The sequence below is a fragment of the Oryx dammah genome, unplaced genomic scaffold, assembly GCF_014754425.2.
Source record: "Oryx dammah isolate SB20612 unplaced genomic scaffold, SCBI_Odam_1.1 HiC_scaffold_10, whole genome shotgun sequence".
NCBI classification, from domain to species: Eukaryota; Metazoa; Chordata; class Mammalia; order Artiodactyla; family Bovidae; genus Oryx; species Oryx dammah.
Window position 1 is genome coordinate 8,415,220 of NW_024070194.1, and position 142,566 is coordinate 8,557,785.

At 51.7% G+C, this 142,566-nt stretch overlaps 2 protein-coding genes and 1 non-coding gene across 4 annotated transcripts in view; 2 read left to right on the forward strand and 1 right to left on the reverse strand.

Moving 5' to 3' along the window:
- Nucleotides 1-11,016: 11,016 nt before the first annotated feature.
- On the forward strand, nt 11,017-94,347 carry CDH22 (cadherin 22). The gene is made up of 11 exons (XM_040248207.1): nt 11,017-11,271; nt 23,736-24,030; nt 40,189-40,308; nt 50,985-51,152; nt 56,142-56,335; nt 58,979-59,232; nt 70,132-70,268; nt 82,016-82,137; nt 82,258-82,375; nt 89,237-89,488; nt 93,040-94,347. The coding sequence occupies exons 1-11, from the start codon at nt 11,017-11,019 to the stop codon at nt 93,606-93,608; spliced, it is 2,484 nt and encodes an 827-aa protein (XP_040104141.1). The 3' UTR covers nt 93,609-94,347.
- A 21,792-nt stretch (nt 94,348-116,139) lies between these two features.
- On the forward strand, nt 116,140-116,226 carry LOC120869661. Its single transcript, XR_005722625.1, has one exon. It is a non-coding gene; the product is annotated as a small nucleolar RNA SNORD35 (small nucleolar RNA).
- Nucleotides 116,227-139,398: 23,172 nt separating this feature from the next.
- Nucleotides 139,399-142,566, reverse strand: part of CD40 (CD40 molecule) — an 11,225-nt gene continuing 8,057 nt past the window's right edge. The window contains exons 6-9 of one of the 2 annotated variants that reach the window (XM_040248208.1): nt 142,549-142,566; nt 140,565-140,663; nt 140,430-140,458; nt 139,399-139,967 (exon numbers count right to left, since the gene is read on the reverse strand). The exon at nt 142,549-142,566 is cut by the window's right edge and continues 44 nt beyond it. In XM_040248208.1, coding sequence (XP_040104142.1) covers nt 139,800-139,967; nt 140,430-140,458; nt 140,565-140,663; nt 142,549-142,566 — 314 coding nt within the window. In that variant the 3' untranslated portion in view covers nt 139,399-139,799. The remainder of the gene's footprint in view (nt 139,968-140,429; nt 140,459-140,564; nt 140,664-142,548) is intronic. The other variant, XM_040248209.1, reaches the window with a different exon arrangement.

Sequence of the window (142,566 nt, forward strand, 5' to 3'; positions counted from 1 at the left end):
ATCTATACCACCATCGAGTCCTCTTGGGTCCCTTTTTCTGGTCCTGAACCTGTACAGTTTGTCCTTTAAGTCTCAAGCCCATGATCTTCTTCAAAACACAAGTTTGATCATATCTTCTTGCTAAAAAGCCTTCAGTGCCCTCCCATTTGCTCTGGAGTTAAAATCTAAACTTCTTAAGACCCTTGGTGAGCCACCTCTCCCCCTCACGTGCTATGTGAATTTTCAGGCCCCTGAATGTGTCTTTGCACCTTCTATTACTTGGGCTCCAATATGCCTCTGTCATCCTTTACCTTTTAGCTCAAAAGCCCTTTCTCTGGGAACTGCCCCTCCCTGGCCCACCCAGCCCTAATGAGGTTCCTGTTAAACGTGGTAGTCCCCGTTACCTTCCCTCTGTGAATCTGCCCCATTGGTAATTGTATATTTACTTGTGAGAAGATCGGATTAATGAATGTCTTCTTACACACACACACACAAACACCAGGGGGCAGAGACTTTGATTTGCCCACAGCTACATCCTCAGCCTCTAACACAGTGCCTGGCATAGAGTAAGTGCTCAATAAATATTTAATGAGTCAACGAATGGAACAAACAGAAGGAAATGATGCCATAGAAGGGCGGTCTGCAGGGAGGTGGTGTGGCGGTAACCAGGCAACTGCAATGCGTGCCCTTCTGTCCATTCATCCATCAATCCATGCCTCCAACCATTCATGCCTTCTTTCATCCAGTTCACTCACACATTCAGCACCAGCCAGTCTGAGCATGTACACAGGTATGAACTGAAGGGCAGAGAGCGGTAAGGGAGGTGCCCAAAGCCAGCTGGCCGGATGCTGAGACGAAGACAAAAGAGAGAGCCCTTCTGAACCATGGCTCAGATGAGTGACCTCACTGGGGAGGTGGTGGAGGGGAGGCAGAGAGACTGCCTGGAGGAGAGGGCAATCAGGCTGGGCTCCATGAGGGGGGTCAGGGATGGATGTGGGGCAATGTGGGAGAAGGACATTCCTGACAGAGGGAATAACAGTAGGAGCAAGGAACTAGAGGCATGAAAGTAATAAACAGTGGTTGATCCCATCTGCCCAGAGAGATGAGTGCATGGAGAGACGCCATGACAGCAACTTCCCCGGTGGTCCAGTGGTTAAGAATCCGCCTTGCAATACAGAGGATTTGGCTTCGATCTCTGGTCACGAGACCTGAGATCCCACGTGCTGCAACTACTGAACCCATGGGCAGAACTAGAGAGCCCGCATACGGCAACTAAGACCCAATGCAGCCAGAAGAAAGAATGTAAAGAGTATCTTTGGAAACAAGGCCATGACAGTGACATGGACTGGACCGGCCCAGACCTCCCAGGGCCTTGAGTGGCCGTGTGCACAGTGGCTCAAGGAACAAGCTTTGGAGCCCACAGCCCAGGGGTCGAATCGCAGCTCCACCTCCTCTGGATGAGTCTGGGGCAAGTTTTATGAACTCTCTGTACCTCAGTTTCCTCATTTGATGAATGAGGACAAACAACAGTCCCCACCTCAAAGGACTATATCTAGGTAGAGTCACTGAACATGAAGAACTCTGCTACTCTGAATGGTAACTAATGAATGCCAGGCTGGAGTCTGGACTTTATCTTGAAGGCAAAAGGGAGCTGGGGAGAGATTTGAACAGAACCTTCCAGACTGAGCTGGGCTGCATGAAGATGCCTCTGGCAGCATGCCCAGCATAGACTGGGGGCAAGACTGGGGGCCCTTGGACCAGCTTTGCAGATGGGGTGATCCTTTATGTGGGTTACATATGACCCCTCTTGTCCCCTTTCTCCCCCGATCTCCCACATTTTCCTTCCTCAATAACGGTCCAGCTACCAAGCCCAGAAGCTTTGGCATATCCTGAGCCCCCATGCAAACACTCAGAGAGATAGTCCCCACCCCACCTAGGAATACAGCACTGTTCACAGGACACCTGCATCACCCCCAGGGCCCCGGAAAGAGCCCATGGGCTCAACTCAACCCTCCACACTTACTGAGCACCTGTCACGTGCCAGAAGTTGTTCTAGCTGCTGGGATACTGTGCGCATGCGTGCTGCCCCTACACACAGCATTACTGATGCAAAGGCACACATGTGCCCAGGCACACCAATGGTCACGTGCACCAGGGCAAGCTGAGGCAGTAGCTGGTCTGCTCGCTCGCTTGTGACTCTGCCATGCCTTCCATGGAGCAGGGGGTTGGGAAGGGGCAGTGAGAGGTAGGCAGACACAAGGTGACTCTGCCCCATACCACTCCACACCTCAACAGTTCCTACATTACTCTGGGGTCCATTCTGGCCTGGAGGGAGAGTACTGAGCTGGTAGGGATCATTTCTCCCCCAGGGGAAGGCAGCCGCCAAGCACAGAGAGCTCTGGGCACAGGATCCAGCGGGCACAGTGCCCTTAGGACTCGGACTGGGCAGACAGGAGCTAGGCTGCCAGGCACAGTTCCCACTGGCAGACCTGGGAACCAGGTGGGCATGGAGAGAGGACATATACATGTCAAGCCAGCGTGGGGCAGAGGGAGGGAATGAATGGATGAGAAAATGAATGGACTGCCTCTTCCTGCATTACACATCCCCTCCAGGGCAACAGCCCTGGAGCCAGAGTAAGCGCCACAACGTGCTGTAAGACTCCACTTTTCTTAGGAAGAGGCGCATTCATGGGCTTTTAGCAGTTGTTAAATAAATGCATGAATGAATAAATGAATGACTGAGGGGACACATATCTATGAGCCCCCTTTACCTGGTCAGGATACTTTTGTACACAGTAGGAGTCCATTAATAATTTTATTTTATTTTTAATTTTTTAGTTAATTATTTCTTTTAATTGGAGGCTAATTAGTAATTTCATAGGGTTTTTTGTTTGTTTGTTTTTGCCTCACCCATTGGCATGTGGATCTTAGTTTCCTGACCAGGGATCAAACCCATGCCCCCTGCATCGGAAGCAAAGAGTCTTAACCACTAGACTGCCAGGGAAGTCCCTCCACTGGTGTTTTTCAAGTGACTAGAAATAATAACAATAGCCATTATCATTACATTAGCTTGCATTTATTGCCAAACACTGGGGATCTCTTCACTTGCATCATCTCATTTATTCCTTACACTGACTCTAGGAGGTAAGCACTGTTACACCCATTTTTCAGATGAGAAAACTAAGACGTTAGAGAAAAGGAAAAAATTACCAAGATCATACATACAGAAAAGCAATGGACCTGGGACTCAAATTCTGTTCTGACTTTGGACCTCATGGTTTCAGGTCCCCTGAATGTTAAATTCTGTCCCAGAGATCGGGGCTAGGAAGATTATCAGAAGCTGGGGGAGGAAGCACAGGTGAGGAGCCCCAGGCTACATGATGAAGTTCCTCCTGCTTTGTCCTGCCTGTGGGGTCACGGAGCCCTGCCCCTCTCCTTAGTCTTGGCAGAGTGAGAGGCTGAAAAACAAATGTGGGATGGGTTGGATAAGAATCCCTTCCTCTGTCCCCAGGGAGACAGCCAGACGACAAGGAAGGGTCTGGAGCCACTGAACTGGCAGTGCTGCAGCCTTGGCAGCAGTGGTACTAGGGCACTAAAAAAATCAAGAAAGGACATGCTGGCCACTCAGCCCGGGTTCTAAAAGTATACACTGTAGACAGTTGCGGTGATGCCCACAGGACAGATGGGGCCACAGCAGATCACTGAGGCTGGCAGCTGCTCAGTCAAAGGGAAAGACATGTTGCCTGAGCAGCTCCCAAAATCTGAGGCAAAACTCTCCTGAGTCCCTCCCAGGCCACAACTCCTTGTTTGGCTCTGGCAGGTGTGTGTAGGAAGGAGCAGGGAAGGGTGGCAGGAGGAATAGATATGATCTCTGCCCTCTAGAAGCTTGTCATCACAGCTGACCCCAGACCTAGCCATAAAGGTCTGAAGGGGTTCAGAGGAAAAAAGAAAAGGGGAGTCTGGAGGAAGTAGGGGCCAGAACTGGATCACAAAAGCCCACAGTGGATATATTTGGTGGTTCAACAATATCATCTAGGATACAGACTTTTCCATCATTTTCAGTAGGGCCCTTTGGCCTCATTGTTCCAGAATGGCTGCCAATGCTCTGGCCATCACCTCATATGTGCAGAAAACAAAAGGTTTCTCCTCAAGACATCTCTTTTTAAAGACTAAAAACAATATATATCCAGAAGCTCTCCAGGAATTATATTTCATTGACCAGAATTGTGTGAATGATACTTAGTCACTGGTGGAGTCGGGAGAATGGCTCTTACTGGCTCAGACTAATCACTGTTCTGAGGGGAGGAGCTGCACACATGGCCCAGCTGTGGGAGGGTGGATATTAAAACAAAATTGAAACAAGAAAGAAGGTTAGGGGAACGAATTAGTCTTTAGCAGCAAGCCCATCTTTTATATTTCCCACCACTCTGTTTACACATCATAAAACCCAGCCAGACTGCTGAGGTAGGGGGCAGGAGCTGGGGGAGCAGGCAAAAGGGACCTTCAAAAATCCCTAGGGGGGCTGCCACCCACTCACACATGTCTCCACATATTCTCTTCCTGGCCTCTCCTGAACCCACTCCGGTCGCACCAGCACACCCACCACCCGCCCCAAATAGCTTTTGTCAAGGCCACTAATGACCTCTGTGTTGCTAAATCCAATGGTCAATTCAAAGTCTGCATCTGACCTGACCTATCAGTAGGATGACCATACAATTTATCATCCAAGCTGAGAGTAAAAGGGGGTAAGACACTATTCCTAGTTATGCCAGGACAGAGGATGTAAAGTGGAACTGTCGCAGGCAAAGGTGGACAGAGGGTCACCAGCTAATGCCTCCTCCCTCCTTTCTTCTACGGGTTTCCAAGACACCTCCTCTCTCCTCGCCTCTCTTCCCCTCTCCCCCCATCTTTCTCAGGCTCCTTTACTGTTTCCTCGTCTCCCCAGTCTCTACGTGCTGAGATGTTGGACCTCTTCACCATCCACCCGCACTCCTTCACAAGCTCACGCAGCCTCAGCTCTGAATACCATCCAAATTCCCACAATTATACCTGCAGGCAGGACCTTGCCTCTGAACTCCTGACTGTAAGTGCTAGTCGCCTGCTTGATGTCTCCGCTGGGTATCCAGTAGGCAGGGAACGTAACACATCCGGGACTTGATCGTAATACGTCCGAATGAGTCCCTGATCGCCTCCCCAGGTTTGCCCTGCTCATGCTTGTCTGCAGCCTGTGGAAGGGCACCCCATCATTTCTGTTGCCTAGGCTGCAGGTGTGGTCACGCTCCGTTCCTCTCTTTCCCTCGCACCATTTCCGACCCTGCAACGTATCTTATGGAGGAGATACACGCAGGAGGAGCCTTACTTCTCAGTACCTCCTCTGCTCCTGCTTGGTCCAAGCCACGTTTGCTCCTTGGCTGGATTATTGAAATAGCTCCCTCGCCACCCCCTCCCCTATCCCAGCCTCCCTCTGTTTTGAATCCACCAGCCAGAGTGATCTTTTAAAACACAAGTCAGATCACGTCATTCCTCTGCTCAAACCCTCCTACGGGGTCCCATCTCACTCACAGAAATACCCAAAGGAGACCCTACAGGCTCTGATGCCAAGCTCATTTCACTGGCTTCATCTGCTGCCCCTCTGCACTCACTCCAGTTCAGCAACACTGGGCTCCTTGCTGTTCCTCCTGCACGCCACACACGTCCTGACCTCAGGACCTTTGCACTGCTGTCCCCTTAGCCTGAAATGCTCTTCTTCTACCTATGTGCACAGCTCTCTCCTTCGCTCACTTCAGATCTCTGTTCAGATGTCATCTTCACCGCGGGGCCTTCCCTGACAACCATGCATAAACTCTTACTTATAATACTTGATTGAGAGAGAGAGAAAATCCCCACCCCCAACACTTCCTATGCCCCAGATTTGTTTTTCTCCACGGTGCTTAAACCATCATCTGACATGTTGTTTCTTTATTCTCTGACCCCCACTAAGAGGTGCAAGGGCAAGGACTCTTTCTTTTCATTGTGCTGAGAACAGCATAGAGTGGAAACTCACAAACATCTGTAGAATGAACCAGTGTGCGCCAGATACACACACACACACGTGTGCTAGCATGCACAATTGCAGACCCGTGCCCACAGGCATACAGGAACCACACACATTTCCTCGAGAACCCAAGAGCACATGGATTATAGGAGGTGAGGCTGACGAGCAGACTGGAGGAAGCCAACACTAACTGAGCCCGGCTGGGGCTCAGCTTTTCATCCCACGTGGGACTCAACAACTGCGCAGTAGAATGAGACGTGCGGCCCAGAGGAGGCCACCAACACGCCCAAGATCTCACCGGGAGGCCCGGTGGAGCCACCGCGACCCCACGGCACTACAGCTGCCCCCTCTGAGGGACCAGGAATTCCAGGATGAGGCCCTGTACTTGACACCCATTCAGAACAAGCAGCTGGAACCAGAGAGAAAGGAAGGAAGGGAGGGAACAGGCTGGAGTGTCTGCAGCAGCCCCGGCAGGGCTGTGCTGAGCAGGGTAGAGTTGGCTCACATCCAGGGCATCTGGCCAACACGCCCGAAGGCAGACCCGGTGGGCTGAGGTATGAAGGCCCAGGGAGGGAGGGAGAGATGGGGTTGGGAGGACCTCGCCCCTCAGACATCGGGGCAGGATCAGCGCTGTACAAGGGCACCTGGCCCAGGAGCAGCTGGGGCTGAGAGGCAGCCACCCTTGTCCTCCCAAGCGTGCCTCCTGGCCTGGGGCTGATCCACTCGGAGGGGCATCTTTCCCTATCCTCCTAAAGGTGCCCTCCTCCAAGAGGAATCTGAGTCCTGGGTCTGAGGCCCCACTCCATCATCAGGCATCCTGTGCAGATTTGGATGACACTCTTGGGAGAAGGCAATGGCACCCCACTCCAGTGCTCTTGCCTGGAGAATCCCATGGTCGGAGGAGCCTGGTAGGCTATAGTCCATGGGGTCGCTAAGAGTTGGACATGACTGAGCAACTTCACTTTCACTTTTCACTTTCATGCATTGGAGAAGGAAATGGCAACCCACTCCAGTGTTCTTGCCTGGAGAATCCCAGGGACAGAGGAGCCTGTTGGGCTGTCGTCTCTGGGGTCACAGAGTCGTACACGACTGATACGACTTAGCAGCAGCAGCAGCAGCAGCTTGGACTCCACCCCTTTCTAAAGTGGGAGCTGACCATAGATCTCTGCAGCCTTCCCATAGAGCGCACCCTCTCCTCCCTAACACCCCAAACGCCACCTGCCCCCATCCCTCCTGTGCTTCAACTCCAAGTGCCACCTTCTCTGCGATGCTGTCCCTACTCTGCGATTCACTATGCCTGGCCCTGCAACATTGAAGGGCTTGCATCATGAAAGTCCCTTATGGCCCTGTGCCATTTCGTTCTACCATGGTTTTTTACTGTATAAAGTCACTCCAAGCCTTTCTCTGCACACTCAGAATAAAATGGACACTGTTTTTCTTCCTCCGGTCCTGCTCAGTCTGGCCAGTACCCCTCTCTCCTTCATCTTCATCTGACTGCTCTGTGCCAACCACAGTGGCCTCTTCCCTGTTCCTCAGCTTCTCCAAGCCTCTGGACCTTTGTACAGACTGTTCCCTCTGCTGTCCCCAGCTCCGTCTCATTCCTCCAGATCAGCCAAATGTCACCTCCTCTGAGAGGTCCTCCCTGATACCTTGTCTATAATAACACACACCCCAACTCTTTCATCACACTCTTCCTTCCTCTTTCCTGCTTTATATTCCTTCTTAATACTTACCACTCCCTGGAATTGCATTGTAGAATTTATTCCTTTGTTACCAGAAGGTCAGCTTCATGAGAGCTGGGACTTTATTTTATTACTTTGTCCCCAGTGCCTAGCACAGGAACTGGAATCAGGGAGGCACGGGTAAATATTTGTAGAAAGAGTCTATGAATAACCTGAAGAAATGCACCTCTCTCTTGTCACATAGCTGAGGAGCTGATTGCATCTTGCTGTCTCACACAAAGAAATGATCTTTAAAGTGTGTTGAATGAATAAATGAAATGCATTTCTGTCTCCCCACTTGCAGCGGACACTAATGTTTAATGAATGAATGAATGATTGAATCTTAGTGTGTCCCTGTCTTGTAAAAGGTGTTATAAAGAAAGACATAAAGAAGAGAGGGGGGTGGGGGATGGAGAAAGAGCCACAGTGGGGTGCTCGCAAACATTGAGGGATCACCCCTGTTCCCACTTCCTGCACCCCCCACAGCCCTCCCCGAGATGGTCCCCGACTCCCCAAACCCTCCCTCCCACCAGCCCCTCCCCTCTGCATCCCTGCAGGGCTGTGATGAGCCCTGAAACTGCCTGATGGAGTCAGGGGACCAGTTCCTGCCTCGCGCAGGGAAGTCATAAGCTCCAGGAAATGAAGGCCTCAGAGCGGCGCCTCCTCCTCACCCATAACTCCAGTCTCATTAAGACCAGCCCTGGCCATAACGTGGGGAATCGACGCTAGATGCCCAGAGGCAGCCTCACAGCTCAGGGACCACCCAGGTGGGGGAGGGTCTGCCAACATCTTCAAGCTTAGACCCCCCCCAGAGCAGGTGAGGAGGGGGTGGGACAAGGTGCTGGGGATGCTCTCGTCAGGGTCCCAGGTCCTCCTGATGTCCATCAGTTCCGGGTGGGTCCTAAAGGGAAAGAGGGCTGGCTCGGGATATCTCCCTTCCATTCCTCCTTACGGACTGTGGGGTTTTCCCCTCCTCTTTGCCCTCAATGCAGTTTTAACCCCCTCACCACTCCCCCTACCTCCAGCAGATGACTCCCTCCCCCAGAACTCTTTCCATAAAGAAATTCTGGAGCTGAGAGTGGGAAGGAGCACTGGGGAGTTGAGCATCTGTGAAATGGGTATAAGACGCCCACTTTCACAGCGGCTGTGACTCATGTGACTTAGCGAGTTAAACTGCAGCGGGCCCCCACCTTTTTGGCAGCAGGGACCAATTTCAGGGAAGGCAGTTTTTCCATGAACCGGGGGTGGGGGAGATGGTTTCAGGATGATTCAAGCACATTACATTTATTGTGCACTTTATTTCTATGATTATTACATCAGCTCCTCCTCAGATCATCAGAAATTAGGTCCCAGAGACTGGGGACCCCTAAAAACATATGAGAATTGCCCACTGGGGTCCTGGGTCACATGAGGCCCATGTCTTCTGCCCCCACCCCCAAATTCCAGCCAGTTCCTTTGCCCACAGGTGGACCTGGCTGGGGCCAGGCACTTTCCCAGATTCTCTGCTTAGCTCCACACACCTCACGTTTCCAACCCACCTCTCCAAACTAACCAGATCACCCCCAGCCTGGCTGCACACTCAGCTGCCAGAATGCCCATTAGATGCCCCTTCCTCCTCCAAGCAGCAGCCCTGATATCCTTCCACACACCTGCACCTTCCAGACAGGTGTCAGGTAGCACCCCTTTTTATAGCCCTGATTGTATGCCACCCAGTATTTAAGTCATTACTGGGGTCTTGTCTCCCACCCCACTAATCTGTGAGCTTATTTCATCTTTGTCTTAGCATCCAGCCCAAACCTGGACTAGAATGGAGGCTCAGTAGAATGGAGTGGCTGAATTCAACTAGGCTGGGGGCAGGGGTGGGGGGGGGAAGTTGGGGATTCACCTCTGCTTCTTAGTGGCTGAAACTCCTCCCTGGAAGCAGCTTTGCTGTCCCCTGTAAACACCCACACGAAGCCATTATTCATCATTATGGCTGGAGTAGGAGTTAGTCCCTCAGATCCTTTCTGGCTGAAAGCAGGATCTGATGGGGGTTGGGGGGTGGCGGGAAGGAGAGACGGATTGATCTGGGGAGGCAGTGCTGGTCGGGGTAGTGGGGGGAGCGTCTATCAGCCTCCGGGAAAGGAAGGTTTTCTGCGGGTGGGGGGCGGGGTGGAGACACCAAAGGCAAGCCCGGGGGTGGGGGGGGGGGAGGCGCGGTATGTGTGACCCTGCCAAAGCCACACAGGGTGCCTCCAAGCAAGGCCCTCTGGGACTCAGGTGCCCCACTCCTGAAAGTGGGGTGTGGAGGGACTCACCTGAGGTCAGAGGGCCTTCCCCCGGCTTTTGCTTTGGATGGAATGACCTCTCTGTGCTGCCGTGGGAGGGCCGGAGGGTTGGTAGGGTGGCCGGCTGGCTGCTGGACTCGATGCACCCAGGAGGCTGGGTCCTGGGAGCTCTGGAGTTTTTCTAGAAGGGCTGGCTTCCTCTCTGGACCGGAGATTATGGGGGGTAGGGGGAGCTGGGCTACGGAGATTGTCAGGAGGTGGGGGGAGGGCAGGAAAAGCAGCTCAAGGGGTCCCTGTCCCTGTGGGCACGTGGGATGGCCCAGGACCACTAAGAAAGGGCAGGACCAGGGAGTCTGAGGAAAAGGGATGCTGGGGGAGGAGAGGTGAGTGGTGGGTGTTCAACGGAAGCATCCGGGCTAGGGGAGGGAGCCGGGGAGGGGCAGGATTGCTAGACCGTAGGCCCAAGAAGGCAGGGACCACTCTGTCTTGTTTGTCCCACCCTGCACAGTGCCAGACACACAGCAGGTGTTTAACTGGTACCTACAAGGACAAAACAATAGACCCAACCCGCCCCATCCCCGCAGAGCGCCTCCTCTGACGTCTTCTTGTATATCTCACAGGCTCCTGGGCGGGACGGCCCCTAGTCCCCGAAGGACCAGCGGGCCCCGGCCAGCACCCCTTCGCGCAGGAACCATGGCGCATCCCAGACTCCGGAGCCGCCGAGGCGCTGCCTGGTGACCCAGCCGCGCCGGCGCCAGGGGGCGCGGGCGGGGACCTCGGGGGCCGTCCATGCCCCGGGTGCGGTCGCGCCCCCTCCCCCTCCAGCCGGGTGCCCCCGCGGCTGGGCGGCGATCAGGGCCGCGGGCCTGTCCGGGTGCCCCGTCGGGGGCGGCGCCCCGGCGGCCGCGCTGAGCCCACCATGTGACTGCGGCGCCGCTCCGTCCTGGCCACCGAGCGGCGACACCCTGGTGCCTCCCGTCCATGCTCCTGGGCACGGGCCCCTTTCAGGCCAAGCATGAGGCCGCGGCCCGAAGGCCGGGGGCTCCGGGCGGGAGCCGCGCTGTCGCCCGCGTTGCTGCTGCTGCTGCTGCTGCTGCTGCTGCCGCCGCCGCCGCCGCCGCTGCTGGGAGCCCTGTGGGCGGCGGGCACGCCTGCGCCGTCGGTGCAGGACGGCGCGCCCGGCGCTGGCCGCGTGAAGCGCGGCTGGGTGTGGAACCAGTTCTTCGTGGTGGAGGAGTACACGGGCACCGAGCCCCTGTACGTGGGCAAGGTAAAGTGGGACCCAGCACCCGCCATCCTACTCCTAGGACCCCAGAGACACCCGCTGGCAGACGCAAGGGATCCCAGTTCCCTCCCAACCCCTCCCAAATCCCTTCTGCCTCCTCCCAGCTGCCCTGATGGGGCGGGTGGACCACAGGATCCTCACTCTGCTGGCATCCCTGCCCTGCGTCCTTCTCTGGACCCGCTTGCTTTCGCATCTTAGAGCAGAGAGGACTGCTGCTGCTGCTAAGTCGCTTCAGTCCTGTCCAACTCTGTGCGACCCCATAGACGGCAGCCCACTACGCTGCTCCTCTGTCCCTGGGATTCTCCAGGCAAGAACACTGGAGTGGGTTGCCATTTCCTTCTCCAATGCATGAAAGTGAAAAGTGAAAGTGAAGTCGCTCAGTCCTGCCGACTCTTAGCTACCCGACCAGGAGCCAGAGGGCTAGTAGGGCGGAAAGCCAGTCCTTCTTGTAGCTGGACCCAGCTAGAATGCAGAATGCTATGCTATGCTAAGTCTCTTCAGTCATGTCCGACTCTTTGAGACCCCATGGACTGTAGCCAGCCAGGCTCGTCTGTCCATGGGATTCTCCAGGCAAGAATACTGGAACGGGTTGCCAGAATGTAGAAAGGAGTTTGCAAATCTGATCATGTCACACACAGAGTCTCCCTGCTATGCTCAAAATCCGTCCATTGCTTCCCATGCACTCGGGGTCAAGTTCAAATTATGCTCCACTGCTTGCAAAGATCCAGCTCCTCCAACCTCATCTGCACACTCCTTCTGAGTTTTGGGCCAGGACACCCTTCTGATGCCTTTCCCTGGTCCCTCTGCTGCCCCCAGAGGCTTCTGCCAGCCCCACACCCCCTTACCTACCTAGATTACTTGCCTCCCCTAACTGCTCCATCCTGCTCCTTCTTTTTATTTTTGACTGCATTGGGTCTTCCTTGCTGTGCATGGGTTTTCTCTAGTTGCAGAGTGGGGGCTATTCTCAAGTTGCAGTGGTTTCTCTGGTCGGGAAGCGCAGTCTAGCGTGCGTGGGCTTCAGTGGTTGGGGCACATGGGCTCAGTACTTGCAGCTCCTGGCCTCTAGAGCACAGGCTCAATAGCTGTGGCGCAAGGGGCCCAGTTGCCCCACAGCATGTGGGATCCTCCTGGACCAGGGATCGAACCCACATCCCCTGCAATGGCAAGCAGTCTCCCAACCACTGGACCACCAGGGATGTGCCCATCCTGCTCCTTCTGCTGCTGACTTTATCTCACACTCAGGTCTCCACTGAAATGCCACTTCCTCAGGGAAGCCATCCCTGATCACAGTCACCTGGGACAGACCCCCCTGCATGTGGCTGTACCTCCCTGTTATGTGCCCCTTGAGGTCCCCATATCTTTCTTTCATAACACTTCATTATGTATGTGTTTTTGTTTGATTATGCAATTAATGCATGTCTTTCCTATTAGATTGTGTTTGTTTTGCTCACCATAAAATCCCTAGTGCCTAGCACAGACATTGCTCACAAATTGTTCATTGAATGAATGAAAGCTACTTTCTCACACTGAGTAAGTGTTGGTTAATGTGACTGAAGGTCTATGCCTTAAGAGTATATGGAACTGAGAAGGACTTTCATTCGTCCCTTTAATCCCTAAGCCCCTCATGGGTGCGATGGTGGAGAGGAAGAGACACCCTGGTGCATAAAAAGCTTCACAGGTCAGCACCTGGCACTGAGTAGGCATTCATTAAGTGGTATCTGTTGGCTGGCTTTGTGGAAGTGTTTTCTAAATGCCTGAGCTGCGTTTTAATATATGAGTAGAAGTTTGGGCTGATGGGAAGAGGGCATAGCCTATAAAAAAGACTTGACGGCCTGACAGAATCTGGCTTATTTAGAGTCTTGTCAGGAGTTGAGATGTTTATAGTGCATGAGTGAAGTGGGCTTCCCAGGTAAGCTCTAGTGGTAAAGAACCCGCCTGCCAATGCAGGAGACAAAAGAGATGCGGGTTCGATCCCTGGGCCAGGAGATTCCCTGGAGAAGGACGTGGCAACCTACTCCAGTACTCTTGCCTGGAGAATCCCATGGACAGAGGAGCCTGGTGAGCTACAGTCCATAGGGTTGCAAAGAGTCGGGCACAACTGAAGCGACTTAGCACACACACACGCAATGACAGTTGTATATCTCATTACTCATAACTCAATGTTCGGTGCTGTGGCCTAACCTAGGTACAGGGAAAATGGAAATGAACAGCCATATGCTTGATCCAAGGCAAATTCTTAACCACTGGACCAGCAGGGAAGTCCCTGGTTGTTTGTTTATTGTTGTTTTCTCATTATTCCCATATGAAGCATTTAACTCTTAAACTGCAAGGTAGAAATCATTCCATTTTGTAGGCAACGGACTCGAGGTGCAGAGTGGACAGGCATAGAGTGAGCAAGTGGCTTAGCTAGGATTGAAACCCATGTGCTGCTTCTCCAAACCTCTCCAAGCTTGGGAGAGAGATTTGGGTTCAGAAAAAGCCCAGAAACTCAGGGAGTGACTGACACGTCTACCTGATTGTCAGCTGCAGTGGTCTCATGCACCCCAGCCGTGCTGTCTGCCTGCCAGCTGGGGCTCTGAGAAGGTCTCCTCAGCCATCCACATCCCCAACAGATGAAATAAACCAGCTGCTCGTTCATGCATCCACCTACCAATTATTGTCATGAGTCAAACACCACCCCTGTCTCCTTGAACCACCATCTCCAGGTGATGGGGGTCCCTAGTACCTCCCCTTCCTGGTAAGAAGGGGAAACTGAGGCCAGAAGAACATCATGAGCATCATGCCAAGGCCATTCAGCTTTCCAGGGACTTTGGATCAGCAGAGATGGGGTGAGTCCAGCACAGTACTAGAACCAACCCCAAGAGGTGAGGCTCTACACCAGATCTTGCCCCAGTGCATTTTTTAATAGTATTTTTTTGTAATATCCTGACCCTATTTATTTATTTATTTTAACTTTTTGGCCATGGGGCATATGGAATCTTAGTTCCCTTACCAGGAGTCAAACCCACACCCCCTGCCGTGGAAGCATGGAGTCTTAATCACTGGGCCGCCAGGGAATTCCTCCAGTGCAATTTTTAAAAAGTTTTATTGGCGTATAGTTGATTTACAACATTGTGATACTTTCAGGTGTTCAGCAAAGTGAATCAGTTATACATCTATACTCTTTTTTACATTCTTTTCCCATATAAGTCATCACAGTACTGAATAGAGTTCCCTGTCCTACACAGTACTGTCCTGCATTAAGCATCTTCTATGACTGAACTGAACTGAACTGATGAGCCCCGCACTGTGCCCAGCCCCAGGGATCCTTCTTCTCACAGCAACCTCTCCCAGCATCCCCACTGCTGTCATGACTACGTTATCTTCCCCCTCCATCATCTTCACTCAGAGCCCCTCCTCCCTTACTCTCAAGGCCACCTCCAGAAAAGCACTCTGTGCAGGGAGAAGAGAGGTTTCCATCTCTTTGCAAACATGTGCCCAAAGCACTCTTTTTTGTGAAAGGTGGTATAGTGTGTGGTTCAGGGATGTATATGTATATGTATCAGTTCAGTTCAGTCGCTCAGTCGTGTCCAACTCTTTGCAACACCATGAATCGCAGCACGCCAGGCCTCCCTGTCCATCACCAACTCCCGGAGTTCACTCAGACTCACATCCATCAAATTGGTTATGCCATCCAGCCATCTCATCCCCTGTCGTCATCCCCTCCTCCTCCTGCCCCCAATCCCTCCCAGCATCAGTCTTTTCCAATGAGTCAATTCTTCGCATGAGGTGGCCAAAGTACTGGAGTTTCAGCTTTAGCATCATTCCTTCCAAAGAACACCCAGGACTGATCTCCTTCAGAATGGACTGGTTGGATCTCCTTGCAGTCCAAGGGACTCTCAAGAGTCTTCTCCAGCTCCACAGTTCAAAAGCATCAATTCTTCAATGCTCAGCTTTCTTCACAGTCCAATTCTCACATCCATACATGACTACTGGAAAAACCATAGCCTTGACTAGACGGACCTTCGATGGCAAAGTAATGTCTGCTTTTGAATATGCTCTCTAAGTTGGTCATAACTTTCCTTCCAAGGAGTAAGTGTCTTTTAATTTCATGGCTGCAGTCACCATCTGCAGTGATTTTGGAGCCCCCCAAAATAAAGTCTGACACTGTTTCCACTGTTTCCCCATCTATTTCCCATGAAGTCATGGGACCGGATGCCATGATCTTCGTTTTCTGAGAGTTAAGCTTTAAGCCAACTTTTTCACTCTCCTCTTTCACTTTCATCAAGAGGCTTTTTAGCTCCTCTTCACTTTCTGCCATAAGGGTGGTGTCTTCGACATGTCTGAGGTTATTGATATTTCTCCCGGCAATCTTGATTCCAGCTTGTGCTTCTTCCAGCCCAGTGTTTCTCATGATGTACTCTGCATAGAAGTTAAATAAGCAGGGTGACAATATACAGCCTTGATGCACTCCTTTTCCTATTTGGAACCAGTCTGTTGTTCCATGTCCAGTTCTAACTTTGCTTCCTGACCTGCATATAGGTTTCTCAAGAGGCAGGTCAGGTGGTCTGGTATTCCCATCTCTTTCAGAATTTTCCACAGTTCATTGGAATATGTATTTATATTATTATACATATACATGTATATATATATGTATTTATATTATCATACATGTATATGTATATGTATATGTATGACTGATTCACTTTGCTGTTCAACCAGAGCCAGACTGCCAGGGCTCAAATCTCAGCTCTGCTGCTGACTCCTTTTCTGACCTTGGCACATTATTTAACCTCTCTGTGCCTAAGTTTCTTTCACCTGTTGAGTGAGGCTGTACCTGGCACCTTCTCAAAGAGTTGCAGTGAGGATTCAATGAGTTAGCATATGCCAAGAACCTGGAGAGCACATTCTATGTGCCTAGTAAGTATTAGCTTATATTATGATGGATCTTGCCTGATATTCCCACTGCCTTGAGTATACACCGGTATTATGAACCCACGCCCTACATCCCGAAAGCCTTCGTTGCAACCTGATGTGCTAGTTTCTCACCACAAAGTACGGGGAGGTGGTCGCCAGCCCACCCCTCACTCTGGGAAGATGAGCTCATCCTCTTGAAACCACCTGTTCCCGTTCCAGCCAAGTCCCACATTTGTACAAGTGGTTGTGTATGCACACACACATACGCACACATTCATACCACACTCTCTCACTCATCAGGGAGAAAGGACTTCTCCACAGTTTCAGTTAATTCACTGCTTCCCGGTCCCCCGCCCCAGGGAGCCGCTGGGAGCATCCGTCCTTGTCGAATTCCAAAGGTAGCTTAGCAACAGCACCATCCGCGGAGTGAACCCCAGGCGCCCAACGGTAACCTATTTTGCAGCCGCCTCCTCCATCACTCACCGCCAGGCTCCTGTTGGCACCTGCAGAAGCCACTGGGCCCCGGTGGTTGTCACCAGGGCCCCACACCAACAAATCCCTCTGCTGTCCTGCCCCGCCCCCACCCCAACAGCTTGGGGGCCCACCTCTTCCCTACACCTTCCCACAACTCCCACCCTCAGAGTGGCCTCCCAATATTTCCATACAATCTGGGTACTTTGACTAATCCCTTTTCCGAACTGTAATTTCCCCCGAGGCTTCTGTCAGCTGGATGTGGGTTTTGTAGGATTTTTAATTCTTTTTTTTTTTTTTTTAAAGAGAATTATGGGGTCAGCACTTATGACCAACTCCTGTGGGCGGTGAGATCTATTTTAGATATACGGCAGGATTAAAGTGGGGAGGAGAGCAGATTTAATTAAGTTGCTAATATTTAAAGAAAATTGATGAACTCCTGGTTTATGAGTAGCACAGGCATGAACAGATCCCTCATTCTGGGGGAGGCTTTTTATTTGATTTGCTTTCCGTTTAAATCCTGGGCTCGTTTTATTTGCGTAGCTGCACTGTCCGTTTAATTGTCTTTAATAAGGAAAACGTACCTCTGCTCGCATTTAATTTTGATTTAATTAGGAGGAAGTAATTAATGGCCTCGTAAATCCCATTTTTCAGCACCCCCCTCCCAAGGATGAGAAGCCATCACTCTGGTGTTTTTCAAGTTGTTTATGATCCGGGCTGAGGCTTAGGGAGGGGGAATCCCCTGTGGGGCTGTCTCCAATAGCTGCAGAGAAAAGAACCCAGGATGTGGAGGCAGACAGGCCTTGGGCTGCCTCTTGTTAGCTGTGTGGCTTTAGGTAGGAGGTGTGCCCTCTGTGAGCCTCAGTTTGCCAATCTGTACAATAGGGAAAGGATGAACTCTGAGCCATAAGATCATTATGAAATATCAAGGAGGTGACAGTAACAATAGAGGGTCTAAAAGTGTGCCTAGTGATTGTCCTTCCTAGTCTAGCTCAAGGGTACCTGGGATTGAACAGAGTGACTGGATCCTTCAGAAATCCTGGAAGACAGTTGCAAAATTCTAATGACAGTTGCAGGGCTTCCCAGGTAAGCACTAGTGGTAAAGAACCCGCCTGTCAGTGCAGGAGACATAAGAGACATGCGTTCAGTCCCTGGTTTGGAGAGACCGCCTGGAAGAAGGCATGGCACCCCACTCCAGTATTCTTGCCTGGAGAATCCCATGGACAGAGGAGCCTGGTGGGCTACAGCCCATGGGATTGCAAAGAGTCGGGCACAACTGAAGCAACTAAGCACACACACACACACACACACAACGACAGTTGTATATTTCATTACTCATGTATTCAGTGTTTGGTGCTGGGGCCTAACCTAGGTACAAGGGAGATGGACATGCACAGCCCTGTGCTTGATCTGAGCTCACCATCTCACACACACACTTGCTGCTCTCTCTCTCTCTCACACACACACACACATATACACACACTCACCTCTCCCACTCCCCCTGTATTTTCTCTGCATACATAGTCAGGACACCTATTGTGTGCCTGGCATGGGGAATTGAGACAAAGATGAATCAAAGTTAGTCCCTGCCCCTGAGCCCCACGAGAACTGGGGAGACAGACTGCAGTACAGGGGTGTTATAGGCGAGTGTGGAGCAGAGGGGAGTGTGCATGGTGGAGGGCAAATGGGAGGGCTACCTGCAGGAGGAAACAAGCTGAGTCTAAAAGGCAAGAAGAGGGACTTCCCTGGTGGTCCAGTGGTTAAGACAGCACACTTCCAATGCTGGCGATGCAGGTTCGATCCCTGGTCAGGGAACTAAGATCCCACATACCACGTGGTAGGGTCAGAAAATAAAAATAAATAAAATAAGAATAATAAAATAATACTTATAATAATATAATTAGTATAATATAATAACAATACTTACAATAATAAAATAAACAAATACTTTAAAAATAAATAAAAGACAAGAAGATGTTGCCTAATGGCCCCCCTGTCTCCAGTGGGTCAGGATTTGAGCCCATGGTTATTACGTCAGGAGATGGGGGAATGGATGCACTTGGTGACCTTCAATCTCTCTTGAGACCAGGTTCCAGAAGAGGAAAGGAAACTTGTCTTCAGTGAGCACTTAGTATGTGCCAGGAGCTCCCACATGTTATCTAGTGCCTCTTTAGACTCTGAGGAAGCACTGTCAGCCTCATTTACTGCTGAGAAAACCAAGGCTTGGAGGAAGGTAGCCTCTCACTCGGGGCCAGGCAACAAGTAGGTGACAAAGCAGATGCTGGCACCTGGCTCTTCCTGTATCCAGAGCCCGTCACCTCTTCTGATTTTGAAATCCTTTTCCAAATGATGAGATAGAGGCTCAGATTGAAAAGGCCGCCAATGACTGTGGCCTGTGGATACAGGCTGGTACAGGCCTCTGTCAAAGCCATACAGCCCCATGACTGCCCTCCAGCCCACCCCCTCTTCCTTTCTCCCTCTTCCTTAACCAGAAATGTTGTAAGTGGACTAAGTGAAGTGAAGTGAAAGTCGCTCAGTTGTGTCGGACTGAGAAGGTCAGTTGGGACCTGCTTGGCCTTTCCCTTCTCCAGGGGAATCTTTCCAACCCAGGGATCGAATCCAGGTCTCCTGCATTGCAAGCAATTCTTTACCAGCTGAGCCACCAGGAAAGCCCAAGAATACTGGAGTAGGTAGCCTATCCCTTCTCGAGCGGATCTTCCTGACATAGAAATTGAACCAGGGTCTCCTGCATTGCAGTTGGATTCTTTACCGACTGAGCTGTAAGTGGAAGTGGAGGAGATTCCAAAGGCTGCAGAGGGACCAACCTGTGCTTTGGAGTCAGACAGACCTGGGACCATCTCAGTCTGTTCTCCTGGAAAATGGAGAGACATTTACATAGGCCACAGTGTTTTCTTTTATATTTATTTATTTTGGGCTGTGCTCGGTTGTCATTGCTAGCACCAGGCTTTCTCTAGTTGTGGCAAGTGGCAGCTACTCTCTAGATGGTGTGTGTGGGCTTCTCACTGCAGTGGCCTCTCTTGTTGTGGTGCACGGGCTCCAGGGTACGTGGGCTCAGCAGTTTCAACTCACTGGCTATAGAGTGTGGGCTCAGCAGTTGTGGCACATGGGCCAGGGTAGTTGCCCCATGGCATGCAGGATCTTCCTGGGCCAGGGAACAAACCCATGTCCCCTGCACTGGCAGGCGGATCCTTAACCACTTAGACTACCAGGGAAGTCCTGACACAATGTTAAATTAGACTTCTGCAGAGGCTTGCAATCTGGCATGTAGTAGGCACTCAGTAAATAAAAGTCCCATCCTCCAGCGTCATAGCTGAGATTCTTGAGAAATATCATCCTGGGATAGAACGATCGGCATGTGTGTGCATGCTAAGTCACTTCAGTCATGTCTGACTCTGTGACCCTGTGGACTTTAGCCCGCCAAGATTTTCTGTCCACTTCCTCTCCATTCCAGAACCAGCGGGGTGGGGGGTGGGAAGCAGCCCTGACCCAGCCCAAATCTGCAGGTCTGAGCTCTTAGCTCCTCTGCAGGCTGACCGGCTCTGTCCGACTCTGCTGTCCCCAGAGAGCAGCCCCTGGGCCCCAGCGTGAGCTCTGTGTCACACTTCACGGAAGAATATCAATGACATCATCACTGGGTTTCACTCCCTCCTTTCTACTCCTCACTGGTAGGTGATCCCTGGCCAGAGGCTGAGCTAAAATGTTAAAGGCTTCAGGGATGTGATGGAGACCTAGGAGACGGAACGGGAAGGAGACAATCACTTACAGAGTGTGTTGTTGTTCAGCCGCTGAGTTGTGTCCAGCTTTTTTGCCACCCCATGGACTGTGGCCCACTAGGCTCCTCTGTCCATGGATATTTCCCAGGCAAGGATACTGGAGTGGGTTGCCATTTCCTTCCCCGGGGGATCTTCCCGACCCAGGGGTTGAACATGTTTCTCCTGCATTTGTAGTCGGGTTCTTTACCACTGAGCCTCTAGGGAAACCCTACAGAGGGTGTAGGTCATGCTCCTGTTTCATCTTCACCGCATCTGTGCCAGGTAGGACTTGATCTGATTTCTCAGGTGGAAAAACGGACCCAGAGGGATAAAAATAACAGATGATGTGATCACAACGTTCATGAGTGATGGGTTCAGGAGACTGGCTTCCTGCACTTAGCTGGGTGACCAGGCAAATGACCTCCCCTGTGTTCCTCAGTTTCCTCATCTGATAAGTGGAACTAAGAATGACATTTCATTCTTATTAGGGTGGTGATGAAGACTAATAAGATTACCGCTGTTACGCATTCCCCCAAATGGCATCTATTCCACCAGACTTCCGGGGAGGAGTGTGTGCTGATTAAATAAACCTGCAATGGGTCTGACTGGGAAGTGGGTGAAGTCATCCGAAAAGGGAACCCATTCACCTCTGTGGTCCCCACCTCCTCCGGGCAGAGGTGGAGGAACAGTGTAAACAGCAAACAGGAGAGACAGGTCTCCTCATCTCCAGCACTGCCAATGATTCAGGGCCGATGTCTTGAGATAATTTTATTGGGGGTATTAAACTGAGTTATGAGGTTTTTACAATCCAGCCACTTATGAGAAATCTATTAACAGTAACTGGACAGGAAGAAGGCTTCTCAGTGGAGCCCAGGACGGGCATTAATTGGGGCAATCTATAACAGGACGGGGACCCGGAAAGGTTCCACCCGACGCCTCCATTTACTCCCCGCAATTTCTGCTGAGAATCAGCAGACTCGCCAAAAAGAGAGAGATGCCCATTAATCGGCTAATGAAATATGAAAATGTTTATGGGCCATTCAATCTTCCAAATGGCACTTCTATAATCCACCTTTCAGACACAAAGTTCCACCAGCAGAATTTATACCCGGGCTCCTCCTGCGTGGCAGGGGGCGGGCTTTTATCCCTCTTCGTGATGACTTCATTGGCACCTGTTATCCTGCTGAGTGGGCTGGGGTACATGGCGTCCTGGCCTGAAAGGGGCCTTTAGGGCTTCTCTTGTTCATGCCCCATCTTGACAGAAGCTTAGAGAGCAGCAGAGAGCCGCCCAAGGTCACTGGCTTCCTTGGATGCATTTTCTTCTGCTCAGAGCTGCCTGAGAGATTTGGATGTTGTAGGATAAGGACTTGGGTGTTTCTATGTGGGAGAATAGTCTTTCTGCTGGTTCCTTGCCCAGGAGATCTCGGTGCAGTGAAAACAGCCTGGGTTCTGGAGCTTAGCATGCCTGGATTAAATCCCAGTTATATATAGCTAACATTTAGTAATAATATAATAATAATGATAGCTACCATTTATGGGACACTTACTATGTCTCAGGCAGGACTGATTTTCAGCTAGTACCTACCAGTATAGTTGTACCAGTTGCTAAAATAGTGAAAAGGCTCCCTACCTGTGGTAAATAGTCTGTTTCCTCTCCGTCCCCTCGGCTCCCTCCGCTCCTCGGACCTCTCTGTGATTCAGCATCCAAAGTGTTCCCACCTGGACCAGCAGGGGCTCTGCTGAGGTACCACTAAACGTCATTTGGTGCCAGGCAAGTGCTGAGGGCCTTAGGTGGACTTCAGACTCAATTAGCCCTCCATGTGGGCTCCCCAGGTGGTGCTAGTGGTAAAGAACCCCTCTGCCGATGCAGGAGATGTAAGAGACGCGTGTTCGACCTCTGGATTGGGAAGATCCCCTAGAGGAGGAAATGGCAACCCACTCCAATATTCTTGCCTGGGATAATCCCATGGTCAGAGGAGCCAGGCGGGCTATAGTCCATGGCGTCACAAAGAGTCGAACACGACTGAAGCCACTTAGCATGCAGGCATACCGCCCTCCAGCACCTCTAGGAGGAGATGCTATTATGCGCCGCATGCTATAGAGGAGGGACCTGAAGCCCAAAGAGGTAGTGACTTGTGCAAGAACTCACAGGGAGGTGACGCTGGCACCGAGGCTTGACCAAGCTGTACTGCTTCTTCCCTCCACCACGGGCTTCTCCCAGGAGGCGTGAGGATGGAGTGAGAAAACTCAGGCTGTGGACCAGACCAGTTCCTCCAGTGGTCTGACCCTGAGCAATTCATCCCATTTCTCTAGTCCTCAGTAGGAAAATGAAAAAAAAAAAAAAAAAAACTGCAAAGTGAAGATAGCAAAACCTACTCTAATAGCAATTTTCTTTTTAAAGCCCTCTGCACCAAATAAGTATGTAAATTGCTCAGCACACTGCCTGGCACATGGTGGGTGCTCCTCCAGTTTGCACCCCCCTGTCCCCTCTGTCCTTCCAGTCCCTGTCCCCAGTGTATGCCACGCCCTGAGGCTGCTCTCCAGAGAAGTAAGAAGATACTTCTGGGGGCTCTGAGCCTAGGGACCCTAGCCCTGTCACTCCAGCGAGGGTCATGGACAGCAGCTTGGAAATTTGCTAAAAATGCAAATTCTGAGGCCCCACTCCAAACTCCTTGGGTCAGAATCTGCTTTTTACCAAGATCTTGGGTGATTTGCATGCATATTAAGATTTGAGAAGCATGGCTACAGTGAACGTGATAACGATGGCTTGACGTCTCGCAAAGATCTTGGAGCGGAATAGCAGAGTTGGAGGTGGAGTGGAGGTGGGGGTGGGGGTGGGTCCAAAAAAAAGCTTTTGAGAAGAGGTGGCATTTAAACTTGCAAGATGTGGCAAGCCTTGCAGGATGAGGAGACTTTCAGTAGATAGAGAAATAAGGCAGGGCACGCAAAGAAGAAGCAGAGGTGTGGAGGTGGCTGTGACTTCTTTGTAAGGGTGATAGGGAGCCATGCAGGGGGAGGACCTGTTCAGATCTGCCTCTGAGGCTGATATCTCTGGCCACAGAGGGGAAGGTGGATTACAAGGGCAGGGCTGGAGCAGGAAGAGCCATGGCGGGCTAGTGAAACATGCCAGACAGTGAGGCTTGGAACTGGGATCACATTTGGTTTCCCCAGCCTCAGTGTCTTCACTGAAGAATGCGTATGAAGAGATGTGCTTAGGAACAGGCCCCCAGTGGGACTTGCTGGGGGAGTGGGGCACCAACAGGAGCTCCCACCCTGGCCTCCATTCTGCCTTCCTCCCTGCCTCCCCAGATCCACTCGGACTCAGACGAGGGTGACGGGGCCATCAAGTACACCATCTCGGGCGAGGGCGCTGGGACCATCTTCCTGATTGATGAGCTGACAGGCGACATCCACGCCATGGAACGCCTGGACCGGGAACAGAAGACCTTCTACACACTGCGGGCTCAAGCTCGGGACCGTGCCACCAACCGCCTGCTGGAGCCCGAGTCGGAGTTCATCATCAAGGTGCAGGACATCAACGACAGCGAGCCCCGCTTCCTGCATGGCCCCTACATTGGCAGCGTGGCCGAGCTCTCACCCACAGGTGGGCGGTAGGCTCTGGGGGGTGGGGTGAGTCAGCAAGAGGGGAAGGAGAACGTCCGGGTTAAGAGAGGGAGCCTGCTGTGGGGAGGGGAGTCAGGGTACAGCTGTCAGCCCAGGTGCCCAGGCACAGTCTTGGACAATCACTTAGCCCAGGGCTCCTGATAGAAACTGGAGTCATGGGCTGAGGAGCAAGCCGGCCACTACCACCTTCCCCACCAGAGAAAATGGTGAGCGCAAAGGATGGTGGGAGAACAGGGAATGCGGGGTGTGAATGTGGGTGTGGGTTTGTGTTCACACACACACACCCACTGGTGTGCTGGTGTTGTCTGCTGTGCATACTGTACTGTCATGCGTGTGCAGATGTGCACGGCCTTTAAGACCCATGCGTGCATATGACAGGTCCTGTAACTGCTGAATGAATTCATTCATTCATTTAACAAATATACATAGGCCCTGCGGACACAGCAAGGAGAAGGCAGACCAGCCTCTCTGCTTCTATGGAAGGGCGATTCTGGTCAAGGAAGACAGGCAGGAAGCAAGTTAACAAACCAGTCCTGGGGCTGGGAAGAAGACACTGAAGCAAAGACTCGAAAGAAGTGAGAGCCTGCACCCAGGGAACAGCATTCCAGGCAGTGGGAACAGTATAAGCAAAGGTCCCAAGGCTGAATTCCCTCTGAGGGGAAGCAGAGAGGAGACCAGATCGGGCAGCCGTGTGATCATAGTCAAGGTTTTGCCTTTTATGCTCAGCAAGCTGGGAAGCTAGTGGAGGGGCTTGTTCAGAAGTGTGACATGATATGACTTAATTTGAACAGGATCCTGTGGCTGTTCCATGAAGATTAGATGGAGAGGTGGGGGAAAGGCAGAAACAGATAGCTTGTTGACAAGGATATTGCAATTACCTAGGCAGGAAATGATGGTAGCTTGGAACAAGGTGGTAGCAGTAAGGTGGTACTGAAAAGAGGTCGGCTTCTAGATATATTTTGAAAGTAGAGCCGAAAGCATTTGCTAATGGATTGGATGTGGGGTGTGAGAGAAAGAAAATTCAAGGATGACTACTGAGATTTTGACCTAGGCAATTAAATAGATGGAATCTCCATTTACTGAGATGGGAGAAACAGTGGGAGGAACCGATTTGTGGGGATGGAGGGAAATTATGAGTTTGGTTAGATGAACTAAGTTGAAAGTATTTATTAGAAAGCCAAGGAGAGATCTTGAAAAAGGCAGTTCAGTATCCAGTTTCAGCTGCAAGGTCTGAGCTAGAGGGATGAATTTGGAGGTTGTCCATGGCAGAAACCCAGGAAGTACTTAGAAATCAGTTTTGCAAGTGGGGAAACTGAGGCTCAGAAGAGCCGTGATGGGTCCCAGGTTACATTGCAAGTCAGAGGTTTCCCAAGTCCGGTAGCCCTTACTCCTGGACTCAAACTCTGGCCAAAAGAGATGTAGCCCTGTCTCTCTTCACCCAAAACTGAACTGCACGTTTCCACATGGAAAAGCCAGAAAGATAGCGAGAGATGAGGCTAGAGGATGAAACTGGACTCATGCAAAGGACTTGAGGGAAGCAGGTAGCCTGGGAAAAGCTTAAGCAAGGAAGTAAGTGGGCAGACTTGCATTTTGGAAGCCTCCCTCTGCCTCAGGGTAGAGAGTGGATGGGAATGAGGGGTCCAGAGGGAGCTATAGTCCCATATCCCCCATGCTGGCTTGCCCATCACCACTTCACTCTCACTTTGACTCTGAGAGGTGGCAGGACTGATGTCAGCATCCCCATTGAACAGATGGAAACACCAAGGCTCAGAGAGAGGAGATGATGTGACCCAGGGTCACATAGCAAGTTAATGGCCAAGCAGGTCGTTGTGCTGGCCTCCCAGGCTTTTGGAGTGGCAAGGTTCTTGTGTCACTCATGGGGAAAGTGACCGAGAAAAGGGCAAGGACTCATTCAAGGTCACCCAGAGAGTGGGAGGCTGAGCCAGCCCCCAGCTTGATGAGCCCAGCCACAAGGAACCCCCGCCCTACCCCTGCACGCCCCCCCATCCCGGTCCACTGACTCTGACATTCCTCTCAGGAAAAAGTGGGGATTTAACTTGGACAAGCTGGGGTAACCCAGGAGGGGAGAGGAGGAGGCAGAAATTAAATTAGTTTATTTCATTTGAGAAACTTTTTGAAGGAAAAGCAAATCCGACACTTGGGTGCTTACGAAGACTCCAGACAGCTTTGAAAATCAGTCACAATTACTGAGCCTCCTGATCTGGGCTGAGGGGGGCGGGGCCGACAAGCAGCACCGGGGTCTGGGCGGCCTCGGAGATCAGAGGGAGTGGGGACACAGCTTGGGACATGAAAGGCACCAGCGCTCACAAATTAAATCACTCACAGCTTAAAAGGGAAAGGAAGTGTGCCAGGGGCCTCCAATGAGCCACGCTTCTGAGGAGGGGCACGCCAGCCACGCTGAGCCTAACTCTGCAAAGCGGTCCCGCATCTGAAGGTCAGGAAGCCTGGCGCCGCGTGTGACCTCGGGAAAGTCCCTGCTGGTCTCTGGGCCCCAGGTTCCCCTCTGAACACAGAGCGGGCTCATTCATGCCCAGACGTTTATTGAGTGCCTACTCTGTGCCAGAGACTGTTTCAGGCATCGGAGATTCTTAGGAAGCCTACATTTAGGGCAGGGAGAGAGAGAGGAAAGAAAGAAAAAAGTCAAGATATAAATACACCCTGTGGTGTAAATGTGAGGACCAAGGGAATTGGGACTTATATCGGGGGAGTGCTACTTTAGACAGAGGGGTCAGGAGAGACCTATCTTTTTTTGTATTTATTCATTTATTTGGCTGCATCTTCGCTGTATCACATGGACATTGTATTGCAGCGCAAGGATTCTTTAGTTGTGGCGCAGGCTTAGTTGCGCCAATTCGTGTGGAATCTTAGTTCCCCTACCAGGGATTCAATCCACATCCTCTGCATTGCAAGGCGGATTCTTAACCACCAGGGAAGTAGGGACATACCGGCCTTCCGTTTTTATAAGAGAACATTTGAACAAGGTTTGAAGGAACCAAGGGAATGGACCAAGGAGCTATGTGAAACTCAGTTCTCAGTTCAGTTGCTCAGTCATGTTCGACTCTTTGCGACCGCATGGACTGCAGCACACCAGGCCTCCCTGTCCATCACCAACTCCCAGAGCTTGCTCAAATTCATGTCCATTGAGTCGGTGATGCCCTCCAACCATCTCATCCTCTGTCCTTCCCCTTCTTCTCCTGCCTTCAGTCTTTCCCAGCATCAGGGTCTTTTCCAATCAATCAGTTCTTTGCATCAGGTGGCCAGAGTATTGGAGTTTCAGCTTCAGCATCAGTCTTTCCAATGAATATTCAGGACTGATTTCCTTTAGGATGGACTGATTGGATCTCCTTACAGTCCAAGGGACTCTCAAGAGTCTTCTCCAACTCCACAGTTCAAAAGCATCAATTCTTCAGTGCACAGCTTTCTTTATAGTCCAACTCTCACATCCATACCTGACTACTGAAAAAACCATAGCTGTGACTAGACAGACCTTTGCTAGCAAAGTAATGTCTCTGCTTTTTAATATGCTATCTAGGTTGGTCCTAGATTTTCTTCCAAGGAGCAAGTGTCTTTTAATTTCATGGCTGCAATCACCATCTGCAGTGATTTTGGAGCCCCCCAGAATAAAGTCTCTCACTGTTTCCACTGTTTCCCCATCTATTTGGCATGAAGTGATGGGACCAGATGCTGTGATCTTAGTTTTCTGAATGTTGAGTTTTAAGCCAACTTTTTCACTTTCTTCTTTCACTTCCATCAAGAAGCTCTTTAGTTCTTCGCTTTCTGCCATAAGGGTGGTGTCATCTGCATATCTGATGTTATTGATATTTCCCCCGGCAATCTTGATTCCAGCTTGTGCTTCATCCAGCCCAGCATTTCTCTTGATGTACTCTGCATATAAGTTAAATAAGCAGGGTAACAATATACAGCCTTGACGTACTTCTTTCCCGATTTGGAACTAGTCTATTGTTCCATGCCCAATTCTAACTGTTGCTTCTTGACTTCCTACTTTTGCATTCCAGTCCCCTATAATGAAAAGAACATCTTTTTTGGGTGTTGTAGGTCTTCATAGAACCGTTCAACTTCAGCTTCTTCAGCATTACTGGTCGGGGCATAGACTTGGATTACTGTGATACTTAATGGTTTGCCTTGAAAATGAACAGAGATAATTCTGTCATTTTTTAGATTGCATCCAAGTACTGCATTTCAGACTCTTTTGTTGACTATGATGGCTACTCCATTTCTTCTAAGGGATTCTTGCCCACAGTAGTAGATATAATGGTCATCTGAGTTAAATTCACCCATTCCAGTCCATTTTAGTTCACTGATTCCTAAAATGTCGATGTTGCCATCTCCTGTTTGACCACTTCCAATTTGCCTTGAATCATGGACCTAACATTCCAGGTTCCTATGCAATATTGCTCTTTACAGCATCGGACTTTATTTCCATCACCAGTCACATCCACAGCTGGGTATTGTTTTTGCTCTGGCTCCATTTCTTCATTCTTTCTGGAGTTATTTCTCCACTGATCTCCGGTAGCATATTGGGCACCTACTGACCTGAGGAGTTCATCTTTCAGTGTCCTATCTTTTTGCCTTTTCATACTGTTCATGGGGTTCTCAAGGCAAGAATACTGAAGTGGTTTGCCATTCCCTTCTCCAGTGGACCACTTTTTGTCAGAACTCACCTCCATGACCTGTCTGTCTTGGGTGGCTATGGCATGGCTCATAGTTTCCCTGAGTTAGACAAGGCTAAGGTCCTTGTGACCAGATTGGTTAGTTTTCTGTGATTGTGGTTTTCATTCTGTCTGCCCTCTGATGGATAAGGATAAGCTTATGTGGAAGCTTCCTGATGGGAGAGACTGACTGAGGGGGAAGCTGGGTCTCATTCTGGTGGGTGGGACCATGCTCTCAGTAAAGCTTTAATCCAACTTTCTGTTGATGGGCAGGGCTGTGTTCCCTCCCTGTTGTCTGGTCTGAGGCCAAACTATGGTGGAGGTAATGAAGATAATGGTGACCTCCTTCAGAAGGTCCCATGATGCACTGCTGCACTCAGTGCCCCTGATCCTGCAGCAGGCCACCGCCGACCCACACCTCCGCTGGAGACTTGGGGTCACTCACAGGCAAGTCTGGGTCAGTCTCTTGTAGGGTCACTGCTCCTTTCTCCCGGGTCCTGGTGCACACAAGGTTTTGTTTGTGCCCTCTAAGAGTCTGTTTCCCAGTCCAGTGTAAGTTCTGGTGGCTCTATGGTGGGTTAATGATGACCTCCTCCAAGAGGGCTTATGCCATACCCAGGTCTGCCGCACCCAGAGCCCCTGCCCCTGTGGCAGGCCACTGCTGACCCGTACCTCTGCAGGAGACACTCAAACACAGTTCTGGCTCAGTCTCTGTGCGGTCTCTGGGTCCTGGTATGCACAAGGTTTGTTTGAGCCCTCCGAGTGTCTCTGGTGGATATGGGGTTTGATTCTAAATGTGATTTTGCCCCTCCTACCGTCTTGCTGGGGCTTCTCCTTTGCTGTTGGACGTGGGGTATCTTTTTTTTTTTTGGTGGGATCCAACATTCTCCTGTCGATGGTTGTTCAGCAGCGACTTGTAATTTTAGAATTCTCACAGAAGAAGATGAGCACGTGTCCTTCTACTCCACCATCTTGGTGAGGTTCATGTGAAACAGTGGTTTTCAAAGTTTATTGTACATCCAAGTTACTTGGATGACTTGTTAAAGCACAGAAGGCTCCCCTCTACCCCCAGGGTTTCTGATTCAGTGTTAATTGCTCAGTCGTGTCCCGCTCTTTGCAACTCCCATGGACTATAGCTCGCCAGGCTTCTCTGTCCGTGGGATTCTCTAGGCAAGAATCCTGGAGTGGGTTGCCATTCCCTTCTCCAGGGGACCTTCCCAACCCAGGGTTGGAACCTGGGTCTCCTGCATGGCAGGCAGAGTCACTGGGGAAGCCCAGCACATCTGGGCTGTTAGAAATGTTGGCATTTTTAACGAAGATGCTGTCAAAGCTGGTGCTGATGCTGCTGGTTCCGGGGACACTTGAAGAACCAACTAAGCCTGCACCATAACTAAAGAATTCTTGCACTGCAACAAAAGATCCGCAAAAACTAAGCTAGAGAAAGAATGTTCCAGGAAGAGGAAACAGTGAATGCAAAGGTCCTGAGGCACAATGTGTTTTATCATGTTTGAGGAACAGCAAGGAAGTTGGTGTGGCTGAAAAGAGGAGTAAAGGAAGGGGTGAGGAGGTCCAAGGAGGTCAGAAGAGATACCAGAAGCTGGAGCACATAGGACTTTTGTAGCTGCTGAAAGCTTTGTGGTTGTGCTTTGAGTAAGACGGGGCGGAGGGTGGGGAGAGGAGTTCTATGATCCAGCACAGATTTTTAAAAGATGATTTGTTGGCTGAAACTAAGCTATAGGGGTTAAGGGTGAAAGTAGGGGGATCGGTGAGGAGACACCTATAACTGGGACAGGAGGTAATGGTGATTTGGATTCTGGATGTGTGTTGAATGCAGACCAACAGGGTTTGTGAGAGATTGGATGAGGGGAGTGAGAGAGAGAGAAGACAAGGATGAGGCTGAAGTTTTTGACCTGAGCAAGTGGATGGATGGAACTGCTATTGCTGAGCTGGGAAATGCTCCAGGAAGAGCAAATTTGCAGCACAAAATTAAGAGTTCCTTATTGGACATGTTTAGATTGAGATGTCTACTAGAAATCCAAGTGGAGTTGTCAAGGGGACAGTTAGATCTCTAAGTTAGGAGGTCAAAAGCAAAATGAGGGCTAGAAGTCATCCGCAAAGTGAGAATTTAAAGCTTGAGACTGGGTGAAATCAACAAAGGAGTGAGTTTTGGTATGGAAGAGTTAGACTAGATAATCTCCTGATGTTGGGGGGCCCAGATCCCTTATGTAGGCTGGCAGAACCTGACCAGTGGACAGCAAGGGAATTTCACAGGGCTCCAATGCCCAGTTCAACTTCACCTACTTATTAATGCCAACTATGTATAAGACAAAATCCTTGGCACTACTGAAGATACAGAAATGAGAAGTTCAATCCAGCACACATCTATCACCCACTACTTTATTCTGAGCACTGCTGGGGATGTAAAGATAAGTAACTGAATTAAATCCACAAATGTTTATTAGCACCCATTATATACAAGGCCTTCAGTGTACTTGGGTCTGTAGGGGTTGCAAAGATGAGTGACCCAACTAAGCAAACATTTATTAGTACTTACTTTAGATATATATATACATATATATATATCCCGAATGGGATAGAAAAATAAGCAGTTGCTTTAATTCAGTAAATACATAATAGTTCCTATTATGTATGTGGTCCTTTGCTAGGTATGTGAGGATGCAAAGATAAGCAAGATACTGCCACTCAAAGTGTTAGCAGATCAGTTTCATCTCTGGTGCCAACTCTGATCAACTGGTCATAGGGCTGTGTTGAGAAGGTGTCTGAGGTCTCATTCAGGCTTAGCAGAAAAGAATGCCACAATCGATTAGTGATGTCTGCTGGGAGCAAAGGAAGCTATGGAGGCACATATGCCATAGGATTGGCATTGCTGGACCATGAGATTGGGGCTCAACAGACTGTGGAAACGGATAGGGGCCCTGCCACAGCCGCTTTCTCTTGTATTGCAATCCCTCTGTGAGCAGCATCTTTAATAGATGGAAAAAGACTCTTTTGTAGTACAGTCTGCACTTCTCAGGACATCCACTAAATAATAGCTATCAGCCAACACTGTTTTCACAAAGCTATTTCCCTTTATTCTCACAGTACTGGGGAATAAGCAGGGCAGGTATTACTGTCCTCATTTTACCAATGAGGAGATAAATGCCGAGAGAGATAAAGTAACTTACCTGAGATTCCATAGTAAGAGCTGGAGCCAGAACCGGATCCAAATCCTGGATCCAGAACCTAAGCTACTTGTCTCAGTGGGCATGAGAAACAGTCACAGCCATCTCTTTAGTGTGCACAGGACTTTAGAGCTTACAAAGCACTTTCACACCCCTAATCTCATTTCATCCTCCCAGGAACTCTCTTGGGTTAAGTGTAGATACCCTCATTTTACAGCTGAGGAAACTGAGGCCCGAGAGGGGAGGGAGAAATAAAATTGGGAGGACATACTATCTGATTGCCAGGGCCCGTGCTTGAGAGGACGGTGGCAGAGAAGAGAGGAGGAAGGCAGGGGGCAGTGTGCTCCCCAGAGGTCCTGTTTGGGGAGGGCGGGGCAGGCTGGGACCCTCTGACTGTCCCACCTGCTGCTGGAGAGAGTGTGGCTCAACAGCCCTCAGGCCCAAGCCAGGAATCAATTGCTGGCCTCTGCAGAGACACGTTCTAAAGATGTTTTTAATTAAAGTCCAGGAAGATCTATATGTGCAATATCTCCTTGCCTAGCAACGGCACTGGCTCTCACCACCCAGGATGGGGAGAAAAGGGGCAGGAGGTTTCTGGTGGAGAGAGGTGGCAGAGAGGAGCACAGGCCCTGGCTTCACTTCGTTTTCTGTCTTTTCCATCAACAAACCCCTCAGCAAACACAAGCAGCCCCTCTCTGCCAGGCCCGGTGCCCACGCATCAATGAGCACAAAGGTGGCAAATGTGGCACCCTACCCTCAAGGGCCTAGCACATAGTAGGTGCTCTGGATATCTTGGGCAACTGAATAGAACTGAATACGCCAAAAATGTTTGCTTTCTGCAACTGGCCGAGGGATGCTACAGCAGAAACTTAGAATGTTGCTGCCCTGAATAAACGAGGTGACCAGACTACTCCACGGAGTGACCCATTTAAATGGGGAGAGGATGGAAGAGTCAATGGCACTCAATTTGGAACTAAAGAAGAATCCCCTTTCTCAGGGGGATAGATGAGATACACACACACACACACACACACACACACACACACTCAAGTGTTGCCTGCCTGGGTAAGTCCATGGCAACCTCTTTCTGTCCCTGTCTCTGTCTCTCTCTCTCGATATATATATATATGTATATGTATATATATGTATATCTGCCTCTTTGACCGTCATCTCTCTTTCTCTATTCTAATTTCTCCCTATGTATCTGGGTACCTCTGTTTTTGTCACTTTCTCTCTGTCCATCTTTCTGCATCTCTGTCTCTTGTTTCTCGGCCTCTGACCCACTTTCTTACCCCATCTCTGTATGCCGCCTTCTCTGTCCCTTGTCTCTTGACCTGCTTCCTCCCCCCCTTTCTTCTGACCCCCCTTTCCATGCAGCCACTTTCCTACATCTCCTGTGTATCATTCATCTATATTAGGCTGCCCTGATTGGGCAGCCGGAAGTGGAGTTGAGGCCAGTGCAGTGAGCTGGCATTGTAAGTGATGAGCAAAGAGGGAGTTGATAGGGGCGGGGGGCGGTGGTAAGAGGGGGAGTGTGAGAAGGGACTTGTTTCCTGTGTAATCTGAATGTTCCCAGGGACTCGACAAGTGGTTTTTAATTTTTAATAGAAAGCATTCCACGCAGTTCTAGCAGCAGCAGGGGGTGGGACTCATTTTTCATAAACGTTTGAGAAGCTAAATGTGAGCCAAGGGTTTCCCCGGGCCCAGCAGGGCAGCAGAGGGAGGTAGAGAAGAAATAGGATGATAATAATTACAAATATCTTCATAATAATGACACTTGGTCACCTCGGTTGAGGACTCTGTTCTTTTCCAAAGCGTTTCATCTCTTTCATCTCATCAAGGGGTCTCCCTCACCCAGGATACAGGAAGCATAAAGTGTTATCTCCATTTTACAGAAGGGGAACTGAGGCCCAGTCAGATTGGGTAGTTGTCCCATAGCCACACAGAGAGCCAAGGACAGGGCTGGAATGAGAATTTGTCTTCAACCCCTGACCTCCACTCCACACGGCACCACTTTCTCCCTGAGCAGCTTGGGGTTCTGGGGCCCATGTTTGGGCCTCAGTTGGATTTCATAAACAGCAATGGTTAAAGGGAGAAGAGAAAGTGTTCTGACCTGGGAGCCAGAGCATAGATTCTAGTTCTGGACCCATGATAAACCATGTCAGAGACACCCAGATAAACTAGAAATGAAGAGTGTGCAAGCCCCTGCCTTCCTGATACTGGTGCCCAGGAGTCTCCCACTCAGGGGCAAAGACACAGCCCCAGAGATCTTCTCACCATATAGAGAGAAGAGACAGGAATAAACTCTTATTGAGCACTTACTAAATGCTTGGCTTTACCAGCCTCTTAAATCCATCATCTCTAATCCCCATAACATCTCTGAGAGGCAGAGTGTGACCCTCTAACTTATCAGTGAGGAAAAAGGTCAAGCAAGGGAAAGACTTGATTGAGGGCACAGAGTGAGGAAGTGGTGGGATTTGAACCCAGGACTTTCTGATGCCGAAGTCCCATGTCTCCATGAAGTTGCGAGGGGCATCTCTTTATAGCAGTGTCCAACTTCTCATGCTGATTTGGTGGCTTGTGTCATATTTAGAATCACTGTTGGAGCTTTTAAAATACCCTTGCCTGTGCTCCACCCCCAAGGGAGTGCTATTAAATTAATCTAGGTTGGGGCTCAACATCAGTTTTATTTTAAAACTCCTAAGAGATTCTAACGGGCAGCCAGGTTGAGAACCACTGGTTTCTGTGCCCCCCAAGGAGCAGCCTGTCCATATCCAACATTCTACATGGAGCCCTGGAGTTCTGAGATCCTGTTTATGCAGGAATCCTTTGGGCAATCCTTCCTACAGTTCAGTTCAGTTCAGTTCAGTTGCTCAGTCGTGTCCAACTCTTTGCGACCCCATGAATCGCAGCACGCCAGGCCTCCCTGTCCATCACCATCTCCCAGAGTTCACTCAGACTCATGTCCATCGAGTCTGTGATGCCATCCAGCCATCTCATCCTCGGTCGTCCCCTTCTCCTCATGCCCCCAATCCCTCCCAGCATCAGAGTCTTTTCCAATGAGTCAGCTCTTCACATGAGGTGGCCAAAGTACTGGAGTTTCAGCTTTAGCATCAGTCCTTCCAAAGGAATCCCAGAGTTGATCTCCTTCAGAACGGACTGGTTGGATCTCCTGGCATTCCAAGGGACTCTTAAGAGTCTTCTCCAACACCACAGTTCAAAAGCATCAATTCTTTGGTGCTCAGCTTTCTTCACAGTCTAACTCTCACATCCATACATGACCACTGGAAAAACCATAGCCTTGACTAGATGGACTTTAGTTGGCAAAGTAATGTCTCTGCTTTTGAATATACTATCTAGGTTGGTCACAACTTTTCTTCCAAGGAGTAAGTGTCTTTTAATTTCATGGCTGCAGTCACCATCTGCAGTGATTTTGGAGCCCCCAAAAAACTGTTTCCACTGTTTCCCCATCTATTTCCCATGAAGTCATGGGACTGGATGCCATGATCTTCGTTTTCTGAATGTTGAGCTTTAAGCCAACATTTTCGCTCTCCTCTTTCACTTTCATCAAGAGGCTTTTAGCTCCTCTTCACTTTCTGCCATAAGGGTGGTGTCATCTGCATATCTGAGGTTATTGATATTTCTCCCGGCAATCTTGATTCCAGCTTGTGTTTCTTCCAGTCCAGCGTTTCTCATGATGTACTCTGCATATAAGTTAAATAAGCAGGGTAACAACATACAGCCTTGACTTACTCCTTTTCCTATTTGGAACCAGTCTGTTGTTCCATGTCCAGTTCTAACTGTTGCTTCCTGACCTGCATACAGATTTCTCAAGAGGCAGGTTAAGTGGTCTGGGATTCTCATCTCTTTCAGAATTTTCCACAGTTTATTGTGATCCACACAGTCAAAGGCTTTGGCATAGTCAATAAAGCAGAAATAGATGTTTTTCTGGAACTCTCCTGCTTTTTCCATGATCCAGCGGATGTTGGCAATTTGATCTCTGGTTCCTCTGCCTTTTCTAAAACCAGCTTGAACATCATGGAGTTCACGGTTCACGTATTGCTGAAGCCTGGCTTGGAGAATTTTGAGCATTACTTCACTAGCCTGTGAGATGAGTGCAACTGTGCAGTAGTTTGAGCATTCTTTTGCATTGCCTTTCTTTGGGATTGGAATGAAGACTGACCTTTTCCAGTCCTGTGGCCACTGCTGAGTTTTCCAAATTTGCTAGCATATTGAGTGCAGCACTTTCACAGCATCATCTCTCAGGATTTGAAACAGCTCAACTGGAATTCCATCACCTCCACCAGCTTTGTTCGTAGTGATGCTTTCTATGGCCCACTTGACCTTACATTCCAAGATGTCTGGCTCTAGATTAGTGATCACATCATCATGATTATCTGGGTCATGAAGATCTTTTTTGTACAGTTCTTCTGTGTATTCTTGCCACCTCTTCTTAATATCTTCTGCTTCTGTTAGGTCCATACCATTTCTGTCCTTTATCAAGCCCATCTGTGCATGAAATGTTCCCTTGGTATCTCTAATTTTCTTAAAGAGATCTCTAGTCTTTCCCATTCTGTTGTTTTCCTCTATTTCTTTGCATTGATCGCTGAAGAAGGCTTTCTTATCTCTTCTTGCTATTCTTTGGAACTCTGCATTCAGATGCTTACGTCAGTCTGGAATTAGGCCCTTAACCTCATTTAGCAGAAGGACTGGGGGCAGCACCACGGACAGCAAATGGCTCAATCTAGCCAATCCCAGCCCTGCTTCTGAAAGTCTGGGCTTGAACTAAATGCCAGGGAGGGAGAATCCTGAATCCAGTTCCTTGCTCTCCTCCTGCTCTTTCTTTCTCGCCTTTCTTTGACTCTTCTCTCACTTGCCTGTCTACTTCTACTCCCATTGATCCCCACCCTACTAGCTTATAAGGCAAGATACATGTGTGTTTTGACATCAGATTGACCTGGGTTTGAATCTTGCCTCTCCTATTTCCCTGCCAGATGAATTTAGCCAGGCACTGTCCCAGCTGTTGAACAAGGAAATCTATTTGAGTTCTCACAATGGTCCTGAGTACCCCCATTTCACAGATGATGAAGTTGAGACAAAAGGGCTTCTTTGTTAAACTGCACTCAGCCTCCATTTCCTTACCTGCAAAGCAGACATCTTAATAGAGCTTACTTCAAGACTCTATTATGTGAATTCCAGGAGAGACTATGCATAAAGGGCTTATTATAACATGTAGTACAAGGTAGTTATTTAATAAACCTAATCTATCATTATCATTGAAGACATTTATGTAATAATGGGTTTCATTATTATTCATTATTAATTTACATTGTCACCCTTCGCTGTGCATAACAGTTTCCTCATCTGTAAAATGGAAATGGTGCAGGAGTATACTGAAGTTGGCTTGTATCAGCTCGTGAGAGCCAAATATTGATTTTCAGGAGTTTCATAAGCCACTTGATATCACATTGATAGTTTGAAATTGGCCATGGTGAGAATATTTACACTGTAGAAATCAGCAAACACTACAAAGCAGGGCATTTATGCCCACCCCTCTGTCTCCTAGAGCCAATGGTTAAACATTTGCCAGCATGTCACTGCATCTACCTCATCAAGTTGGCATGAGGACTGAAGGAGAGAAGAGCCGTGATGGCGCGCTATAAAATGCAATCTGCTAAACTTAGGGGAATGGCACAAAGTTGTCCTACAGCATCCACAAGCCTGGCACCCATTTGTCTGCTGACTCTGGGGAGCTGCTGACTTGTGAAGGAGGTGGGAGGGAGTGTGGGGCCTGGGGAATGAGGGGTGAATCCCTGACCCTTCACCATCCCCATGCGTCCGCATTAACTGTAATGGCTGCAACAAAGAACCCCAGATTGGGAAAATGATTCCATCATCCCTGCGGGAGTCCCTGGATACAGCCAGGGAGAGAGAGAGAGAGAGCTCAGCCATGTCCCTGGGGAGTCACTCAACCCAGCATTGTGTCTTGCCCAGGGGGTGGGGGCAACACGCAGAGGAGAGTGACAGGGAGATCCTCTCTCATAACAGTTACAGCAGCCACTATTTATTGAGCACCCACCATGAGCCTGACGCTGTATGTATCGTCTCTCATTTCAGTATGTCTGTGAGGGAGGCTTGATTGTGCCATTGTATACAGGCATGCAGTGCCTCCTGAGAAGACAGCAACAACCTGCGTTTATTGAGTTCTTAGCGTGGGGGTAGGTGCTGTCCTTGCTGCTGAATACGGAAATCTATTTGAATTCTGAAATCGATCCCAGGAGTCTGGTGGGACTCTCACCCTCATTTCACAAAGGAGGAAATTTAGGCAAAAATGGGGTTCATGACAGTCCCAAGGTCAAACTGCTAAGAAGTGGCAGAGCCTCTGACTGTGATTCAGTACACCAGGCCACCATCCAGAGTCACCGTGTGTGTCTGTGCTGACTCCAGAGGACTTTGACCTTCGAGAGTCCTGGGTTCAAGTCCCACCACTTCGTCACTCTGTGTCCCCATTCAGGTCTTTCCCCCTGTTTGACCTCTTTCCCCACCTGTAATTTAGAGAGGTCCACTCTGCCTTTCAGAGATGCTGTGAGAATTAGAGATAATGGACTTAAGTGGCTGGTGAAGCGAGGTATGCCGTGAGTGCTCAGTAGCATCTATTACTCTCTCTTCTCTCTGTTTAAGAGGAGGGGCCTGAGATCATGCCCTGGCCCTGAATAGAAGACCCCTGGTTACCTAGCATCAAGAGGGAGGGGGCTTGCCCAACCTCTTCCTCTCAGCTTCTCCAGGCCACTCTGACATGGTTGATGCGGAGCTGGAGCCGCCAAAAGAGAGAGGCGCATTGCAGGGCCAGTTTAGCAAGCTGGGAGGGGGGGACACGGAGAGGGAAATGAGAAATGCAAAAGAGTGAAAAATAAATACATGTGTCTGTCTGGAATGATCGAGGGCCCCAGGCTGGAGGCGGGAGAGGCGGGCGGCAGTCTGGGCTCGGCAGAATTGCTGCAGTAGCACTTCCAGAGCCTCACTCATTAGCCAGGCAGTGAACTGGCCGCACCCCCCAGCATGCCACCCCACTGGCCCAGGGAGCCCAGCCCACCAGCAGGGCTCTATATGGAACCTTAGCAGGGCACCCAGAAGGGGGCATCTCCTTGAAGTGATGCCTGAGTCTCATGCCCCTTGGGTCCCATCCCAAGCCTTCATGACTCCCTCTTGGGTCTTATCCCCTCCTCTCTGGAAAGGTTCTGATGGACCACTCAGCTTAGCCTGTCCCTCCATCCAACCCCTCCCCCACCCCTTCCATCATCCTCACCCTGTCCAGCCTCACGTCCCAAGCTCTGCTTTCGTCAAATTGAACATGATGTCAAATTAGAGCCATCTCTGGGACAGGCCGAGAGAAGCTCCCAGTTTAATGAGGCAGCGTCGAAAATCAATAACTTAATTGCCGCTGTTTGATGGACTTTTATCCAATTTATACTCTCCCCAGCAGCCTACGTGCGGAGCATGAGGAAAAGTGTGTGTGTTGGGACTGGGGACTGTCTGGGCACCGGGGGGGAGGAGCGAGGAGGGCACCAAGGACCACAGCCAACTACTTCCCAAAGCAAGAGCTGGGTGCTGCTGTTCTTTTGCCTGGGGGCCAAGAGACACTGGCTGCTGAGTCTCAGTAAACTTGGTTGTCCTTCTGCATTGACCTCCGCACACGCCCCTCCATGGTGGGGATGGGAGTATAGAAGGTGGGAGGAAGAAGGCAGAATTTCCTTGAGAAATCAGGACGGGTTGGGATGGGTAGAAAGACCCCTGCTTTGGGAGTAAAGTGCATGGTTTCCTGTCTCAGCTCTAACTCTGACTGTGATGACCTTAACTGGTGAAATTAACCATTTCCACCACCACTGAGAGAAGGCTCTGAGCCTGTTCATTGTGCACTGGGAGTTTAAAATGCGTTCCATCATGAACAAGAACCAGGATTGTCCCCATTTTGCTGGTGAGGAAACTGAGATTCAGAGAGGCTCTCTTCTCTCGCCAGAGTCCTGCGGCTGGGAAAGGAGATTTGAATCCAGATCTGGCTCCATGGTCCTGCTCGTGCTACTGGGAAGGCCCCCAGATCTGGAAGCGGGTTGGGGCTTAATGTGGACAAGGGGACTGTGAAGGGATTGGCTTCAGTGACCTCCAGCCTCAGTCTCCTTTCCCAGCTTCTCCTGGGTGGGGAGAGGTGGAGAGAACAAGCACAGCGGCGCCAGCTGACCTCCGTCTCGCTTGTTCCCCCGGGCCCAGGCACATCGGTGATGCAGGTGATGGCCTCGGATGCGGATGACCCCACGTATGGCAGCAGCGCTCGACTGGTGTACAGCGTGCTGGATGGCGAGCATCACTTCACCGTGGACCCCAAGACCGGTGAGGGGCGGGGCCAGTCCAAGGGGTGGGGGCCATAGGCGGGGCAGGAGCGGGGCATGAGGGGTGGGCGGGGCCAGAGAGGAGGACGGCCTTCTGCTCTCAGCCTTCCAACCAACAGTGCTGAGGTTAGGACAGGATACCGAAGCATCTCGCTGGATCCAGGAGACCCCAGGGTAGCGGAGAGGGAGGGCAGCCAGGCAGGAAGGAAGAGAGGACAGAGCAGTAGAGGGATAAATGGAGTGGGGGCACCTGCAAGCCTGGCACGAAAACCAAAAGGCGGGAGGCAACCACTATGGGCCTCCTGAAAAGACGGCAGAGATCTGAACTCAGTGGCCCCCCACCTTGGCCTAGGAACTGAACTGGGCAGACGCGTCCGCAGTCCCTACGAGTCGGCCATAGTCATAAGTGTGGCTGGGGGCCGACAGGTAGCGGGGGACGGCAGTGGGCCTGTGCAAGGCACATTTTTGGCAGTTGTGAAACCTCTGTTCAAGTGACAGTTGTTAAGGATCTGGTGGGAAGACAGAAGCCAAGACCGTTAGGGAAGGTCTTGGCTTACTGCCCTGCCACCACCACCAAGCTGTGCTCCCCACTGTCCACTGCTTCACTCACTCTGAGGCTAGAACCTGAGTGCATCCCCGGGTGGGGGAGCGGCTTGCCGGAGTGGCACAGAGGATAGAAGGAGGAGGCTCAGGGACGCGATTCACTCGAGGTCCCACAGCTGGCTGCGGCTGCCAATGCCAAGAGCTGTGCTCTCACCATCCCTGAGACTAGAGAAGGCGGGGGTTGAGACATCAGACACCACCAAATGCTTATCGAAAGTCACCATGGGGCTCCTAGTCCAGTGGGGGCAGGGGACAGGCGTCTGCTTGGGGAATTAGGATGCCAGTTTCTTGGAGGCAGTGGTAGCAATCTCCAAAGGATAAAGTGCTGGCCAGACCAAGATGCAGAGAAGGGCATTCCAGGCAGAGGGCATGGTGCAGGCTAAACTGGGAGGAAGAGAACAGCCTGAGGCGGACGGGGAATTGTAAACAACTCAGGTCTGGGGAAGAGGCTTGTGGAGAGGTGACGTGGAGAGGCTGGCTGGGGCCTGGCTGGGGCCTGGCTTTGTCGCGTGCGAGACAAGCAAAGCACTTGGATTTTATTCTAAGGGCAGTGAGGCGGGAGGGTTTTTGATAGATTTGAGACTGGGATATTGTGTGTATGTGAGTTCGTATTGTTTAGGGGGAGGGTTCCAGTCTATAATCACATGCTCTTACACATAATATCTGCATTTACTTTTTTTCTTTGAAAAACTAATACATTTTAGAAAACATTCAAACGTGAAAGGAATGTTTTAAAAAGAGAGGAAGGAAGAGCACTCTCACCCTCAGAAGTTGCAACCCCAAAGGGAGCCAGGTGGTATATATATCCTATGAGACCTTGAACTCATTCACTTGAAAAAAATATATTTTTTTAAGTATATAATACATTTCAAGATTCAAAAAGTCCAAATTTGGGAGCTTCCCTGGTGGCTCAGAGGTAAAGAATCTGCCTGCCAATGCAGGAGACACAGGTTTGATCCCTGGTCTGGGAAGATCCCACATGCCACGGAGCGACTAAGCCCAGGTACCACAACCCACAACTGCTGAGCCCGTGAGCCTAGAGCCTGAGCTCTGCAACAAGAGAAGCCACGGCAGTGAGGAGCCCACATCCCGCTAGAGAGTAGCCCCCACTTACCGCAACTAAAGAAAGCCCACACACAGCAACGAAGACCCAGTGCAGCCCCCAAAATGTCCAAATTTGTATTTAATGGAAAATTTTCACCCCTTCTAGTCCCCCAGATACCTGGTCTGTATCTCCAAAGCAACCAATGTAATTTTCTTGTGTATCTTTCCAGCTATTCAATGCATGTACAAGAAAGTATGTACATGTATTTGTTTGTTTGTTTTTTTTACACAAATGGTAGCTATAAACACACTATACACACTGCTTGCCTTTTTCGCTTAACAATACATCTTGCAGATTATCCCATATCAGCACATAAAGAGCTTCCTCATTCTTTTATTTAACAGCTGTTGTGGATACACTGAAATTTATTTCACCAGTCCCCTCTTGATGGACACTTACGCTGTTTCCAATCTTTTCCTACAACCAACAATGCTACAGTGAATAACCTCATACATATATCATTTTGTGCTTGTGTGAGTGTATCTGCAGGATAATTTTCGGGAAGTGGAAAAGCTGGGTCAAAGAGCATGTGCTTTTGGAATCAGGATAGATAATGCCGAAATGTACCAGATTACACTTGCGAAGAGCCGCCTAGGAGATAGCCTGTTTCCCCTCCCCCTTGCCAACCCTGTGGGTTCATTGATGACTTTAAAGCAGGAAAGTGACATGCTCAGGTTTTCATTTTAACAAGATCCCTCAGGCTGCTCTTGTATAGCATGGCTCAGAAACAAGCACTGAATTCAGGGACACCCAGGAGCCTGGGGTGCCAGCAGAGAGCCCCAAAAGACAAAAGTCAAAGCCTGTGCCCTTTCTCGGCGCCCACCCAGACTCCTTAACTTGCTTCATCTGTTGGGGGCCAGAGATGATTCAGGATTGCTAGCAAAGATTCGTGGAGATGCTGAGGAGGGAGAATGAGGGGTGACAGTGAGATCCTGCAAAGGGTGAACCTTGGAGACCTGGGTGAATGCACAGGACTAGATTAAGGAAGGGATCTGGGCTTTCCTAACATCGGCACCTGGGATGGAAAGGGGCACCATCTACAAAAACAGAAGGATGAGTGTGGCTTATTAAAACTGTTGAGGGGCAGAGGAATTACTGAGTATGCTTCAGGATCTGGTACAGAGCTATTTAATTCGATTTTAACTCCGTTGGTTTTAAGATGAGAGGAGGGAAGAATCGTCTAGAATGGGCCATCTGAAATATGGGCGTAAAGTTCCAAGAACGCTTGGGACTCTGAGCTTTGGCTTCCCTGTGTGCACAAGAGAGATAATAACACTCCTCTCACGTGACTGCTGGGAGGGTCCAATAGGAGAATTCATTCATTCATTCACCAGCTCTTTACGGAATGCCTGTGGATGTCCTGCTGTCTCCAGGCCCTAGGAAGGCAGTAATAGACAAACCCAAGACTCTACCCTCAGGGAGCTTTTAAGTAGGAAATACAGAAAACAAGCACACCAACATGCAACATAATGTTGAGTAGCAATGAGTGCTAGGAAGACACCTAACCAGGAGGAGAGAGGAGACTTAGATGAGGAAATCAGGACAGACCTTTCTGGGGAGGTGACATTGGGGCTGAGCCTTGAATGAAAGTGAAGGGGTCGGCCACCCGGTATCTAGGACAGAAGATGCAGGCCAGGGGACGGTGAGGGTGTGATGGGCTCAGTGCAATCCCTGGGGCTGATGGGGATGCAGCCTTCATGCCTTCAGCCTGAGAGCTCATCAGCTTTAAGGTGGGGAGGAAAAGGCAGGACAGAGAAATAAGGGCAGGGCCAGGACCGAGTCTGGGAGGTGACAGAGGTGGGCAGATGAAGCATCAGACTCCAAGAGAATGAGGATGGTCAGGTTCTAAGAAAGAGCATCCCCCCGCTGCAGAGAGTCGGGAGGAAGGTGGCAAGTAGGAGGCCGTGGAGCCTGAGAGGGCAGGAACAGTTCTCAAGAAGTCGAAAGTGGGCACGGGGTAAGGCAAGTGGAGAAACACAAACGGGGTTCTTGTTTTCAGGATCCTTCAACTTCCACAGTCTGAAAGGGTCTTTGTGGAGGTATTGCCCAGGAGGGACTCGATGTTTCCTCCCCGAGCCTTCGGCCCCACAGTAGGAGCCGCCCTGGTGCCATTTCCAGCCCCAGCTCCATTTCCCCAGCCAGGAATATTCCGCTGATGCGGGTCTATATTTAGCAGCCGCGGCGAGGTACAGTCTGTTCTAGCTGTGCAGATAGCAGGGAGCAGAGCCGGAACGGGGCCTGAGAGGAAGGTGTAAGGGAAGGGAGGGGGCGGGGCGCCACGAGGCCCGTGCCAGAGGAGGAATTAGCGTGTGTGTTTTAAAGGCCAGGCCTGCCAGCAGACCCCCCACTGGGAAAACAGGGATGGCATTTGCGGGGCTAATGAGGCGTCACTTGGGCTCCAGGGCCCATTCTGCCGCATTTGGAGGGGACTGCGGGGGCGGGGAGGATAACAGCTGGAACTGGGGGCGTCGGGTGAGGACGAGGCTGTGGGGAGCCGGGGCCATGTTCTCATTACCAGCCCCCGCCCAGCCACCATCCCAGCAAGAATAGAAAGCCTCTGGCTCTCAGAGACTTCAAGATCTCTGCTGAACGTTCTTAGCTGAGCCAGAAACACTGGCTTCCTGAAGAGGGAATGACACTCACCCTTCTAAGTGCCAGATCCCAGATCCCGGGGGTCAGGATGATGCACTGAATCTGGTTTCTGCCATCACGGGCTTTTGTTCCAACAGAGAAGCCAGATACAGACAGACAACTACACCCAGGCTGCGAGAGGCGGGCAGAGGGTCTATGGTTGCAGGTCCGTACATCAGAATGTTTATCGAACACGTGCTATGTGCTAGAATATATAGATAAGATGATGAACAAGGCGACTATGGGTCTCAGCCCTTGTGGAACTGATTTATGGGGTCCACAACCCAGGGCTTAGGGAGGGGGAATCCTCAAGGCATCTCCAAAATGTGGGGCCTGCTGCTGAAGCTTTGTCTCATTTAACCCACGTAAGAGCCCTTTCCACTGAGTAGTCCCATTGTACAGGATCGGAAACTGAGGCTCAGAGAGAGTTAAGAACTTGCCCAAGGTCAGATAACATATAAATGGTGGAAAGAGGGCTTGAACCTGTATCAGTCTGACTCTAAAGTCCCTCATTTTTGTGCTACTTCTTATCTGACTCTGTGTGGCCCTGGCACATGATAGCCCCTCAGTAAGGCTCTGATAAATGAGTCAGTGAATGAATTTTCAGAGCCAGATTTTTCTTCAGTAATTTTATTTATTCATTTATATTTGGCTGTGCTGGGTCTTGGTTGCTGTGCGGGCTCTGCTCTTCTCTCCCTGTGGTGTGCAGGCCTCTCATTGTGGTGGCTTCTCTTGTTGTGGAGCAGGGACTGTAGGGCTCACAGGCGTCAGTAGCTGCAACTCACAGACTTAGTTGCTCCTTGGCCTGTGGGATCTTCCCACACCAGGGATCGAACCTGTGTCTCCTGCATTGGCGGGCAGATTCTTTACCACTAAGCCACCAAGGAAACCCAGAGGCAGATAGTTTAAGAGCTGATTTGAGAATTTTGCCTCAGACTCTCAGGTGGACACCAGCCTCCAGGATGCTCCTCCCGGAACTGGGAGTAGAAAGGCGTGTGAAATAGAGCAGATTGCAAAATACGGCATCAAGTCCTCCCATCCCTGAATTGGCCTCCTAGTAAAGTAACTTCAGCTCTTCCCATCGAGGGGGGAGGAGAGGTCTATTTCCCTGCCTCTTGAATCTGGGCCGCCTTACGACTTGCCTTGGCCAGTGGAATGTAGCAGAAGTGATGTTCTGCAGATTCCTAGGTTAGGTCTTAAGAGACCTTGCAGCTTTCATGCTTCTCTCCTGGAACACGGTCCTGAGATCATGGTTTAAGGAAGCCAGCCCAGCGCACAGGAGGATGAAAGAAGGCCTGGTGAACAGCCAGGATCAACTGCCCAGCATGTATCAATACATGAGGCCATCATGGACCTTCCAGCCAGATGGCCCTCCAGTGAAACACAGCTACAGGAGTGAGCCCAGAAGAGGAACGGGCTGGGCAATCTCGATTTCTCTGTTAGCTATCTACCGCTATGTGACAAACTGTCCCCAAACACGGTGGCTTAAAACAGCAACAATTTATTATTTGTCACGATTCTGTGGGTTGGCTGGGCAGTTATTTTGCTGGGGTCACTCACGTAGCAACAGTCAGCTGGCAGGTCAGCTAGGACAGCTGTGGCCTTTCATCTTGGATTTCTTCACGGCGCAGTGGTCTCAGGGTTCCAAGGAGACAAGCCCTGGCACACAAGGGTTTATCAAGTATCTCTGCTTCTGTCACACTTGCTGACGTCCTGTTGGCCAAAGCAAGTCCCATGGCCGAGGCTGGAGTCAGCATGGGAGAGGCTGACCCAAGGCGTGGATCCCAGCAGGCGTGGTTCCTTGGGAGCTATCACCATAGCAACCTGTCATTGGGTGTGGCCCGGAGGGGACAGGGTCCAGAGGGCAGCATGGCTTCAGGGTACCCACCTCCTAGCTGTCCAGAGAGGGCACCTGCTCACACACTCAGCACGGCTTCATGACCCATTTCTAGGGATGAAGACTTATGTGTCCCCAGTTCCTCTGGAGTCAGAAGTGACAGGGACAGCAAGGAGGCCAGTCACATAAGCGAGGCACCTCACCCACAACATAGATCTCAGTCAGACCCCTGCCCCCAGCCCCACTCAGAGCTGGGGTCGCTGAGCTTTTGGTCCACAAGCTCACCCATGCACAGTGGCCCCATCCCCAGACTCCTCATCAGTGAGATCCTAGACATAAATGACAAAGCTTAGCCCACAGATTTCCTTGGTGGCTCAGACGGTAACGCATCTGCCTGCAATGTGGGAGACCTAGGTTCAATCCCTGGGTCGGGAAGATCTCCTGGAGAAGGAAATGGCAACCCACTCCAGTGTTTTTTTTTTTTTTAATTGTAGGCTAATTACTTTACAATATTGTGGTGGTTTTTGCCATACATTCACATGAATTGGCCATGGGTGTACTGTGTTCCCCATCCTGAACCCCCTTCCCACCTCCCTCCCCATCCCATCCCTCAGGGTCACCCCAGTGCACCAGCCCTGAGCACCCTGTCTCATGCATCAAACCTGGACTGGCCATCTATTTCACATATGGTAATATACATGTTTCAATGCTATTTTCTCAAATCATCCCATCCTCGCCTTCTCCCACAGAGTCCAAAAGTCTGTTCTTTACATCTGTGTCTCTTTTGCTGTCTCACATATAGGGTCATCATTACCATCTTTCTAAATTCCATATATATGCATTAATACACTGTATTGGTGTTTTTCTTTCTGACTTACTTCACTCTGTATAATAGGCTCCAGTTTCATCCACCTGATTAGAACTGATTCAAATGCATTCTTTTTAATAGCTGACTAATATTCCATTATGTATATGTACCACTGCTTTCTTATCCATTCATCTGCCAATGGACATCTAGGTTGCTTCCATGTCCTGGCTATTGTAAACAGTGCTGCAATGAACATTGGGGTACACGTGTCTCTTTCAATTCTGGTTTCCTCGGTGTATATGCCCAACAGTGGGATTGCTGGGTCATATGGCAGTTCTATTTCCAGTTTTTTAAGAAATCTCCACACTCTTCTCCGTAGTGGCTGTACTAGTTTGCATTCCCACCAACAGTGTAAGAGAGTTCCTTTTTCTCCGCACCCTCTCCAGCATTTATTGTTTGTAGACTTTTTGATAGCAGCCATTCTGACTGGCATGAGATGGTACCTCATTGTGGTTTTGATTTGCATTTTTCTGATAATGACACTCCAGTAGTCTTGCCTGGAAAATCCCATGGATGGAGGAGCCTGGTGGGCTACAGTCCATGGGGTCAAAAAAGTCGGACACGACTGAGCGACTTCACTTTCACTTTTTCTTTAGCCCATCTTAAGTGCTCGACTGGCCCACCCCTCAGCCCGCCCCTCTGCCTGGCTCACGCAGGGAGCCCCCCACCATGTCTCTGGCCTGTGATCACTCCCCTGTCAGGCCATCTGTCGGCCCTCTCCTTTCGGCCCTCCCACCTTCTTTCTCCACCCCTCCCTGTCCGTCTGCCTCTCTGGCGTCTCCGGGGAGGTCTGTTCACGCTACCCTTGCTGATCTTGGCCTTGCTTTCTTCTTTCTTTTGGTTTCTCTCCAGGCCTTTGTCTCTCCGTGGGTCTCCCTTTCCCTCTCCTTCCCTCTGTTCCCTTCTTCTGTGCCTCAAGTACGTGGCGCTCTCCGTCTCTTTCCGCTCTGACCTCTCAGATTCCTGTCTGTCTCTCTCTCCTTCCCTCTCTGCTACCTTCATCCTCCTCCCTCTCTTCTCTCTTCTTTTCCTGCTCTTTCCTTCCTTCAGCCCTTCAGGGTAGCGGACACCTGCCATCCTGGACTTGGGTCCTGCCCTAATTCCCAGAAGGGATTCCTCTAACAGTCCCAGTGTTGAGGTCCAGCACCAGGGAGATGGGGCAAGGAGCCCAGTGCATGACTGGAAGCGTGGCTTGCCTGATTAGGATGGAGATGAGCAAGGGCTCTCTCAGGATCTGAGACAGAAGCACAGCATCACTCTATCAGAGGCCTGCACTCTCCCCTTGTACCTGAGGGTGGGTGGGGTGGGGAATACCAGGCTGGCTGGGCAGGGACCCTCCATCCTTACTGAGATCCAGCAGAGCCGTCCACAGCATGGGCTCCGGCCCCAGAGAGCCTGCTGGAATCCTGACTGTGCACTTTCTCCGTGTGCGACCTTGGGCCAGTACTTAACCTGTCTGTGCCTCCATGTCCTCATCTGTAAACTGGGTATAATCACAGCATCATCCTCATAGGGCTGATGAGAAATTTAAATAAGGCAGTTCCCTTAAGGTGCTTAGACCCACGGCAAGCACAGGGAAAATGCACATCCGTGTCAGTTATTGCTGTTACTGTCACATGCAGTTCTCATGAGATGAAACTCTGCACCAGTTTGCCCCCCAGGGACCATTTGCCAATGTCTGGAACTGTAGTTGGGAGGGGGAGGGCACTGCTACCAGCATCTCGTGGGTGGAATTATCCTGCCCGAGATGTCCACGGTGCCAGCTGGGGAAATCCTGCTCTTTGGGGAGGTATGTGATGGTCCCATTTTATAAATGACGAAACTGAGGTCCAGAGAGGTGAGGGGTTTTGCTCAAGTTCACCTGGTCAACAAATAGCAGATCTGGGATTTATCCCAAGTTTGTCTGCTTCCAAGTCTCCCCTGCCCTTGGAAAGATCAGTCCAGGTCAAGGAGGAGTCAGGAAGGAGCTTATTGAGGAGTCTTGAAGGCCGCTGATAGAAGGTCTCCATGACCCCTGATTAGACAGACTGCACTTTCCGCATCTCCATGGGATCCCACAAAAGCAGGCACACCCCCTAGAGGTACCAACCCTGGCTCCCCCAGTCACACACACACACACACACACACACACACACACACACACTCTAGCCTCTCCTCCCGTTCCATTGCCTTTATTGGAGGCTAGGGGCTGTCTGGGGACATCAGGAGGGAGAGATTGGGTTTTATGGGGCGCATCGTGGGGCTGCTGGTGCGTGACTCCACCTGGTGCTCAGGCCCTGGGCACCACCTGCCACCACCTGGCGCTCACAGGTTGAAGTGGGTCAGGGGTGGGGGGGCTCTGACTGGCTCATCAACTCCCCCCTCCCACCTGATCTCCCACCTATAAGCTTGTGTGTGCAGGGAAACCAGAAGTCCAGCCTTCCCCTGCTCAGAATTCATCTCGCAGCCACCCCCTCCTGCTACCCCTCTGCCTGCTTCCATTAACAGTTTGAAGGATTGTCTGATCAGCAATTAGCTGGGGCAAGCCCCGGAGGAAAGGCCTGGGGTCCCCAGGGCTGGGGGATGACTTAATCGTGGAGGGTGTATGTGTGTGTGTGAGAATAAGTGTGTGCTAGTAGCTATGTGCTATGCCTGTGCATGTGACCTCATAGGTGTTACCTGTGTATTTATGTATTAATAGTACGTCTAAGTGTGTGAGACATACCAGTGTTTATGTGCGGGCGAGTGTGACTCCATCGTGAGTGTGTTTGAGGGTGGCTGTCAGGCCGGTTCACTCAGTTAAACATTCACCAAGCTGCCATACTGGGGCTGGCTCCGGGCTGAGTGACACCGACCCAGAGATGAATCAGACAGGCCAGGCTCACCCAGAAAATGTTGGGATTCCCCCTCATATGGGGAAACTAGACCCTGAAAGTGGGATCGGAGGCTCAAGGTGGAGTCACACAGTGCCTGATTCTAGGCCCTACGCCTCTTTTTAGTAAACTAAATAGTCCATATTCTGTTGCTTTTGGGTTGCGTGTGAGTGTGAATATGCATGTATGTGTGTGAGTGTGTGGATGTATGTTAATATGTCTGTATATAATGTGTGTGTTTATGTGTCCAAGTGGACGGGAAGGCGTGTGTTTTAAAGTATATGTGCATGTAATTGGGCTTCGCCAGTGGCTCAGCGGTGAAGAATCTGCCTACAATGCAGAAGACGTGGGTTTGATCCCTGGTCTAGGAAGATCCCCTGGAGAAGGAAATGGCAACCCACTCCAGTATTCTTGCCTGGAAAATCCCATGGACAGAAGAGCCTGGCGGGCTACAGTCCATGGGGTTGCAAAGAGTTAGACACGAACTAAGCAACTGAAGACACACGCATGCATGAATCTGATGTGTGTGAGAGAGTAGTGTGTGTGTGAAGGCATGTGTGTGTGGAGTGCTGAGTGTGAGTTATCTGTATAAGCATGCGTGTGTGTCTGTGTGTGTGTGTGTATGCTGAGCCCCACACCTACACGGTGGTCGTATCAGTGTCTTCTGCATCCGCAACTCCCCTCCTGAACTTGAAGGAGCCTGGCCTCTGCCTGGGGAGGGGTCTCTGTATCGGTTGGCAGCTGGCAAGGGGCATCCCTGGCCTCAACCCCCCGCCCACAGGTGTGATCCGGACGGCTGTGCCCGACCTTGACCGCGAGAGCCAGGAGCGCTACGAAGTGGTGATCCAGGCTACAGACATGGCGGGCCAGCTGGGCGGCCTCTCCGGCTCCACGACCGTCACCATCGTGGTCACTGATGTCAACGACAACCCGCCCCGCTTCCCACAGAGTGAGTGAGGCCTTCCCAGAGGGAGGAGTGGATCTGTGTGTCTGTCTGGTCATCCCTCCCAGCCACCCTCTGACCCCAAGCTGCCCTGCAGCCTTCTCACCATAGAGGGACTCCCCAATCTGTCCATCTGTCTATTCATCCAAGTCACCCCAACCCCCTCCCACCTCCAATCTTACTTTTTGCGAGAGACAGCCCCAATGTTGTCTGACTTTCCATACATCCATGTAGCACACTTACCACCCCTCCCCGCACCTTGCTTCTGGCCAAGAGTGAGCCCCCGTCTGTCCACCCATTCCGGCTGGTCCTTGCACACACCCCTATCATGCTTATTATGTGTGATCTGCTACTGATCCGAGCTTCAAAGGCACGCTGGGGATGGAGGGACAGACACAGGGTCTTTTAGACATACAGACAGAGGCTGCAGCCATGCCCAGGGGCACCTATCATTTGTGCATAGAAATGCCAGGGTCTGGGGAGACAGGTCTTTTCCTTCTCCTCTGAGCCTGGAGGACTCTGTGCTTCTGAACTGGGGGAGAGTGCTTTCCACTCTCTGCCTCCCCAGGCACAGCAGAGTGGGGGTGTCTTCTCTGGCCCAGTCCCCCACTTCCCGTCAGCCCAGCCAGCCCCTTCGCCCCAGGTTCAGACGAGAAGGCTGTGCCCAGGAAGCTGCTGAAGCTGGCAGAGACAAACGGCCGTGGGGAGCCGGGCTGATCCCTATCGGGCGAGTCATTACTTGAGGCCTGCTGCTCACATTAGGCCCTGCCACAGGGGACTGACCCCCGAGAGATAAGGGAATCCAATCCCTTAGCTGAGAGCTCATCGCAGCCTAAGCGCCTCAGTCCAGACGCCAAGCAGGGTGGGCAGGGCCTGCCAGCCAGCTCCCCATCTTTGCTGTTCCCCGGGGAACCCGCTCCAGCAGCCGCCCTCAGCCACTCCCCCAGCCCAGCCCCACTCACTTGATGGGGAAGCTTCAAAGCCCCTGTGAAGGGGCGGGGGCCACCCAGTTTTCTGTGTGCCAGGCTGTGTGCCAGCCCTGAGCTGGAAGGGGTGGGGCAGAAGAGGGCCCAGGGCCCCTGGAAGACTCTTATTTATTCATTCATGTATTCTTTCTTTTTTTTCAACCTTTTCATTTTATATTGGAGTGTAGCCAATTAACAATGTTGTGACAGTTTCAGGCAGACAGCAAAGGGACTCAGCCATACATAGACATGTATCCATTCTCCCCCCAACTCCCCTCCCATCTAGGCTGCCACGTGACATTGAGCAGAGTTCCCTGTGCTGTACAGCAGGACCCTGTTGGTCATCCATTTTTAATATATAGCCGTGTTGTTCATCTATTCTTTCTTTATTTCTTTATTGGGAAATACAGCACACAGACAGAAATGCATAAAATATAAATGTCCAGTTCAGCACATAGTTACAAAACAAACATTCTTGTAACCACCGACCAGGACCCAGAAGCTGCCACAAGTCCTTTCTTGATTATAACTGCCCCCCCTACCTTTTCCTCCAGAGTTAACCACCACCCACTTTCATGACCATCATCTCTTTGCTTTTCTTTTTCGTTTTTATCAAAGTATAGTAGGTGGATAATAGGGGCTTCCATGGTGGCTCAGACGGTAAAGAATCTGTCTGCAATGCAGGAGACCTGAATTCAGTCCCTGGGTGGGGAAGATCCCCTGGAGAAGGGAATGGCAACCCCCTCCAGTATCCTTGCCTGGAAAATTCCATGGACAGAGGAGCCTGGCTGGCTACTGTGCATGGGATCCCAAAGAGTTGGACGTGACTGAGCAACTAACACTTTCACTTTCTTTGATGTATAATATTATGTAAATTATAGGTGTACAATACAGTGATTCATAATTTTTAAAGGTTTACTCCATTTATAGTTATAACTAATTATAAATTAGTTGCTATATTCCCCATGTTGTACAATATATTCTTGTAGTTTTTTTAAACCTAATAATTTGTACCTCTCAGTCTCCTCCTATATTGCCCCTGCCGGCTTCCCTCTTCCCGCTGGCAACCATTAATTTGTTCTCTATATCTGTGAATCTGTTTCTTTTTAAAATATTCTTTAGATTATATTTATATAAGTCATATCATACAGTATTTGTCTTTGTCTGACTTATTTGACTTAGCATGATGCCCTCCAAGTCCATCTTGCTGCAAGTGGTAAAATTTCACTTTTTTATGGCCAAGTAATATTTCATTATATGTAAATATGCATAGATACCACATCTTCTTTATCCAGTCCTTTAGAGTTGATTCACCCATATAGGCATCATCTAACATTATAGTTTAATTTTATAAGTTTTATAACCTTATCTAAATGGAAACTCACAATACAAATGATTCACCTTGCTTTTTTATCTCCCCAAATTATGTTTGTGAAATCACATGTTATTGCTTCAGGGCTGTATGGTATTCCATGATTTATCTGTTCTCCTGCCAATGGACATTTACGTTGTTTCCAGTCTGAGGTTATTATAGAGGACACCACTTTGAACATGGTTGTATGTGTCCTACTGCTGTTTTGCATGCAATTTCATTAGTCTTCAGAGGAGCAGAATAAACTCATCTTCAACTTTACTAAATAAAGCCAAATTGTTTTCCCCCATGAAGAAATGCATGTGTCCATCATACCATACCCTCACTGATTCTTGGTACTGTCAGGTTTCTTTCATTTGTGTTAATCTAGTGAGTGTATGGAGAAGGCAATGGCACCCCACTCCAGTACTCTTGCCTGGAAAATCCCATGGACGGAGGAGCCTGGTAGGCTGTAGTCCATAGGGTTGCACAGAGTCGGACACGACTGAGCGACTTTCCTTTCACTTTTCACTTTCATGCATTGGAGAAGGAAATGGCAACCCACACCAGTGTTCTTGCCTGGAGAATCCCAGGGACGGGGGAGCCTGGTGGGCTTCCATCTATGGGGTCGCACAGAGTCGGACACGACTAAAGCAACTTAGCAGCAGCAGCAGCAGTGAGTGTATACTAGTAACTCACGCTGCTTTTCATTCATTCCCTCACTAGTCACTCAAACATTTCATTTATGTGACAGCCTGGTGTTCTGCCAGGCACCATGAATGCCTGATGAATAAGAGATGTGGTCCCTGCCTTGCAGAAGCTCACAGCCCAGAGGGAGGGAGAAGAGAGAAGGAGAGAGAATAAACAGAAAATAATAGGGAAATGTAGTAATCCTTACAACAGGATAAGCTTGGGGGCCCTGGACACATAGGACCAGAGCCTGGAGGTCTGGGAACCTTCCCCATTACAGGAGGTAATAGTCACTGAGACTAAAAAGGAGGGGAAACAGAGGAAGTGAAGGCAGAGAGGAGAGTAAAGCGAGGGAATGTCTAGAGGTGGCACAGACAGAGCAAGTCATCCTGAAGGAATTACAAGAACTTCAGCCAGGCTAAGGCTCATGTTGAGGTGGGGAGTCGGAGGCATGAGGCTGCAGAAGTCAGCAGGGGCCAAGGGGCTTGTATAACTTTATTCCAAGTGCAGTGGGGATGGTAAGGCAGCCCCTCCCCCAGCTTCCACCAGCACTGGGGGAGCTATGGCAGAGTGAGGGGTGGCATGGTCAGCTTGTGTTAAGAGTCCCCCCAAGACTCTTATGTGAGAGTCAATCAGAGACAGCCACACCACACAAGGGTATCCAGACCAGTGCGGGCTCCAAGAGACACATCCCCAGTGCCACAGCCCCTGCTTCACCTGGGTGGGCCCATCACTTAGCAAATCACCCTCACCTTCAACTCCACTCTGGAGGGAGAGCAGGGAGCCATTTGAGTTCCACTTGACCCTCATTCCTCTGGCTTCCCCTCCGCTTCCCCACTCTGGTAACAGTGGCCATCTTGCCATTCTTCAAACAAGCCAGGCATTGCACCCACCTCAGGGCCTTTGCACCTGCTGTTCCCTCTGTCTTTCCCAAATATCTGCTTGACTCACTGCCTCACCTCCCTCAGACTTTTGCAGAAATGTTGTCTTTTCCTCGATTACCCCATTTACAGTTTTTTTTGGCTGCATCCTATAGCATGTGGGATCTTAGTTTCCTGACCAGGGATTGAACCCTCGCCCCCTGCGTTGGAAGCACAGAGTCTTAACCACTGGACCACCAGGAAAGTCCCAATTACCCTATTTAAAACTCCACATACACCTTCACCATCAATCTCCATTTCCCTTCCCAGTTTTATTTTTCTCCTAAGTACCATCTGACATCCTATTTTACTGATATGATTGTTTAGTGTCTTTCTCCTTCCGTTAAGAGGAAAGCACTGTAAGGCCTGGGATTTGGGTCTGTTTTGCTTGTTGCTGGAAGCCCAGTGCATAGAGCTACATCTGGGACATCACAGATGCTCAGTAAATATGTGGAAATGAAGGAACCAATATCATTAACATCCGCAGCAACAAAAAACTCAGTGTGCAGCCCTACTATTTGAATGCAGTGTGTCCCATTTATTGGGTGGGTAACACTGGGGTCGCACAGAGTCGGACACGACTGAAGCGACTTAGCAGCAGCAGCAGCAGCAACAGATACTAGCCTCTGGGCTAAGCAACTGACATGCATTATCATCTCACTTAATTGGGAAATGACAGTGCTATCAGGAAGGCACTATTATTATTCCCATTCTACGGATGAGGAAAACCAGAGCTCAGAATTACACAGCAAGGACTGACTCCAGGGCTGTAGCCTTGATCACAGTGCTTCTCTGTCCCCTTTTGGGCAGATGAGGACACTTGAGTCCCAAAGAACTGCCGACACTTTCTCAAATCAATCAGGGGATAAAGCCAAGGTCAGAATTAGAACCCTCCTCTTTGCACTGCGTCCCGCATTTCTGCAGAGGAAGCGCCTCTCCCAGCACCAGTCCTGGCCAAGCAGGGAGCTCCAAGGAGCCCATCTGAGACCCCCCTCCTCTCCCCTAGAGCTGGTGGAAGCTGGGGGAGGGGCTGCCTTACCATCCCCGCTCACAGCTGTATCCCCTACAGAGATGTACCAGTTCAGCATTCAGGAGTCGGCCCCCATCGGCACGGCCGTGGGACGCGTGAAGGCCGAGGACTCAGACGTGGGCGAAAACACAGACATGACTTACCACCTCAGGGAGGAGAGCGGCAGCGGCGGGCACGTGTTCAAGGTCATCACAGACAGTGACACGCAGGAGGCCATCATCGTAGTGCAGAAGGTGCGGCTGCCCTGGAAGAGATGGGGGAGGCAGGCCCCAGGGCAGCAGAGTTGGGTAGGGGGTCACTGAGCAGCCAAATACCCCATCCCACTTCACTCCAGGGGTGAAGTCTCTCCAGGGAGGCTGGACCAACCTGGGAAAACGCTAATGCTTTCCTTCCCATTTTACAAATGAGAACATGAGGCACAGAGAGGTTAAGTGACTTGTCCAAGGTTGCACAGCTAGCGGTCAAGAGCCAGGAGTCAATCCAGATTTGAATCTGTGCTCTTACACACTACGCTGTGCTACTTCAAGTTCACACCAGGCCCTTCACACTCACTGTTTCCTTTCATCTTGATGTTACCCTTGGAAGGAAAACATATTATGACCGTTTTTACAAGTAAACAGAGATTTAGAAAGGTAAAAGGGCTTGCCCAAGATTATACCTGTAAGGGATAGAGTAGGATTTGAACCCAGGTCTGGTGACCCCAAAGCTCTTTCCTCCCTGAGTCTAACAGCCTCCTTACCCACTGACCAGCCCAGGAACCAGAAGCTCAAACAGCAAACTCAGCACCCCCTAGGGAAAGGATACAGAGGTCAGAGAAAAAAGCAAACATCATCTTCAAGGGCTTGGTCACGAGCTTGGCAGCTCAGGGGTACACAGGTCTTTGACGCTGCCCACTCCAACGCTGCTGTTCCACGGGAGGTCTGAGTCCCCTGCCCTGGCCTACAAACAGTCGTAAGCCTTTGTATACTCCCAGGGACGGGACGCTCACTCCCTACCAGTGTCCTGCTCCTCCTTCTCCCATTCAGCCACAGTCTGTCTAGTTCCTGTCAGCCCAGGCTCTGCCTCCTGGGACCCACAGAAACATCTGCCCTGACAGCCCTTCATTCACTCAATAATCAAACTCTCTCCCTGGCCACGAGGGTTTGAGGATAGAGAAAACTCTGTTTCTTCAACTAGGATAAGAATATGAGGCTAATACTTACAATGAAGTGTTAATAGCGTGCCAGCCTCCTTTCCAATGCTTTCCATGTATTAACTCATTTAATCTCTACAACAACCCTCTCAGTATTATTATTGCCCATTTCATAGGTGAGAATCTGAGGCCCTGAGTTCAGTCATTTGCATCCAAGGACAAGCATCTTACAGAGAAGTTGTAGGGACAGGGCCCCAGGGAGTCTGTCTCCAGAATCCACCCTTTTAGACATTACATAGCTTTCGGTCTTCTGACCTCCACTTGTCTTCACTGTAAGATGAGCCCACTTCACAGATGGGAGAACTGGAAGCCTGGGGAGGCCCAGCATCACAGAGCAGCAGAATCAGGCCCCCAGCCCAGCCCGGGGACCCCAGCACAGCATTTGCTCTCATCCCCGGTGACGCCCCTGTAGTAACTTTCCCATCCTCCCTGCCTCTTGCCCCATAACCTCAGCCTCACCCTGCCTGCTCCAGCAGTGGCGCCTGAGGTGTCTCTGTGGACTCAGTGCTGGCTCAGGGAGCAGAGCCCCCGCCTGATTGATGACCTGGCTCCAGAGCCCATCGCTCACTCCCAGGCCAGGTCCGCGCCTGCCTCCCTGCATCCTGATTTCCCAGGCAACAGGATGGAGGGAGGAGGTAGCCCGTCTTTTTTTTTCCTTTTTTTTTTTTCTGTTGGGGAAGGTGGAGTGTGAGGGGAGGTTCTGAGAGGAAAGGAGGGACCCTAGACAGAGGGCAGTTCTCCAGGAAGGTGGCCCTTACTGCCCAGATGGCTCCCCCAGCAGGTAACAGTGGGGCCATGGTTCCACCACTGCCCTTTCTCTTTGCTCTAAAGGCATTATCCTTAGGAGGCCAGAGTCCATGCAGCCATGCAGCTTGTCTGTCAGAGGGTTCCCCCACCAGCATTCCCTGATGAGGACCAGGGCTCAGCGTGGCTTTAGCGAGGTCTCTGAGGGGAGCTCTAAGGCCGCCCGGCTTCTCAGGCTCAACTCGCATTAGCAGCTGCCACCAATAATACACCAGGAAGGTCTCATCTCACCCTCCCACCAGAGGCCCAGAGAGGCCGAACAGATTGCCCGCAGACACACAGCCGGGCAGCCACAGATCCAGCGCCTTTCCTGCAGTGGGGTTAAGGGCTGGAACTTGACAGCCGCACAGCCGGGAATGTGAATCCCGCTTCTGCCAGGGACTAACTGCTAAGTGACCTAGGGCAAGTTACAGAGCCTGCTGGGCCTCGACGTCCTCACGTGTCAAATAGGATGATAAGCATACAAGCCTCTTTGGGATGCTGTAAAATTAGATGAGTGGCTACATTTAGAACACTGGCACACAGAGCTTTGTAAGTTAATAAATTAAGGCCAGTCTCGAGTGCCGGGTAGCAGGAAGTCTGGGAGTCAGGATGTGACCCTGTGTCCCTGAGCAAGACTGTCCCCAGCAGGGCCTGACTTTCTCTCCCTGTAACCCGACAGTGTGTCAGTGATGCCATTGAGTCAGTGATGCCTCAGTCAACTGTGACCTTAAGCCAGCCCCATCCTCTAGGGGGCAGCCCCGCCCCCTTGGGGCCAGACCAGCCCCCTCGGAGCCAGGCCGGCTCCCCCCACCCCCAGACTTGGACTCTGTCCACGTGGAGGTGTGGAGCAGACCAGCCCACTCACCGGCCCTCTGCTCCCTTCCGCCCACCCCTCCAGCGCCTGGACTTCGAGTCCCAGCCGGTGCACACCGTGGTCCTGGAGGCCCTCAACAAGTTCGTGGACCCCCGCTTCGCTGACCTGGGCACGTTCCGCGACCAGGCGATTGTGCGCGTGGCTGTTATCGACGTGGACGAGCCCCCCGAGTTCCGGCCGCCCTCCGGCCTCCTGGAGGTACAGGAGGACGCGCAGGTGGGCTCCCTGGTCGGCGTGGTGACGGCGCGGGACCCCGACGCCGCCAACCGGCCCGTCCGGTGAGACCCCCGCCCGGGGCCGACGCCTGCTGCCTGCTACCCCGCCAGCGCCTGCGGACAGACGGCGGGCAGAGGGGGTGGGGACGGGACAGGGAGGGGTTGAGGGCGGTGATGGTGAGGGAGGAGGGGAGAGAGCGATGGACTCGGGCCACCGGGAGCCAAAGAGACAAAGGAATCAGATTCGAGAACAGCGGCAGAGAGACAGGGAACTCAGGAAAACGAGAGAGAACCAGGTGTGACAGACGCAGCAGTGACCTGGGCTCAGCCTTGGTCCTCCACCAGAAGGGAAAAAAAAAAAACAAATAATTTCATCCTTCCAGCTTTTCAGGTCAAAAATGTTGCAAACATCCTCGACTTATGTTTTTCTCTCACACCTCCCTCCAATCCATCAGCAAAGCCTGTCATCTCTGCGTTAAAAACATCTCCAGAATCTGACCACTTCTCACCTCCTCCGCAGCTGCCGCCCTGGTCCAGGCCACCTGTTTCTCTTGCCTGATTACTGGCTCTCTCTTCTCCTGTCATCACCCCTCTTCAATCTAGAATGGGCACAGGAGCCAGATTGACTCCTGCCCCACCCTTCTCATGGCCCAAACCACCCTCCACTGGCCCTCCTCTGCTGAAAGCCCCCCAAAGGCACCTCTGGGGCTCAGGATAAAAACCCAGACCCTCTAGGATGTGGCCGCACTGTAACTTCTCATACCCTGGCTCACCTCCTCCCTGGTTCACTCTGCTAGGCCACGTTGACCTCTTCACAGCTCCAGGGATACACCCAGCCCGCCTCTACCCCAGGGCCTTTGCACTGCCCGATCCCTCTGCCTGGAATGTTCTCCCACTTAACATCTCCAGGGTTGGTCCTCTCACTTCCTCCAGGACTTTCCTCAAAAGTCACCTTCTCAGTGCAACCTTCCCTGACCACCCTTTCTAAAATGTCAACCTCACCCCAACGTGTCCCCACACTTCATATCCGTTTTCTTTTGTCCTTCATCACCATCTAACCTGCTACCCGTTTTTCTGATGACTTTGTCCCTCTCCCTAAAAGATAAGCTTTAGGAGAATAGGGATGCGTGTCTATGTTCACCGCTGTATCCTCAGGGCCTCACACTGCCTAGCTCTCAGTGGACATTCCCTGACGCATGGTGAATGAATGAAATGTAAAAACAGAGAAAGAGAAGAGAGAGGCTCCTGGAGATGCAGTGAGACCAACAGTGAGAGGAAGTAGCCAGAGAAGGAAAACCAGTGGAAAGAGGGCAGGAGCAACTCAAGGACGGAGGAACCGACCTGACATTGTAGGAACAGAAAGAGGAGAGTTGGAGAGAAAGCCAGAGACAGAGGCATGGGGGGTGGCGCACAGGGGGAAGGGGGCCAGCGGCAAGTGGGCATAGGCCACAGGATGCTGTGGCGCTGTTGGTGTCCCTGGAAGGGTTTGCAATCTGCAGGGGTTGGGGAGTCCCTGACCATGGTCCAAGTTGAAAGGATGTCAGATAGAAAGAAAGTGATCCAGAGGAGGAGGTCAGGGTGGGGTGAATGCCCACTGTTGACTGAATTTAAGTGTCTGGAGCTTCCTGTTTATTCCCTGAAACCCCTGTACATAGTGAATGACCCCTGAGCCAACTGTGTGCCTAGCTTTGTGCTGAGCATCAGAGGAGGGAAAGGAAGTTACTTTCAGGGTCTCTGCATTATTCACCTCCATATGGGTAGCGTTCTCACCGTCGTTTACGTGAATGGCTCCCTCCGATCTGTCCAGTGCGTAGCCTGTGCAACCTTACATGGCAGCCCCAAGGTGAAGACACAAAGATGCTTAACTACCTATGGGCTCCCAGACTGGAGGCTACCCTCAGGGGTCTAGAAAGACTTCCTGGAGGAGGCAAGAGTTATACTGAGCCATGTACCTGAGTCTGGTCAGTGTAGCTATGCTGCTGCTGCTGTTGCTAAGTCACTTCAGTCGTGTCCGACTCTGTGTGACCCCATAGATGGCAGCCACCAGGCTCCCCCGTCCCTGGGATTCTCCAGGCAAAGTACTGGAGTGGGGTGCCATTGCCTTCTCCGAGTGTAGCTATGAGGAGAAGGCTATTCCAGGCACAGGCATAGGAAGGGAAGAAGTGGTAGATGTGTCTGGAGATGAGTAGACTGTGATGTCTACGGGAGGCTGAGCAATGAACCAACAAGAGAAGTCTGACAGGGTTCAAAGATAGGCTGAAGGGCTCAGACTCAGTCCAGAGGTCCTGAATGCCTCCTAGGCTGCCTCCACCCTTCCCATGGCCAAAACCACCCTCCACTGCCTATGAACTCCTCCACCACCCTTCCATCCCCGCTGACAATAGATACAGTCTTTAAACATCCCCGTCAGCCTCTGGCTCAGCCCCAGACCTTTCCCAGGAGGGCATTATCACCCTTGTTTGGCAGGAAACTGAGTACCAGGGAGGGGAGGAGTTTCCCTGGGCTCACAAGAGTTACCAGGCAGCAGTAGGAGCCTGGTCCTTGCCTCCCAGGTCCAGCGCACCCCGCTGCCTTCTCCCCTCCTCTCCAGTATTGCTCTCCCCACTCCCCCCAGTCCTCCCCCTCCACCCTCTGTTGACTTCCCTTCCCCCCTGCTTTCATCTGCACTGAAAGGGCCAACTTTGAAACCTGCTTCTCACCTCCTTTCATCTCTCTATGCCGCCCCTTCCCTGGGGCTCCTCAGATGTGGAGGCGGTGAGGAGCTTGAGAGAGGTCCAATTTCACACCACAAACATTTACCCAACTCCTCCTCCTCCGTGGCCGGCCTGGAACCAGGCCCGAGATGACTCAGCCAAGGGCAGAGCTGGGGAGGAGCGCCCGGTCTGTAAGGGGACAGATGGCTAGAGAAGGGGTCCTCACAGACCACCTGGGCAGCCCAGAGCCTGGCTTATGTTCCAGCTCCCTGGGTTCCAAGGGTCCTGGACTCAGTCAACACCTAGGGGTGGGAGTCATGTCACATCCGGCACTGCTCCAGACAATGGGGAAACAGGTGATAAGACCCAGTCCCTCCGCTCAACGAGTTTGCCTTCCCCTGGGGGGCAGGGGAGGCAGGGAAACAGCCAATAAGTAGTTGAATGTTTGTCACCACAAGTCAACAGATGGTTAAAAGGGGTCATTGCTGATAAGACCTATGAAGAAAATAAACAAGGTAATAGGATAAGACCAACTGGGGCCACAGGGGGCTACCCTGGATTAAGTGGTCAAGGAGTTGACAAGTGAGTTGACATCAGAATGATCAAGAGAGAGCCAACTAGACAAAGATGTGGCAAAGTGCATTCTGGGTAGAAGGAATGAAAGTGAAAGTCGCTCAGTCATGTCGAACTCTTTGCGACCCCATACAGTCCACGGAATTCTCCAGGCCAGAATACTGGCCTGGAGGGTATACTGGGTATAGCCTTTCCCTTCTCCAGGGGGTCATCCCAACCCAGGGATCAAACCTAGGTCTCCTGCATTGCAGGCGGATTCTTTACCAGCTGAGCCACAAGGGAAGCCCAAGGGTACTGGAGTGGGTAGCCTATCCCTCCTCCAGCGGATCTTCCCAACTCAGGAATTGAACCAGGGTCTCCTGCATTGCAGGTGGATTCTTTACCAACTGAGCTATCAGGGGTAGAAGGAATAGCAAGTGCAAAGGTCCTGAGGCAGGAACAGGCTTAGTGTGTTCCTAGAAATGAAGTGATATCCTAGGCGACTCTGCCTAGGATGGCGGTACCTGGGAAATCCAGAGATGCAGATTAGAGAGTGTCTTTTCTGAGTCGCTGTACGGCAGAGCGTGGAGGATGCCTCACTCTGTGGCGTTTGGCCCTCAGGTTGTAGTTTACTCATTTTACAGATGAAGAGACTGAGGGCCAGAGAGGAGAAGTGACCCTCCCAATGTCACTTGGCCTGAAGAGGGAAGGAATGGGATTTAACCCATGATTGTCTGATTCTTGAGTCCAGCCTTCTGCCATTTCACCCCTGCTTCTGATTCTCTTAGGGCTTCCCTCATAGCTCAGTGGTAAAGAATCTGCCTGGGTTCAATCCCTGGGTCAGGAAGAGAGCCTGGAGAAGGAAATGGCACCCTACTCCAGTATCCTTGCTGGGAGAATCCCAAGGACAGAGGACCCTGGTGGGCTGCAGTCCATGGGGTTGCAAAGAGTGGAGCACAACTGAGCGACGAACACTTCTTTCTGATTCTCTTTGTAGTTTGAACAGCTTCCAACTTTATGCGGTGCCCTCCCCTCTGTGTGAAACACAGAGAGTCAGACGGGGGCAAGGGGAAGGCTGGGGCCCCATGTGAGTGAGTCAAGCGACAGATCTAAGTCTCAGTGGGCTGAGCAGGGGCTTAAGGACTCAGGAGCTCCAAGGAGGGGCGCATTCTCTGGGCACCAAGGAGGGATGGAGCGAAGATAAAGAGGATGGGGCTGGAATGGGAGGGCAGCATCCAGGGTGGAGTGGCTCTGAGGACCTGGCGGCAGGAACAGAATCAAGGAGCCAGGAGGTCAAGTTCAGGAGCACTGAGGTCAGCTGAATGAGCTCACGGGACGGCGGTTGGGGCCAGAGAGGAGGTCGGGGTGGGAGCACTTGGGGACAAGCTGAGAGGACCTTGAATGTGAGGTGAAGGTGTGGGACTTTATCCTTAGGCAGTGCGAAGTCTTGGAAGGCTTTGAAGAGAAAGAGGAGAGGGCTCAGATGGGCCCATCTCTGGATCAGGCAGCCTTGCAGACAGATTGGCTGTTTATCAACCTATCCCCAGCCCTACCAGCCCCAGCCCCCTCTTGAGTCTCCCTTCAGTGTCAAAAACAGGAAAGCCCAAGCTGAACCAGAGAGAGTGAACACTTCATTTCCTCCCAGCATTCCACAATGGGGTGCAACAGAAAGCACATGGGTTTTCAGCTCAGTTCAGTCACTCAGTCACGTCCGACTCTTCGACCCCATGAATCGCAGCACGCCAGGCCTCCCTGTCCATCACCATCTCCCGGAGTTCACTCGAACTCATGTCCATCAAGGCGGTGATGCCATCCAGCCATCTCATCCTCTGTCGTCTCCTTCTCCTCCTGCCCCCAATCTCTCCCAGCATTAGAGTCTTTTCCAATGAGTCAGCTCTTCGCATGAGGTGGCCAGAGTATTGGAGTTTCAGCTTCAGCATCAGTCCTTCCAATGAACACCCAGGACTGATCCCCTTTAGGATGGACTGGTTGGACCTCCTTGCAGTCCAAGGGACTCTCAAGAGTCTTCTCCAACACCACAGTTCAAAAGCATCAATTCTTTGGCACTCAGCTTTCTTCACAGTCCAACTCTCACATCCATACATGACCACTGGAAAAACCATAGCCTTGACTAGATGGACCTTTGTTAGCAAAGTAATGTTTCTGCTTTTGAATATGCTATCTAGGTTGGTCATAACTTTCCTTCTTTTAATTTCATGGCTGCAGTCACCATCTGCAGTGATTTGGGAGCCCCCGGAAATAAAGTCTGACACTCTTTCCACTGTTTCCCCATCTATTTGCCATGAAGTGATGGGACCAGATGCCATGATCTTCGTTTTCTGAATGTTGAGCTTTAAGCCAACTTTTTCACTCTCCACTTTCACTTTCATCAAGAGGCTTTTTAGTTTCTCTTCACTTTCTGCCATAAGAGTGGTATCATCTGCATATCTGAGGTTATTGATATTTCTCCTGGCAATCTTGATTCCAGCTTGTGCTTCTTCCAGCCCAGCGTTTCTCATGATGTACTCTGCGTATAAGTTAAATAAGCAGGGTGACAATATACAGCCTTGACGTACTCCTTTTAGAGTCAGAGAAAACCTGGAATGAATCCTAGCTCAGTTGCAGAATTATGGGAAAATCACTGCACCTACTCCAACCCTCAGTTTTCCCATCTCTAAAATGGGTGTCATGGTAGTTCCTGCCTCATTCATTTATTCAGAAAAAAAGTACTAAATGTCTACTAGGGACCAGGTTCTGTGATCAGTGGTCCCAGGCTTGGAGGAAGGAGTAAGTGTTTGGCACATAGTAGGTCCTCAGGAAATGGACCTTACCATTTTTCTTGGTGGTCTGGACACCTGGTACTCCCCTTCATTCTGCAACCAGCACTAACCCCTTACAGATTTCTAGGCATCGTGTGTGGGCTTTGAGAGTGTGCTTTAAAGGGGGTGGGGGAGGGGAAAGAGTCAAAAGGCAGGATGGAGTGAGTAGAGAGGAGTCCCCAGCTCAGGGGAGCAGCCCCTTTTGCTTGTGAAGAGTCTCCCCCGCTAGGAGCTCAGGCAGGGACTGTATCATTTAGCCTGCTGCGTGTGCACGTGTGTGTGCACGAGCCTGGATACAGGAGCACCGGGCAGCCTGGACACGCACGAGTCTGCACACTATCATATTTATCATGCCTACATGAGCTATATATGCACATATTTAAGTGGCGAAAACCCACATGTGCCCTCAAGCCAGGAAGACGTAGCCTGGCCACTTCTCTCACCCTGACCTTAACAACAGCAGTGTTCTGTGCTGTCCCCAGGGTGCGGGGGCAACCCGCAGGTGCACCCAGCTGGCCCTGAGGCGGCTGCTCTTAGTCAGACGTGGGACTCTGCACAGACACACATGGCTTGGGAATCTGGCTTTGCCACCCATCAGCCCTTCTGCCCCAGGGCAAGGCGCCTGGCTTCTCTGAGCCTCAGTTTCCCCATGTGTAAAATGGCAGCAGCAGTGATGACAGTTCTCTGCAAGGCTGGGAGCAGCTCCTGCATATGCAGCCCTTACACCGGCCTGGCACAGAGTCTTGCTGAGCAAATAAAAATGAGAGCTAATCCATACGTCATGTGGCAGGGGCCCAGCGCTGTTCAAAGTGTTTTATTAGTGTTTTATTGGTAGTACTTGTCTAATCCTCACAACCACTCTGAGGTAGGTGTTATTATTAGCACCATTTTTAAGAGGGAACCAAAGACCAGAGAGCTTAAGTGACTGACTCAAGGTCACATAGCTAGGTTTCAAACCTCGGCAGATGGCCACCAGATCCCACTCCTGACCACAATTCCCAGGCTTTCTTTGCACTTGTGCACACACACACTAGCGGACACCAACCTATACTCTCTCACTGCGCTCTTCCACTCACACCTGCTCCTGTTCCCCTTCCTGCCCTCCAGGTCCTGGCTGACCAAATGAGAACTGAGATTTGAGCAGAGCCTTCTAGACCACAGATGCCTCCTGTCCTCAGACCCTGGCAATGCTCCCACATCCATGCATGGTACCTCCCACCCCTAGGCCTGCAGACCACACACTGGGTTGGAGGGGGGGTCCTGTGTCCCCCTTACCAGACATTTCTGAATCGTCATTAGAATAGCAATAGTGCTCACTCATAGATTCATTTTCCTGGAACCCAACTAGGCACCTGTCCCCCAGCTAGGCACATAATCCTCCCAACTACTTGCAAGATAGGAGTTAAAAATTAAGGCTCAAAGATGAAGTGGCTTGCCTGGGGTCATTGTGGATCCTGCTCCAGGTCTGAGCGCCTAACTCTTGTTCCTTCCAGCGGTAACACAGCATCACGCACGCGCACTGACCACCTGCAGCACAGACCAGACACACAACTCGAGCGCCGCCAAGTGAGGGCCTCAAGCCTCCCCCTTGCCCCTACACCTGCCAGGCCATGCTCCTTGCCATGTGCCCTCCACCCGTCCCTCTCTCGCTCGTTGGCTCCCTGAGCTGGAACAAAGCCACCTGGGCCGGGCAGCCACATGGACCTGCAGCCCCAAGTCTTTAGCTGGTTGACGGCGGCTCCCCACGCCCCCCTCCCTTCCCATGGCCTTGAGAACAGCTGCCTCCACTTAGAATCCATCCCCGTCTTCCTCTCCAGGAGGAAACAAAAGAGCCACTGGGAGGAAAGAAGAGAGGAAAGAGGTCTGAGCAGAGAGGAGGAGACAGAAGGCGGTGGGTATCCTCCCATCAGCCGTGCCTCATGCCCAGCCCCGACCAGGCGATCGGGGGTCCCTGGTTGTCTCTCGGACTCACTTCTACCTGTAAAATCAAGAGGAGGTCTCCATGGTTCCTTGCAGCTGAGCTGACACTACTCAAACATCCAGCAGTTCAGGCTTGGATCCACAAGGACCCAAGACTCCACGCACTGCCACTTCGGATGGTTCAACGCGCTAGAAAGAACTCTGGGCGTAGAGTCCCAAGTTGGGGCACAAATTCCAGTTCTCTGACAGTCCCTGTGCAACCTTAGGCAGGGTTACACTAGCCCATGTGGCACATTTCATAAATAAGGAAAAGGTCCTCCTTTGAGAAGATGCTTCCTGAGCTAGCACCTGTGGCTGGGCAAGAACACCAGCTGCTCTTCATCCCCTCTTCCCCTCTTCAGCCTAGTAACTTTGCGCAGGACACAGCCTCCACAACCATACTTGGCAGCCCTAAGCTTGGGAAGCTGCCCCTCTCATCTTCATCTGCAAAATGGGTTGACCACACATCAGCCTCACAAGATGCCAGGCAGGGCGGGGCCTCATCTGTCTCATTTGCCATTTTACCCCCAGAGCTTAGCACACACAGAGTGGGCCTCCCCTGTGGCTCACATGGTAAAGAATCCGCCTGCAATACAGGAGACCCCGGTTCGATTCCTGTGTCAGGAAGATCCACTGGAGAATGGATAGGCTATCCACTCCAGTATTCTTAGGCTTCCCTGGTGGCTCAGCTGGTAAAGAATCCGCCCACAATGCAGGAGACCTGGGTTTGATCCCTGGATTAGGAAGATCCCCTGGAGAAGGGTACGGCAACCCACTCCAGTATTCTGGCCTGGAGAATTCCATGAACTGTATAGTCCACGGGGTCACAAAGAGTCGGACACGATGGAGGAACTTTCACTTTAACACAGAGCAGCGTGGAGAAGGCATTCAGCTAATGTTTAGGCATAAAAGAACAAAGGGAGGGATGGCTGCTGGAAAAGCAAGCTACAGACTGTTAAGTGCTGTCCTGATGGGAGGAATTGTCATCTTGGATCTGACCCACACACTTTCACCCAGGTCAGGAGGACCCAGGCTGATCAGGGCCAACGAGGATGTGGGCTTAGCAACTTAGAGAGAGGAGGCGGCATTAAACTAGGGATTCGGGGGACCTCCCTGGTGGTGCAGTGGTTAAGACTATTTGCTTCCAATGCAGGGGACGTGGGTTTAATCCCTGGTCAAGGAACTAAGATCCCACATGCTGTGTGGCATGGCTGAAAAAGAAAAAAACCTAGGGCCTCAGAAGACTAGCTGTAATGCCCACTACACCCTCATGCCCAGCCCTTTGCAGTCTGCCACAAGCTGGTACCTCCACTACAGCAGTGAATATGAAAACAGTAAGGGCTGTCACTTTTGCCCAGTTCCATGGATTACTTCCTCTAACCCACGCCAGTGAGGTATGAATCACCCTATTTTGCAGACAAGTAAACAGAGGCCAGTGAGGTCCAGTGCCTAGCCCAAGGCCACCCAGGCGGAATAAGAAGCAGAGGATTCAAAGCCAGCTCCAACTGCTCCCAGACTCCACAGTCCCACTGGGTTCCACTGTGCTTAGTAGTGTGAGGGGTGACCCCATGGACTGTAGCCCTCCAGGCTCCTCTGTCCATGGGATTTTTCCAGACAAGAATACTGGAGTGTGTTGCCATTTCCTCCTCCAGGGGATCTTCCCGACCCGGGGATCGAACCTGTGTCTCTTGCATCTCCTGCATTCGTAGGCATGTTCTTTACCACCGGCTACTTGGGAAGCCCCTCCCACATGCACTGGGTATCATTATCCCCGTTCAACAGATGCGGAAACTGAGGCCTGGAGCAGTTTGATAATGCAGCCAAGGCCCACCAAATGGTCATCTCAGGGCTTGAGTTTCAGTGCGGGCAGGGAAGGGGGTGTTCTGGTGTCGTCCTCTCTGTGGGCCTCAGTGTCCTGGCTCTGGCTCCAGAAGCTTCGGAAGGGCTTGTTTCCTCCAGCTGGAGGAAGGGGGAGGGGTGCCCCGCCCACCGGGCTCCATTGTCCCCGCTGCACAAAGAGCCCTTGCTTGGCATTCGGGGGCCTTTGTAGGCCGCGCAGCCGGGCGGCGCCCCCGCCCGCGTTATCAGCCTGGGGAAGCGGCGGACAGAGCTGGCGGGGCCTCTCTGGGCCGCCGCAGCCCGAGACATGTGTTGGACACGGGCCTTTCAGGCCTGGAGCCGCCACACAAAGGCCCGGGAAGGAGGCGGAACAAAGGGCTTTTTCACGCGGCAAGTGAAAAGCCGCAGATTAGCACTGGCGCGCTGCGCTGGCGGGGAGGGGCCGGCGCCAGACCTCAGACCCCTTCTTGGCTCAGCCCGCATCCCAGGTCTGGGGCCTCGGAAGAGCGAGCCTCCGAGCGGCACAGCCAACTCCCTCCCTCCTGCTCAAAATCCCTCTAGGCTCCCCAGGACCCCAACGCCCTGAATTCTGCACTCTGCTTGTTCTCAAGCCTCCTCCTCCGCACTTTCCAGTTCTGGCCGTTTCTGCACCATTTGCCATCCCCTGAATGATTCTCACTTTGCAGCTTCTGTTCCCCATGCCTGGAATGCCATCCTGTCCCTTTCTCAAGACCGGTTCCAGAGTCACCTCTTATGGAAAGATAAGAATCAAATACCCTGTGAATGCTAACTGTGCTGGGCACTTTGCCTTCTTCCCGACCTCACAACGACCGTGAGATACAAATTATTAGCCCCGTTACCCAGCTGAGGAAGCTGAGGCTCAGAAAGGTTGAGCCTTGCCCATGGTCACAAGTCAGGAACCCAGTGCAGCTGAGATGCGAACTCAGATCCATTTTCACACCTCCTCTGTCGGAAAAGGTCTCTCTGCTTCCTGTGTCTCCCGGGCAGGTGGTTCTTCTTTAGGGGGAGGGTGGAGAGACATGGGCACTGCTCCATCGGTGCCAGGACACCTTCAATCAGCCCTGACCTGCCCCTCTTAGGTACGCCATCGACCGAGACTCAGATTTGGACCAGATCTTTGATATCGATGCAGACACGGGTGCCATCGTCACCGGCAAGGGACTGGACCGAGAGACGGCCGGCTGGCACAACATCACAGTGCTGGCTATGGAGGCTGGTGAGCCAGGGGGCGGGGCGAATACGGAAGGGAGGGGCGATGGCCGAAGGGTGGGGCTATGGGCGGGGCAAAGCCTAGGGAGGAGGGGGGCCAAAGGCTGGGGGCAAGGCAAAAAGTTAGAAACTGGGCAGAGCTGAGGTGGGGACGTGGTCGGCAAAGGCTGACCCACAGGAACACAGATGTGGGAAGGATCCCAAGCCCAAAAGCCCGGCCCAGTCTTGAGTTTGGCTTTCTTCCTTCAGCTTGTATTGAGCACCTAGTATACACCAGTCCTTTTTATAGAGGTTGGAGATATAGCCCCTAACAAGGTTAAGAAAAAACTCCTGTCTCCATGGGCTAGAGCTAGACCCTCAGGAAACTTTGAGAAAGGGTATTCGCATGTCAGCTAAGTGCTAACAAGAAACTGGAAAAAAAGAAAGCAGAGGAAAGGGATTGGGAGGGAATTGTTTCTCTTAGGGTAGGCCTCTCGGCAAAGGAGACTTTTCAAAAGAGAGCTTGATAAAGTGAGGGAGTCATGCTGCCATTGGAGGGAAGAGAGTTCCAAGGAGAGAGGACAGCCAGTGCAAAGGCCCTGAGGTCATAGTTGGAGAAATAGCAAGGAGGCCAGTGTGGTTGGCGAGGGGCGGAGTGTCTACCCTGCAATGGGTCTTTGGACTTGACTCCAAATGAGCCGGGAGTCACTGAGGGGTTTGAGCAGAGGAGGGAGGTTGCCTGACATGATACCTATGGCTGCTGCATTGAAAATAGGTTGTTTGGGGGCTGCAGGGTGGGGGTGGGGGGTGGGGGGAGGGGAAGGAGCAGGGGCTCAACTAGAATTTACATGCAACAGGGCCCTAGTGGCCTGGCCCAGGGTGATAGCCATGGAAATGGTCAGAAGTGGTAGCTTTTGGAGGCAGGCTGAAAATAGAGCCCCCTGGCCTGCTGATGGCGTGAGATGGAGGAAAGAGATGGAGGGGTCAAGAGTGACTCCAAGGCGACTGGGCTGTGTTGAAGAGTGTGTGTGTGTGCATGCGTGCTCGCATGTCACAGGCAGTTTGGTGCAGCTGGGGAGGCGTGTGAGCTGAGAAAGAAAGAGGCCCTGGGACATGGAGTCTAGACAAGTCAGGCCACGGAGGTGAGGGGGTAAGAGCATGGGGGTTCATGGCACGCCAGGAGTGGGGGAAGGGCAGTTCAGCAGGCCTCCTCCTCAACCAGAGCAACGCTGCCAGAGCCCATGCTAGACCAGCTCCGCAAGCTCCCCTCCCTGTCAGCTCTCCAGGTCTCAGCAACCAGCAGAGCCTCCAGTAACCGATGGTGACAGCAGGAATACTCAGAGTCTCAGCCTTGGTGGAAGTGGGCGCCATTCAGACTCCCCTCTGCCGAGCTGGGCCCCAAGGCCCTCCTGTGCCTTCGAGCCCTCCTGGCGGCTCTCCTCCTCCGCCTTCCCTGGCTGGTGCCTCCCACTTCCCTGTCCCCACCAGCCCATTCCAGCCGAGGAAGTCCCTAGGCTGAAGTTCCCTTCGTTTCTTTCAACTTCGGTTTAAAAGGAAATACAAAGCTGGCTCAAACCTCAGTGCCTGCTGCTCCCGAGCCTTTGAATCCACTTCTCCACCGCATGAAAGGGAGCTAACAAAGGTGGCTGGAGAAGTGGCTGCTGGACTGGTGGGCAGACAGCTCCCCATCCTCACCTCCCTGAACCTGCTTCCTGAGCAGCCAGGGGGCCTGGCCGGGCTGCTGGGCAGAGACACCCCCTCTCCCTGCCCACAGAGCATCTCCCCACCAGCTGTCATACCGCCCGACAGCCCACCGCTGGCCGGTGCCTTGTTGGGTTAAGCGTTGTGCTCCTGCCCTGTGAATCTCTTCCAGAAAGCAGCTAGAGAAGCATACAGAATCTCTCATGCTACTATTTCACAGAGAGAGTGTGTCAGGGGCCTCTCCCCAGCAGAGATTTTTTTACAGTGTTTACCTAATAGATACTGAGCTTGATCCTTTTTAGCACATACTTCTATTGAATCATGATCAGCACCCATTTTATTGATGGGAAAATCGAGCCTCAGACTATAAAGAGCTTTGCCCAAGGATGTGCAGTGGCAGAGCCAGGATTTGGGGCCAAGTCTTCCTGGTTCCTTCCGCAGCTTTGCTCCACAGCCTCCCTTTTCCTGGCACTCTGCTCTCTGGGCCCCACTCCTGCTGCCCCCACACCATCCCAGTAACTGAGCATGGGGGAGGAAAGGGCTGGGCTAGCGACCACTCCCCTCGGAGCTGCAATTCACAACTCCTGCCCAAGTCTCACCGGGGATATTGATCGATGATAAAATGAGTGGTTCCCACTTCACGGGGCTGGTGGGGGGATTAAATAGGATAGAAAGAACTTAGCCTAGTACTTAGTGCTCAGTTAATGATATCTATTGATCTGGACTCGGTGCACTTGCCTGAAGCACTCACTCTGCCAGGCGCTTTACAGTGCTGTGTTCACGGAAGCTCCCCACCTATCAGATGTCGATTCTGCCATTACCCCCAACGTGTGGATGAGGAAACTAAGACCCAGGGAGGTAAAGTCATTTGTCCAAATTCCGGGCCCCAGCCAGTCTGACGGCATGGCCCGGCGTTCACCCAGCTGCCCCGGAGTCATATGTCTTTGGTGCCAGGCATGAAGCCAGGAGCGGCGCCAGTGATCCACCCACTCCAGCTTCTTGCCCTCTCCGTGAGAGGAGGACAAATTGTTATCCCCACTTTGCAGACTGGGAAGTAGAGGCTCAGGAAGGAACCGAGATGGCCCCAAAGTCACAAAGCCAGTCCCTGGGGGATGGGAGTGGGCAGGGCTCCCACAGCCAGGCCAGAGCCTCAGGGACAATGCCCTGGGGTCTCCCCGCCGCCACCCGCCCCCCCCACACACACCCCGGTGCCCTTCTGCCAAAGTATCTATTTGGCTTCTCAGAAACAGGGGACCACGGCGGGGGGCCAGTGGTGGGGTCATGGTGCCCTGCCTGCTCCGGTGCAACAAACGCGAGGTGACAAGAATCAGAGGGGAAATATTTACACACAGCAGCGGAGCCTTGTGAGCACCTCGGAGAACAGAATGCGGCACTGAGGCACAGCCGCAGCCTGTCAGACCGGATTACCTCAAAGACTCCCCAGCCACTTAGTATGCGGGCTCCCCTCTCCCCTGAACTTCTGAGTCATCCATTCTGCCCATGCAGACGCTCCTTCCACTGACATTATCTTTAACGTTTTGTAATCATGAAATATTAATGACCGATATTGAATTTAAAGTACAATTTGTGTCTGAATCCTTCAGTGGAAAAAAGGGCAGTTGTAAAGGGACAGTCTTCAAAGAGACAGAGGGGTGGCGGGCAGGCTGGTGAAGCCGGCGCTGGGGTAGAGGGGGGGTGGTGTGCCAGGGGGCTGCAGCCAGCCCCCTCTTCCAGGCCCTAAACTGGTCTGGAGGGGTTGTCTCTGGCTGGACAGCAAAGAGTTAACTAGATTAGCTAGAGCTTCCCCATCCGGGTCACCCCAGGCCAAGTCCCGATTTCACCAGCCCCTGATTTTTCTTTTCTATCACAGAGCAAGCTTTATGATTTAGACATGCATTTGTGTGCCGACTTTGTTGATCTCTCGTCTCCTGGGAAAAGGACCTTCCATGAAGGCAGGGTCTCTTCCATATCTGCAGCATTCACACTGGGCCTGGCGCTTAGTAGGTGTGTACAAGTATTAGGGTGGCCAAAAAGGTCATTCAGGATTTTCCGTAACATCATATGGAAAATCCCAAACAACCCTTTTGGCCAACTCAATATTTCCTGAATGGATGGTAAATGGTCTTGCCCACCCAGTTAGGAAGGCAGGGCAGCGTGATAAAGAAACACTGCTTCTAGTGGTCCGACCCCTAGCCGAGAGTATGGACAGTCATTTCCCCTCTTCTTGCCTTGGTTTTCTCACCTATGAAATGGCACCCTATTGGACAGCTATGAGGGTAGTAGTGGTTACTGCTTTCTATTAATCATGTGCGCTCAGTTGTGTCCGACTCTTTGCGACCCTATGGACTATAGCCCGCCACGCTCCTCTGTTCATGGGATTCTGCAGGCAAGAATACTGGAGGTGGTGCCAAGCCCTCCTCCAGGGTTTCTTCCCGACCCAGGGATTGAGCCTGGCTCTCCTGTGTCTCCTGCATTGCAGGCAGATTCTTTACTCACTGGGCCACCTGAGAAGTTCACAACTATTCATCATAGTGGCTTCTATTTATTTGAAGCTCACAATATGCCAGGTGTTGTGCTGAATGCTTTATATCAAGTGTCTGCTGGGGTCCCCTTCTCACCCACCGGGCCTGGGCACTGGAGTCTGGAGGTAGAGTGTTCGCCTCTGACCTCGGGAGGTCTGGCCCTGCTCTGGACAGCACAGGGTAGAGGGGATGAGGCGGTGGGCTCTCAGGAAGTACAGCAGGGGAAGAAGGCAAAAAAGCTTTCCCAGAGAAGGGGACATCTGTGTTGGGTCTCAAAGGTTAAGGAGAGTGGGGTTGGGAGCTCCCAGCAGAAAGACGCCTGTGTGCCAAGGCCTGGAGGTTTGGCCAGCAGGAAGACCACTGTCCGTTCTGAGAAATAGAATGTGGCTAGAGGCTGGGCCAGAGGATGGCTGGAGCAGGTGAGACGAGCTGAGCATGCAGAAGCTCACTGGGGGCCTCTACAAGAAGGGCCTCAGATGTCCTGTGAGCAGCCGGACATCTCCTGGAGACGACAGGGAGCCAGAGCAGGTCTTCAAGCAGAAGAGGGAGATTGTCAGATGTGCAGTCCCCTGTGGCCACTTGGGTTCGTGGGGGAAGGGGGACGGGAGGGGGGCACCCTGGAGCGGGGAACAGATGGGAGGCTGTCAGGAAGACTCGGCTGAGACATGTGCTGAGAGTGGAGGGCAGGGCGAGGGAAGGAGGGAAGGAGTGCTGGGGAGGCTGGGGAAGAGGCTTGGCACAGCCCTGCATGGAAGGGGTTGCTTCAGAAGGTAGTGAGCTCCCCATCACCAGAGGTGTGTAAATCAAGCCTGGGTTCCACTTGGACCAGGTAACTCCCAGGATCCTGAGCTGCCTAGGTACTTAATTGATCCCCCCAAGAACAAAGATCTTTGTGAGGTCCATGGAGTCTTTGTAGGAAAGCCCAGAGTATTAGGACCAGCTCAGCCCTAGGAAGGAAAACTTCCTGCCACCCACCCCCAATTCCAGGGCCCCTATTTTACCCAGAAGTCCTCCCCTACCCTTTGGTGGATGAAACATCCCCAACTCAACAAGGTCAAATTTCCAATCTCCATGTGGAAGCCAAACAGATAATCAAAAAGCAGAGAAGGCGCCCTAACCTCGTGTTCCCACTGGAGGTGAGTGGGGACTGGGCAGGGAGTGCAAGGCATCCGCTCCTGACAGTTCTGACACCCCTTCCCTGAAGCACCCCCGCCTGCTCACCCAGTCCCCCCCATCGCCATCCTGCCTGCTTGTCTTGGCCGGCTCGTAATTGGGATGATAAATCTTCCTGCCCAGCTGGCCAGCGCTAATCAGAGCCTGGTGTTTGGATGCAATTTAATTCCCTCGGGAGGTGGTGGGGGCGGGGTGGGGGCTGAGGGAACTGTGGAGCAGAGGGTCTGGGCTACCCTTGCACCACTGCTGGTGAGGGAGAAGGAGGTGCCTTCCAGCAGCCCCCCACCTCTGTAGCCCCCTCCCTCCGCCCTCTCCCCACTTCTCACTCTCCTTCCCACGCCCACTCTTGCGTCCTCATTTCTATCTCTCTCCCTGGCTTCTCTCTTTCTCTGTGACAACCAAGGAGAACCTCGGAGTCCAGCTCCATTTGTTTTACGGATGGGAAAACCTTGGTCCAGGGAGAGAGGCAGGAACAGGGTCGGACAGCTAGACCGCTCCCTCGGTGATGTGATTCAGGGGCGGGCGCGGCCCCCACAGGATTTGTCCCTCCAGAGGCCTCGGTCTCTCCCTGCCACTCCGCAGCAGCCCAGCGTGATTAGAGATGCCAGACAGTGAAACCCATTCATTTGACCAACCTTTATTAAGCACCTACTGTGTGCCATGCAGAGAGGGGCTGGGGAGACAGCAGCAAACACAAGAGACCAAAAATCTGCTTGCTTTCTAGTGGGGGAGATAGATGATGGGTGAGTTTAAGTAAGTAAAAATACAGACAGAGGATGAGGCAGTTAGATAGCATCACTGACTCAATGGACATGAGTTTGAGCAAACTTGGAGACAGTGAAGGACAGTGAAGCCTGGCAGGCTACAGTCCATGGGGTTGCAAAGAGTCAAACAAAACTTAGCAACTGAACAACAACAACAACAAAAATACAGGGATGTTGGATAAACACGACAGAGAGAGAGCAGTAAATGGGGTATCTGGTGGAATTGCAAGGAGCAAAGTAAAATAAAGTCATCAGGGGAAGTCTCGCTGAGAAGACATCTGGGCAAATATCTGAAGGAGGGTAAACAGGAAACTTGGATCAGAGGAAAAAAGGAGAGTGGGGTGAGGGACAAGGCCAGGGAGGAAGATAACACAGGCCTTATGGGTGTGTAGGTCTTGGACGTATAGTCTGATTGCCCCGGACTGAGGACAGTCAAGGAAAGCTTCCTGGAGGAGGCAGAGACATTTGGGGCCTCAAGGCAAGCTGGCCTCGGGCAGCTAAAGGTGGTCAGAAAGGCCATATCATTTGAAGGGTAGAAAGTCCCTGTTTTGAACCAGGTTCAGGTTCCATTGATTGTCCCCTGTGAAACTTTGGGCAAGTTCTTTACCTCTCTGAGCCAGTTTCCTCATCAAAAAATGGCAGTAATTCAAATCTGTATCTCCCACAGGATGAAATGAGGCAGAACAAACCCTGGCCCGTGGCAGGTTCTCTATATGTGTTTGCTGGTGGCCTTCTGGGAGGCACACATTCCTAGGAGTTCCCTAAAGGGTCACCAGGCCAGGCCCTACACCCTCTGTCTTTCCTGCTGGCCTCCAGCCTCTAAGTTCAGTTTGGCCCAAACACTATATTAGGAATGGCCAGAGGATGGGGTCTTCCTTAGAAGGAATCCAGAGTTTTACTATCTACAGACTCCCCTCCCACCCCAGGACCTTTGCATATGCTGTTCCTACCGTCTGGAGAACTCTTTCTTCCCATCCCCTTCACCTGATCACTTCCTAGTTGGATCTCAGCTTAAAGGTCCCCTGCTAAGTGCTAAGTAACTTCAGTCGTATCTGACTGTTTGCAACACTATGGACTTTAGCCCACCAGGCTCCTCTGTCCATGGGATTCTGCAGGCAAGAATACTGGAGTGGGTTGCCATGCCCTCCTCCAGGGGATCTTCCCAACCCAGGGATCGAACCCGCGTCTCTTACAGCTCTTGCATTGGCAGGCAGGTTCTTTACCACTGGTGCCACCGTCCCCTACTTCAGGGTAAACATCCCTGTGCCCCACCAGGGTAGGAGCTCCTGCCTCCTCTGCTCACAGTCCTGGACTTTTTTTCTCTCAACTCTTATCACAGTCTGGAATGCTCTCTGTCCCTGCTACAGACCAAGAGGCAGTGTTGGTCTTGTTCAGTATTGTGCCCTTGGTACAAAGGAGGCGCTCAAACTGTAGTAGTCAGCAAAAAACAGAAGTCTCAGTTTCAAATTGCCCAGTCCGGTCCCCCATCTGTTATACAGAAGGGACTCTGACACCCAGAGAATCTAAGGGGCCTGCCAACACCGCACACTGGCTCTCCCGCCCAAGCCTGCTCTCTTCCCAAGGCACCCACACAACGGCCCACGCTTCTCAGCCCCTCGGCCCCCTAGGGCTCCACCTGCCACCTCCCTGGATTAATGGTGAGCCAGCTCAGAGAGGAAGCACCCGGCCGAAGCACGTTTAATTTTAATTTAGGAATCGGTTAAGACTGCAGGCCTGCTCAGCTCTGGGCTGTCAATCAGCCTTCCTCAAGGCTGCATCAATTAGTTTAAAAATATTGAATGTAATTTTGCCTGACACAACATATTGCAGCTACTGCAAAATATAATTTATTTTAGAAGAAGAAATAATTAAACTAATTTGCATGTCAGTCAGCTGAACTGAGATGCCAGGGGAGGGTGGGTGGGACCCCTGGGGCATCCAGCCCTGGGAGAGGGCGCCTACCGCTGGGTGTAGGGCGAGGTCAGCCTGGGCCTCAGTCTGAGCAATAGCTGCATCTGGATGGACAAATATTCAGGCAGCAGAAGGGCCCACGGGCATTGCATCTGGACTAAGCACTGGACTGAGAGTCCAGAGACCTAGGACCCAACGCCAGTTCTGCCACTGACTTTCCTGGGGCTTTGGACAAAGTCTTACCCCTTTCTGGGCCTCAGTTTCTCCATCTACAAAATAGGTTTAGGGCATTCTCTGGCGGTTCACTGGTTAAGACTCGGCACTTTTACTGCACGGACCTGAGTTCGATCCCTGGTCAGGGAACTAAGATCCTGCAAGTTGCATGGCACGGCCAAAAAATAAATTTTTTTAATGGGTTTAATTAAGACCTCCTTTATGAGTTGTTTTGAAGCTCCAATGAAAGATAAGAAAGTTTGTTATAAATGGGAACTTTCTGCATGAAGAGGAAATTATTAATTGATGGATGTCTTGTTTTATACCAGAAACATTTAAGGTGGTAAAATTATGCATTATTATCAATTATTACAAATGATGTTGTGACCCATAGGGGTTTGGAGGAAGCCCATCAGAGGCAAGATGTCCAGTTGGACCTCCCCCAGCACCTGCCAGTCACCCCTGGAGTTTGCAAAGCTTGCTATGGATACACATTATATAGATTCACCTGGAGCTATTAAAAAAAAAAAAAAAAACATTAATGACCAAGTCTTGGGGCATCAGTTCATTTTAAAGCAGGATTAAAAAAAAATTGTATTTATTTGGCTGCATCAGGTCTAAGCTGCGCTCACGGGAAGTCCGTTGCATCATGCCGTCTTTCACTGTGGCTCATGGACTCTACAGTATGGTGCACGGCCTCTCTAAGGTGGGATGCACGGCCTCTCTAAGGCAGGTAGGCTTAGTTTCTCCACGGCATGTCGGATCTTAGTTCCCTGACCAGGGACTGAACCCACGTCCCCCACATTTCAAGGTGGATTCTTAACCACTGCACCACCAAGAAAGTCCCTTTACGTGATTCTAATGAGCCAGGCTGCAGACTGTCATGATGCCAAGAGCATGAGGATGCCGCCTTAGGGTTGGTCCACGAGCTCTGGGGTCCCAGGCAAGCCGCCAGTTCAGGGGGACTCCGAGATAAGCCATGTAGGTGGCAACTTTGGCGACATAGAAACACACCTCTTGGCTGCATTTTACACCTTAAACTTATACAGTGTTATATGTCAATTAAAAGTGAAGTCGCTCAGTCGTGTCCGACTCTTTGCGACCCCATGGACTGTAGCCTACCACGCTCCTCCGTCCGTGGGATTTTCCAGGCAAGAGTACTGGACATCTCAATAAATCGAGATAATTGAGATAGAATTACAGAAGAGATAGGAGAGGCCCAGGAGAACCCAGAGGAATGATACAATAATGGGTGTCTCACCAGCAGTGGACCCAAGCCTCCAGTCTGCCCACTGAGGATCTTATCCGACTCTGAGGACCCCTTCTGCATGGCCCCACAGGACCCTACCTCTGCCTCCAGCCCTGAACCACCCGCCCCCCCATTGAAGGGTAAGGTGCCCTCTCACTCCCTACCTTCTCTCTGCCTCAGTGGGGAGAGAGGTGCCTGTTCCTGGTGATGGACCTCACCCTCCCCTCCTCCTCTCCTCCTCTCCCCCCAAAGCACCCACTGGCTGGCTGTTCTCCGGCAAAGCGCTCTTAAAAATAACAGCTCACCCGGCATTCCCAGTCACGACTCCTATCTCTCGCCCCCGGAAAAGCCCCCTGTAATCGCCAAAGCGGCAGATCTGGGTGAGCTGAGAAGATAAGGCACCTTGGCTAAGGGGAGCTCCAGAGAGGAGTGGGGGTTTGAGTTAATTAAGGATGCCCCCCACCCCCAGCCCTTCCTTTCCCTGACCTGGTGGCCACACCTGCCTCCCAATCTCCATTTCTGTCTTTATCGACACAGGAGCAGCTGCAATCGGCATCCGCTGGGACCCTTGAGTTCACAGAAAGGAGCAGTCGACCACCCCCTCTTCCCCCAATAAAACTCATGGGGTTCCTGGCTGCCTGTCCTTGATTGCACTGTTGGCTGGAACATGTCAGTAATGAACTCATGGCTAAGATAGCCAAGGACACGGCACCCATGAGCACTCAGAGGTCTGAGGGCTGTAAAGGGCCAAGGGGTGCTTCTCAGAAAGGACAGGAGGGGATGGGGTGTCCCAGAGCCCTGAGTCACTGAATGTCACTGCTGAGAGGATCCTTCAAGGACGCCTGTTTATTTAACAAGTCCTTATGTAACACTTGTTGTGTGTTATATATACAGCTTTAAGTGCTTGGCAGATATTGACTCAATCCGTCCGCCTAGCCAACCCATTCCTAACAGATCCATTTTGTTGTAGGTAAGAAAATCAAGGCACAGAGAGGTCAAGTGACCTGGCGTGGATCACACAGCTACTAAGTGGCACCACTGAGATTGGAACCACTTGGTTCCTGAGTCCTTGCTCTTAATCACTGTGCTCTGTTTTCCAGGTGTGGAAACTGATGTCAGAGAGGGAAAAGTCTTACCCAAGATCAAACACTGTGTCAGGGACAGAGCCATGCCTGAAATGCAAGCCTCTTTCTGTCTGAGTATTTCCAAGTTTCACTCATTCAGTCCACTGATCTGTTAGAACCCAGTCTGTGCCACATGCCACAATGCTGGGGACCCAGGAACTAATACAACAGAAGCCTTGACCTCAAAGACATCACAGATGGAAGGGTGGGGACTGCATGGTTTTGGAGGTGAAGACTCACCTCCAGTGGACTTGTCTTGCCCTCTCAGGATCAAGTCTTAAAAAAGCAAAGGTCTGGGACTTGAGTTGCCAGCTGCCCGATTCTTTAAACTCTCCAGTGTTTTCATTTCTCTTCTGCAATATGGGGATAGAAATTGTACCAAACTCCCGGATTTCTGCAAGGAGACGTGATGGGTGTGGATGCTCCAGGAGCATTCTGTGCACACTGAGGTGGAGGGGTGGAGTGGCAGTGTTGACTGTAGTGTGGTTGGAGATGGGAGTAGGGGTGGTGGTGCTGTGGTAGTGATGTGGGTGATGAAGGCGGGGTCATGGTGTAACAGAGAGGTGGATAAGTGAATGCCTGGAGAGGACGGTGGTGGTGATATTGGTGACTGTGGTGTCGGGGTGCTGGGGTTGGAAAGGGTGGTGAGTGATGAGCATTTGTGATGGTGGAGATGAGGGAGGCGGTACTCGTGGATTCAACGCTGGTGATTATTCTCATGCTGATGGAGATGGTGACAGAGGAGGTGGGGTGGCATGGGTGATGGTGAGAGCGGGGAGGATGGCATGGTGGCACTGATAGTTATGCTGGTGGAGGTGGCAGTGCTACTGGTGATGGTGAAGGCAGTAATGATGGTGGAGAGAGTGATGGCATTGGTGACGGGGCGGGACTGCTGATTATGGCGATGTAATGGTAACGGTAAACGGTTACAGTGATAATCGAATGGTGGCAATGATGATGACGACGCTGATATGCTGACGGTGACCCATTTAGCCCGATGTCCAGCTTGATCAACACACAGATCTCTTAATGTGACCCCACTGCCTAATGTTCTAGCAGGAGATGGGGGCTGTCTGGATCTCACACTTGAAGCCTCCCACCCTGTGCTCTTGTTCCAGACAATCATGCCCAGCTCTCCCGGGCATCCCTAAGGATCCGCATCCTGGATGTGAACGACAATCCCCCAGAGCTGGCCACACCCTACGAGGCAGCCGTGTGTGAGGATGCCAAGCCAGGCCAGGTACCACTGAGGGGCTGGGGGCTGGGGGTAGCTACCAAGTCGGTTGCTGGGGCAACCTGTATTCAGGCCCGACGTGAGCTCGGCCTTACCTCAGTCCCCTGCCCCCTCCTCACCCTTCAGCTCATCCAGACCATCAGCGTGGTGGACAGAGACGAGCCCCAGAGCGGGCATCGCTTCTATTTCCGCCTGGTGCCGGAAGCTCCCAGCAACCCCCATTTCTCCTTGCTCGACATCCAAGGTGAGTGACCTCTGAAGGACCACCAAATCCTAGGACTCGTGGAGGGAGGAGCCTAGCCTCCCCGTCCCCTTCCCATGTTATGGAGGCCCCTAGAGGGCCAGTGATGGGTCCGAGATCACACAAAATGTCTGCGCCACGCTGGAGCACTTACCAAGCCTGCTGGCCAGACTGAAGAACAAGCAAGAGCTGGGTTGGTGGACTGGAGGGGCCAGCTCCAGAGTAACAGGGGTAGATAGAAAGACAGAGAGGGAATACCTGAAGAGTGGGAGCAGCTCCAGGGTGGAAGGAGCCCCTGATCTAAGTGAAGGTTGGAATAAGCCAGGGATCCCGGGTAGCTCAGACAGTAAAGAATCTGCCTGTAATACAGGAGACCTGGGTTCGATCTTGGGTCAGGAAGATCCCCTGGAGAAAGGAATGGCACCCCACTCCAGTATTCCTGCCTGGAGAATCCAACGGACAGAGAAGCCTGGCGAGCTACAGTCCATGGGGTCACAAAGAGTCGGACGCAACCGAGCAACTGACACACACCCACACACAACTCCCACCCTTTTGTTTTAAAAGTGCTTTATCCCTTGGGACTTCCCTGTTTGTCCGGTGGTTGACAATCCACCTTCCGATTAAGGGGGCGCAGGTTCTGCCCCTGTCGGATATCCAAAACCCCACATGCCGAGGGGCAACTAAGGCCACACGCTGCAACTACTGAGCCCGTGGGCCACAAGTAGAGAAGCCTTCACACTGCAGCTAGAGGAAGGCACCGTGCCGCAGCGAAGACAGCACAGCCGGCAAGAAAATGCTTTAGCCCACTCACGTTTCTCTTTGCATCCTCATGGCCACTTGGGAGGCAGCTTTTCTTACCCATCCCCTCATTTTGCAGGTGATGAAACTGAGACTTTAAGAGGACAAGGGACTCACTCAGGGTCATATAGGGAGTCAATGTGAGGCTGGGATTCAAACCCACACGTATCTCAGTTCCAGTGTGCTTCCTTCTCCCTACCTTGCAAGCAAACTGCCCCACCCAGCCTGAGCTGATCCCATTTGTGAAACCCACCCCTGCAGGTTCACCTTCATCAAGAAGTTGAAGTCTGAATCTTTAAGGAGTAGACTGGGGGAGTGGGATCAACACACTGGGAGTGAGGGACCTGGGTCTCAGTTCAATCTCAGTTCATGACTTCCTGTGCAACCCTGACGTCTGCCTCAGTTTCACCATCTGTAAAATGGGACTGAAAATGCCTGCCAGGCAGCTAGGTGGCCCCAGTGAAATGTGGCCTACCGAAGTATATTGTCAGTACCTAGAACATGGCCTCTCCTTCATTCAGCAACTATTTCTTGAACATTTATTGAAAATATGTCTATATGCCAGGCACTGTTCTAGGTCCTAAAAATGCAGCAGCACATGAGACAAAATCCCTGCCTTCATGGAGTTTACATTCTAGGGAGGGAAAACAGAAATTAAACAAATAAGTAATATGATGAGGGTGGTAAGTGGCCAGCAGGGAGAAATAATGCAATCTTCACAAGATTTTGGACTTCTATTCAGTGCTGGACCCTTGGTGCCTGGCACATAGTAGGTATTCACATACACATGTTAGACAAAACAGGAGGAAATAAAGCAAGGTAAGAGTAGAAGCTGGGCTTCCCAGGTAGCATTAGTGGTAAAGAACCTGCCTGCCAGTGCAGGAGACCCAGGTTCGATCTCTGGGTCTGGAAGATCCCCTGGAGGAGGGCATGGCAACCCACTCCAGTATTCTTGCCTGGAGAATCCCCATGGACAGAGGAGCCTGGCAGGCTATAGTCCATGGGGTCATCAAGAGTCAGACACGACTGAAGCCACTGAGCATAGCACAGCACAAGAGTAGAAGCTACTTTAATAAGGTGGCTCAGGAAGGCCTCTGTGAAGGAGTCAGTAGTGAGGAGGAATCTAAAGGAAGTCAGGGGTGAGCCAGGCAGATAACTGCACAAAGAATGATCCAAGTCCAAGAGACAGCAAGTGCAAAGGCCCTGGGGCAGGAACAGGCTTGCACTGTTCAAGACCTTCATAGTTGGGGTGAGTGAGTGACCGGACTGGAGGACATGTAGTCAGAGAGGCACTAAGGTCAGATGATGTGAGTTCCCTTTGAACCTGGAACGGGTCTGGGTTCACTCCCCCCGACCCAACCCAAGACTTTGACATCCCTTCCTTCAGTGCCTCAGTGACCTCTGAAGCCAGACCCATGTCTATTTCCAGGAGTCCTAAATGGATTTAACAACCAGTGCAGCTCAGATAACCAGTCAGGACACTGATCATAAACCTGGAGTAGGACCCTGGGGCCTCTGCGGAGCCAGGCTTTAACCCATCAATGACTTGATTGTATTAAAGTGGGGGTGTGCTGGTGGCTCAGCAGTAAAGAGTCTGCCTGCCAAGGTAGGAGACATGGGTTTGATCTGTGGTCCAGAAGGATCCCACATGCCGTGGAGCAAGTGGGTGCAGGCACCACAACTATCGAACCTGCGTTCTAGAGCCCAGGAACCACAGCTGCTGTGCCCGTGAGCGGCGACTGCTGAAGCCCTGGAGCCTGTGCTCTGCGATAAGACAAGCCACTGCAGTGAGAAGCCTGAGCACTGCGACTAGAGAGGAGCCCCCGCTCCCAGCAACCAGCGAGAAGCCCGCGCGGCAAGAAAGACCCAGGCACAGCCAAGATAAATAAATAGTTTTTTTAAAAAAAGAAAAGTTGGGGGTGTGCTTGAGGGAGAGGCCGAGGCAACAGGGCAGGAGTCGGGGGACTCAGAGTCACGGCTGTTTAAACCTTTCAGAAGTAGTGCGATATTTTAACGCTTTCACCACCAGTTCTGCCCTGCCTGCTCATCATTGCTGTGGAATCCCGAGCTGGGCATAGGAGACACAAGGAGCCCTGGCTTGACCCCTTGACCTCGCCAGGTTCACAGATCTTTCCAGCCCAAGGGGCTTGAGGTTATGCCCTAACTATCCCTCTGTAATCCAGGGGTCGGGGGCTGGGTTGGCCACCAGGGGTCCCATCCCGTGTGACCCCCTGGTCCAAGCCCTGGGAGCCAGGGCAGCAGCAGCGTGCTGAGGTCAGCATAGGCAGGCAAGGGCTCCTCCTTCCAGCCCCCCAGCTCCTCCCCACGGTGTGCCAAGCCCCCTCCTCCTCACCGTATAAATATCCCAGTTGACAAACGGCTACCCCAACCCATCTGTTTCTTTGTACAAATTTGTAGCCAGTTTGGAAACGTGATTTATAAATATTGCTTTTGCAGCCAGGGATTGACACTGATGTATGTCAGGCCAGATGGATGGATGCAGTGCTGGGCGCAGATCCCGCCTAGAAGGGTGGGGTCGGGGTCTGGGGTGGCCAACGGCTTCCCCAGATGAAGCCAGCTGCTGCCAGGAGAGGAGTGAAGAGGGATGGGCACGAGGCTCAGGGATTTCCTCCTATGGAATGAAACAGTAGCAGGGACCAGAGCTCCAGAAACATATGGCTCCCGTGGTCAAAGACAGCAGCCCTGAGAAACAAATATCCCCTTTCTCCTCCTCTGTTCTTACTTGGGAATTTGAGGCTGAGCCAGAGCCAGCCAGTCATTTTTCAAATCTGTCTACTTCTCAGTGCCTCCACAACCACTATTATTTCACATCTAAAACGTACAACAGCTTCCTAACTGGTCTTCTGCACCCACAGCTGTGTTCTAGATTAGAGGCACCCTTGCTTAGAAGGTGGGCTCTGAGAAGGCAGGGACTATGTCTGTCTCGTTCACTGCTCTTTCCTCAGGGGCTAGACTAATCCTGACCTCTTGTTGTTTAGTTGCTAAGTCGTGTCCAGCTCTTGCGACCCCATGGACTGTAGTCCACCAGGCTCCTCTGTCCATGGGGTTTCCTAGGCAAGAATACTGGAATGGGTTGCCATTTCCTTCTCCAGGGGATCTCCCCGTCCCAAGGGTCAAACCAGCATCTCCTGCATTGGCAGGCATATTCTTTACCACTGAGCCACCAGGAAAGGCTTATCTTGACCTAAAGAGGGTGTTTAATTCTTATTTGCCTTTGAATGGAGGGATAATATGCAACTAGGTTGCTTCTTTGCCCAGCAATCAGTGGCTTCCTATTGCCTTTAAGAAAATAACGCAATTCCTTACCATTGCCTCTAAGATTTTCTATAATGAGCCTCTGCCTCCCTCTCCAGCCTCTTCTTGACTTGCTCTAATCATCACCCAATCCCTCCAGCCACAAAAGATTGCTCTCAGCTCCTTGAGTTCCTATGCCTCTTCCAACCACAGGACTTTTGTATGGGCTATTCCCTCTCCTAGAACTCATTGTTCAGGGTTCAGCAATAATATAATGTCTTCACCCAAAGAGTTCTCCCTGACCTCCCAGACTGGGTCAGATCTTCTGTTAAATGCTCTTCCTATACTTTTCCTTCTTAGCACTCTTCATGGTTTGCAATTGTAGACTAAACTGTGTGTTTATTTGATTAACATTTGTCTCTCACATTATCACGTTAAGACCAGATCCAAGACTATGGTTGATTTAGGTCTTCATTATTTCCCTCCTATGACTAGCATGGTGCCAAGCACACAGTAGGTACTCAATAAAGATTTATTGGATGCATGGATGGAAGGATAGATGGATGGATGGACGGAGGATGGGTGGACAGATGAATGGAAGACAGATAGTTGGATAGATGGATTGATGATAAGATGAGTGGATGGAAAAGATAGCTATGCCACCAATTAACAGAATAAATTCAGACAAATCCCTTCTCTCTCAACCTCAACTTCCACATATTTAAAATGGGAATAATGTTACAACTCTTGATGTTTGTGAGGATTAAGCATTTCCACCCAGTCCTTGATGCGTTAAAGAATACGCAGTCATTGCAAAGGAGTCCCATCCTTTTACCCCTCATCTTGCTCTTCAGCCTTTCATCCTCAGGGGAAGGCAGATGTTGTCACAGCTGGCTTGACTGCCCTTTGACAGGAGGCTGGAGTTCAAGCCAGAGCTTGAGGAGCTGACCCAGAACCACCAGCTACCCCTAAAAGATGTGGCTCATTCACGCATCATTCTTTCAGGCTGGCTCACTGCCAGGGAAGAGACAGGCACAAGCTACCTTAACGCAGCATGACAAGTGCTATAACAGAAGTGTGCGTGGCACCTGCATAGTCAGAGCAGGGCGGGGGAAACCATAAATCCTTCCTTCCCAGAGAAGCGGAGAAAGGAGGCCACAGAAAGGAGGTGACATTTAGCTGGAGCATGACGGATGAGGAATTTGCCCAGGCAAGAAGGTGGAGAGGGCGTTCCAGCTAGCGGGAACTTGGTGAATAAAGTCAGGGCAGCCTCAACAGAGAGCGGGCGTGGGGTATGGCATGTGGGGGTTGGGGCAAGAAAAAATTTACAACCAGCCTTCATGGAGAGTTTCTGCTTTGCGGGAGCTATTCTGCGGGGCATGGGTGAACTACACCATTTCATCCTCACACCTGTGGGATGCTGTTTTCCTCCATTTCAGATGAGGAAACTGAGGTCCCGAGAAGCTAAATGAGTTTCCCTAACTAGTACATGACCAACTCAGCCTTAGTTATCAACATTTTAATGAAAACTTTCCAATATGTATAAAAGTAGAAAGAATCACACAATGAACTCCTATGTGGCCATCACATGAGCTTCAACCCATGACCAGTCTTGTTTCAGTCGGACTACTTCACAGATGTGCCCAAGACCACAAGTCAGCCCTTCCGAGGGCTCTTGGTTCCTGCTTTATGTCCATGATGGGAAAGGCCAGGACAGGAGCACCAAATGGGGGCCAGGGAAGGGGCTGAGTTAACTGGGGACACAAAGCTGGGTAAGGGGCCCGGGCTGCCAAAATCTGAGCTCAGAGAGACCTACCTGAAGCCTGTGAACACAGAGAGAAGGACTCAGGAAGGAAGCCTGAGCCCCTCGCAAGAAGTGAGGCCCCCATTGTGGGGCTGGCTGTCAAGGGTAGGGGCAACAGCCAGCAGCCAGGTGGGCTCTGAGTACTTCCACCAAAATGATGAGGGGCCGGGGTGGGGGCAGTCCATGATAGCCTGGCCCACACAGGGGAGGAGTGGAGGAGTCAGGAGACCAGGAGAAGTGGGCACGTCTACACATTCTCCACCCGCCCCCAAGTCCTGGCGGGCACTCCCGGCGCCAGCCTGCAGCAGTGTGATGAGTATGACTCATGTGTTCACCGTCTCCTCTGGCCGCCTGCATCCGAAGGAAAGAGACGGGTGAGGAGCCCTCGGTGCCCTGGGGCATCCTTTTCAGGCCCCAAGGGTATGTCCCAAGCTCTCCAGGCTCAGCTCTTAAAGAGAGCCCTGACAGCAAGCTCCCTCAGCCAAAGGCAGGTGCCAGTTGGAGTTCCCAGTTTTCTCTGATGACCCAGAAGTTGTCAGAGCTCAGAAAGCCACAACCCCGAGACCACAGGACCCCAGGGTCAGGATGCATTTGACAGCTGGGGTAGAATCTGGAACAACAACAACAACAACAAAAGGCTGTTGAAACACATGGCAAAAAAAAAGTTGACATAGCCAGGGACAGGACCTTGGCCCAGCTGGGGACAGAATCTTGGAATCACTGGGGACAGGACCTTGGCCCAGCTGGGGACAGAATCTTGAAATAGCTGAAAGCAAAATTTTGAGACAGCTGGGAAGAGAAACTTAGAACAGCTAAGGGCAGAAGTGAAGGCTCTAGGGCTGGGGACAGGACCTTCAGGCAGCTGGGGGGCAGAACTGGGGGAGATCAGGTCCGCTGGGAGGCGGTAGCTGGGGGCAGAGTGAGGCAGATCCCAAAGTGGACTCGGGAGGGGCTGGGACAGGCACGGCTGACCCCGAGTCACTCGCCCTTCTCTTTCTCCGGAGCAGACAACACAGCCGCGGTGCACACACAGCACATGGGCTTCAATCGGCAGGAGCAGGACGTGTTCTTCCTGCCCATCCTGGTGGTGGACAGCGGGCCGCCCATGCTGAGCAGCACGGGGACGCTGACCATCCGCATCTGCGGCTGCGACAGCTCAGGCGCCATCCAGTCCTGCAACACCACGGCCTTCGTCATGGCCGCCTCCCTCAGCCCCGGCGCCCTCATCGCTCTCCTGGTCTGTGTCCTCATCTTGGTCGGTGAGTCCGCCTGATTGGGATCCATCCTAGGCCCCGGATTTCCTTCCCCAGCGGCCCCCGTGGGGGTCTGACTTTCCTGTCCGCACAAGGAAGGGCTGGCTTCATGGAGCTCCAAGTTCTTTCCAGGATCCCCAGGCTGGGAAGCCTGACGTGGTACTCAGAGCCTTCACAACAGGCAGAGAACTTCTTTGGTTCTCTAGTTTGCAGGGTGTCCATCTGGCAGGTTTGGGATTTATCATGATTGGGCCCCTCCTGCCGTCTCACTGCAGCTTCTCCTTTGTCTTTGGATTTTTTTCAGTGGGTTTCAGCATCCTCCAGTCAATGGTTGTTCAATAGCTAGCTGCGATTTTGGTGCTCTCGCAGGAGATGGGGGTGTGTCTTTCTACTCTTCATCTTGAACCAGTTGCCTGAGCTCCAACTTCTAACCTGTAGCTCTTATAAGAAATCTCCTAAGTACCCAGCAGCCACTTTGCCAGCTTCAGAAGGGGTCAGCACCCAGTGGAGACTAAGTTCAGCTGGCTCTACATGGCCCGAAGTCTCCCCTAATTTTTAAAAGCCAAGCCTACATTTTAAAGTTCTCTCATGTCTATTGTCCTATTTTATTCTCTATGTAGGACTTTTAGTAAAAAGGGCTCTTGTGAACCTTACAACCATGCAGCCAGAGTATCAACCCCATTTTTCAGATGACAAAACTGAGGCTTGGAGAGGTTAAGTGGCTTGCAGAAGGGGACCCAACTAGTCTTCTAACTCGGTCTTCCTTGAAATCCGGTCTTTTCAGGTCTTTTCTATGTTTTCTGTTCCTTTAAGTACCCCACCTGCTGGGAAATCTGGGTTTCCCTGATGGCTCAGAAGGTAAAGAATCCGCCTGCAATGAAGGAGACCGGGTTGGATCCCTAGCTCAGGAAACTCCCCTGGAGAAGGAAATGGCTACTCACTCCAGTATTCTTGCCTGGAGAATCCCATGGACAGAGGAACCTGGCGGGCTGCTGTCCACAGGATCGCAAAGAGTCAGACACGACTGAGCAACTAATACTTTCACTTTTTTTCATTACTAGGAATTTTAACTGGGGGCAAAATCTTGGGGCAGCTGGGGTAAAATCTTCAGGTGTTCATGGAGGGGGCAAAATCTACTCTGGTATCAGTTGCACCAGCAGCCACTTGAACCCCCGAAGTGTCCCCAAGGAAGACGTCCAGTTTCAGGAGCTCAACTAGACCCAGTGGCCACAGTGCTGCTTCTCGCTGTCGAAGCAGAAGGGCTTCACCTCAGCCCTGACCTCTGGACTTCACAGAACAGCCAAAGCTGGAGGCGCTCAGGGAAGGGCCAGATGGCAGATCCCAGGTTTGCTTGGTTCCCTGGGAGATTCAGCTGCCTCCTATGCCTCGCCACCCACCCCCGAGACCTGCAGAGGCCCTGGGCAGGCCCCTCCTAGCTAGGAGGCTCCCCCCCACACCCCTCTCTCTCCCCTCCTTAGCCCATGGCTCAGAAACCTTTTTCCAGAGGGTGCACTTTACAGCGGTTTCATTTTCCGAGGCAATGCAAACAAATTTCTGCCTAATTGCCCACAAACGAAGAAAGTGCACATCAGTGCTGTAAAGGTGACGGGCGGAATCGCTGATCAGGCCTGGCACATCTGTCGCCTGCCGCCCGCACTCCCCACCATCTGCTCTCACGGGCATCGCCCTCCGCAGCTCCAGCCTCCAGCTCCGGAAGCCGTCCATCCATCTTTCCCACTTCTCTCCTGATGCCTTTCCTCCCTCCCGACCTGTCCCCGGGTTCCCCCCTCCTTCCCTGTCATGGGCCACCTTGTTAGGTCGTGAGCCAGCAGCCTGCCCCATGGCCCTCGCAGCTGGTTCTGGCCCCTGGCCTAGCCAGAGCTGTTTGGAGCAGCAAGAAAAATCCAGTGCCTGACATGATACCCAGCGCATCTCTGTCCATTCATTTACCCAGCCATCCATCTAATTCTCTGTTTGCTCATCAGTTCTCAATTTATCCATCCATGAGCCCCACCCCCATGTGCTCAATTATTCTAGGCACTGGGATTCATCAGTAAATGAAAGAGGCGAAAAGCCTCGAGTCACTGGGAAGTTGGGGTTGCCGTTGCTGAGGAGGGGAGACAGAAGGTGGGAAGGAGGAAATATTATTATTTTAAATTTCAACAGGTTAAGTTTGTGATTCTTCTGGTCACCCCCTGGGACTTGTTGGGGCGGAATCTGGATGGACAATGTAGGTTTCAAGCGAGAAGTCCAGGCTGGAGGCTGCAGTATGGGAGCTGTCAGCCTCTAATTGGAATTTAAAGCCACGAGGCAAGGAAAGCGCCAAGAAAGAGGATGTGGATAAAGGACCAAGGACTGAGTCCTGGGACGTCTGATGTTAAGAAATCAGAGAGGGGACTTCCTGCCCCTGGTGGTCCAGTGGTTGGGACTCTGCTTCCAAGGCAGGGGGTGCAAGTTCAATCACTGGTCAGGGAACTAGGATCCCACATACGACATAGCCCCCCCCTAAAAATTTTTTTTAATAAAAGAAGTCAGAGAGTAGAGGAGAAGAGAAGCTTGCTCAGAAAGTTGAAGACAAGTTATCAGTGATGTGGGAGGAGGAAGGGCACGCGGAGTCCTTTCTCACAGTTGCAGAAAGCCAAGAAAGAACGATTCATTCATTTTCTCAACCTTGCAACACCCAGGTCTCCATCTAGTTCTTCATTCAGTCATTCATTCAACAAGCATAGTCCTCATGCTTCCTGCGTGCCAGGCACCCCGCCAGGGGAACATGCCCGGGTCCTCCAGGGCAGTTCAGAGTGTGGATTTGAGGTGAGATGAGACCAACATATGGCAGGGTCTGTGCTATGAAGGAGCCATGGCTTTCAGACCTGAGCTGCCTGGGCACGACTTCGAAGCCTTAGGGCACAACCTAAGAACGTGCTTTTCTAACAAGTTCCCAGGAGGTGCCGATGCTGCTGATCCAGGGACCCAAGCAGGGCGATAGAGAGGAACCCTCACCAGGGAAGCTTGGAGGTAATGGTGCTGAACCCAGCCTGGAGCTCTCAGACGAGGGCTCCTGCAGGACGTACCTGGATCTGAGACCCAAAGGGCTAACAGTGTGATCAGGGCCTCTGGAGTGGACAGAGAAGAACAAGGGTGAGAGAGGTCAAGGCCAAGGACATTTAATTCCCCCAAACCTTAGCTACCCTCTTTCCACCCACCATCCCCCAGAGACATCACAGGGATGTATTTTCATAGAGTTGAGAATGAAGACCTCAGAGGTTGGGTCCAGCCCTATAACACACATGAAATCTCTTAACACCAGCTCTCTGTCCCCACCCCCAGTGGTGGTGTGGCCTTGATTTGCACACCTCCCAAGATGGGCAGCTCACTACCTCTCCAGATAGCCAGCTCTGTCCAGACTGTGAGAAAGGTATTTTTGCACAGAAATTTAGGAAACCTGCATGAGCTTTTAGGCTGAACCAGCTCTGCTGGGCATCAGGAGAAGGGTGTTCCAGGGACCGCCCTGGGTGGGGCTGGGCTCTCACCGGCACCCGCTTCTCTCTCCCGGGCAGTGCTGGTGCTCCTAATCCTCACCCTCAGGCGCCACCACAAGAGCAACCTGAGCTCGGACGAGGACGAGGACATGAGGGACAACGTCATCAAGTACAACGACGAGGGCGGCGGCGAGCAGGACACGGAGGCCTACGACATGTCGGCGCTGCGGAGCCTCTACGACTTCGGCGAGCTCAAGGGCGGCGGAGGCGGTGACGGCGGCGGCGGGGGCGAGGGTTCCGCAGGGAGCGCGGGGAGCCCCCCGCAGGCGCGCCTGCCCTCGGAGCGCCACTCGCTGCCGCAGGGGCCGCCGAGCCCCGAGCCGGACTTCTCGGTGTTCAGGGACTTCATCAGCCGCAAAGTGGCGCTGGCAGACGGGGACCCGTCGGTGCCGCCCTACGACGCCTTCCAGACCTACGCCTTCGAGGGCGCGGACTCGCCGGCCGCCTCGCTCAGCTCCCTGCACAGCGGCGGCTCGTCGGGCTCAGAGCAGGACTTCGCCTATCTCAGCGGCTGGGGGCCCCGCTTCCGGCCCCTGGCCACCCTCTACGCCGGCCACCGCCCGGACGACGAGGCCCCGGCCTCCTAGCCCGCCCTCCCTGCCGCCCGGGACCGACTGCACCTCCAGGACAAAGCACGTCCGTCCCCTGCTTCACCCCCTTTCCCAAACCTCCCACCCTCCCAGGGCGGCCAAGAGTGGGGCCACGCGAGCGGACCCTCCGACGGCATCCCTCCCCGAGGGGGTGGGCAACTTTCGCCCAGAGGTGCGGGAATTAGGATCAACATCACGAAAACTGCCCCGAGAACGGGCACCGGGCACCGCTTGGCTCTGGGGGTTACACAGAGAGGGGTTGGGTGGGGCGTGGCTCCCTCCTGGCTTGAGGGAGAAGCCGGAGGGAGAATGCTGCCTAAGTGCCCTCCCTTCCCCAGGTATCCCCTCATCAGAGTTAAGAGGAAAGAAGGGCTGCTCATTTACTAAGCGCCTACTGTGTACTGGGACTGTGCAGAGAACGTCTTAGTCGTCATGGAAGCTGCGAGGTGGAACCCTGAAGGTAACAGATGGGGAAAGACCCCCCAGAGCAGTGGCTGGGACCTGTCCAAGGACACCTGGCCAGTGTGCCGTGGAGCCACGGCCCTTGCTGGCTACCTGGCCTTGGGCAGGTTACCTCCCTTCCCTGGGCCTCAGTTTCCTCCTTTGTCAAACGAGGCAAATTAGCAGAACCTACCTCGAGAGTCCTGAGGATAAAAAGCTTTCATATGTGTCAAGTGGTTAGGACAGTGCCTAGCACATAGTAGGTGTTCAATAAATGTTAGCCTTTGATACTATTGTTCTTTTTGTCGTTCTTAGAAGCCAGGCGTGTCTGTCTCCCAGGCTGAGCTCTCTCCCCCCTTTCTCTGTATTTCTAAGGAAAGAGAAAAGGCGCTCCTGCTCTGGATGGAGGATGGGGGGACATGGGGACATTCCCAGAGACTGGCGCTTTGGGCAACACTGGGGATAGGACACTGGCCAGGGGTGCCAAGAGAGGGCACAGCAGGTAGCTCCAGGACTTAGACCAGTGGGAGGGCTGCTGGGAGATGGAGGAGTTCAAAGCCACTGCGTGTGATGAGGCCCCTATTTTATTTCAGTTTTACCTTTTGACCACACTGCACAGCATGTAGGATCTTAGTTCCCTGACAAGGGATCAAACCCACTCCCTTTCAATCAGCAGCGTGGAGTCTTAACCCACTAAACTGCCAGGGAGGTCCCTGAGGACCTTATTTATTTGGTCTGGGACCCTGCAGTTTCCCCGGCCATGGACCCCAAGGTAAGGACCCCAGGGCTAAGTCATCGCTAAGAGCCTCCAGTTCTAAAACCATTTGATTATAAGATACAGGCAATGTGGCCTCACACCCTTGTCCCCAAGTGATTCATTCGTTCCGCATTGATTGGCTGTGAATTCCATCTCCTACTAGGTGGGCATCCTTCACCAAGGTCCTCAAATGCTGAAGCCTCAGTTTCCTCATCTGTAAAATGAGGCTAATGACAGTCTCTTCTTTAAAGGATTGTTAAGAGTCTTAAAGGAAACGATGAACATTAAATTCTGATCTCCATGCCTTCCTGCCACACTGAAAGCACTCAATAAATGCTCACTTGCCTTTTTCTTTTACCCTCCCAGGGAGCATTCATTCATTCCCTCCACATTTGCCAAGGTCCACTGTGACAGATCCAGAGATAGTCATTCTGTCCTGAGTGCCCTACCTGTATTATTTCATCTAAGTTAGATCCTGTCAGCCTAGTTCACAGATGAGAAAACTGAGGCTCAGAGAGTAGTAACCCATGCCATTAATACACAGAGCATAAGTGGTTCCTTCCTTCCAGTAACTTCCAACTTGGGGTGGGGGTCGGGGTACAGGGGGCCAGAAGCAGCCAGTAACAATGCATTGGATAAGCGTTGTAGCAGAATTAACAGAAAAAAGTTGCTGGAAACACTGAAGAAAGATTGAATAGTTCCCAGGGGAGGTGACTCCAACTGGATCTTGAAGAATGAATCAGATATATGAGATAGCCGAGCAAGCAAGAGCATTCCAGGCAGAGAGGAGAAGAGCATCCTCAAAGCCTGGGGGTGGGGGAGTGGCAGGAAGCATGAGGCAGCTTCAGGAGTGGTGTGTGGTCCCCAGGACTGGACCACCAGGTGGAGGAACAGTGAGATGTGAGCGGGGAAGGCTGGTTAGAGGCCAGCTGGGAAAAGACCTTGAAGGCCAAGCTAAGAAACTGTGCTTTGGTCAACTTGACCATGTCTCCTGAAGTCCACTGAGGGATGTGGGGCATTGAGACTCTCATCCATGTAGGAGCCCTGGTAACTTGCGTACCACTGAGGAGACGTGATCCTCTCCCTCACCCAATTGTGTGCCCAGTTCTCACGTACAGAATCCCAACAGTTCTCAGGTTGGTATTGCCATCACCATTGTAGAGAGGGTAACTGAGATCCAGATTCAGAGAAGTAAAGTGACTGGCTCAAGTTCACCCAGCTGGTGGGGACAGAGCTGAAACAACTCAAGCCCTCTGATTCCAAGACTCTTTTCCTTCCACATGTGCTCCTTGCATTGACAGACTCTGTCGCTGCCGAGAAGATTATAGACAGGTTGCATGTCCAGAGGGACAGAGTCACAAAGACCCTTGAATATTTTGTTCAAACCCCATATGTGGAGAATGATTTCTTGAGGTCACACAGAGTTAAAGAGCTTACCAGAAATAAAAAATGCTATTCATCCAGATTCACCTTCTGAGCCTCTGGCTCTTCTGTTTTCCAGCTGTGTGACTTCGGACAAGTGTATTACCCTCTCTGTGCCCCTATTTTCTTCTCCATAAAGTGCACACACTGGAACACCTACTCCATAGGGTTGCAGTGAGGATAAAATACAGAAATAACCCCTGGCACCAAGCATTTCCCACCTGCCAGGCACTACTCAAAGCCCTTCATGGGAATGGCCTCTTCCAATCCTTCATCAGCCCAGCGAGGTAGCCCTCATTTTATTGGTCAGAGAATGGGGCACAGAGAGGCTAAGTAACTTGCCCAAGATCAAACAGCTAAGAAATGGAGATGCCAAGATTTAACAGGGCACTCTGACCCCCGGAACTTAAACCGTCTGCAGCATGTATGGTGCCTGACCCACAGGAAGCCCTGGACATGTGGTCTGGATGTATCTGATGTCACCGCCTTGCCGTGGGAGAGCTTTTCCTCGGCTCACTGCCACATTCTACAGCCTGTGGGAGTCCTCAAGCCTCCCTGTGATTTCTGCTAATCCTAGGAGTGGGCTGGAGAGCTAGGGAATGCCCCCTCAATCCCCTCTGCTTCCAGCTCCTGCACCCTCACCAGCCTACTCCACTGAGCTCTGAGCCAAACCAGGAATGAAATACGTGAGCCCAGACCCTCCTCTGGGTTCCACAAGGTGCCCATCATGTCATGTATTTTGTGAGCTTTGTACCCTTCTCTGATGGTCTGGGGTCACACACAAGGGTCTTGTGGCTGACACAGTGTTTGCCCGTCGGCCTCACTGATTCTCACCAACTTCCCCCACAAGCTCCATTTCCCTTCCCTATATTACGCAGACAGCACAGCCACCCCAGCTCCAGGCTCTAACCGGGCACACCCAACTCTATCAGGGAGCTCCGAAAACAAAGAGCTTTCCCTCTCCCATGTCTGCCCCCCTTTCAAGGCACAGGCAAAAACGAAAAGAAAAAAAAATCCCTTTTATTGTCATCATCTCTGTCACCATCAGCAGCATGGGATAAAAGAGCATTCAGGGTCATGAGCAAGAATTGATGTATAATCGGCTAAGAATTTTAGAGCCAGGGATATTAATGACAATGACGATGATGGTAAAAGATGGTGACAGTGCCCTACGTGGCTCTTGCCGCATGCCAGACACTGTTCTAAGCCCTGTACTTAATTACTAGTACAGGTAAAAGCCACGGAGGGTGGACTCAGTGCTTACTGCGTTTAGCGCTTTATTTAAGTGGCCATGTTTATTTTAAGCAGGTACCTCATTAGCTCCATTTTACGGATGAGGAACCCAGTGCTCACATTTGTGGGGGTGCGGGGTGCTAGATCAGGGATGCAGAGCTTACAAGGGCCTGGACCATTTCACACACACCCCACCATTGATTCTGCACAGAACAAGGACAGCTCGGATTCTGAGTGGAGTTTCTGGGGGAGTGGGGAGGAGAGGGAAGCAGTTGATGGGAAGGGGAGGCATTTCAGACAGATGGCAGAGCTGGGCAGCAAGGTGGAGGTGGGGCCGCGGCCACGGTCCAAGCCCGGGTCTGTGTCTCTGGATGTCCCAACGCGTGTGCGTCTGCACGTGGATGTGGGCACGCACCAGAGAAGTGAGAAGCCAACACCGAGAGCACAGGTCAGGAACTAACCTCCCACCTCCTGCTTCAGGCAGCTCAGAGAGCCGGCTGCTGTCACAGGGGGCGGCTGAGAGCTGCATCCGTCAGCCGGCCGTCATGACCGCCCACCCCTGGGTCACGAATCAGCAGCTCCACTTACCTCCTGCCAGCTAGTGCGCTCAGACCAGTTCTGTCACTGGCCGCTGAGCCTTTGGAAAATGTAACCCTGTCAGCCCTCACTTGGAAGCAAGAGAGGGTTCACGCTTCAGTGCGTGCACAGGGGGGCTACGAGCATGCCCACATACCCATGCCAGCGTACAGCGCAGGCACGTGTGTACCTTCAGACATGTTCCTGGCTGGGTGCACGGTGCAGACACACGGATGCTCCCGGCCATGCACACAGAGCATAACTCCTGCAGGTCTGCAAATGTGGCCATGTGCCCACACACCATGCATGTACTAGGGGCACACTCTCATGTGTATGCTCACATTTGCACACAAGACATGTGTGCCTTCCATAGCTGTGTTCTCTTGCTTGCATGTACGTGTGTGTTCGCTGATACCCTTTCAGGAACCAACACATTTCCCCATTCAGGCATGCATGCATACATGTTCATGAACATCTGTGGTCCCCAGACACTCCCAGGCAGGTATGTGGTACACGAATGTGTGTCCCCTCAGATGCACCAGGGCATATGAACTCATAGGTCCATGCACGCATTCATATAATGAGTGTGCATGCACAGGAAAGCATGTATAGCCTCAGGAACTGTCAGCCCTGGCACATGGGTGTACGTATGGAGCTAAATTCAACTCCATGATGCCCAGAGATGTGTATGCACATATGAGCACATAGGCCTGCGTGTACATAATATACATGATCACTTACGAGCATCTCAACACTTAGAGGCATCCTCTAGTAAGCGCTCCGATCAACACCAAGGACACATACACACGCAATGATATATACCCCCATCTGCCTGCCTGCCCACACGTGTGCACCTCCACTTCCATACCACGTGTCCTCAGGCACCTAACCACCTCTGTCCACCCTGTGCGCCCTCAGGCTGACCCACAGCCACGCCACATGGGTCTGACTCCACACCCAAGCATGCACGCAGATAGACACGTGCCTCCAAAGCGCACCTCCCACAGGGGTGCGGGGTCAGAGCTCTGGCACGTGGGTGCACACACAGCCCCTCAGGGAAGCAGCCCATCCCAGCCCCAGATTGTCAGGTGTGCCGGGGACAGCAGGAACGGTGCCCACACACAGAAATCGCCACTCACGCAGAATTGCATCTGCCTCAAACTTCTCATCTGCTGTGCAAATGATGATTAAATGTTATTGTGCAAGAGAAAACGGCAAGGAGGGATTCATTAGCTTTATTGTCAGAAAGGACTCCGTGGGCTCCAGCTCCCGTCTCCAAGGCTGGCTTAACCCCCTGTGTGCTGGGGGCATTGCACTCTGATGTGGGCTCCTAAAGAATGAAGACCGCGGAGACAGAGAACCCAGTGCTGGATCCACATGAGCCAGTTGGGTGCAGAGAGCACTGGGGAGGGAGTCATGAGTCCAGGCGGCTGCTGTAACCTTGCCCTTCACTTGCTGGGTAGCCTTGAACTTGTCATTTCATTCATCAAATAATCTCACACCCCAACCAGGTCCCAGGAATATAGAGATGGACAGAGGCCGTGGTCCCTCCCGGATGCATGGGGCTTCTCAGATAGACAAGGGCATTCCAGGCTGACAAAACAACTCAAACAAAGTCTTGAAGCCTGGGAGACACAGTGGAGGTGCCTGGCTTGTCCGGGAAACACTGAGCTTGGACAGGTCAGTTGGAGGACAGATTATAAAGGTACCAGTAAATCCTTCCAAAGAGCTTGAGCCTTTTCTCAAAAACAATGGAGAGTCATGAAAGGTGTATGGAAAGAGTTGACAGATAAACTGCAGGGTGTCCAGTTGTATTTGAATATCAGATAAAGAATAAATTGTTGTTTTAGCATTATTATCTCCTAAATATTACACGGGCCACACTTATATTAAAACGGGTATCATTATTTATCTGAAATTCACATCTTTCACTGGGAATCCTATATTTTTCTTTGTCAAGTATGGCAACTCTATGTCTGGATTTGTATTTTAGAAGGATTACCCTACCTTGCTGTGCCCATGGTAGATTAGAGGGTGAGAAAAGAGAGAGGGAAACCAGTGAAGAGGTAAGGAACTCCCATTCTCACCTTCCTCTCTAGTCAGAAAACCCCAATTTTTGGCTAGGTCCTTGGCCCCTAATACAGGGACCACATTTCCCAATCTCCATTACAACTATGAATTATACGGACTGAGTCCTGGTCAACAATCTAAGCAGAATTGTTAACTGGAGGCTTCTGGGAACACTTCCTTAAAAGACTGTTGACCCATACCTTTAGCCTCTTTTCCCTGCTCCTTTTTCCTTTCTTCTGGATGAACACAGCTGAGATGGCTGGCACTTAAGCAGTCATCTTGGACCATGAAGACAAATGCTGACCATATGGATGCCACACAGTGGACTGGACAGAAACTTGGTTCCTTTTAGCTTCATGGAGCCACCATACCAGCCCTGAACTGTCCAATCCACACTTTGATTACATGAGAGAGAAATAAACTTCCAACTTGCTGAAGTTACTATTATTTTGGTTTTCTGTTCCAAGCAGCCAAGCTTAACTCTAAGCCGATACAAGAAGTTAATACAGGGACTTCTCTGGTGGTCCAGTGGTTAAGAATCCGCCTTGCAATGCAGAGGATGTAGGTTCAATCCCTGGTCAGGGAACCAAGAGCCCACGTGCCATATGCCAGGGAGAAATTAAGCCCACACACGGCAACTACGGGGCCCATGCACCTCGGCTAGAGTCCAAAGATCCTGCATGCCGCAACTAAGACTCAACACAGCCAAATAAATAAATGCATTTCTTTAATAAAAGTTAATACAGGAATCTCAGAGAGAGAGAAGCTGAAGCTTAAACTGGGTCAGCAACAGTGGATTTGAGAAATATTTAAGAGGAAGACCCAGTGGGAGTCAGCAGTTGACTGGATGCGGGCACGGCGGGGAGAGCAGGTCAAAGGCTTCAGGCTTGAGCGGCAAGGACAGAGAAGCTGGTAATGAGCCAGGGAACCCAAGAGACGCCCCGGATCAAGGATCACAGAAAGTCAGTTTGGCTCTGGGCATGTTGAGTTTGAAAGCCCTGCGGGCCATGTGTGCAAGACACGGAAATTCTAGACTGGAGCTCGGGAAAAAGGAGGAGCTGACAAGAGCTCTGCTGTCACCCTTGTCTGCAGAATCGCTCAAGTCGCAGGAGCAAGAGAGAGGGGAGCGCTCAGAGGGTCAAGGGTGAACAGTGAGGAAGCATTAGAGGTAGGTGGAGAGAGAGGAGCCACTTGAACCTCAGTTTCTCCAGTTGTAAAATGGGAGCAGGGGAGAGGGATGATCTAGCTGGTACCAAAGTTCTTTCCTGATCTGATGTTCAAGAATTAAGGCATTGTCTTAGACCATTTATTTCTCCTCCCTTGGTTTGGTTTTCCCTCTGGAAAATGGGGCTAAAATAGTTTCTATCTCGTGGGGTTGTTTGGAGGGTCTGGTGACCCAGACCTGCACCTAGTTCAGCCCCAGTAAGAGCAGGAGCTTCCCTGGTGGCTCAGAAGGTAAAGCATCTGCCGGCAATGCGGGAGAACCATGTTCGATCCCTGGGTCGGGAAGATCCCCTGGAGAAGGAAATGGCAACCCACTCCAGTACTCTTGCCTGGAAAATCCCATGGACAGAGGAGCCTGATAGGCTACAGTCCATGGGGTCGCAAAGAGTCAGACATGACTGAGCGACTTCACTTTCAAGAGCAGGACCGGGACGCGGGCGCTTGGTCTGGGGGGAGGAGCGGCACCGATGAGGCCTCTTTCCCAGTCCAAGCCCAGAAAGAGGCTGAAAGCCTGGGCCCCCTCACTGAGTCCTTCAGTGGGCACCTGCTGTATGCAGAACACAGAGCCAGATGGGAGGAGCAGGAAATGAGGAGAGAAAGATATACTCGGGCTCAGAAAGGTGATAAAGCCCAGGCTTATCTGGAGAGTCTGGAGGAAGCTGAGATCTGGGACAGGGGAGGGGTGGGGAAAGGGGCAGAGATGGGGTTGTCTAGCCCAGGGGAGGGGCTGTTGGCCTGAGACCTTGAGGGCACTGTGCTTAGCGCTGGGGGAGCCTAGGGCAGAGCGAAGTTATGGGCAGCCTGCTGATCACAGCACAGGAGGCTGCGAGATGGGTCTGCAGGAAGCAGAGGAGCTCGGAGAAGCACTTTTAAGCCTTCACATCCCCAGATCAGTTTGCTAGGGCTGCCGTAACAAAGCGCTAGAAGTTGAGCAGTTTAAGCAACAGAAATTTATTATCTCACAGTGCCAGAGGCCGGATGTCAGACATCCAGGTGTCCATGGAGTTGGTTCCTAGTGTGTGGTATGTGGGCCTAGGTAAGCCTTATATATGTGCGGCTCTGTGAGAGAAGGGTCCGTGACAGCCAGGCCGCTCTCCTTGGCTCGTAGACAGATGTCTTCTCCCCCCAGTGCATGTCTGTCCCTGTCCAAACTCCTCCTTTTCTCTAAGGACAGCAGTCATGTTGGAGTAGGGGTCCGCCTGACTCCAAGATAACCCCCTCTTAGCGAATCACATCTGCAATGACTCTTTTTCCAAATAAGGTGACGTGCTGAAAAGTTCTGTGGGTTAGGACTTCAACACGTGGATTCCAGGAAGACACGATTCATCCCCCAGGCCAGTCTCAGCACCAGCTGTCACCAGAGACACCGGGCTCACCGAGCTCTCTAACTGTGGGTGTGCAGGACCTCCGCCCTTAGGTGGGTGCTTGTACAGTCTGAGGGAGAAGACCTTGGGATCTTGATCACCAGCTGGGATGGGGTGAGGATGGGGCACGGTTTTCTCTCTCCCTCTTCCTTCTTACCGATCAGTTTGCTCGGAACGTCACATTTAACCATAAACCTACTCAGACACACACACAAATGTACACACTCGGGCTTCCCAGGTGTCTCAGTGGTAAAGAATCCACCCGCCAATGCAGGAGACACAAGTTCGACCCCTGGGTCTGGAAGATCCTGTGGAGGAGGAGACAGCAACCCTCTCCAGCATTCTGTGAGAGCCAGGCCATTCTCTTTGGCTCGTAGACAGCCGTAGACAGAGGAGCTTGGCAAGCTATGGTCCAGGGGGTCACACAGAGTCAGACATGACTTAGTGACTAAAACAAAAACACACGCTCACAAACTCCACCCAGAGAAAACCCCAGAGACCCTCCCGTATATCCAAAGGCACATACAAAGACAGTCGGGCAGAACCCGCACACACAGAGTCACACAGGAATACACACATGCTCAGATGCGCAGAGACCACAGCTCATACACACCCCCCAGGTGTGTGCTAGCAGACCCCCACAGGGACAGCGAGAGCAACACTGATGGATGCCCAGGGACACTTCGATGGCCTCCAGTCCCACATGACGCGGGCCTGCCTGTGCATTCTCACAGGGCCTTGTGGCCACACATAAAGATCACAAAACACAAGGACAGCATACACACACACAGGGCCCGTCTGCATACACAGGACGCTTTAATCCTGGCCTGCACACGCCATCCCTCTGGCCTCCCGGCTCACCATCCACTCCCCGGTAATTGGAGACGATTGAAGCCCCCTCCTGCTCAGCCAATCACAGGCTCCACAGAGCACACGGCCATCAGAATGCCCCGCCACGGGGGCAGCGAGGCAGAGGGCCGCTCCTGACTCCCGTTTCCCCATCCTCCTTTGTGGTTGAGATGAGATTTACCGACCTAGACACGTGCGTGCGTGCGTACACACACCTGATGAAGTCTTGAGACTGTATACACCACACACACAGTCGTGGATACACAGAAACACACAGTTGCAGGCACACACTACACACGGGTGAGGGAGATAGGAAGAGCCATAGGAAGATGGATGACGCAGGGGGTATTAAGGCACCGCGAGAAGGACGATACCTGTATCGACAGACGCACAGTCTCCTGGTGGGCAGTGTGAACGTGTGTGCATCGTTCCAGGAGCTCTAAACTAGTGCGTGTGCACACACTGGCAGGCGGGGATACCTTGAGTTAGAGGACTCGTAGACAGCACTGTGTATAGACCTCCATGGGGCTCGGTGAACACCTTCCTGGGGTCTGGCACGTGCACAGTGACACACAGTGACAATAGGAAGGAGCACAGCACAGGCACCTCCCTGCTGGTCCAGTGGTTAAGACTCTGCACTTCCACGGCAGGAGGCACGGTTCAATCCCCAGCTGGGGAACTAAGATCCCACATGCTACACAGTGCAGCCAAAAAAAGAGGGAGGTACGTAGCACAGGAACGCAGGAACAGGTGTCCCCACTCATGCACACGCACATACAACACACAGGCCCTCACGAGCCTGCGGTGTGTCCCTCCGAGGCCCGCAGTCCACGTCTGCTGAACCCAGAGATGGCCCGCTTCCCTCTCCTGCCACGGTGACTTCCCAGGAAAGGCGCGTGGGGGGGGTGCTGAGACCCCACCTGTCAGCCTGCTGATTGTCATCCATCACGGCTGGTGCGCTGACATTCAGAGCCCAACGCTGCGACGATCGCATTTAGCTGTAATGTACCACAGATTGCACTGACATTTGGAAAATATTCCACCTCGGGACCCATTCAACTTCAAACTTTTTTCCTGGAAGAGGAGAGAAATGGCAGAGAAGGGGGCAGTGAGGGCCTGTCATGCTCTGAAAGGGGCTACTTCCTAGCCCAGACGCCAGGGGCTGACTCCCAGCCCCCTCCTCCCAGAGACCCGGGCCATTGGCTGCCGCTTCTGCATCCGCCTGTGGACAGGGGGACGGAGAGGAGGAACGGGGGTCCCCACGGCAGAGACGAGGTTCCGGATCACCCAGCACGTCTTCACAGAGGCTCTGCCAGGAGTCCTGCCGTCAAGAGTGACCTGGCAATACCTACCTGCCATCAGTGGAGCACCTACTAAAGCCCCAGGCCATGTTCTAAGCACATTACGTACATGACCTCATTTGCAACCGTAACAACCTTGCGAGGTACGAACTGTCATCTTCCCATTTGAATGATGAGGACCCGAAGTTCAGGGAGTGACGTGATTTGCCCAAGGTCACACAGCCTTCCAGGGAAGGCTGCTGCAGAGACTCGAGCCCCACTCTGTCTTTACTTTCCCCACCTGCACGTGGTGAACTTGCAAGACGTGCCGTTGAGTCAGGAAGCCGGCGGATCCTCCCCAAGACCTCTCGCTGCCTCTCCCTGTCTCTTCTTTCCTTTCTCCTCCCCTTCCTCTCTCTCTCTCTCTGTTTCCTTCCTCTCCTCTTGCATCCCCTCTCTCTAAGCAGAACGAGTGTCCCCAGAAGGATGGCACAGTCTGGGATGGCTTCCTGGCAGGGCAGAGGAGGTTGGAGCTGCACCTGGAGACGCAGAGGAGTGGATGGGCGGGACTGACATCTGCAGAACCAATGAGCAAGCCCTGCTTGCGGAAAAGTCTCTGGAAGTCACTGCCTTTTGGTGGCTGGAATAGTTGTGTCTTTCCTATGAGACAGCTGCATTGAGCCAGGGCTTGGATGGGGGAGACTGGCCTGGGGTGGTCCAGCCCTTTCTGAGGTTGTGCCCAGACTTGGATCTGGGCAACAAGGCTGGAGTAAACGAACAGCAGCCAGAGATATGCCTACTTCTCCCCTAAAGAGGAGCCAGCAGGAGCCCCTGCTGAAGTGACCTGGGCAGTCATGGTGAATGTACAGGCAGAGTGGTGGGCAAAAGATATTTGAAGGAGGGTTAAAAATGACACGGTCCCAACTAGCCTAAAAAGAGATAGAAGAAGTGGGAAGACTGTCTGTTTCTCTGATGAGCTGATTAATCTCCTTAAATAACTTGCAGTCCAACTTCCCAAAAGGCAAAAGAAAGTTAGGTTAATCTTCTCTAAATGATCTGTGAGCTTCTCAGGGGTGGTAATCAATACACACACGTTCACTCCTCTCTCTCTTTCTCTCCTCATAAGTAATTCTCAGTAATTGCAAGAAAGAGGTGTTTGGGGTGGAAAATGACATTCTAACCACAGAGAGAATTCCCAGCAAGGGGATCAATAGGCCACCAGTTGGAAGGCGGGTTCTGCAGCTCAGTAAAGGCCAGGAGAGGGCCACCATCACATCACACTGGGAGCCGCAGGGTCATCCTGAGGTCTGTCTGCCTGCAGGAGCTTTAATTGATTGGGGAAAAGGAGACTGAACGCAGAGGGTGAGTGAGATCTGCAGGAGAAGCAAAGATCAGCTCCTCCCAGAGCCCGTCACTGATGACTTTGAGAGCATGACTACTGCTCAGCGCCAGTGCCCACCCTGGATGCCAAAGGAGCACCATCAGCGTCCGTTACCAATATCCTCGGGAGCATGTCATCAATGCTAGCACCAACACCCCGCGGATGCCAGCAGGGATCGCCAGTGATGACTTCATGGCATTATCAATGTTCGCCAGCAGTACTCTTGCAGGTCCATCACCTGTATTCTCAGGAGTACCCATCAGTATCCATCCCTGAAGCCCTTGCTTGGTATCCTCATTGATGCCCTCAAGCATCAGGACTGTGTCGTTTTTGTTCATCACTGTATCTCCACTGGGCTTCCAAGGTGGCGCTCGTTCATGGTAAAGAATCTGCCTGCCAATTCAGGAGGCATAAGAGATACGGGTTTGATCCCTGGGTGGAGAAGATCCCTTGGAGGAGGGCATGGCAACCCACTCCAGTATTCTTGCCTGGAGAATCCCATGGACAGAGGAGCCTGGTGGGCTGCTGTCCACAGGGTCGCAAAGAGTCAGACAGGGCTGAAGCGCCTTAGCAGGCATGCACACAAGTATCTCCACTAATCACAGAACCTGGCACGTCATAGAACTCAATATCATCATTTGAATAGATGAATAAGTGAGTGACTGTTCTTAGGAAGGAGAGGGACGTCTTTTTCCTCTTCATCTCCTTACTGCCCTATCCTTAGGACCTTACCCACTGCCTAGCCGAGGAGAGAGCTCCGTAACTACCTGTTGGATTGGATGACTCAGGGGGTTGATGAATGGATAGATGGATGGATGGGTGGGTGGGTAGACGGTAGATGCGTAGATGGATGATGGGTGCACAGATGGAATAAAGAAAGAGTGACCCTGGGAGCACAGTCAGTGCCATTTGTAATTCCAGACATATATCCACCAAGACCAGAATTCAGCATAAAGTCATCCCTAGAGAGAAGGAATTACTGCCTGCTGCCCCACCCTTGGTGGGTCTGGGCCCTCCCTGATGGCTTCATCTGATTCCCTCCTTGGCTGTGGGGATGCAGATGGCAGAGGCAGGAAGAATCTCTCACCTCCTGTCCCTCCTCCCCCCTCTTCCTCTCTCCAACCTGAATACAATTTTCTAGACTGTCCCCAGGTCCTGGAGGGAAAGCTCGTTACCTGCAGTCTGCCCATAAAAACATCAGTAGCTGCCCGCTGGCTGGGGAGCAAATGACCATCTACTCAGCTGGGCAGCAGGGTGGGCAGGAAGCCCGAGGTGGGAGTGTGCAGGCTGTGGTGGGCTCAGCTCAGCCTCTCTGAGGACACCAGCTTTGTGTAGACTCAGCCACGACCTCTGGTAAGGCAGGCCACCCCGAACCTCCCAGAGGGCCATGCTGGAATAGGAAACGTTCAGTCAGCCTGCCATTTATTCCACACACATTCATCCCAAGCCCTCAACGGGCTGCTCATTATTATTACGAATAACAACATCGACAACCAAGGTGAGGGCAGCCTAGGTCCTGGGCATCTCCTGGCCCACCTCCTGCCTTGCAGCCCCGCCCCCTGTCCAGCAGGGCTTGGCCAAATCTCATCTGCTGCACAAATCACTGCCACTGCTTTCTTGGGAAGCAGCTTTAGGGATTTTGTGACTTTTTTTTTAAGTTTGATTTTAAATCCTGGTTTATTCTTGGCACCTTAAAAGAGGAAGTGGAGTTGGAGGCAGGCTGCATCCTTCCTGCCACTTGGTTTTCCTGCTCTTTCACCCTACTTCACCCCAAACCCAGCCCGCCTCTTCTACATAACTTGTCTCTCCCCACAAAGGGGGCAGCACAGGGACCTCTGTCCTGCCCTGGGAATGGGAGGAAGGGATGGAGTGAAAGAAGGTGACTTGAAGCCCAGAGATTGCCCCCTGTCCTCCGGGTGCTTCCCACCGCTCAAGCCCGGCTCACGATCTCCCCCTCCCACCCACCCATGCAGCCTTGGATTCAGGGCACTGGCTCGGGATCCCCCCCAGAACTTTGCCACTTCTAGCTGTGTGGCCTTGGGCACACCATGAAAGCTCTCTAAGCCTCTGTTTCTTCCTGCATAATGGGTGTAGAGGTGCTGTGGGAGGACCCATGGAGATAACCAGGGCGGTGGGGGCTTGGCTCAAGCTCTGACACTCAAGGGGTTCTCAGTGAATCATGGTCTCACTGAGGGAGAGGCCTCGCTGCCTCCCGGGGGCCCCTGGGTCCAGGTGGAGTCAGGCAGAGAGACCTTCCCAGCTGAGTGTTTCAAGCTCAGGCTCTGGAAATGTTGCAGCTGCCACTCTGCTACGACCCAGCTGGGACCCACTGACAGCATCTTAATTTCAGCCCAAGCTCTTTTCCAGACGGGCTGCTAATTAGGGCTAATGGGCAGCTCTCCCTGCTGGCTCCCGCTGCCTCCTCCTCCTCTATTAAAGCCAGCCACTGAGCAGGGTCACTGGGCTGATGCCCCAGGGGCCCAGTGGTGAGTCGGTCCTCTGGGTTAAGCATTGCTCTCCAAAGTCTCTTGGCCGCGTGAGCTTTTTGTTGCTTTTCCATCTGACAAATGGGAGGTGGAGGAAGGGGCAATCTTCATCCAGGCAGGCAGGCAGTTCAGTGACCATGGACCTGCTTCCTACTCTATGCCAGGCCCAGGGGAGGCACTGAGGCCATGCAAATAAACCAAACCCGAAGGCAGACATTCCTGAATTCAAAACTTAGTTTAATCTTGTTCTGGCTGTGTGACCTTGGGCAAGTTACTTAACCTCTCTGAACCCAAGCTCCACATTTGTAAGACAGTCCCTACTTTACAGGGATGTTGTAAGGATGAGATGAGAGGTGGTGAGTTGAACACAGTGGCCAGCCCCACAGCGATGAAGCTGGTAGGAGTCTGAGGGATCATAAAAGGCCTTGAGTGCCATCTCAAGAAGCTAGAACTTCATGCCCAGAGAGCAATAGGCAAGAACTATTATTCTTACCATGTTTGTTCCTGCTCGGGGCTTATTAAGCACCTCCAAAGTGCTAACAATGGTAGACTAGCGAAACACACAGCGCTCACTATATGCCAGTCACTGTTCTAAGGAACTCATTTAATCCCCACAACAACCCACAAGATGGGAGTAATTATTGTCCCCACTCTACAGATATGGAAACTGAGACACAGAAAGGTCTTGCCCACAACCACCTAGTCAATATTCAGTTCCCTATCACTGTGTAGCAAATTAGCCCAAAACTTAACAGCTGTGAACAAGAAACATTGATTACCTCACAGGTTCTGTAGGTCAGGACTGCAGCACAGTTTACCTGGCGTCCCAAACCCTCCCTGCTATTGACTAGAGATGTTAGTTTCTCGCCATGTGTGCCCTTCCACAGACCACAGGGCCGTCCAGAACAGGGCAGCTGTCTACCGTCCCTCATAGAGAAGGAGCAAGACAGAGTGTCCAAGAGGGGAGCTTTCACCCTTTTATAAGCTACTCTCAGAGGTGACATTCCATCACTTCTACTGTATCGTACCTATTAGAACTAAGTCACTAGGTCCCAGCCCACTCTCAAGAGAAAGGGGCTCCACACAGGTATAAATACCAGATGCCTGGTGGTATAAATACCACCCTGCTGGGCACCCTCTTGGTGGGTATCCAGCACAGCCAATAAATCGAGGCACTGGAGTATGAATCCAGAGAGGCTGGACCAGAATCCATGTTCTCAAACCAGAACCTGATTAATACCCCGCCCAGCTTCATGACCGTTGCCTGAAAGATGAGAGAGGAGACAGCATCCCCACCCTCCTAAAGACCTCCATCTAGAGAGGGAGAAGCAGAAAAGCCAGAGTAAGATGAAAGGTGCATTAGCAGGGAGGACAGCAGATTAAGCAGAAAGCCTTCCTGGAGGAGATGATGCCTGATCTGAGACGCAGAAGACAAGATGGAGTTGGCCAAGCTAACAGAGGTATGGAACAGAATTTGGCAGCTGGAAACGTTTGTGCCAAGGCTCACATGGAAGAATGATGCTTTGTGTGAAGGCCAGTGAGTGTATCGGAGGGTAAAGAAGGAGCTGGAGAGGTAAAGAGACTAGGTTTTAATGGGACAGCTAATGGAACTTGGATATCATTCTGAAGAACTAGGGAGCCATGGAAGGTTGTCCACGGTAAGACTTGTGTTTTAAAAAGACTCTGCTGAATGGTGTGGAGAATGGAAGAGGGGGCCTGGGGGCAAAGAGAGGAGTGAGGAGGTTTTTCCTTCCATTCAGGTCGTGAATATTGAGCAAGGGCCGACTAACTACATATACCACTCCAGGCACTGGAGATTTGGCCATGGATAACACAAGGCTCTTTTCTATTGGAAGTCACATTCTGGCAGGAGGAAGCAATAACCTTACAAAACTAATAAATAAAAGCGAAAATTACCAAGGTGATAGCTGTGATGAAAAATAATAATCATAAAGAAAAGTAGTCTAAAAACAAAAGTGGCCACATAAGTCACATTGACCTTGAGCCTGAAGTTCAAGAAAGAGCGGGCCAGGAGCGTCCCTGGCAGTCCAGGAGCACAGTGGCCACCCGGAGCTTCCACAGTAGGCGGTGTAGGTTCAGTCACCAATCAGGGAACTAAGATCGCACATGCCTTGAAGTATAACCCCCCACCACACACAAAAAGAAACAGCTGGCCATGAGAACCCAGCATTCCAGGCAGAGAAATGGCCAGTGCAAAGGTCCTGAGGTAGAGCAGTTTAGCTCGGAGGCCAGGACGGCCGAGATACACTAGCCAGAAGCGAGAAGGACAGGAAATGAGGCTGAGGAAGTAGACAGAAGCCAGAACAAGAGAGGAGTCTTGGTCTTTGCCTGACCCTAAGCCTTGGAAGCCGGGAAGAAAGGCAGAAATGCCAAGAGGTGACATGAAGAAGACACAATCCACTCTCCTTGTGTAAGCGTATCTGAGTAATGATGCTGGCCCAGTGGACCAGGGGAGCCACGGCAAGTGAGAGAGCGAGGAGGCTGGCCCAGCCCCGGCCTGCTTCTCAAACAGGCCTCCTCCCCACGGACCCCGCCACCAATTAACAGTCATCCCCACGGCAGACCCGGGCGAAGACAGCGGAGAGGTAGTATTTGCATATTTGTTTAATAAAAAGTTATGGATGTACAAAGACAGATAATTAATTACCCAGCATATTTTCCTCCGTTCCCTCGCCCCTCCTCCACCACGGCCCCAATCACTTTCCTCTCCTTCGGCTGAGTCAGCAGAATCTTTGCCTCTTCTCAGAGGGGAGAGGGCTTGGGGGGGGCGGCGGGGCGGGCAGGCCCAATAAATATGTACTTATGAAGTGTGTATTGCGGCCAGTCAGGCCTGCATAAGTAGCTATCCCGGATGGTTCTGCTTGAAGTATTTATGCCAGTACCTAGGGCCACTTTAGCTATTTATTTTCGCAAAGAAATTAAATTAGATAGTTTGATAGCTTTCAGTGTAATTATAAAAGAAATTTACATGAGATGGTTATGAGGAGGAGGGGGGTCATTAAGCACCCAAACCCCAAGGATATCCATTGGTTGGGACCCTCCGGCTTAATTCCTCCCCAGCTACTGCAAGAGGGTGGGGAGGTGTCCCTTCCAGGGAAGCCTAGGATGGGGGCAGGGGTGTTCAAATTGCTGGATTATGAGCCCCAAGAGGGTGGGAGCAGTCTGTTTCAGCAGTGAGTGTGGAGCCTGGTAAGTGCCCAGGGGATGCTCAGAGCGAGTGAACGTCAGCTCCCCCAAGTACAGGGCTACCTTATCTCTGAGCCTCATCTGTAATAATGCCTCACTCACCCAGCTGTTCAGAGAATTCAATAAGATGATGCAAACAAAACGCTGCCTAACCCTAGATGCCATTAATTGAGCACTCATAATATTTCAGGAACTATCCCAGGTACCACACTGAATCCTCCTAACAATCATTTACTCCTGGTGGTTTAGTGGTTTGGATTTGGGCCTCTTTCTCATAATAGTCAGACTTCCTTGGTGGATCAGTGGTAAAGAATTCACCTGTCAGTGCAGGAGACACAGGTTTGATTCCTGGGGTCAGGAAGATCCCTTGGAGGAAGGCATGGCAACCCACTCCAGTATTCTTGCCTGGAGAATCCCATGGACAGAGGAGCCTGGCGGGCTGAAGTTCATGGGGTCGCATAGATTCAGATGTGACTTAGCAACTGAGCATGTATGCTCCTAACAGTCACTTAAATCAGGGGTCAGGGCTTTAATTTTATCCCTACTTAATGGATGGGGAAAGTGAAAGCTGCCCAGGTTCAATGAGTTATCCCAGCCGCTCAGGACAGGACCAGATTATAAACCTGGCAACTGGGCTGAGCCCACACCTCTGGTCAAGAGCTCTGTGACCACCCTAGTTTTCTTGAAAGTGGGCAGGTCTTGCATTTCAGAGTTAAAGACCTACTGGCTTCAACCATGCCCAAGTGTAGCCAGGGAAACCCAGACCCGGGAAGGAGAGCCTTGTGCCAGCATCCCACTGAGCGAGCCAGGGCTGGAAACCCCTCCCAGCACCACTGTGCTCACCTCCCCAGAGCTGAATAATTATCCGGGGCTGATTAGCACTGATTGCAGGTCCCCCCACGGGACAGAGGAGGGAGCCCCACCTACAGCCGGGCGTGTGGGCTGGGGGAGTGGGGCACAGCGGTGCTGGGGGTTCCTTTCATTCACCCCATAACCCACCCATCAGCCCAGGGGTCTAAATCCGGGCCCTGGAGGAGCACCCCTGGAAACCTAGGGCTGGGGAAACACACTTTAATCCAAAACTAAGGAACTGAGGCTGGTTGAGGAAGCTATGGGGAGGGGGGTGGGCAAAACATTTGAATTATATTTCTGGCTCTGCCACTTACCCCAGCTGTGTGGCAAGTCAACCTCTCTGAGCCTGAGTTTTTTCATCCATAAAATGGGAAGACAACTGTCTCTTCCTCCAGGAGTTTCATGAGGACAAAAGAAGGCCTGAAAGGAAGTAAGCAGTCAAGAAACATACTATTATTATCATTTCCGAAATCCTGAAAGTGGGAAAAGCAGTGAACTTTTTTTTTCCAGCTGCTTCCTGTGCTGGCTTCAGCAGTTGCATGTGGGATCCGTAGTGGTGGCTTAGAGGCTCCAAGGCATGTGAGATCTTCCTGAATCAGGGGTCGAACCTGTGTCCCCTGCATTGGCAGGCAGATTCTTAACCACTGGACCGCCAGGGAAGTCCCTGAACTGTCTTTTTAACCAGAAACTGCAAGGCTGATGGATGCAGGAAAGAGCTCTGCCCTTGAGCCATATGGGCAGGGTAGGGCTGGCCATTCTTCCCACCCTGTGAAAGCCCCCCTCCCAAACTCTCTTGGAGGTGGACTGAAGAAGGAGATACCATGTGCTGCACGTCTGTGTGTGCCAGGTAAATTCATTCAGTTGTGTCCCAGTTCCAGATGAGGACACATGCCTGCTGCAAATCCTTGGCACAGATCCCACCCCCCAATCAGGTAACAGAGCCAAAATTTCAACCTGGGTCACTCTGTCCCCGAAGCCCCTGGGGCATCTGGTGTACCAGTTTGAAGCACTCTTCTTGGCATGGGAAGTCACTTGGGCCCTGGGCAGCCCTGCCTATCCCAGGCCCTGCCCAGGGTAGAAAATCAGCTAAAAGGAGCAGAGGATTTAACTGAAGACACTAATCAGGGAATCCTAGTGAGGACGCCAGTCAAGATCCAATTAAAATGCCAGCCACCGTGAGTTCCCCGTTTTAATTTTCCACAAATTAGCTTAAAAGGGAGGATGGAAATGAAGATATTAGTTGTTTTATTTATTTATTTTTTAGAGCCAAGAGGGAAAATCCTTTGAGGATTATATTATTTGTTTCTCTTAAAAAAAAAAAAAAAAGCCACTCTCAGCTGAGGGATTTGGGTTCCATCCCTATTCCCCTTAGAGGCAATTTTCAGGGCCAGCCATTTAGAGTGCTGGCATGGTAACCCCTTTATAATATAAAGCACCATTTCCTGAACAAGCACTTAGCGTGTACCTTCCAACCCTCACCACCCCGCAGATCAGCCTCACTGCACCTGTTTACTTGTAACTGAGGCTCAGAGGGGTGAAATGATTTGCTCCAGGTCACCCAGCTGGGAAGGGATACCGCCTGGTTCCAACAGTGACATGCTCCCCAGTGCCGCCAGGCTCTCTCTCATTCAGCCCTAGATCCTGGTTCAAGCCTCAAACCCCACTGGGTCCCGCAGGAAACTGCAGAGCTGGGGGCACAGACGGGGGTCCAGCCTGCCTTCTGCATCCTGTCGGGCCTGACAGGGGTTATGAGTCTCCCAGAGGTCCCATGGACTCTCGGGTCTTCACTCAAGATGGGGTAGTCCCAGGGGGGCAGTGATTTCTGACCCCCGACACACACACACACACACGCAGGAACTGGGTCTCTGCCCTTCAGCACCTTGCCGCTGGGACCCGACCCATTCATCACTGTCTCTGGCAAAGGCCAGCTCCTGCCCCCGCCACCCCCATGGCTACTGGCCCTGGCAACCGGTGTCCTTGATCTCACTGCAGTGTCCTCCACTCCCCTGTTCCCCCCATCCTCCTGTCTACTGGAAATAATGCGTTTTGCCAATATGGAAACAATACAAACTTCGGCTCAGCAACAACAGCAGCCTTCCCACTGTGCCTTCTCCAAAGGCCACAGCACCCCCGGGAGCCCCACCACCCAAGGGCACGCCCAAGCCCGTACAAGTTCTGGGCCAGGACCTTGGCAGAGACAAAATGCCCACACTTCAGGGCTGTGTGGCTTTGGACAAGTGACTTAACCTCTCTGTGCCTCTGTTTCTTTATCCAAAAATGGATGTAATAAAAATCTAGTTCAAAAGATTATGGTAACGGCCTTCCCTGGTGGCTCAGTGGTAGCAAATCTGCCTGCCAAGGCGGGAGACACAAGTTTGATCCCCGATCCGGGAAGATCCCACAAGCCTCAGAGCAACTAAGCCTGTGCACCCCAACTTTTGAGTCTGCTCCAGAGCCTGGGAGCCACAACTATTGAGCCCACGTGCAGCAACTACTGAAGTGCAAGCACCCCAGGGCCCATGCTCTGCCACAAGAGAGGTCACCGCAGTGAGAAGCCTGAGCACTGCAGCTGGAGAAAAACCCACGCAGCAATGAGGACCCAGGACAGCCGGAAATAAAAACCAATAATTGTTTTAAAAAGAACAGTTACGGTGAGAGTTCCATGAGACCACACTCATGGTACACAGAAGATGCGCAATAAATGTTACCCTCTCCTCTCTAAAACCTGGAGGGGGAAAGGCCCAGCTAGGATGGAGGGCTCTAGATGGAAGAGGAAGCAACAAAGGGGTGAAAAGATGAGACAAGCCTTCCCTTAAGTGAGTCCCGAGTCCATTGAAAGGGAGATAAATGAGGCATCAGGAGCTGGGTGACAGATGAAAATAGCTCGCTGCCTTCCTGGCCTGGGAGAAAGGGTGAGGGCAGACCTGAAGCTTCCCAGGCCATTGCTTCCTCGGTCCTCGCCAGTGAACAGTTTCATTGCCCCTGGGTGGGTCCTGGGAGAGCCCGAGCCTGCAGTGACCTCAGGCTTGGTCCGAGGTTCTTTGGGGGAGGATGCCTGGATCTGAGGGTGACCCTTCGGGTTCTGGGGGCAGCCCAAGGCTGGGGATGCTCAAGCTAAGGGTTAGTCTAGTTCAAGAAGGTGTCTGCATCTGGGGTTGTGCCAAATACCCATAGAAGCCCACCCCTGGAGGGGTGTCAGTCTGGGGAGTTTAACTCGCAGCTTGGGGCTGATCTTGGTTTAGGAGGCTATAGATCTGCACTGGGTGTTAAGACTGAGCTGACTCCTAGGTCTGTCTGTGAGCCCGAGCCTAGCAGCTATCAGATTTTGAGGTGAGCTCCGAATGTGGGGTTTGCTGACAGTGAACCTTAAAAAATATTGGGGTATCGGCAGATGATGGCTTTTTCTCACGATGGTCTGTGGAGGCTACTCCGGGCAGTGCCGATCATGCAAACGGCTCAGCTGATGCCAGGAAAAAAAAGAATATATTGGGTCATCTGTGAGCCCAAATATGTGAACCCCGCATCTGAGGGACATCGCCTGTTTTAGGAGCCCTGTGTGTGAGGGTCCACACTAGCCCTAGGGGTTGGCTGGGGAAGGAGACAGGCGTCTCAGGGCAGTAAGGAAGAAGTCTTGGGGGCATCCTCGGGCAGCAAGGTAAGACGCACCTAGTTCCCCCTCCTTTGGCTCTTCCTTTACCCTCTATTACTGCACACAATCCTCACATCTCTGGTCTCACCCTCCATCACCCACTCATGCCCCTCCTTCCATACCCCATCTTTGCCCTGAACTTCTCACCTTCCAGGAACCTCTTTTCTGAACCCCAAGTCTCAGGCACCTCCACCTCCCTGGGTGAGAAGGATCAAGGGGTGAGGGGGAGAGAAAACCCATCATCTTGTCCTCCGCCAACAGCGTTTAAGTAAATCCTCCCCGAATCACCCTTCAGGGCCTGGGAAAGGCAGATCCGATTCTTGGGGAGCTCAGAGGCCTGCTGCCTTATCTAAGCCTCTGGAACAGGCATTTTGCATTTATTCCCCCAAATGTGATGCCGAACTGCGTTCCAGCCCGTGGCTCCCAGCCATCTGCAGGGAGAAATCCAGTTAGACCTTGTATAATAAGTTCCTGACAATCTTGCCGAGGACGCTGGGTCATAAAAGTCTTCTGGTTTTATCGCCGGTAACAGACACGGAGTGAAATTAAGTTGTCTTATCAAATTTAGATAATATATATCCCTCTAGAGTCGAAGGCTCTGCATGGGGCTTTCATGGTATGAGCCCAGGAAGGGGACGGTGGGGGGAGGCGTGCTCCTAGGATGGGGCGCAGGGTGGGGGCCGTGCTGGGGAGCCTAGCGGGACTGGCAGGCAGGAGGACAGAGGCACTGGCATCCCATGTCTCAGTGTCAGCCAGGCCTGAGTTTGAGACCTGGCTCTGTTACTTCTGTGCTAGCTGAACTTAGTTCCTTTACTTCTCAGCTTCTGCATCTGTAAAGCGGGCATGGCGGTAAGAGTGCCTACCTTCTGGACTGAGGTGAAATTTAAATGAGATGCTAGGGGTGAACCCTGGTGGTCCAGTGGTTAAGAATTCATCTTTCAGTGCAGAGGGTGTAGGTTTGATCGCCGGTTAGGGAACTAACATCTCACATCCTGCAGGGCAATTAGAGAAGCTCCCACGTTGCAACTACTGAGCCTGCGAGCAACTCGAGGAAGCCTGTGCACTGCAACAAAGAGCCCACGCGACACAATGAAGACCCCGCACAGCCAAAAAAAATAAAGAAAATAAAACTTTAATAAATAAATGAGATGCTACATGCAACAGGCTTAGCTGTTCTTACCCAGTGCATGGCATGTTCTTATTGTTCAGTCGCTCAGTCGTGTCCGACTCTTTGCAACCCCATGGATTGCAGCACACCAGGCTTCCTTGTCCTTCATCATCTCCTGGAGTTTGCTTGATCTCATGTCCATTGAGTAGGTGATACCATCCAACCATCTCATCCTCTGTCGTCCCCTCTCCTCTTGCCTTCAAACTTTCCCAGCATCAGGGTCTTTTCTAATGAATTGGCTCTTTGCATCAGGTGGCCAAACTATTGGAGCTTCAGTTTCAGCATCAGTCCTTCCAATGAATATTCGGGATTGATTTCCTTTAGGACTGATGGATTTGGGCATGTGGTGAGTACTTAATATGTGTTGTCAGTGATTTGGAAATGGGAGAAGGGAAACAAGGGCTGAACACTGACATTTATCTGGTCCAGTCTTCCCATTTTACAGGTGGGGAAACAGATGGGGAGGAAGTAGACAGTGGTTCCCGAGTCACCCCTTCAGGACTGAATCATCCCAGCTCTCTCCCACTCCAACTGGGGCCACCTTAGGGGCCGAAGTCTGACACCTTCCTGCCTCTGTCTGTAGCACTCCTGCCATTCAGGGCCTCACCCCAGGAAATGAACATGCATGGTCGGAAGCTTGGCTGTCCCTTTGCTAGTGGAATGGGCTCCCAATGCATTGCCCAATGTCAGGCATCCACGCCTACCCAGCTCTTCCTGGAGAACTTTAGTATCCGTTTTTTCTTATTTTCTTTTTTAATTTGGCTGTACTGCACAGCTTGCAGGATCTTAGTTTCCCTAGCAGGAATCAAATCCAGTCCTGGCAGTGAAAGCACTGCGTCCTAACCACCAGGTCACTAGGGAATTCTCTGGTCCTGGAAAACTTACCCCACTGTCCTAGGAAGGGGCTGTCACACCCCAAACCAGTGTCTGCCTGATGGAATTGACCTGCTTTTCTCCCACACAGTTGGGATCCTTTCTGTGGCAACCTCACTCTTTGGCATACCTCCAGGGATGGAGAGCTCATGACCTCACCAGGCAATCATTCCATTTTCCCCAGCCTGGGTGTAAGACAACCTCAACTCATCTGACTTCTAAGCTAAAACTCATTCATTCTAGAGCCACACCCTGGGACTTCCCTAGTGGTCCAGTGGTTAAGGGACATGCATTTGATCCCCGATCAAGGAGCTAGATCCCACACGCCATGGGACAAATAAGCCTGCACATCACAATGAATACCCAGTACAGTCAAAATCAGAAAACAAATAAATAAAACTGCACCCTGTCATCACAACTTCTTCAGCACAGCCTGAGTGTATGTGAGCTTGTGAATGTTACTGGGTTTCGCTGTGTGTGCGCCACACTGTGAGTTCTAAAGGGAGAGGAAACCACACTGGTGCAGTTCTGCATTCCCAAGGGACACATAATAGACCCAAAAGATAACAATAGCTGCCCTTTATTGAGCACTTACTATGCGTCAGGCATGACTTACATGCAGTAACTTATTTCATCTGTAATAACTCCATGATGCTGCTACCGTTGTTATTTCCAACTTAGAGAGGAAACCTGAGGCACAGAGAGGTGAGGTAAGTTGCCCAAGGTCACATAGCTAGAACAGGGGAGAGCCAAAATTCAAGCGCAGGCCCCATGAGTCCAGAGCGATGGTTCTTATCTCCCAGGTATTTCTAAAGATTATTTGGAATGCAGGAAGGAAAAGAAAACAGGAAGGGCAGACCCAGGTACCGGTACCCATCTCTTCCAAGTGGACAGGACTCCTGGAGGGCAGGAAATATGTGTTACTTATCTCTCTCTCCCCCAGCATTTAGCACATGCATGCTAAGTCGCTTCAGTCATGTCTGACTCTGTGCAACCCCATGGACTGTAGCCTGCCAGGCTCCTCTGTCCATGGGATTCTCCAGGCAAGAATACTGGAGTGGGGTGCCATTCCCTTCTCTAGGGGATCTTCCCGACCCAGGGATCAACCCCGCATCTCTTATGTCTCCTGCACTGGCAGCCGGGTTCTTTACCACTAGCATGACCTGGGAAGCCCAGCACTTAGCACAGTGCTTGGCAAACGTCAGGAGCTCAATAAATGTTAAATGACAGTTTATTCATCATAGGTAGATTTTTCTCCCCCACTCTCCCAAGAGCCCATGGCTCAGGAACTGAATCATAGTCATCTCTATTCAGCTGTCACTAGCCCATTCTGTGTGGATTAAAAAAAATACAGGCATGATCCTCTGAACATGAGTTGGCAAGCTAATGGCCCATTGTGCAAAAAAAGAAAAGAAAAAATCTTCTTCTGCCACCAGAAGTCTCAGGCTGACAAGTGGAGCCCCACTCTCCCTGGGCTGAACCTTCGTGCAGCACACAACCCACAGCACTGAGCTTGGCAACCCTGATGCGGCTCTCTGGGGCCCAGCATTGAGCCTGGACCTGGGCATGGTGTTTGTTGAATGACTATTTGCCATACTTGCTTCTCTCCTACCCGGCTTCACCCAGAGCCAGTCTGAGCCCCAGGAGAGACATTGGTGGAAGAGCCACCAGCTGGGTGTCATGCAGCCATGATGCTGATGGGGGAGTTTGCAGACATAAGAGAGAGAGACAGGGTCAGGCATAATTGGTAAATATTTGTCTATCTAATCAGAGGGCCTTTTAATTAGCAATTTCATCCTTGCAACTGGTTTATCTTTTTTTTTTCTTTCTGCGGTAAGTCAATTAAATGTAACAGATGGAGGAGAACATGGGGGTTTCCTTGTCACCCACCATCTGTCCCATCCCACCACCTCTACCCACAGCTGCACTCACATCTCATTGGTGGAGCCACTTGCCAATCACCAGAGAGGGGTGGGGCTGGGGCCTGATGGGCAGTGGTGTGGTCTCTGACCCCCAGGAAGCCCTCCTTGATGCTCCCAGTCTCCCTGGCTACCTGGCACATCTAAGCTAATCCTGTCGGCAAGACCTGTGGCCCCAGGTCCGGAAACCCTTTGACAACTGGGGATCTCCCCTTCCTGCCTACCTGGGAGCTAATGCCCTTGAAGGTGGGCAAGGTTTAGCTCCCAAAGCAAGCGTGCCAGGAGCCCCATCCAGAGGGGACTCTCGACTAGTGCAGCAAATCTTTACCGAGTGTCTGCTGTCCGCCAGACAATGTGTGGGCCACTGAGGACATATATCAAGCAGTCCCTGCCCTTTAGGAATTTGTAGCCTATTGAAGGAGACAATTATTCATTCACTTATTCTCTGGATATTTATTAAGCAGCATGTGTGTGCCAAGCTCTGTGCTGGGCCCTGGGGACATAATGATGAATCCAGCCATTCCCTGACTTTAAATAACTGTGAAGCAGAGGAGACAGGCATGTAAATCCATGCATTTGATAAGTATTTATGGAGTGCCTACATGAGCCGTTCTGGCTGTTGAGTACACAGCAGTCAACAACACAAAGTTCATGTCCTTTCTAGCAGGGGGCAGGCAATAAACAGATGGATGTATAATGCCAGGGGTGATCAGTGATTTGAAGAAAAATAAGCATAATATTTTGTGGAATTGAACTGAGCTCTGGAATTAAAAATCCAGCATGTTTGGCATGACTAACAAAGACCCAGAGCACCGATCACCTGATCACTCTCCCTCTAAGACTGTTTCTTGCCACTCCCCACCTCCCAGGCTACATTCCAGTCAGTCTGCCTTCTGATGCCTCCTCCAGCCTGCTGTGCTCTGAGATTTTAGCCTAGTCCGTTCCCTCAGCCTGTCATATGCTTCTCTCTGTTCCTTGCCTGGCTAAACTCTGCAGCTGAAACAGCCCCTCTTCTGTCCCCTCTGGATCCCTCAGGCTCTGTCAGTTTCTTCCTCTGCACCTCTGCAGCCTCAGTGCTCCGAGCATCCCAGATTCTCCTTCCAGTTTGATTGTTGCCGGGTACTCTTTCATCTCCATCGCCCTGCCTGGGAGCCAGCCCAGGGCCCAGACCGTGTCTGTCTCACTTGTCTGCACTGTGTCGCTAGCACCTGGCACAGAGCCTGGCGTATACCGCGTGTGTGCATGCGTGTTAAATCGCTTCAGTCGTGTCTGACCCTTTGCGACTCTATGGACCACAGCCCGCCAGGCTCCTCTGTCCATGGGATTCTCCAGGCAAGAATACTGGAGCGGGTTGCCATGCCCTCCTCTAGGGGAATCTTCCTGACCCAGGGATCGAACTCCAGTCTCTTGCATCGGTAGGCGGGTTCTTTACCACTAGCGCCACCTGAGAAGCCTCAGCACCTAGCCTTCCCGCAGATATTGACCAGACCGAATTAAACCAGATAGAGAAAATGAGAGTGAGCACCCTAGTCAGGGGCAAGGATTTGCAAGGACAAGGCAGTGCTAAAGATTCCTGTTTCAGGGACAGGGAGCAGCCCAATGTGACCAGATTAAAGAGAAGAGCAGCATACAAAACTGGAGTTAAGCTTTGAATGTTAAACTATGATGTCTGGACTTTATCCTTGTAAGCCTATAAGCCAACATCTTTTTTTTTTTTTTTCCCCCTTTGGCTGCACTATGCATCATGTGGAATCTTAGTTCCATGACCAGGAATCAAACCTGTGCCCCAGCAGTAGAAGTGCAGAGTCCTAACTGCTGGACCACCAGGGAAGTCCCCACAAGGCAGCTCACATTCCTCTTCCATGACTGAAGACTCATGCATTTCTTGGCTTTTTTCTTTCAATGATCATTTTTAAACTTTATTTTTCAATAATGGCTTTATTGAGATATAACTCACATAACATAAAATCCACCATTTTAATGTGTACAATTCATGCTTTTTTAGCATATTCATAATTGCACAATCATCATTACTATCTAATTTCAGAACATTTTCATCAACTATTATCAGTCATTTCCAATTTTCCCTCCCCTCTCCCCCTGCCACCACTCCAGACGTCCTGGCAACCACTGATCTATTTTCTGTTTCTATGGATTTGCCTATTCTGGACACTTCAGATGAATGCTGCTGCTGCTGCTGCTAAGTCACTTCAGTCGTGTCCAACTCTGTGCAACCCCTTAGACGGCAGCCCAGCAGGCTCCCTGGTCCCTGGGATTCTCCAGGCAAGAACACTGGAGTGGGTTGCCATTTCCTTCTCCAATGCATGAAAGTGAAAAGTGAAAGTGAAGTCACTCAGTTGTGTCCAACTCTTAGTGACCCCATGGACTGCAGCCCACCAGGCTTCTCCATCCATGGGATTTTCCAGGCAAGAGTACTGGAGTGGGGTGCCATTGCCTTCAGATGAGTAGAATCAAGCAATATGTGCTGTGGCCTTCGGTGACTGGCTTTTTTCAGTTAGAAATCTGGTGTTAGGGTCCACTCAGATGTGTTGAAGCATATAGCAGTACTTCGTTCCTTTTTGTTGCTGAATAGTATTCCATTGCATAGATATACCATATTCATCCGTTGATGGACATCTGAGTTGTTTCTATTTGGGGGCTATTTTGAATAATGTCGCTATCAACTCACACAGAAGTTTTTGTGTGGACGTATGTTTTCAACTCTCCTGGGTATACACCTAAGAGTGGGATGGCTGGATTATATGATGACTCCATGTTTACCTTTTGAGGAAGAAGAACGGCCAGACTGTTTCCAAAGTGGCTGTGCCATTTCACAATCCCCCCCAACAATATATGAGCATTCCAACTTCTCCACATTTGCTAACACTTGCTATTGTCTGTCTTTTTTCATTTTTAGTCAGCCTAGTAGCTAACTTCCAATGGGTTTAAAATGGCATCTGATTGTGGTTTTGATTTGCATTTCCATAGTGACTAATGGGGCGTCCCTGGTGACTCAGACAGTAAGGAATCTGACTGTAACGTAGGCGACTCGGGTTCAATCCCTGGGTTAGGAAGATTCCCTGGAAAAGACCATCCCCATGGAAAAGAAATGCAAAAAAGCAAAATGGCTGTCTGAGGAGGCCTTACAAATAGCTGTGAAAAGAAGAAAAGTGAAAAGCAAAGGCGAAAAGGAAAGATATAAGCATCTGAATGCACAGTTCCAAAGAATAGCAAGGAGAGATAAGAAAGCCTTCCTCAGTGATCAATGCAAAGAAATAGAGGAAAACAACAGAATGGGAAAGACTAGAGATCTCTTCAAGAAAATTAGAGATACCCAGGGAACATTTCATGCAAAGATGGGCTCAATAAAGGACAGAAATGGTATGGACCTAACAGAGGCAGAAGATATTAAGAAAAGGTGGCAAGAATACACAGAAGAACTATACAAAAAAAGAGACTTCATGACCAAGATAATCATGATGGTGTGATCACTCACCTAGAGCCAGACATCCTGGAATGTGAAGTAAAATGGACCTTAGAAAGCATCACTACGAACAAAGCTAGTGGAGGTGATGGAATTCCAGTTGAGCTATTTCAAATCCTGAAAGATGATGCTGTGAAAGTGCTGCACTCAATATGCCAGAAAATATGGAAAACTCAGCAGTGGCCACAGGTCTGGAAAAGGTCAGTTTTCATTCCAATCCCAAAGAAAGGCAATGCCAAAGAATGCTCAAACTACCGCACAATTGCACTCATCTCACACGCTGGTAAAGTAATGCTCAAAATTCTCCAAGCCAGGCTTCAGCAATACGTGAACGGTGAACTCCCAGATGTTCAAGCTGGTTTTAGAAAAGGCAGAGGAACCAGAGATCAAATTGCCAACATCTGCTGGATCATGGAAAAAGCAAGAGAGTTCCAGAAGAACATCTGTTTCTGCTTTATTGACTATACCAAAGCCTTTGACTATGTGGATCACAATAAACTGTGGAAAATTCTGAAAGAGATGGGAATACCAGACCACCTGACCTGCCTCTTGAGAAACCTGTATGCAGGTCAGGAAGCAACAGTTAGAACTGGACATGGAACAACAGACTGGTTCCAAATAGGAAAAGGAGTATGTCAAGGCTGTATAGTGTCACCCTGCTTATTTAACTTACATGCAGAGTACATCATGAGAAACGCTGGGCTGGAAGAAGCACAAGCTGGTATCAAGATTGCCAGGAGAAATATCAATAACCTCAGATATGCAGATGACACCACCCTTATGGCAGAAAGTGAAGAGGAACTAAAAAGCCTCTTGATGAAAGTGAAAGAGGAGAGTGAAAAAGTTGGCTTAAAGCTCAACATTCAGAAAACTAAGATCATGGCATCCAGTCCCATCACTTCATGGCAAATAGATGGGGAAACAGTGTCAGACTTTATTTTGGGGGGCTCCAAAATCACTGCAGATGATGACTACAGCCTTGAAATTAAAAGACACTTACTCCTTGGAAGAAAAGTTATGACCAACCTAGATAGCATATTCAAAAGCAGAGACATTACTTGGCCAACAAAGGTCCATCTAGTCAAGGCTATAGTTTTTCCAGTGGTCATGTATGGATGTGAGAGTTAGACTGTGAACAAAGCTGAGCACTGAAGAATTGATGTTTTTGAACTGTGTGGAGAAGAATCTTGAGAGTCCCTTTGACTGCAAGGAGATCCAACCAGTCCATCCTAAAGGGGATCAGTCCTGGGTGTTCATTGGAAGGACTGATGCTGAAGCTGAAACTCCAATACTCTGGCCACCTCATGCGAAGAGCTGACTCATTGGAAAAGACTCTGATGCTGGGAGGGATTGGGGGCAGGAGGAGAAGGGGACGACAGAGGATGAGATGGCTGGATGGAATCACTGACTCGATGGACATGAGTTTGAGTGAACTCTGGGAGTTGGTGATAGACAGGGAGGCCTGGCATGCTGTGATTCATGGGGTCACAAAGAGTCAGACACAACTGAGCAACTGAACTGAACTGAACCCACTGCAGTATTCTTGCCTGGAGAATTCCATTGTCAGAGGAGCCTGGTGGACTACAGTCCATGGGATTATTAAGAGTCGGACACAACTGAGCAACTAACACACACACAGCAACTAGTGATGCTGAGCATGTTTTCATGTGCTGATGGGCCAGTTGCATTTCAGCCTTGGAGAAATGTCTATTCAAATCCTTTGCCCATTTTTAACCATGTTGTCTTTTTATTGTCGAGTTGTAAGAGTTCTTTAATATTCTGAATACAAGTCTCTTATAAGACCTCCCTTTGCTTTATTCTTTTTTTTTTCTCTTTATTCTTAAAAGGAAAGTTTAAATCTCTATCTACCGTGGAAAAACACAGTGATAGCCATCATAAGTCAAAGGTGATTATAATATATATATATATAATTTATTAATTCAAGAAACAAATAGTAATTGTTTCCAATGACACAGGCACCATTCTTGGCTTTGGGGATAGAGCAGTGAACCAGACAGGTTCCCACTCATGATCTTCCTGGACATTTTCCTAACTCGAGTTCTTGGTTCATAATTACACACGTGCGTACATGCATGCAGGGGGGCCCAGTCATGTCTGACTCTTTCCAACCCCATGGGCTGTAGCCCACCAGGCTCCTCTGTCCATGAGATTCCCCAGGCAAGAATGCTAAAGTGGGTTGCCATTTCCTTCTCCAGGGGATCTTCCCAACCGAGAGATCGAACCCACATCTCGCATCTGCTGCATTGCCAGGTGGATTCTTTACCACTGCAGCACCAGGGAAGACATTTATAGCTATATGGGGAAAAGGAAAAAGCAAAGAAAGGACACAGGTAAAAGTGCCACGCTCTGCTGTGCCTGAAGAGGCCGATTTGGTCATGTCTGGGAGTGACTTGGTTATTGGATGGTCAGGGCAGTCCTCTCTGTAGGGGTGACCCTGGGGTGGACAGCAAAAGGAAGAGAAGATACTGACCGTGCAAAGATCAAACGTGAGAGTGTCCCAGACAGAATAAGGTGGCACTGAGCTTCCTGGGGCCAGAACAGTGTGGACAAGCAGGTGAGTTGCATGGGGATGAAGAGGGAGAAACAGGCCAAAGAGGGTCCTTGCAAACCAGCGCAAAGGGCTTGAATTTTTGTAAGCACAAGGGAATTCCCTTTGAAACTCTTAAGCAGCTGAGGGAGATTGTCTGATCATTGTTTTTAAAAGCCTTTCCAGCTGCTGCGTGGTGGACTGTAGGGGTGCAGGGTGGGAGCAACAGGACCAGGGCAGAGGTGACTGTAACATGCAGGTGAGGGGTGAGGATGGCTTGGACCAGAGCAAGAAGTGACTAGAGAGAAGTGGCTGTAGCAGCAGGATGTGTTTTGCAGGTAAAGTGAACATGTATAGCTGATGGATTGGATGGGGCGGGTGAGAGAGAGGAACCAAGGAAACCCCCAGGTGGTTGAGCGTCTCCCGCAACCGGGTGAGCAAGAGGGAAGGCAGAGGTGTGGGGTAACTCAAGCTCCATTTTGGACTTTCAGGTTGAGATGGACATCCAGTGGTGATGTCACGAAGGCAGCTGGACATTCCTCTCTGAGTCCAGAGAGATGTGCTGGGGACTCACCGGTGGTGCTGAAGTCCGTGGGACTAGACAGAGTCCAGACAAGAGGGGGCCCGATGGCACACCAGCTTTAGAGGGTCAGCCCCAGAGGACAATCCCGGAGACCGGGGAGGAGCAGCCGGGGAGGAGGATACAAAGAAGAAGGCGTGCAGCTGGGGAACCGAGAGGAGCAGTGCTTTGAGAAGAAAGAAATGGCTGGAACACATCAGTGATATTGAGTTCTTGCTGATGGCTCTGAATCTGAGCCTCACCTCCTTTTGATAAAGGAGTAGAGGACAAAATACCATCAAATGGGATGTCCTCCTTGGAATTAGTAGAGAACTGGAAATTTCCTAAGGGACTCCAGATAACCTAAGGTTATCCCCCAACTCCCTGGCTTCTCCTGGCGCACTTGGAGAATCACTTCTGTGGGCAAAGGGGAGTCATCCAAGGCTATGGATGAGAGGGTGACATGGTCAGTTTAATGAGGATGAAGAATGAAATAGAGGAGGAAAACCTGGGCAGGGAATGCAGGGAGGGAAGGAGGAGTAACAGCCTGAAAGGGGAGGTGAGGTCTAGACTGAAGCAGAGCAGCCTGGGGATTTTTCAGGACACCTGAGTACCCGCCTAACCCCTCACGCCTCAGAACCAACACCTGCGTTTCCTTCCATTTTACTTCCTGTTCATCCCAAGTCCCTCCTCTTCCCCCAGCTCTCTCTGACCCCACCTAACACACAGTGTTAGAATATTGAGTGCTTTCAGTTCAACTCAGTTCAGTCATTTAGTCATGTCCAGCTCTTTGCGACCCCATGGACTGCAGCATACCAGGCTTCCGTGTCCATCACCAACTCCAGAAGCTTGCTCAAACTCATGTCCATTGAGTCAGTGATCCCATCCAACCATCTCATCCTCTTCGCCCCTTCTCCTCCTGCCTTCAATCTTCCCCAGCATCAGGATCTTTTCCAAGGAGTCAGTTCTTTGCATCAGGTGGCCAAAGTATTGGAGCTTCAGCATCAGTCCTTCCAATGAATATTCAGGACTGATTTCCTTTAGGATGGACTGGTTGGATCTCCTTGCAGTCCAAGAGACTCTCAAGAGTCTTCTTCAACACCACAGTTCAAAAGCATCAATTCTTCGGCACTCAGCCTTCTTTGTAGTCCCACTCTCACATCCATACATGACCACTGGAAAAATTCTATCCTCTGAATTCAATCCTCAAACTCCTCTATTTCACGGATGAGAAAACTGAAACAGAGAGAGCTAGCCAGTTGTCCAAGGTCACACTGTGAGGATTCCAACCCAGGGGCTGTGACTCAAGACCATATTACAGTGATGGAAGAAAATGGAACCCAACCTCCTATCCCTCAAGGAAGCCCTTCATCAGGGGGCCGCTCCTTGCATACCTCCAGTTATGAGTGTCTCATCACCTACCAAGTCAGTCTGCTTTGATGATCAAGAAAGTGATAGTCACTCAGTCATGTCCGCCTCTTTGTGACCCCATGGAGTTAGCCCATGGAATTCTCCAGGCCAGAACACTGGAATGAGTAGCCTTTCCCTTCTCCAGGGGATCTTCCCAACCCAGGAATAGAGCCCAGCCCTCCCACATTGCAGGCAGATTCTTTACCAGCTGAGCCACAAGGGAAGCCCTTGCTGGTCAGGTTGATTGGTAAATCCCTCTTTTCCTGTCCCTGCAATCTGTACCCCTCTAACTTCTCCCCACTGGTGATATAGCAGAGGGCTGGGACCTGTCGGGGATGGTGGCATAAAGGTAAAAAGAGGACTCTGAGGTCGAGCCAACCTGGATTAGGAGCTGCTCATGCCCTCACTGATGCGAAGAGCTGACTCAGAAAAGACCCTGATGCTGGGAAAGATTGCGGGCAGGAGGAGACGGGGACGACAGAGGATGAGATGGTTGGATGGCATCACCAACTCAATGGACATGAGTTTGAGCAGGCTCCGGGAGATGGTGATGGACAGGGGAAGCCTGAGTCCCTGGGGTCGCAGAGAGTCGGACACGACTAAGGGACTGAACAACAACATCAGCCTCTGTGTCCTCATGCAGGAGCCCGAATGATGGCTGAACCTGCGTTGGGAGGATTGAGTGGCAGATGCCGTTTCCATCACCAGGCACCCTGAGCACCCTGGGTATTGGGGAGCTGCTAGGGTCATGGTGACATCTGTTGTTTATGGTCCATCCCTGCCATCCCTGGTCATCAGTCCAGGCCCTGCTGTGGTTCATCCCGGCCCATGCCCGGACTCCCCCTGCCCCAGGCTCAGGTGAACCCAGCTGCGCCTGCTCCCTAATCAGGATGCCAGCCCCCGCCCCCCGCCCCCCGCGGGGCCCCGAGAGGCTCCTGGCTAATTCCTCTTCCTCAATCAGCCAGCACTCTCGTGGCCTCTCCACTGATTGGCCCTTTGCTCCCTGCCAGGCCAGGGCCACCTCCAGGGCCCAGCTCTCCCAGGACCACCCTCTGGGTGCCCTGCCCCCCCCCCCCATCCCTGCTCTATTCCTTAGACTGTGTTTGGACCTGCAGGCTGCTGAGGGGGTGGGGTATGATAGAGCATGTACACACCAAACCGCAGGGAATGTGTGGTTGTGTACACACACACACACACACACACTCACTCGAGAAATCTCAACACATGAGCAAGAAGCCAAGTACTCACCCCGCATCCCTTTAAAGGACATCCACATAAACCAGGGAAACACACACACACACTTGGGGAAAACCAAAAGGCACAATACAAACCCCCAAGGATCCACACACACACTCCAGCAGGTGCTCCCTCCACTCCAGCCTGTGTTTCGCTCCCACCACCCCTCTGCTTCCGGGCCGCTCCCTGCTTCTTAACTCCTCAGTCAGGCTAGCTAATGCCCAAGGCTCCTGGCCTGAGCGAGCACAGATAACAACGCAAATCTCATTTCCAGAGTCGGCTGTGTCTGGCTCCCCCCCACCCCACCGCCTCGGGGCTGCACTCACACTCCAGGACCCCCGCCCAGCCCGAAACATCACTAGGTGCGGCTGGTCTGGCTGTCTGGACTTTTACCATCCCCCAGAGTCGCTGTGCCCCTTCCCAGGGGGGCGTCCCAGGGCTAGATCAGGGCGGGCTGGGCCGGCCAGTCCCGCCCAGGGAGCCCCCGCAGAGCCTCAACTCTCACAGTTTCCCACAGCAAGAGCTGGCCTTGCTCAGGAGGCCGGATGACTGCATCCCAGCTGGCTGGCTGCATCCACTTCCTGCTCAGTGCTCAGGGTGTGGAGTGGGGGGTCCCCTGAGAGCTGGCTGAAGTGGGGGTGAGGAGAGGCAGGAAGGCTCTGGCACCCTGGGTTTGGGGACCCCTGTATGCCTTTCATCCCTGGGCCCATCCTCTGACTCAGTGGCCTCAAGACCACAGTCTATGGGGAGGGGACCCAGACACTGCCAGCCAGAGGGAGAGGGAGGAACCACTGGACTTTGGGGACCAGCTCCAAGACTGGCATTCAGCTGGAACACACCATCCTGCTATGTGAGTGAGTGTAAGTCACTTTGTTGTCTCCCACTGTTTGTGACCCGTGGACTTTAGCCCACCAGGCTCCTCTGTCCATGGGATTCTCCAGACCAGAATATTGGAGTGGGTTGCCATGCCCTTCTCTAGGGGGTCTTCTCAACCCAAGGACTGAATCCAGGTTTCCGGTATTGCAGGCACCAGGGAAGCCCCCCATCCTGCTATAGGGCATGGGAAAATACTAACTACACTTGACCCTTGAAAAACACAGGTTTGAACTCCACAGATACCTATGCAGATATTTTATATAAAATATCTATAGGCAGACATTTTTCAATAAATGCATACTATGGTGCTACACAGTCTGCAATTGGTTGAATCTTTGAATGTGGAATCGTGAATATGGAGGGCGAACTGTAGCTACACGTGGATTTTCCACCACATAGAGGGTAGGTGCTCCCAACCCCCATGTTGTTCAAGGGTCAGCTATACTTCCAAACATAGTAGTAACTAGGTGCTACCCCAAGCTCTCCAAGTAGCACCCCCTCAACAATGGTCCCTTCCGTGACTCTCTCCTCAATCCCAGAGATTGAAGAGTTAATACCAGATACAGCAGGGGAGCCTCCAAAGACCCCATCCCTCTGAGAGACCTTCTGATTGGTTCCTGCCCATTATTACAGGTGGGCAACCAAAGGTGTGGAGCATCACCCAGGACCGTGGTCCTGACCCTGTTTCTGCTGCCCCTACCCACTCATGCAGAACCCAGCCCTTCCTCCAATCCAGCTGCCCTGTTCAGCGTATCCTGCCCATCTCTCTGACTCTGGGAGTCTGGAAACACAAGTGCCTCATAGCCCCATCAGAGCTGAGGTCCTACATGCAGTCTGGTGGCTTAAGAATCTCATTGAGCAGGGGGCTTCCAAGGAAGTTGGAGGCAGAGATGGAACACAGCTGCCCCACCCCAGCCAAAGACTCTGGAAAGTGAGCAGGGTCCCCCTCTCTGGGTCTCAGCCAAGGAGGGGGTGGCAACGGCCCTCCCACTTGGGCCCCAACTTCCTCTGCCCCGGCACCTTTGCTGGCCCCCAACCCACCAGCGCCTCCATCATCTGGAGATGTATTTCATGAGAATTTCATGTCATCCCTGACCTGACTCCAGGAAGATGCATCAGCCAACGAGGTGACTGGGGGATCTGTGTGGGGCTCATAAATTTTCTGCCCCGCTGTGAAGCCCCCATGAAGTCCCTTGCACCCGGGGAAGGTGGAGAGAGGGGGGTGATCCACCTCTCCCTGCCACCCTCGCTGGAGGCCGAAGCGGGGCAGCGCGTTCATGGGGGAGGGGAAACTTCCCTACCCTAGGACCACAGAGAGGTCTCGCTCCACGTTCATTACAAGCAAGGCTGACCGGCCCTTGGCTGGAAGGGTAACCTGCCTTCCCCTGCCCCTCACTAGCCCCCAACATCAAGGGGAGGCTGCCTCTTGAGTGGGTACTGGAGCTGGCTTCAGGAAAAGGGGGCAAGAAGCTGGGGCTTTTGCCCTCTCCTCCTTCTTCTCATTGGTCAACAGGAGGCTTTGTGCTGGACGGGAGTGGGAGGCTTGTGAACAGCCAGCCCCTTTCAGGAGGGAAAGGCATGCTCGTATAGACCCATCTAACAAGCGTGCACACACACACAGAATAGTAGCACGCCCACACTAACACCTGCTGGAGAAGACATCACAAACACAACAGCAAATCAAAGCCGCAGCAGAGAAAGGAGCTTGGAGTTTGGAATCCAGGAGAGCCAGGATGTTGGCTGTGCTGTTTCCTTAGGCCACTTACTCAACCTTTCTGATCCTCACCTTTTTCAGCTGCAAGGATAACTATACCCTCTCAAAGAGCTGTCGTCTGTTGTCAAGATCAAATGAGATCCTATGTGAGAAGTGCCTGTATAAGATGGCAGGATTACGATTATCTCTCACACACACACCCCTTCACTCTCCTTTCTGCATCTCCCCATATCCTCACCTCTGACCTGCAGGATTTGCCCAGCATGGAGCTCCCTGGGGCTGCATTCAGGTCTTTCTTCACCTCCCTACCCAGCCCACCCCGCCCCTGCCCCAGAACAGAGACTCATAGGGAACTAAGGTCTAAACAAGTGGTTTTCAGACCCGGTAGAATGTTAGAGGGCTTCCCTGGTAGCTCAGGGTAAAGAATCCGCCTTCGAATGCAAGAGACGCGGGTTCGATCCCTGGGTCAGGAAGATCCCCTGGAGCAGGAAATGGCAACCCACTCCAGTATTCTTGCCTGGGAGATCCCGTGGACAGAGGGACCTGGCAGGTTACAGTCTATGGGATCGCAGAGTGGGACACAACTTAGACACTAAACAACCAACAACAACAGAATGTTAGAATCACCAGGAAGCTCTTAAGAAAAAAAAAAAAACAACTGATGCCTGGACTACTACCGCCCCACCCCCCTGAGGACATTTTGATTTGTCAGGAGTGAGGTTTGGGTCCTTCTCGGTGGTTAGGAACTCAAGCTTGGCAGCGAAAGAGGGCTAAGCCCTGGCTCTGGCCCGCGCTGGCTCTGATCTGGGATGAATCACCCACATCTCTTCTCCCAACCTGTGCTCCTTGGCTTTGCTAAGGAGCCTGCCACCCTGGAGGGCTGCCACAGGGACTGTGGACATCATCAGTCTTTCGCTCTGCCCCTGACAGCTCAGGAGCAAAGGGACCCTCCCTGGAGCCAGCTGGGTGCTGGCGGCCCCAGGTGGGACTGAGGTCTCTGGCCGCCCATCCCCACCTGTCTCGTCCCCCACAGGGCCTCCTGCCTCTGGCCTCTCTCCCCCTGAAACACGAATCCCGTTTTCCTAGAGACAAAGGAAGGCTCAACATTTCGTGTCCCCCAACCCCTGCTCCCTTCCCAGGTCCAGGATGGGGTGGGCCTGCAACTAGCTTCACACAACGATTCATTTCTCCTCTAGACCCCCGGTTTCCCAGCTGGGAGGGGCGACGGGCCAGGCGACTGGCTCTCGGTTCCTGATCTGATCCTGCCCTCCTGCCTAATTAGTATTCCAAGGAGGACTGGCTCCGCAGGCCCCAGGATTTGTTTGCCAGCCGGCCAGCTCCGTCTCCCCAGTTCAGAGTGAGTAATTCTGTCCCTCCCAGGCCCATTTAAGGGAGTGAATAATTAGTTACATTCAATTAGGTCTCTCGCTGCCACTGAGGCTCCTGCCTGCCTCACTTGGGGGGACAGGCTTACTAATGAGATGGCACATGTCTGACACAGGGGAGCAAGTGTTAAACACCAGCGACCCCCTACTCCTCCACAGGGGGCCCCCCAAGGCTTGGGGGGAATGGGGAGGGTGGGAGGCTGGGGATGAAGGCCAGAGAGGAGGGGAAAAATGAAAGGAAGTGGAGAGGGGGATGCCATAGAAGCAGGAAGGGACTCAAGAGGGAAAGAGAGAAGCCACCTAAATGTCCATTAATATGGGGCCCTTACCTGAATCCGGCTCCAGCCAGACAATGGAATCCTATGCGGCAATTAAAAAGCTTGTTGTCGATCTATATTTATTGGCATGGAGAGACATCTGTTGTACACAGTTAAGCAAAGAAGGCTGCTTACAAAATAGTGCATGGAATAATAGCCCGAGTTGAAAAAATATTTTTGGTACAGAAAACAAGTCTGGAAGGACCTGTAACTTGCATTTGGCGGGGGTTTGGAAGCGGGGGCAGGAAGGGGGGGACGGGGGAGCTCTCACAGGTGGGCTGGTTTCCCTGTGCATTGCTTGGACGGGGGTGGAGGGTGGTGAGACGCACGGGTGGGAGTTTGGTTATCTGCCAAAGCAAGAATACTTGTTCAAAAGAGAACAAAGGTGAGATGGGAGGGCTGGGAGGCAGGGAAGGAGGTGATCGGTCAGGGAGACAGGCAGAAGGTGGGGAGGGGGAGACGCAGAGACTGCAGAGGGTGGGAGGAGATCCTAGAGGGAGAAGCAGGCAGCGAACTAGCTGGGTGCCAGGGCCCAGCGGGATGTGCCAGTCAGCGGGCGGTGAGAGAGGCAGAGAGGCCCCAGGGACTGGAAGAGGGGACTGGAATAGAGAAGCAGGGGGCCCTTCTACCCCCAATCCTCCGCCACCACCCACTTTCTGTCTGGGCGAAAACTGAGCACTGATTTTACTGATCACTGACCCCCACACACACACCTTTTCTTCTGCCCTGGGCAGTCGCACGGCCTTTTAACAGCCTCACGACGTGTGCCTGGTTTTTCACTTGCCAGCAATGTTGCACATCCCAGAGGACCCCTCCCCCAATGAGCTTCCCCCATCCCCCAGACTCCAGGACCGTAGCATGGGTTTTTTCTTTTCTTTTTTTTTTTTAAACAAATTAAAACTGTATCTCCCCACCCCTGCAGGTGGGTTGGTAATTTTCTGAGCTAGAATCACTCTTGGGGAGAGAAATCCTTCGGGGCAGACTCTTTAATAACTTCTGCTGCCCAAGGAATCAACTGCAGGGCCCTGAAGGCTTAAGGGGAGAGTGTGTGAGTGCATGCCTGAGGGCCGAGATGGGGGTGGGGGTTGTCATCAGATTAAGAGGGCATTACAGCCAGCTCAGCCCTGGCCCCCCAGTTCTAGAATTTCAGTGTTTTAGATCCAGTTAACCAGGGTTGCTGGGTGGAGCCTAAGGCCCCAGAAACTCTCCAGCCTCCCAGCTGGGGTGCAGAGAAAAGAGACAACCCGCCTGGCACATGTGGCCTGACCTGACTCTGGACCCTCCCAGGGCCTCAGTCTCCCCTCGTAGAAAACAAACGTAGCTCTTCCCTGGAGGTCCACTGCTTAAGATTCCACTCTTCCACGGCGTGGGTTCTATCCCTGGGCAGAGAACTGTGCCACGCAATGTGGCCGAAAAATTTTTTTAATTATAAAAGAAAAGTGCTGGATACAATGAAATTCCCAGTCGCTTTTAATTTCAACCCTCTGTGATATGCTGTCTTGACCTCTCACGGTTTTGTTTTAACTTGGGGGTTTGGTAGCATTTAAACATTGGGAGATTTAATATAGAAATCTGGATGCCCAGCAATATATAACTTTCATCCTTAGAGGGCAACTACTGGATGGAATCCATAGATGCCACCTTCCCCCGCCCCCACAAGATGGACAGAGCCTTGCTGCTGCTTTGCCCAGAGGCTCTGCCTTCCTGACTCCCCCAACCTGCCTGTCTTGCTCTCCAGCCCCCGTGTAACCCCAGCCCTAAAGGTTACCTGCTCCTGCGGGGCCTTTTCTTCTGCCCTGGGCAGTCACACGGCCTTTTAACAGCCTAATGACGTGTGCCTGGTTTTTCACTCGCCAGAGGTTTTGGATCAACCAGTTAGGCCTAAATCCCAGCTCTACTTCTTCAGGCCTTAGCAAGTCATTTAGCGTCTGAGCCTCCATCTGTAAAATGGGCGTTCGAAGAGACTGTGCCTTATTCGGGGTTGTCCTAGGGACTCTAGACAAGCGTTTGAAGTCCTTAGCCCTGTGCCTAGCCCAGAGCGCTCCGGCCCTGCGCATTCTTAGTGCTGCCCTGCACAACTCTACACGACTGAAGTGACTGAGCAGGCACGCACAACCCTAGCTGGGGGAGAGGCCACAGGAGGAATGCAGGAATGCTTGTTAAATGGAGGAAGCAGTGGAGAGAGAGACCCGAGAAACGGATCAAGTTGGAGAGTACAAGTCGCAGGAGGCTCGGGCGGATGGATGACGGGAGGATGAGAGCGGGCAGAAGCCAGCCGCCAGGGTCTTCTGACATTACTTTGGCGCCACCTTCTGGCTGATGCGAGTTTCACGCCCACCCTTTCATCCACAGGTCCGAGTGGACTCTACAGTGTGGGCTGATCCTCTTTTAGAATTGGCAAGCTCCCTAGAACTCATAATGGGCTTCCCGGGTGGTTCAGTGGGTAAAGAAACTGCCTACAATGCAGGAGACGCCAGGGATATGAGTTCGATTACTGGGTTGGGAAGATCCCCTGGAAGAGGGCATGGCGACCCACTCCAGTATTCTCACCTGGAGAATCCCCAAGGACAGAGGAGCCTGGTGGGCTACAGAGTTGAAGCCACTGAGCACTAGAACTCATCGAACCCCAGTCCATCATCACATCTGAGCAGGGGAAACCTCAGAACCAGACAGCAACTTCCCCAAGGTCACCTAAAAAGTTCCTGGCTGAGGTCCACTTAGAACCCAGAACTTGCTACAGCTGCCAAGAATAACAACCCCTTCTCTTTGTCAGGGATGCAAGATATACAAAATTGTACCTTCTCATGCTTGGCCAATGCTGACTCTTGGAGTGGACTTCTCCAAAAGCAGACTCTGCAACAAGGAAGGCATGCAGGTAGTTTTTTGGAGAGTTGAGCCCAAGAGGCACCAGTGGGGCTGTGGGACATGAGACAGAAAAGAAAAGGAAGCCCATGCAGAGGGCATCTGTGGATCAAGCCCTCTAGGGAACCCAGGAGACAGCACAGAACACACCTCAGATCTGTCCCTCCCAAGGGCAAGGAGGCTGGGGCATTTATTCTACAACTTTCACTTCTGTTTGTTTGAGAGTATTCAGAGCATTATGTAAGAGATGTGGGTTAAATCCCTGGGTTGGGAAGATCCCCTGGAGGAGGGCCACGGCAACCCACTGTAGTATTCTTGCCTGGAGGGTCCCATGGACAGAGGAACCTGGCGGGCTTACAGTCCACGGGGTCGCAAAGAGTCAGACACGACTGGTGTGACTGAGCGTGCATGCACACATTCAGGGCATTTGTTCGCCCAGCTGCATCTTACCTGCCCTACACCTGCACCAAGCCTGTTTTGAAAACCAGGGAAAGCCCTAAGTGCTTTCCGGAGGAAACCGACTGTTCAGCAAGAAATTTGAACACCGAGGGTGACCCCTGGACCTGCAGCATCACCTGGGGAACCTGTGGAAACGCACAGTCTTGGGCCGCATCCCAAAGATGCTGAATCAGAAACACGGGCCGCGGAGCCCAGCAATCTGTCTTTTATGAATGACAGGTCTTATAGGTGGTTCTGATACATGCTCAAGGCTGAGAACCAGTGACTAGGAAAGATCGAAGGAGGCATCCATAGCATCTGCCCATTGTATCGCCTCCATTTGCCAGATGAGCAAACTGAGACCCTAAAAAGTGAGCGTGACCTACCCGAGGTCACACAGACCATAGGTGGCAGACTGGGGTCTTTAGTCTCTTTCTGCCATACCGTCCTCTACAGAACTAGCACTAGCATTTAGACTCTGTTGTTGTTTTAGCCCCAACTCTTTTGCAACCCCATGGACTGTAACCCTCCAGGGTCCTCTGTCCACAAGATTTCCTGGTCAAGAACACATTTCCTTCTCCAGCAGATCTTCCTGACCCAGGGATCAAACCTTCGTCTCCTGCTTGGCAGGCAGATTCTTTACCACTGAGTCACCAGGGCTTCCCTGGACTCTTGGCAGGGGATAAAGGTGAGGCCCAAGGGCTCCCCTCCCCCCCACCCCCACCTCCACCACTTTGCCCTGCTTTCTGAACCAGACGGCTCCCCCTGGTGCCTCCAAATGGTTCTCTCCTGGGAAGGTTGCCAAGCCAGGTGCCCCTCTCCTGGCTCCCAGCTGCCCTCACAGCCTCCAATGGGGACAAGCCCTCTCCACCCCAACCCTCCAGGCAGCAGGACTGGTTGGGAAATCCAAAGCAGCTTCTCCCGGTGGGAGGGGTGAGGGGTGGATCCCTGGGTTAAACCAGCCCAGCCCCACCTTCAGCAGGAGTCTTTGTGCTGGGGTTTTGCAATCCCCTTCCTTCTCCTTCTTGCCCTACAACCTCCCCCCGCCCCTCCCCTCTGCTCCCACTCCATCTGCTGCTCCTCCTGGCTAGGCTCCCCCTCAGTTGGCACAGCAGGAAAAGAGAACAGGACGGTTTATTTTTATCCCCAGATACTGCTTAGGGGGAAGGGGGCACCATCTGACCGAGAAGCCGTCAGAGGATCCAATGGCATTCGGGATGTCAAAGGAGGAGGGGAGCCCGGGAGCTCCCTGGGAAGGGGCCACACACATCTAGGCTCCAGAGAGCAAGAGGGCTGGAAAGAGCAGCCCAGGACCAGGGAGGGCGCTCCGAAGGGCTCCGCTCTGAGCTGCTGTGTGACTATAAGTTACCTCTCTGGGCCTCCATTTCCACCTCCGATAAAGACGTAGGGAGATGCTGGCCCTGCCTGCCCCAAAGGCTATTGTCGACAATGTGAGCCACATGGGGAAACCCCTTTGCAGACAGGGCATGTAGAACCCACCCTGGAGAGGCCGTGGCCTGGGGACTTTCCTTATTTACGCTCAGAAAGCACCCTAATTCTGAGAGCCTGACAGCATGTGAAGCAGCTCATGTCACCCAGCGTGTCCACCCCCGCTTTTCTTTTTACATGTTTGATGACTTTTTAATTACATAAGCAGTGTGTGAATTCACTCTTCTTGGGGGGGGGGGGGAAATGAAGCATTATGGGAAAGTCAAATCTTTCTTTAACCAACCCTCCCCCGGACCCTTCTTCCCTAACTGAGACAGTACAATTCTTCGAGCTGTGCAAGTTCTGTGTGTCCTTCCAGGACCCCCGTCTATGCCCACATATATAACACTCAGTGTTTAATATGTATCTGTAGGTGATATGTCATATTATTTGGGGTTGTGTGTGTGTGCTCAGTCACGTCCCACTCTTTGCAACCCCACGGACTGTAGCCCACCAAGCTCCTCTGTCCATGGACTTCTCCAGGCAAGAACACTGGAGTGAGTGGGTTGCCATTTCCTCCTTCAGGGGATCTTCCCAGGGGTTGAACCCACATCTCGTGCATCTCCTGCATTGGAAGGCGGATGCTTTAGCACTGAGTCTCCTGGTTTGGGGTTGCTGCTGCTGCTGCTAAGTCGCTTCAGTTGTGTCCGACTCTGTGCTTTTAAAAAAAGTTTCTGTGCCCACCGTTCTGCAACCTACTTTCCCCCCCATGACAGTGTTTTTAAGATCTGTTGCATAAATATATTACAGTTTTATTTAGCCAGTCCCCTGGTGATGGACAGTTAAGCAGTTTCCAGTTGCTCACTGTCACAAACAATACTGCGATGCATATCCATGAATCTGCCTCCTGGGCTCAGAGCAGCCACCGAATCACATCTGTCAGCAACGAACCGCTCGCGGGGGTGGAAGGTCTGGTGGATATTATTGTATGTCCTCCCCAAAGTTTTGTTACCATCGTTAAAAACAGGTCGGGAGATTGACCGGGCTCCAGGGCTGGGGTGAAAGGCGCCCCAAGGTGAACTGTTTCTGGGCTGCAGGGCGGCTGTCGCCCTCCCACGCAGCAGCAGCCTCAGGTTCGTGTCCATGGGCCCGGCTGCCACGCCCCCGGGCGCCCGCGGCCTCATTCTCGCTCCTGCACGGAGATGCGGCTCTCTTTGCCGTCCTCCTGGGCCACCGGCTGACACCAGCATAAGGTCTCCTGCACCGGAGGAGGCGGGTGGGGGCCGGGAAAATCCTCTGGATCAATCGTCTCCACGGGATCCTGTCTTTCAGCCATAGGGTGCAGGGCCTGGGGAGACAAGGCTTGGGGTTGCCCCTAGCAACACTTCCAAGCGCTTCCCTGGAAGCCATCCCACCCCTCGCCCCTTTTCCCTTTCCCAAACCAAGGGTCAGTGCTGATTCCATGGGTGCGTCCTGCCCCCTGCTGGCCACAGCGAGGGTGTCACGAAGCTTCCGTAAGGGGAGCCCGCGGGTTAAGGAAATGTTCCTCTATCACCCACTCCTAGACCCCACACCAAGGCTCGGAAGATGCTGCTCTCCCAAGAAAGAAGAGTAAATGTCAGACTTTGCCAGTGGTGCTGGGGAAGCTCTGGGGGAAGGTGAGCTTGGGAGAAGAGAAAGGAGAAAGGGGGAGAAGCCCCAAGCCCAGAGGAGGGGGAGGGGACTGGCCCTGCCTCAATTTTGTTGCCATATAGGCAACAATGAATCAGTCTTTCTTTCCTGTCTTAGACTGTCCCCCTGGGTGACCTACCTTAGCCTGCCGCTTCTTGGTCATGTTCCCTAGAGAGGAAAATAAATAAATAAATAAAAGGATGAGGAGTCGGCAAGGCCAGATAAGGAAACAGGTGACCCGCCAACTGTCCCTCCTGCCCCATCACCTCCCCACCTGGGGACTCACTGATACAGGCAGATACCAACAGGACAGCAAACAGGACTCCCATCGTGATGGGGATCGCCACCAGGGTCCTCATCCGACTCTGGAAACCTGGAGAGAGCAAGACTTCAGCCATGGCTCCCCAACCTTTTGCCCAAAGCTGCTGTGCTTTGCTGGACTCTCGAATCCTTCTGTGTCTAAGCTCATCTATATCAGAAATTTCAAACACATGGCCCCTAGTAGAAGTGTGACCAGCAGATGTCTTAAGTGTGACTGGCATGTGTGTGTGTCTGTGTGTGTGTTTTAATTTATAATATTTGCCAACATTTTAAAATTGGGAGATTACACATTTAAAATTTAGGTATCTGGTTTCTCTTACAAATTTGGAAGATCCAGCCCCAGTGGGTCAGCAGCCCACCTGCCACCCATTGGCCAGAACTGAGCGGTGAAAGTTGCCGCTACCAGCTCGCCACACTCCCCACACCTCCCTACTTTGTGCGTTATTGGCCCAGCCTCATTTACCTCTGCACCCTTGTCTTTGTTATAGAAGAATGGAGGGGAAGGGAAAGTGTTTCTTGTGCCTAAGTCTCTATTCTATATGGGAAACTGGAAAAAAAGACCAGAGGTGTGGTAAGGACTAAAGTAAGACCAGTAAAGCACTGCCTTAGGACAAAACTGAAGGGGACACCCAAAAGCTCAGTAATCAGGATAAGTCGTATTTTTTTGGCCACGCCACATAGCATATGGGATCTTAGTTCCCTGGCCAGGGATCAAACCCATGTCTGCAGCATAGGAAGTGCAGAGTCTTAACCACTGAGCTGCCAGGGAAGTCCCAAATAAGTCATATTTTAATGTCATGTTTTGAAAAATTATATCAGGAAACTCTGGACCACCGGCCAGCTGCCTGTTTTTAAATAAAGTTTTATTGGAACTGGAGTCAGGATTACAGTGAGGCAAGTGAGGCTGGGCTGTACAAATACAGGGTTGGAGCCTGTCTTTATTTAAACTGTTGCTATTCTATTTGTTATGGAGGCAGTTTGGAACTGTGGCAACCTAGCTCTGCTGCTTATCTGTGGAGCCTGGGCAAGTCACTCCCTCTCTCTGAGCCTCAGTTTCCTCATCTGTAAAATGGGATAATACCACCTCCCCTAATAGGGCAGTGTAAATCCCTGGCGTAATAGGGCAGTGTAAATCCCTGGCGTGGGCACAGGCATTTTGGAGGCACCGCCTCAGTAATTCACAGCAATTTTTTTTTTTAAGTATTGCCTCAAATATCTATCTTGATGACAGCATTTTTCTGGTGCCCCCTTAAATATTGTGCCCAAGGCAAGTGCCTCCCTCACCTCACCCCAGTCCCAACCTTGCCAAGAGGAAAGTGAATTTTAAGGAAAAGCAGAGTGCCTTTTTCTTACCCCTGATCTTTTTCACTCATTAACTGGATCCTGCCTAATCTCTATAGTTATTTGAGTCTGTGATCTCAGCTGTAAGTCACCTCCTCATTCTAAGATCAAAACTGAGGGCCCTGGTGGCCTAGAGGTTAGGGTTCCAGGCTTTCACTGCTATGGCCGGGATTCAGTTCTTGGTCAGGGAACTGAGATTCTGCAAGCCATGTGGCGCAGCCGAAAAAAAAAACAAAACTGAGAGCCTGAGAGGAACCAATGTCACACCCGCTGGGCCTCCGTGTGCAGGGCGGCAGAAGAGCTCCAAGGGGCGCCTCCAAAATGCCTGCGCCCACACCAGGGACTTACACTGCCCTGTTAGGGGAGGCGGTGTTATCCCATCTTACAGATGAAGAAACTGAGGCTCAGAGAGAGGGAGTGACTTGCCCAGGCACCACAGGCAAGCAGCAGAGCTAGGCTGCCGCAGTTCCAAACTGCCTCCTCCTCTTGCTGGAGCGCCCCTCCCTCTTTCTCCACCAGTGCTTCCGGGTGCCCCAGTCTCCCCCTCAGCTCCCCGCCTCCTTGGCCTGCCGCGGGGCCCACTCTCCAGGACTTACCGCAGACAGCGTCTGTCT

What these genes read in the sequence shown, in the direction of transcription:
- CDH22 (XM_040248207.1), top strand. Translation starts at nt 11,017, where the DNA reads ATGAGGCCGCGGCCCGAAGGCCGGGGGCTCCGGGCGGGAGCCGCGCTG. An exon ending in CCCGCCCCGCTTCCCACAGA is followed by an intron (nt 51,153 to 56,141) that starts GTGAGTGAGGCC and finishes TATCCCCTACAG; the next exon opens with AGATGTACCAGTTCAGCATT. An exon ending in AGGATGCCAAGCCAGGCCAG is followed by an intron (nt 82,138 to 82,257) that starts GTACCACTGAGG and finishes CTCACCCTTCAG; the next exon opens with CTCATCCAGACCATCAGCGT.